Source organism: Panicum virgatum, chromosome 4N (assembly GCF_016808335.1).
Source record: "Panicum virgatum strain AP13 chromosome 4N, P.virgatum_v5, whole genome shotgun sequence".
Classification (NCBI taxonomy): Eukaryota; Viridiplantae; Streptophyta; class Magnoliopsida; order Poales; family Poaceae; genus Panicum; species Panicum virgatum.
The window spans coordinates 41,810,842-41,952,072 of NC_053148.1; the positions used below are offsets into that span (position 1 = coordinate 41,810,842).

The 141,231-nt window shown below is 48.6% G+C and overlaps 7 protein-coding genes, 2 long non-coding RNA genes, 1 other non-coding gene and 3 pseudogenes across 18 annotated transcripts in view; 7 read left to right on the top strand and 6 right to left on the bottom strand.

Annotated features, from left to right (window-relative positions):
* The first annotated feature begins 9,497 nt into the window (after positions 1 to 9,497).
* Positions 9,498 to 10,379, top strand: LOC120670257. Its single transcript, XM_039950340.1, has one exon. It carries the CDS (start codon positions 9,535 to 9,537, stop codon positions 10,162 to 10,164), a length of 630 nt encoding a protein of 209 aa, XP_039806274.1. The 5' UTR covers positions 9,498 to 9,534; the 3' UTR covers positions 10,165 to 10,379.
* Positions 10,380 to 10,500: 121 nt separating this feature from the next.
* On the top strand, positions 10,501 to 10,581 carry TRNAL-CAG. The gene has a single exon. It is a non-coding gene; the product is annotated as a tRNA-Leu (tRNA).
* A 3,405-nt stretch (positions 10,582 to 13,986) lies between these two features.
* LOC120671607 lies at positions 13,987 to 19,478 on the top strand. Of its 2 annotated transcripts, XM_039951993.1 has the most exons (4): positions 14,010 to 14,077; positions 14,174 to 14,274; positions 15,810 to 19,004; positions 19,088 to 19,478. In XM_039951993.1, the coding sequence occupies exons 2-4, from the start codon at positions 14,213 to 14,215 to the stop codon at positions 19,089 to 19,091; spliced, it is 3,261 nt and encodes a 1,086-aa protein (XP_039807927.1). In that variant the 5' UTR covers positions 14,010 to 14,077; positions 14,174 to 14,212; the 3' UTR covers positions 19,092 to 19,478. The 2 variants fall into 2 exon arrangements, with proteins under 2 accessions (XP_039807926.1, XP_039807927.1); XM_039951992.1 differs by having other exon boundaries at positions 13,987 to 14,274.
* Positions 19,479 to 23,236: 3,758 nt separating this feature from the next.
* Positions 23,237 to 26,751, bottom strand: LOC120671185 (peroxisome biogenesis protein 6-like). 7 transcript variants are annotated; one of them, XR_005673530.1, is made up of 10 exons: positions 26,653 to 26,747; positions 26,218 to 26,565; positions 24,807 to 25,082; positions 24,633 to 24,704; positions 24,390 to 24,483; positions 24,147 to 24,269; positions 23,954 to 24,064; positions 23,813 to 23,851; positions 23,605 to 23,726; positions 23,237 to 23,521 (listed from the first exon to the last, which is right to left on the bottom strand). XR_005673530.1 is itself a non-coding variant. In XM_039951468.1 (9 exons), the coding sequence occupies exons 5-9, from the start codon at positions 24,192 to 24,194 to the stop codon at positions 23,425 to 23,427; spliced, it is 417 nt and encodes a 138-aa protein (XP_039807402.1). In that variant the 5' UTR covers positions 24,195 to 24,269; positions 24,390 to 24,483; positions 24,633 to 24,704; positions 24,807 to 25,082; positions 26,218 to 26,747; the 3' UTR covers positions 23,237 to 23,424. The 7 variants fall into 7 exon arrangements, 2 of the variants coding, with proteins under 2 accessions (XP_039807402.1, XP_039807403.1); XR_005673531.1 differs by having other exon boundaries at positions 26,672 to 26,688; XR_005673528.1 differs by having other exon boundaries at positions 24,807 to 25,073; positions 26,218 to 26,751.
* A 930-nt stretch (positions 26,752 to 27,681) lies between these two features.
* On the bottom strand, positions 27,682 to 35,412 carry LOC120670527. The gene is made up of 2 exons (XR_005673228.1): positions 35,228 to 35,412; positions 27,682 to 27,837 (listed from the first exon to the last, which is right to left on the bottom strand). It is a non-coding gene; the product is annotated as an uncharacterized LOC120670527 (long non-coding RNA).
* A 1,915-nt stretch (positions 35,413 to 37,327) lies between these two features.
* LOC120669408 lies at positions 37,328 to 39,818 on the top strand (annotated as a pseudogene).
* Positions 39,819 to 68,212: 28,394 nt separating this feature from the next.
* LOC120671186 lies at positions 68,213 to 76,702 on the top strand (annotated as a pseudogene).
* Positions 76,703 to 77,784: 1,082 nt separating this feature from the next.
* LOC120671187 (stromal processing peptidase, chloroplastic-like) lies at positions 77,785 to 89,533 on the bottom strand. Of its 2 annotated transcripts, none has more exons than XM_039951470.1 (25): positions 89,217 to 89,533; positions 88,872 to 89,082; positions 87,863 to 88,092; positions 87,268 to 87,466; positions 86,948 to 86,995; positions 86,630 to 86,737; positions 86,260 to 86,448; positions 85,872 to 86,168; positions 85,475 to 85,576; positions 85,243 to 85,377; positions 84,241 to 84,465; positions 83,942 to 84,145; positions 83,594 to 83,764; positions 83,308 to 83,457; positions 82,966 to 83,103; positions 82,631 to 82,858; positions 82,343 to 82,495; positions 81,891 to 82,014; positions 81,605 to 81,722; positions 80,842 to 80,962; positions 80,683 to 80,763; positions 80,305 to 80,406; positions 78,873 to 79,023; positions 78,310 to 78,424; positions 77,785 to 78,226 (listed from the first exon to the last, which is right to left on the bottom strand). In XM_039951470.1, exons 1-24 carry the CDS (start codon positions 89,426 to 89,428, stop codon positions 78,342 to 78,344), a joined length of 3,780 nt encoding a protein of 1,259 aa, XP_039807404.1. In that variant the 5' UTR covers positions 89,429 to 89,533; the 3' UTR covers positions 77,785 to 78,226; positions 78,310 to 78,341. The 2 variants fall into 2 exon arrangements, with proteins under 2 accessions (XP_039807404.1, XP_039807405.1); XM_039951471.1 differs by having other exon boundaries at positions 77,788 to 78,226; positions 81,605 to 81,719; positions 89,217 to 89,471.
* Positions 89,534 to 109,403: 19,870 nt separating this feature from the next.
* Positions 109,404 to 110,648, top strand: LOC120671188 (peroxiredoxin-2E-1, chloroplastic-like). Its single transcript, XM_039951472.1, has one exon. The coding sequence runs from the start codon at positions 109,624 to 109,626 to the stop codon at positions 110,329 to 110,331; it is 708 nt and encodes a 235-aa protein (XP_039807406.1). The 5' UTR covers positions 109,404 to 109,623; the 3' UTR covers positions 110,332 to 110,648.
* Positions 110,649 to 120,850: 10,202 nt separating this feature from the next.
* LOC120670654 lies at positions 120,851 to 121,724 on the bottom strand. Its single transcript, XR_005673286.1, has 2 exons — positions 121,254 to 121,724; positions 120,851 to 121,108 (listed from the first exon to the last, which is right to left on the bottom strand). It is a non-coding gene; the product is annotated as an uncharacterized LOC120670654 (long non-coding RNA).
* A 9,461-nt stretch (positions 121,725 to 131,185) lies between these two features.
* On the top strand, positions 131,186 to 136,690 carry LOC120671203 (annotated as a pseudogene).
* Positions 136,691 to 137,013: 323 nt separating this feature from the next.
* On the bottom strand, positions 137,014 to 138,970 carry LOC120671190 (pentatricopeptide repeat-containing protein At4g16470-like). The gene has a single exon (XM_039951475.1). The coding sequence runs from the start codon at positions 138,849 to 138,851 to the stop codon at positions 137,568 to 137,570; it is 1,284 nt and encodes a 427-aa protein (XP_039807409.1). The 5' UTR covers positions 138,852 to 138,970; the 3' UTR covers positions 137,014 to 137,567.
* Positions 138,971 to 138,983: 13 nt separating this feature from the next.
* LOC120671189 (potassium transporter 10-like) overlaps positions 138,984 to 141,231 on the bottom strand; it is a 4,786-nt gene continuing 2,538 nt past the window's right edge. The window contains exons 4-9 of the mRNA XM_039951474.1: positions 141,181 to 141,231; positions 141,040 to 141,092; positions 140,814 to 140,937; positions 140,451 to 140,705; positions 139,931 to 140,337; positions 138,984 to 139,829 (exon numbers count right to left, since the gene is read on the bottom strand). The exon at positions 141,181 to 141,231 is cut by the window's right edge and continues 210 nt beyond it. Of these exons, the coding sequence (XP_039807408.1) occupies positions 139,176 to 139,829; positions 139,931 to 140,337; positions 140,451 to 140,705; positions 140,814 to 140,937; positions 141,040 to 141,092; positions 141,181 to 141,231 (1,544 nt within the window). The 3' untranslated portion in view covers positions 138,984 to 139,175. The remainder of the gene's footprint in view (positions 139,830 to 139,930; positions 140,338 to 140,450; positions 140,706 to 140,813; positions 140,938 to 141,039; positions 141,093 to 141,180) is intronic.

Here is a 141,231-nt window from a genome sequence, read left to right on the forward strand (position 1 = left end):
CGCGCAGGTCCTCAACAGAACCTCTCAACGCATCAACTCTGGAATCCACTCCCGGCTTCCATCCCACCAACTCCTTCACCGCTTCCGTGTTTGCATCCAGCGACACTTGGAGAGCCTTGAGTGCTTCGCGATCTGCAGCACGATCCGCCACACGATCGATTTACATTTCCTTCACCAGATCCACCAAGTCCTTGACGGATTGCTCCATCTCCACCACTCGACTCTGCTCCCTCGTTTGATATTGAGGACGTAGAAGGTAATCCGGAATTTCTGCCAGGATCTCACTGCTCTGATTACCAAATGTCACGATACCAGCTCTCTCTCTCTCTCTCTCGATAATTCTGTGTCATGAGTACAAGGATCGGATACAATCGAGCCGCAGCTCGCCGCCGCCGGACCCAGCCGGGGTTCTATTCGGGTTCTGGTTCTACACGTCTCTCCTTACGCGATCACTTTGCATATATATTACAAGATGATCAGCTGGGTGACGGGCCTCCTCAGCGTCGCACCCACTTTGGGCCTTCAAACCTTGGGTTGGGCTTCTTCTGGCGAATGGGCCTCCTTGCTTCTCCTTGCTCCAGTTGTTCACCGTGGACACCATCCTCCGTTGGCGCCAACATCCTGGTTACCGTCGTGACAGTTCTCCATCTCCAGTCGACCGATGCGGCGTCGCCGGACGGCGGACACTGCAGTCGGGCCGGTGCGTGAACGAACGTTGTGCCGTTCGCTGTGGACGCGCGAGTTTTAACGAAGCCGCCGCCTTGGAATGGCACGGTGCGGGCGCTAGGTGAGGTGTCGGTGGTGTGAATAGTGGCCTTGTTTGGTTAGTGATGAGAACTAGGCCTGATCTTCCGATAGGTAGAGGTAAATTTGATTGGTGGAGTGTGTGATGTTGGCGATCCGGCTTCTAATCAGCACGATTCGAAGTCAAGCAACCGTTACACCACTACTCCATTGGTTATCAACCAAGCACAACTTGATTGACCTCGCCGAGAAGGCTTTTCCTACAAGCGAATCGAAGAACACAAGTAAGAAGATGTAAACACACAATCTGATATTGCAAATATGAATGAAGCGAATCAAAGAGAGGTTCAAGAACTCGATTCCAAAGGACTTATCGACACAGTGGAGGAGATCAAGAACGGGGGCCCTGGATCACTGTAAAAGGACTTGTCACCACAGTTACAACGAATCAATCTCTGTTTCTCGAAGGAAAACACAAGAACTAAACAAAACCCAAGTCTAAACGGCGGCGGCTACTGAGTTTAAGGCCCGACACGATACAAAGCCTGAAAAAGGCCCAAAATAGGTGTCGCAGCACCTTTCCGTGGTCATACAGAATTATGCAAGAGGATTTTGGAGCTGAGACCAGAACGAAAAGAAGCGTCTCATCGTCACGATTCCAATGCATCCAAGATCACCTCATTCCGACTCCGTATGAGGGAGATATCGCCGAAACTGTGCTGGGGTGTTGGCTGAATCCGAGATGAACGTGAAAACCGAGTTGGAGTCGACTTGTAACTTGGAGATGAGACCAGTTCGTGCATGTCCAGTGTGGTGATGTCCTCATCATCCTCCCCTTCTTGAATTGGAGTCGTCTTTGACTCCATCCCAGCATCAAATTCCTGCAAAAGGTTAGTGACAACAGGATGCAAAATATATGGCATAGGATCATTGTTAATAAAACACATATCCCGACAAAGCATTGTATAACAAGGTGCATCAGAGTTATCACATAACGCAGCAGCAGCAGATGTAGTAGCAATATAAACACCATCCTTCAATTTAATTCCATTAGTTTGAGCATCACAAGAGTCATTACTAGGAGGTGTTTTCTTATCATTTGCAGCAAACTCATTAAAATGTTTCCTAATATCAGCTGGGGATAAAGGAAGCAAAGTAATCTTTTTGTTCTTATGCATGAAAGTGTATGTATTAGTTCTACCATAGTGTGCAACATCATTATCAAATTCACATGGTCGTCCTAATAACAATGAAGATGATTGCATAGGTACAACATCAAAATCAGTATAGTCATGATAAAAACCAACCGAAAAGTGTATGCGTGCTGATTTAGTTACTTTAGTCTTACCACTAGTGTTGAACCATTCAAGATAGTAAGGTTGAGGAATAGAACGAGTGGGCAAACCAAACCTCTTGATCAAATCTGAACTCACCAAGTTGCTGCAACTTCCGCTATCAATTATGGTGAGAACACGGACAATCCTTAACTTGGAGAAACATGTGGAACAAATTCTTGCGTTGGATTTTCTCCTCATCCTCATGTTCCGCTTTAGAAGTCAGCACACGCTGCACAAGTACGCAAGGAAGGTCCTTTGTCGCAGCCGCATAATCAATTGCCTCACCCTCATCCTTCGAATCTGCAACAAAGTTAGCTGCAAGAACCAATTCATCCTCAACATCACTAGCACTTACATATCCATTACCATCAGGTGCAGCGATGAAAGCTCGAGTACTTGGACAATCTTTCATGACATGTCCCATTCCCTTACAGTGGTGGCACATGATGTTTGTAGATGATCTACTCGAGGACCCCATTTCAAGCGTAGCATGTTTCTTGTGTCGTTGGGCCTGCACAGTAGACACATTGCTTACCTCAGAAGCTGGCGCAGGAGCTGGTGGTGTTGCTGGTGGCTTAGCAACAGGCGCCTTGGGCTTCTCAACGTCGGAACGCTGCTGAAACGATCACCCAGTGTTGGACCTGAAAGAATGTTGGACAATGCGGCATCCCTGTACTTCCCGTTCTGCCTTAAGAGCAAGATGGTACAATTGGGAAAAACGAGTCCAGTCTTTGTAATCAAGAATATCTTGTATATCACGATTTAAACCACCAAAGAACCTAGCACTAGTATTATCATCATCCTCACAAATACCACAACGTGCTAGACCAATAAGCAATTCCTGATAATATTCATCTACTCCTTTATCATCTTGTTTTAAATTTTGCAATTTTAAACGTAGATCGCGCTGGTAATAAGGAGAAACAAAACGAGACTTTATGCGTTGTTTTCAAAACAGGCCAAGTTTGAGGCACAGCAGCAGCATTACCAGCATTGCAAAGATCATTCCACCAAAACAAAGCAAAGCTAGTAAATTCACTAGTAGCAAGTCTAACTCTATGCTCAGCAGGAACCAAATGAGAATTAAACTTTTATTCAACAGCGAGTTCCCAATCTAAATAAGCCTCAGGATCAGCAGTACTAGTAAAAGGAATCATGGTAAATTTAGTTTTAGCAAAAGAATCATTGTTACCACGATTATGATTACCTCCCATACCTTGACGATTGCGCCGAAGACGGTACGCATCACGATCCTCATCATCATCAAGGATGGCATCCTCATCCTCGTCCTCATCACCATCAGGAGGGTGGCGTCAGTGTCGCTGTCGAGGGGGATGTTGTTCAATATGCTCAAGGCGTGTGACAACTCCATTGATACTGCGCATCATCTCATTGAACTTCCCGTCGATGTAGGTGCGCTGGTCATCAACAAGTTTCTTAAGTTCATCCTTGGAGATGCATTCTTTGAAGTCCGTAGGGGACTCCCCTCCTTTACCTGACCCTGTCATGGTTAGAAGACAGCAAAAGACAACACCAAGGTATTATCCCTATCAACTAACAAGTACTGAGTGATGGTGAAAGTGGAGAGCAAAATCTCAAGCGGTTGACTACTATCTTGCAAGTGTTCTTACCAAAGCCAAACATGATGGTACAATCTGTTGTTGAGCTGGGTGTAACAGTTGCAAGATGAACCTGTACTGATCGAAGTATATGTGGAGCTGTGGGACATGCACAATATGTAGCAAGGAGTAGCAAATAACGAATGCAGATTAGCAAAATTCAATAAGTATCCAAATATACAAGTCACAATTGCTGGCTAAGACGTGTCCTAGGCGTAGCACAACAAGTTAGAACAAAGAACGGTGGATAAAGTTCAAAGAACAAGCAAAACAGCACTCTATGCACTTGTTTTTAATCTTTTCCCCGAAAAACCTCCAGGACTAGTAGGAATCAAGATTTTTTTTCCACTATTTTTTTTATATTTTTCTCCGAACAGATGTAACACAAGCTCCAACCACAAAAATTTGCACCTTAAACAGAGGTGGGATGTGGCCTATAGAAAATCAGGAGCGTTTCTGAAAAACTGGAAAATCACTTGGAAGCCTCAAAACTCTTTCTTCCCGAATTTTTTTGAATTTTCTGAGATTGGTTCCAAACAGTGAAGCAGTTTTATCATATGTACAGAATTTCGTCTTCTCTCTGTAAAAAATTGAGCCAAAACGGAGCACCGAGCGAAAAGTTATGCCTGTTTTACCGAAGGTAACTCAAGTTACGCGTTTCCAATGGCACAACTCGACAGATTGGCCGGCGGCGGTTAGGGCAAAGCTTCCCTATCCCCGGCACACAAAGTGACTGAGCAAAGTGTCTCAGCTAGGGCAAAGTATTCCTGGTATATGCAGCAATAGGTATCGCCAGATGAAATCAAGAAAGGCTGTGATGCAAGGCGCAAAAAAAAGGCGGTTTGCAACCTATCTAGGGCTGGCGCGGCGAGAGTTCACGCAAGGCGGCTATTGAGGGCAAGTCGAGTAATGGGGTGGATCGACTTGTTGTTTGGGTAAAAGTGGATGGGATAGCGGCAGAAACAAACAAACTGCAACGAGCGATTGAACTACGACTACGAACACACTAAACCAGCAACAAGACTCGACCACGGACACAAACTCAACAAAGCGAATCTTAAACGAAATTGCAAAGGCTAAAATGGATCTAGGACAGTGATATTTTTTTGTAGGGTTTTTGTGGACTTTAGGACAGTGACACGAAATAAATCTAAAGGGAAAACAAAGGGTACCTCACAGGAAACCAGAAATCTGATACTACTTGATGAGAACTAGGCCCGATCTTCCGAGAGGTAGAGGTAAATTCGATTGGTGGAGTGTGTGACGTTGGCGATCCGGCTTCTAATCAGCATGATTCAAAGTCAAGCAACCGTTACACCACTGCTCCGTTGGTTATCAACCAAACACAATTTGATTGACCTCGCCGAGAAGTCTTTTCCTGCAAGCGAATCGAAGAACACAAGCAAAAAGATGTAAACACGCAATCTGATATTGCAAATATGAATGAAGCGAATCAAAGAGGGGTTCAAGAACTTGATTCCAAAGGACTAATCGACACAGTGGAGGAGATCAAGAACGAAGGCCCTGGATCACTGTAAAAGGACTTGTCGCCACAGTTACAGCAAATCAATCTCTGTTTCTCGAAGTAAAACACAAGAACTAAACAAAACCCAAGTCTAAATGGCGGCGGCTACTGAGTTTAAAGGAAAAGGGGGTGTCCTAGGGTTGGGGGCGACCAGGGGGGCACCCACAACTTGAGCTTAAGGCCCGACACGATACAAAGTCTGAAAAAGGCCCAAAACAGGTGTCGCAGCACATTCCCATGTTCACATAGAATTATCAACGAGGCTTCTACAGCTGGGACTAGAACCAAAAGAAGCATCTCGTCGTCACGATTCCAACGCATCCAAGATCACCTCATTCCGACTCCGTATGAGGGAGATATCGCCGAAACTGTGCATGGGTGTTGGCTGAATCCGAGATGAACGTGAAAACCGAGTTGAGTCGACTTGTAACTTGAAAATGAGGCCAGTTCGTGCATGTCCAGCGTGGCGATATCCTCATCAGTTAGCCTATCCATTCTAGAGCCATTCTAGGATTTCTAGAATGCACGCTTCCAAAAAAATATCGCGTGCATGGAGTGTTAAATGAAGTCTATATGTAAAATTTTTTTAGGAATGGATATAACTTTTCGCGACGAATCTAATGATGATAATTAATCGATAATTGGCTATAATGATGCTACAGTAACTATCCTCTAATCACGTGGTCAAAAACATTATTAGATTCTTTAAAATTTCTAGCACAGGAATTCTGGAGTTGGTTTTGTAATTGGCTTTATTTGACACCGTTATTAGCTGTCAAAATTTTCTATCACTTGCTAGCACAAAAACCAAACAAGGACAGCGGACCGTGCGGCACCGGCACGCGCATGGCACCGGTACACAGGTACGGCCATCCGTACAGGCGTGGGAGTGGGACGCGCGCGCGGTTCAGACCTGCGTCCTCTGAAGTCTGACCGGCTGTACGACGCGCGCGTACGGCAGGGATGGTCCATTCCACTCCACAGGACGCGCTCGTCTCGTCTCCGTGTGGGAACCCTGCCGCCGGGGACCCCGGCCAGGTCCAAGGCGTGGGGGAGACCTGTTCACCTGTCCACCGGACGGGCACGCAAGATCGACCGGCTCCGCTCCCCGAGGAGCGCGCCACCACGGCCACGAGGCGTGATGGTTTCCGTTCCGTCTCAAGCAGAACGGCAATTCGCGTTGTGCTCGATGACGCAAACCGCGTGTGGTGGGCGTGATGTCCACGCACTGTTAGAGCAAGTATTATAATGCCAACTAGACAGGCTGGGAAGGTCACACGGCAGAAAAAAATCCTTGTTGGCAGAGAGAGAATGGAAGAGAGAGAATGAGACGGGTGATTCGCAATTCGCCGGTTCAGAACAGGCGTATAGCATCGGGTTGTGGTTATGTGGGGTCACCATCACTGCTTCTGTGATTTCTATTGGCTCCACATCGCTGTTGGATCAAAGTGAGCATTGAATATTAGTGTAGAACCTACCACTACCACTAATTTTTTACTGCTCAGCTAGATGACGTGGTGCTCCGGCTGCCGGCTGAATCATAAGCGATGCTCGCTTTGCCCAAACGCGCCGCGCCGTTCTTTCCCGCCATTTGTCCCCTGCGGCACGCAGTTTTTCCGCTGGTGACTCCCAGCATAACCGGTAGTGCTATCCACGTGGAGTAGGCTCGGTGCATCGTGGGCTCATGTCAGGCCGACCGGGCCAGAGCGCACGAACCAACATCATCATCCTACCCTGGCCGCGTCTAGGCTGCTCCGGAAAAGGGAGGGGGGAAATGGAACGCCAGATTAGGATAAAGTGAATACGAGTAGAAAGGAACCAGATGCAATGCAACCAGCCCGCCTTCCCTCGTCTTGCACAGCACCCGGTTTTCGCAAGTGATTTCCAGCCCAACCTAGGACGACGCTAGCGAACCAGATCTCGCCGTGGCCAATCAATCTTTTTTTTTAATTGAGGGCAGAGCACTGCCAAATCATGTTAGAAGGGAAAGAAAGTCTAGTCTTACAGTTGATTTATTACATGAATAAAAAGCATAAGCTCTGAACTCCATTAGTACTAACATTAGGAGATAAAATTCACTGGCGTTCCACACGCCTGGGCGCGCAGACCCATCTCCTCCCTCATAAACTGGAAGATAGTCACCGGATCCGCCTCTTTTCCTTCAAAAATTCTTCGATTTCTTTCCTTCCACATATTCCAAACCGTATACATATTGATTGCCGCCTATGTTCGCCTCTCTTCTTTTGTTGGTAAATTTACCTCCTGAGTCCACCATTCTTCCATGCGTATAGTGTCAGATGGCTTCTTAACATGGCTGCTTGTCCACTCTTGAACGTGCTCCCAGACATGCTGTGCAAAAGAGCACTGCAAGCATAAGTGAGTTACCGTCCCAGGCTGTTGGCGGCATAACTGGCACAAAAGGTCACACGGCCATTGCGGTTGTTGCATCCTGTCCGCTGCCAAAATCTTCTCTTGCACCAATAACCAAGTGAAGAATTTATGCTTTTGCTCAGCGTGCGCCCTCCATACACGTTGGGAGTTAAAACTACAATAAGAACCCCTGAATTGCACTTCATATGCTGATTTCGCCGTGTATTGCCCATCCACAGTGAATTTCCAAATGATTTCATCTTCCACGGCAGTCAACTACACCTCCTGTACCATGTCCCAAAGCTTGACAAACTCTGTCATTCCCTCCCCACTTTGCATTCGCCAAAGCCCCCTAGTCCAATCAATCCTCCTGGCCTCCTTCCACTCCGCGTATGCGCTGCACGGCACCCACCCCGCATCTCCTCGCGGAAAAGCAGGGGGGAACCGTTGCGTCCGTCGGCCGCGTGCCGCGTGCGAACGCGCGCCGGCACGCGCACGGCGCACCTGCCACCCCCACGAAAACGGCAAGAAGCGAGCCGGGCCCAGCGGCGGCGGCAAGTCCGTGCGTGCGGCCAGGGTTCACGCGCTCACGACGGAACGGAGCAAAGAACTCGTCGTGGGCATCTATCCAAAGTCTGCGGGCGGGGCGGGTTCTCGGCTGTGCCTCCGCGTCAGCGCCCACGCGCCGTCCCCAGCCGGCGGTTTTGCCCTGTTGCTCTTCGATTGCGCAGCTTCTCGATTTTGCGACTTGGACCCTGAGGATCTTCTGTTTTCGCCGGGAGGTCCAGGAGGGGTATAGTTTCTTTCTTGGAGCAGAGGTTAGGACCGCTCCGGGTTGGTGGATTTCAACTGGGACCGTTCCGTTGGTGCGTGGGAACGTGCAAAGTTGACTTACAGTTACCAGAGGTTCTGGAACCACCAGTTTGGTTGAATGAAAAGACAAAGTTGTTGTTACCATGTTTACATGTCAGCTAGTATTGGAGAAAGAGCTATTTCCTTTTGATCTTCCTTTTAAAACTGCATATTGTCGTCTGGGAAGCCGATGCATGTATCATGTATCTCAAACTGCATATTGAGAAAGAGCTATTTTAAAAGTATCACTAGTAGGGATGGCAATCCCACCCGCGGATATGGGTATCCGCGGATTTTAGACCCGATGGGTGCGGGTTCGATATTCCACCCGCGGGTAGACCCGCACCCATCCAAAAACGAAGAAACTTTAGCCCAACCTGCTTAGATAAGGTCCCGTCCAACTATCCTAACTATAAAATGAGCACAAAAATTTATGAATTTATTGTTAGTTTGTCCGTATTACTTTGAACTTATGAATTTGTTATTAGTTTGTCCTTATTACTTATAGAAATATGATATCTAACTGTTTAAATTGATGGATTTATATATTTTTATTGTATATGTTGTCACACCCGCGGGCACCCGAAACCCGCGGGGGGTGCAGAAATACACCCGCGGGTCTGCCTGCGAGCGGGTTTTTCCCAACCCCGCGGGTTTGCCTTCGGGCGGGTTTTCGCACCCGCATCCGCGGGTGTCATCCCTAATCACTAGTGCATTACAACGAACTTTGCTTTATCAAAAGTATTAGTATTAATCCAAGCCATATACTCTGAAACATCAAATGAGACCATACATGCAGCTTGCGCAAAACAAGTAACAACTTGGATAAAACAAGGATCATATCGTCTGCTCTCGGGGAAGGACGTTAAACAAGTAAAAACACCAGCTGCAGCAACAGATTCTAAATAGTACATTATTGAGGGAGTGAAGTGCTAAAGAGCATACATTCCCCGTCCCGTCCGCGTCAACCTTTCTCCCTCATCCACTTTCGGGTTCCGGCCGCCCCGCTATATAAACAAGCTGCCGTCGGTCAACTCCCCTCCATTCCGAACTCCAAAACCACCCATCCGTCTCCACCGAAAGTTTCATGGGATCAGGCCTCTCGAGCAGCCACCGCGGAAGCAGCGCCTCGCTTCACCAGCCGCCGGCCGCGGTGCCGGCCCTGGTCGTCGCGGCCGACGGCTCGCTGCGGGAGTTCGCGCCGGCGGCCTCCCCCGTCTCCGCCTCCGACGTGCTCGGCGGCGCCGGCGCCAATGCGGCGGGCGGCTCCTTCGTGTGCAGCTCGGACGCACTCTACTTCGACGCGGACGTGCCGGCGCTCGGCGCCGACGAGCTGCTCCGCCCGGGGCAGATATACTTCGTCCTCCCCGCGGGGATGCTCGGCCGCCCGCTCTCGAGCGCCGACATGGCCGCGCTCGCCGTGCGCGCCAGCGACGCGCTGGCGGCGAGGGCGCGGGCGGCGCGTGCCGCTGGGACCGGGAGTGGTTGCGGGCGCGCGCGCCGCGGCGGCGGGTTCGTCGCCATCAATAAGGCCCGCGTCCTGCCGGCGCGCCACGCGGACGCCGACGAGGAGGTCAACGAGAAGCTGAACCAGAGGACCCTGGGGGGATTCGAGACGGCATCGCGGAGCCCGGCGAGAAGTGCCAAGGGACTCGCGGCGGCAGCGCGGCCGCCGATGAGGAGGGCGCTCAGCACCATCATGGAGGACACCGTTTGATTAAAAAAAAGGTGGCTTGAAAGCGCGCGTAGGGACTGATTGATAGGTTTAGTTTTTTCTTTGGATTGATTTCTAATTTATTGAAAATAGGATGTTGAAGATTTAAAGATACGATGAAGAATGTGATCGAAAGGGTAGGAAGCATTGTTGTTTGGTTTTTGTGTATACATACTCGACTACAAAGTCTGATGAAATTTTGTTGCTCGACTTAGTTATTTGTCATCTCCCTTGGACCCTTGATACCCGTTTTACGTAATTTGTGATGCTTGTGAAGTATTGCAATGGGGAGAAGAAGGAATGTATTAGTAATATAAAAAAACAATCTATGCACACAACGTCAAGATGGCCGAGTTGGTCTAAGGCGCCAGTTTCAGGTACTGGTCCGAAAGGGCATGGGTTCGAATCCCATTCTTGACAATACATATTTTTTCAGCTGGTTGCTGAAGCGAGTTGGCTCTCAGATCTCGACCGACAACTTGATCCTCGAGCTGACGACCATCGTGTCACACCACCCGGTTACACTGCACTGGTTCCTGGCAAACGAAACGACTCTCCACGCGACGAGCCGCGGTCAGAGAACAGCGGGCACGGCACCGTGCCGGTCCCCGTTCCGGCACTCACTCGCCACGCAGAGTACGGCCGGTGAACTGGGAGAGTGCGACGGCGGGGATCGCGTGCTCGGATGGAAGCGCTCGTGCCCTCGTCCGCACCGCGGCGACCGAGGAAGCACCTGGTGCTCGAGCTCGCCGGGAAGGGCGCGCTCGGCGACTGGCTCCGCGCGACGGCGGGCGATCCGAGTGGCGAGCCGAGTGCGCTGGCGTGGTGCATTTTACAATCAGCTTAGTACTGATCGGAAGTTCCGACCCGACGTCGGAAATTCCGACAAAAGGGTGCTCGGCCTACCCAATTTAATTGCTTTCCGACCAAGTGTTCGAAGTTCCGACAAGCAGAACAACAGCAGCTAGCTGCGCACGCCATGGTGGCCGGCGGCGCGACGTACGTTCTTATGGACGGCGTGGCCAACCACGACGGGGTTAGCCTCTACACGAATCTATGCATTGAGGAACACCTACTATGGGCGTTGTGCTCTAAGAAATCCGGCCTGCCATGGCCAGCGGCGAGCTGCAGCTCGGGTCGGCGGCGAGGCTCCAGAACGAGCGTGGAAACCACGCGAACGTGATGGAACATGGAGAGCATGAGCATCACCACCTCACCTAGGGTCGATTTGAGCCGCTGGGCGAATAAAACGGTGGCGGGAGGCGAGAGTTCGACGTCGAGGTTGGTTTGGGGTGCCCTAAGGACCGGCGGCCAGAGATTTCCCGATTCCCGGCGCAGTGATGACTAGGGCTTCGATTGGAGGGATGTTAGAGGTAGCTAGCTAGGTGATTGAACCATCGCTGCGGTGGATTGGAAGCTTGTGGAGGGAAGCTCGCGATTTTGAGCGGGAAGCTATGAACCGCTCGAGCTCAACCACGGTAACCGGAAGAAGAAGAAGAAGCTGAGCAAGGAAGGTAGATGGCCAAGGCTCAGGGATAAACTTGAGGAGGATGACGTGCACATATTTGCCACTGCCGACGGTCGCCCAGGTCGTCTCGATGGCCGACGCGTGGCCACACAGACGAGCGAGCAGGAAACTCCGACGTCTCGTCGGAAGTGCCGACGAAAGGAAAATCCATCGGCCAAGAGGCCTCGGTCGGAAGGACCAGAGAACCTCCGATAACACCGGAAGGAAATTCTGATGGTTCCAGATTAGCTCCTAGAAGTTGAGATTTAAGATGGTTTGGACAAACCAGGGCTCAAATTTCGCATTGCAACTTGAAGTTCGGCCAAAATGAAAGTTGTAGAGGAAGAAAAGATCTACATTTTTGTTTTTAGGCACAAGTTCAAATTCAATCTCCATCATAGCCAAAAATTACTCTGAACATAACTGAACATAGCTGGTTCAGTCAACTTTGACGGACTCAACATTGCAACTTGGAGCCTTAATTAAAGATATGATTCTTCGCATTTTCTACTAAACTACTTACCAAAATAATTCTTGGTACTCCAATTTTGTTTCCACTCCACCACATCTCAAAGTCTACATACAAATTTATTCAGAAAGTGGATCCAAACTTAGTTAACCATTGCTGTTTCTCTTGAGGCACTCTTGCAGTTTTCAGATTATAGTCATTGAACTCCAATTTCTCTACTTTTGCTTTTTCTCTTGAGGCACTTACAACTTGGATTTTGCTCCAACAATGCTTCCACTAAGTTTTAAATACTTCAAACTTTCCATTCCATATTTTGATTGAATTTTTCAACATTGGGAGCTTAAAATGTTGACTTGGTCAACTTTGACCCCAAAAATGACATTTGTCTCACAATAACTCATTTATCTCCAAATGTTTTGCTTAACAGCTTAATGACCATCTTAGGAACTTAATCACTTTGGTGCTAATTAAACACCAATTTAACACTGTGTGCAATGTTATCCTAAACGCTAAACGGTAAACAGTCGGCCACCCTTTGTTTACCATTTAGGCCGTTTAAACAGTGTTTAAACGGAGTTAAACCACCTAAACGGTTTGGCATAGTAATACTAAAATATACATATTTGTGTATGTAAATGTCAAATATGCAAGAAATTATATATTTTACACAGATAATAAGTAAGTATTCTACCAAATAATCTTTTTGGAAGAAATCTAAATCCCACAACACTTCATGTACTTACGATGCTAATTGGCTTGATATTGATTGTGGTAGCTGTAATCCTCCTGTTGACTAAATTATGAATTAAATGGTCATTTAGCTCATCTAATCATGTTTAACTCAACTCTATTTAGACGGTTTTTAACGGTTTAAACGGGTTTAAACGGTCCAACTGTTTAATTTACCATTTAGGGCCTAAACGGCACGGGTGACCTCTGTTTACCGTTTAAACGATGTTTAAACGGACTAAACGGCTGTTTTGCGAACAGAGACTGTGTGTTACACCTTGATCGTGCCAAGTCCGCCCCCGATTTTGAGGCCCAAACCAGTCAAACCTTTCTCTTTCGGTTTTGAGGCCAAACCGGTCAAACCCTCTCGCACGCCACCGCATGGCGTGACTGACTCCTCGGTTTTGAGGCCAAACCGGTCAAACCGCCAATGTCTCACATGTCCGACCTCCCGCCGAGCCTTGACGCCTTCGAGTCATTCGCCCGTGTCCGCAGCACGAGCTGCCTACTTAACTCGCCATCGTCCTCGCCGACTTGGCCGACGCCGTCTTCATCACCATGTACTCTTGCTCTTCTATGCACCATGTGGACCGCCCATAACTCCGTCTAGCCTCCTCGAGTCCCTTGGTCCAGGTCTAGTCGCATTCACCCTTCACCGTCTTAGTCCCTAGGCATGAACCTTTCGATTCACCGAGCCTACTCGCGTCCATCCTTCACCACGGTCCTTCAGCATGAATCTTTCGCCTTACCTTCACCTCTCGTCGTCGACCACCATGCCACATCCTACACTTGCACATCACGAACTAAGAGATACATCAAATTCACATGATGTTGTCAATCACTCATCATCCAAGAGTGACCACCATTGGTCCTCACTAGTATTAATGAGTATTAATGATCCTATGAAGCATTTGCTTGTTTTACTAAAGGACCAGAGTATCTTTAGGAAAGAAAAAGCAGGCGAATGTGTCATGCTTTTTGGTATGAAAAAGGAAAGAAAAGAGCAGGGGACATGCAAGGAATCGTGCATGCTTTACAAGATGAAAGGGGCAAAGTGTGTTACCCGGGACAAGAAACACGCAAGGAATTGTGCATGCTTTACAAAATGAAAGGGCAACCTGTGGTAGCATGGTACATTGGCAAACTTGTCTGCGCACCTCTGTTCTAACTGTAGCATATTGGAAGGCCTCATTAAAATTTGTCAAATTCAAGTTCTGCTTCTCCTGCTGCTCTCATCCGTCAACTTTGTCCATCCCACAGAAATGTAGCATAACTCAATGACATTTATATATCGGGTGTGCATGTAGGGTGTGGCAAGAAAAATCCTCAACTGATGGATTAGATTAATGCTTGTGCTGTTGCTGTTCTTGCTTGGTCTTCTACGGAGGAAGTCATCATGGACATGGAGGTACTGCTCTTTTGCATTCTTCAATAATATTTAAGTTAAAAGTTGCTTGGTTTTCTACTTTAATTTCCTTCTTAGCCAATTCTGGTGAGACTTAATTTGATGGCTGTGCAATCAACATCGCTTGCTCCATCCGTCTTACATGATGTAGTTCCATCTCACTGAACCTGTTGGCTAGCTTGCGAAAACATGCACAACATACTGATGTTGTGAGTTATTTTCAATTTCCTATAGAAATGGTATAGGTATGTATGTCGTTGTGGACTTGTGGGTGGCTGGGAATGCCCCCACCTCTCTAGGACGCTAGGAAAATCTCGAGTCCTAGGGTAACATGTGGATGTAAATGAGATTATATATAACTTCGGTGCAGCTACAAAGTGAAGTACAGAAACTTTAGCAATCCGAATTGTTTCATGCAATGGTTGAGGTATCAGAAAAGTATGTTTATAGAAGCTTCTAAAAGAGGGGCAGTTTGTACAAGGTAGAGGAAGAATGGAGGAGAGATAGGATGGAGTCACAGATTTGTCTTGAGCAGCAGCTCGCCAGGATTTCAAGTTCTAGCCCATTGACCCCTAGCTTCCCATAGATCTCAGCTGGTCGTTCTCATCCTCATACTTCAGCAATTCATATTACAAGATTGAAGATCAACAAGCAAAGCAGGACAAACATCACGAGTATAAAAGCAATTTTAGATCTACATAGCATGACCAAGCTTCTTTCACATTCTTTCAACTTAGCACAGTTCTCGGATTGCTCAGATTTCAAAGTAGGACAAAGTTTACCTGTACCAAGAAAAAGGGTCCTAGACTTGACTTCCTCTAAAGCAACCTTAGCTATCTCAAACTCATAAGCCATGGAAGCATACTTATGTTACACATTAATAAGTTTTTCCATATAAGCAGCTCGTTGATCACACTCAGTTTCATCAACAACTGTGGAGTAGATTTTAGAAGAAAGTCAAGTCATTTAGTGGTGTTTTCAAATTCCAACTTGTAATAAGATCTAATAAATCCGAACCACTCTTTATCGTATGGATAAAATATGATGAACCAATCTTGTGTACAAATAATAAAACAATATTCATCCCCACATATTATATTTGAATTAGATATATAAATAACAATTACCGTATAACACAGCCTAGATGTTTAAATGATTTTTTTGTGAATTATAACTTAATATACTTTTCTTCTGTTTTGGAACAACTGCCTGTGTTGTATAACTATCATAAATAGTTCTCAAAATGAGCCATCTATGATAACCGTTGTCATAGGTATTTTAGAATCACGTGTGATAACCATTAAAATAAACACTCAATCCCAAATGGCTCATGACCCACCTACAGTGTGAGGTCCTGGACACTTTGGGATCAGCATTTCTGTAGCAGTGATCTTCTGGTATGTACTTACTGATTTGTACAATTGAATAGAGCACATATGTCTGGCCAGAAAAATCTGTCAATCAATTATATGTAGCTTTAACGAAATAAGGTCTGGTCGATCGTGACCTCACTGTACTTATTGGCTCCTTTATTTCAGGAGATCTTTGGGTGGGATATTGATGAGGCCAAAGAGCAGATACTTGAATTTGTTAAGGGAAGGCCAGAGAAAAAAAATTATATATTTTCATGGATGGGATGGTTTTGGGGCGTCCCCAGTCCTCAATTCCATAGCAAATGAACTTTCGTCACAGAAAATGGATGCTCCCCAGGAACTATGCTTTGACAAAGTATTGTACATCGACTGCTCAGAATGGAAAAGTAGAAGGGAAATGCAGAGAGCAATTGCAGAGGAACTGAAACTTGACCGTGGAACGATGGCTATGTTTGATAACCAGGATGAGGAGGATGACTTCAATGGACTGGATAAACACTCTAGGGATGTGATAGCAAGTATTGCAACAGAGATTGATCGAACACTGAGGGACTGTAAATTTATGATGATTTTTCTTAATGGAAGTGATAATGAGGTCGACGTCACTAGATTTGGCATTCCTCAGATGACGGAATTCCGTAACAACAAAATGATATGGACATTCAAGAGAAGGTTGCTGACGATTCATAGCCGCAGTTCTGAGACAGCAGCAAAGTTAAGATACAGCCACCTTTTCCTCTCTGCTGCACTTGTGCATGGAGAGTATCAGATCAGAGAGCCAGAATTTTGTGCACTGGTGCATGGAGAGGCTACTACCATAGTTGCTCGGCACCAATGCATGCCGGATATGGACACAACAATGGTGACAGAATGTTGCCTCTTTGAGCTATCCCTACATTATAATTTCCACAGTATCACTAGATTTGATTGGGCTGCTCATTCTTCTAACTACTGGATATGTGCTGGGATCATAGAAGGCAATAAAGAAATGGAGATCAGAAATGCATTGCATGGAGAGATAAGATGGGAGTGCGATGCTCCTTTGCTTCATCGTGTGCTTCAAGAATTGAATCCTACCTTTTCAGTAAAGAAGATTACAAAGCCTCTAGCTGTTTCTACGAGGTGTCTAGTTAAAGATCGTTGGATTTCAATCACCTCCCAGGAACATGAAGTGGATGGTATGCAAGATATACCGGTAAGAGCATCGTCGATCTTCTTGGCATTGGAAAGACCAGGTCACCTACAACCATCTAAAAGATCAGATCATCCACCAGCACTCGAAGGACAAGATTGCCCAGCCGTATTGCCATCTGACATGTTCAAATATTCCAGGAGCCTTGCTGTGCTGGTTCTCTCTTGTTGTTCCTTCAGTTTTGCATCACCGCCTTTCCTCGTGTGCAATAGCCTAAGATTCCTTGGTTTGGACAACTGTAAGCACAAGCCAAGTGAACAATATTGTGATACAGATGCAGAGTGGACATTCTTGCTTAGTCTATGGGTGCTCGAGATACACTACACAGAATGGGACGAGATACTATCCAAAGCGAAGATGGATCTCATGAGTAGCCTGAAGGAGTTAAATATAGAGGGAGTTAGGAGCTGGCAGTACATCAATCAACTAAGGAAAATACTATCCCACCTTTATAGGCTAAGGATTACCAATCCTAGGATTTATCAAGCGGAAACAACAGATGCAGATGACTCATTTATGGATAAGGGAAAGCTACAAATACTTGATCTGTCTGGCAACAGGGAGATGAAAGTTGTACCAAGTAGCCTATCAAAGGCAAGTAGCCTTCAGGTGCTTCTTCTTGATGGCTGCCTTGGACTTCAATGTGTTATTGCGCCTCATACGCTTCCATCATCTCTCATTTCCTTCAGCCTCGATGGCTATGGAGCATCATCCCATTGGACACCAACTGTTAATCTACTACCTCCTGAAAATTTGCGTCCATCTTCCACAGGTCAGAAGGATGCCAAGATCTCCAGGATATGCCTAGAGGGCTGCACGAGTTTGGAGAATTTGTTTCTGCGTGGACTACCTAATCTTGTGGAGCTGGACCTGTCAGGAACTGGAATCAAAATACTTGACTTTACAACTATGGTGATGCAAGTCACATGTCTCAGACTATTGTTTCTGCTGGGCTGTGAGCGCCTTGTTGCGATAAGATGGGATCAGAAGAGTCAATATGCTATACATCCACAACTAGAGCTCCTATGCATTGACACACGGGCTGGGACCAGATATTCTCGGCCATCCATAAACTATACTACCAAAAAGTCCTTGAGGCTGCAGATACATGCCATTCTTTCGGACGCAAGGCTTGCTCGATCCTTGTGGCCAGCAATAGACTGCTACAGAGGCAAGGGCAGCCTTGTGGATGTTTCTTTTAATATCCTTGTCACCTCTGTGCCTATTGTTTATAGTAGTGGAGAGGATGTTCAACCTGAAGCTACCCACAGGATGGCTGCAGAGGCAAAGCAGTATGATGATGTCCATGCCACTGCTGGTGATGCTCCAATGCAGGATTTCCCACAGGCTCCGACTCCGACTACCGATTTGAATCGCCATGTAGGGATTTCCCAGGGGAGCCGTGGTCTGGAGAGCGAACTGCTCGGAGATTTCCCTGCGCGTAATAATTTGGCTCTTCTGATGAGAAGGTGTGCTGACTCCCTGCACCTGCATGACATCTCAACCGGTGCAAACATGCCCATGAACGAATGGGATTACCTTAGGCAATGCCGTGTGGAGAGGTGCCCCAAGTTGCATACCGTCTTTCCAGGAACATATGGCTTCGAGGCTCTGGAGACTATTTGGGCATCGGATCTCCTGATGGCCCGCTGCATCTGGAGCAAACGTGGTTCCTATCACCACTACAGCTCCTTTGGGGAACTGCAGCACCTGAACCTGCGTGCCTGCCCCAGACTCCGGTTCGTGCTTCCAGTGTGGGCTTCCTCCTTCCCCAGATTGGAGACACTCCACATCATCAACTGCATGGACCTGAGGCATGTATTCGTGCTGGACGAAGAGCACCCAGAGGCACGCGTAACATTCCCCAATCTGACGAACATCCACCTGCATAACCTCCCAATGTTGCGGCAGATCTGTGAGGCCCAGATGCTGATGCTGGCGCCCGCGCTCATGACCATCAAGATCAGGGGATGCTGGGGCCTACGCCGACTGCCATCCATGGAAGGGCGTGGCATACACATGGAGAAGCCGACAGTCAAGATCGAGAAGGATGTCTGGGATGCGCTCAAGTGGGACGGGTTGGAGGCTAGCTACCATCCCTCCCTCTTTGTGGAGCCACGCCACTCATGCTACTACAAGAAGAAATCGCTCAGGGGAACTATCCTCAGGTACCTTTTTTTTCCCCATCATTCTTCGACCTGACGCTAATTTCATATGTTAGTTTTGCTTACTCATTTCTTCTGTTGCCTAGGTAAGCTTCGAACTCATTGATTCTCCGGCTATGGATGCTGCCACTAGCATGTTTGTTGTGCTCCATTGTGTGCTTGTTTTGTTGGCCAAACCATCGATGGTTTTTCCATCATAAACTCTTTCTGATGGTCGTGTCGTGTGATAAATTTATAGGTGTGATTCTGTTGGATATGTCCAATGTATCGTTTCTGTTGTCTTGGTTTTTTAAGACTTCAGAGTCCAGATTTGGGCCTCGGAGTCTAGATAGCGTGGAGCGAACGAGTCGTATGGGCGCGCACGATCGGCATGTTGTTATTTCAATGTATTGGTCGTCGGTTTATATTTTATTGCTACTGCAGTGAACTGCCTTTGGCTGGTAGCAATATCAGTGCACTGCTCGGTTGAATTTTTCAGTGCGACCACGTACAGTGAACTGTTCTTCGTTTATTTGTTTTGCTTTGAATTGACTTGAGGATCTGCACCCTTTTGAGGCTGGACTCACCTTTGCAATTTTCTGACTACACGGGAGACAACAACAGTCCTAAGCTTCAGAAGGCATCAAGTATGTATTATTCACCTTGCAGCAGGAACAAACAGTTTGTAAGTGCAATTTAGTGAGAAAATACGCATTCATGCTATGTATAGAAACTATATAATAATCTAATCTACAAATATGATGTTAGGAAGAAGGTGCTGTTCCTGTTTATGAATGGAAAAAGACTGAAGTCTAGATGAGCAGTTTTACTCTATGAGAAATAAGAAAGCAGTTCTTTCCACTAAAAGAAATTCAAGTCAGACAAACTGTCTTATTTAGACATCTCATCTTAACTCTACAACAATCTAATCTACAAATATGATCTAACGAAGAAGATATTATTTCTGTTCATGAGTGAACGAACGAAGATAGTAGTCTGAATAAGCAAATTTACTCTATGAGAAAAAGAAATTTTATCTCATAATGTATTTGAGTTAGTAGGTGTTATAGGAAGCATTAGCAAGCAACATTAGCAAACTACGCATTAGCAAATGGAATCACTTAAATATCTGTTTCCACCAAAGAAAGTTAAGACAAGGTCCCTTATCTGACCTAAGCACTGACCTGTGAAATATGCACTAACCTCTGAAGCTAGATTTAAGAAAACACTAACATTAGCAAGGTATGCTAAGCTTGTTGCTCTAAGCCTCTAACCTAGCACCTATGTTCCAGGCAGTAACTAACCTAGGCGAGTAACATGAAACAAAGAGCTAGCTGGGTGCGTTTGCTATTAAAGATTACATTTTGAAAACCCACTTATATCAACTGACTAAAAGAGTCATTATTAAGGCACGAATCAAAGAACTTGGATGCCCCAAAAAAATCAAAACTGAAGGCACAAACTCACCTTGATATTCTCCGATGCAACTGACTGCTCACTGCAAGCAGAAGCAAAAGGAGAAGCAGGGTTAGATCAACCACACAAGACGAAAAAGAAACGTGCTTTAAATCCCAAAATGCAGCAGGCGGCTCACCTTTCTTCTTTAGGGACCACTTCCAGACCTCATGTCACCGCTGGCATGAGAACTTTGCACCTGTACAACCACAACAAAGAATCAGAAATCAGATCAAGAGATAGCAGATCTGATGCAGCACGGAAAAGTAAGCACAGCACAATGGAGAACCGAAGCTCACGATTTGCACTTTGTTCTTGGATAGGCAGATAGGCAAAGGGAGGAGCAAGAGAAATCACAGATGCTGCTAGGGTTTGGCGCTGGAGCGAGACTGCGAGAGGGCACCCAAGCACACGAAGCACACGATTTGCTGTTTAGTTGGTGAAAAAGTTTGAGTTTTAGTACTGTAGCATATTTCATTGTTACTTGACAAATAATGTCCAATTATAAATTAATTAGACTTAAAAGATTCAGCTCGTGCTAATCAGTTAGGCTGTGTAATTAGTTGTTTTTTTCAACTGTATTTAATGCTTCATGTATGTGTCGGAAGATTTGATGTGACGGGTATTGTGCAAAATTTTTTGGAAACTAAACAGGACCATAGACAAAGAGGGGGGGAGAACTTATCTGTGCGAGGTAGCAGCCGTAGGAGGACCGGTGGCAAGCACGGCCCGTGCTCTGACGGGACGGGACGACCCGGCTTCCTCGATGCCTCCGATGCGACAGGACCAATATCCGCAGAGAGAGGGAGGAGGAGCGGCACGTGCGTACGGAGCGGCGCCGCCTGCCCACTCCGACGGGACGCAACGCATCGGTGAGGCCGCGAGGCAGGGAGACGAATCCGAGGATCGGCGGCCGATTGGATCTGCAGGGGTGACCCCCCTCTCACTGTTTTTTTTCTCTCGCCGTGCACCTTGCTGAGCTGCAGCCATCACACTTGTTGTGGGCCTATGTTGAGCTGAGGCCCACGCTTCAGGTACATAGGAGATAAGCGTAGAGGAATAATTGGTGGAGGAGGGTGAGCGGTGCGCGCAAGGGATGGGCACACAACGGGTTCCACGGCAGCGAGCCAGCGAGGGCAGACTTTTTCCGCGAAAGCTATTCATCCCGCGCGCGAGTGGCAGTCAAGCCGTCGCAGAAGCACCGCGACCACCCTGTTCATCTTCCCCGGCGAGCTCCGGCCGGGTTAGGGCTCTTCGGGGTTCAGGGTTGCCGGTCCCGTGGCCTCCGGCGGCCTTAGAAGAGGAGCAAAGGGGCGGGGGGCAGGGAAGCCCGGCGGTGGAGGCGGGTTGTGGGCGGTGGCGGTCGGCGGCGGGGAAGCCGCCAGCCGGGGGCGGCGGGGAGACGTGCGGTGGGCCAAGCACCGGGCAGGGGAGTGTGGATCCGAGCTGATTAGCGTTGGCGACGGCGGAGGGCGGCGGCGGAGGCGCCGGAGGCGGGGGAAGGCGGGGGCGTGCCGTCGGCAGCTTCTGCGATGTATCGACCGCAATCGCACGAAGCGATGAATAGACGCCCCCGCTTTTTTGGCGTTGGAAATCATGTTGACTTTGCGCTCGGAGGCCCGGGCACCCCGCAGCAGCCCTCCGCTCTGAGCAGGGCCCAGCTGCAGAGTCACGCAGGCTGCTGCAGTCCCTCCACCAGAAAACTCCCATACGTTGAGGAATCTCCCAGCCAGACACGTGGGAGCATGCCGATGAGGCGCCGGATGCCTGAAACCCTCTCCGGCGATGGGGAGCCAGCACAGTTTAAGAAACCCGATATAAATTTGGATAGATTCAGAGTAACTCCAAAAGGCTAGTTTAATCTCACTCTCTTTATTTCCATTTGGCTAGTCAAATAGCTAAGATTGCCTCTCCATTTCTCATCTTCCAAGAGACTAGCTAAATTTGTTATGGCTCCACCCTATCCTCCCCCTCCTCGTCGCCGGATGGCCAAGTACCACCGCCCGAAGTCTCGAAGCTCTAGCCGGCGGCGCCGCCCGGCTCGCTGCGGATGTGGACGACATCAAGGAGGTGATGGTGTGGGAGTTGGCCTCCGCCGCCGACGCGCCACCATGCGACGCGCAGTCGCTCGTCCACGCCGACGCGCCTTGGGAGAGAGCTCGGAGCGGTGGCAGAGAGCTCGGCGGAGGTGGCAGGGAGGGGGCGGCGCGGTGGAGGAGGTGGCGGAGGCGGCGGGGAGGGGGCAACACCACGCTCCACCGCATGCAGGCCCTCGTCGACGCGCAGTCCCGCCTGCGGGCGCAACGCGCGCGCATGGTTGACGCGAACCATGTAGCCGCTGCCACCGCCTACGAACGCCAGTCACCGCAGCACCCCAAGCACCGCAACGTGCATGCCGTGCTCGCCCGCGCCGTCGTCCACCACGTTCGGCGGGGAGCTGAGCCCGCAGCGCACATAAAGCGACCACTTCGACAACACGTTCGCGTTCGCCGACCATGCGGCGGCGAGGAGCAGCCTGTACATGCCGTTGTACGACGGCACGGCGCAGTCCAGAGCTACATGGAGAACACGGAGTCGTCCCGCGCCAAGTCTCAATCCCAGATCGCGCCGAGGCAGCGCACCGACGGCGCGACGGTGGTGGCGCTGGAGCCGCAGCCGAGCCGGCACCGCAGCGCGCACAGGAAGGTGATGCTTGTTGGAGATGCTATTAGTGGCAGAGAGATAAATCGCTAGATCAGCGGTGGACCCCAGAAATTCTTTTGAGCCGAAACCCCACGCTTAATATATGTCCACTAGGTTCGTGCCCGTGCATTACTACGGGTAGCGAAAATATTTTACCATAATACACAATAGGGGAACACATAATACGATTAGACTCCGGTAAACCTTAAACCATGCATCCGCACACAGTGCATAAATATCAGCACCGGTAAAGTTTGGAGACAACGCTGAGCAACTGACAAGAGACCCTGTTCTGCTCCAACAGCCACTAGCCAGCCAACAGTGTTTTCCTCTCACACCACTCCAACAGCAGCCTCCAGCACCAGCACTGCGAACAGGGCCAACGCGTCTGTGCTTTAAGGATCCTGCATATACCAAGTAAAATGAGATCACAATTTCCACGAATCTGAAATAGACAATTTGAAAACTACTGGTAACAACTAACAACCTTTCCCTGTATGATGCATCAGTATTTACACCAACATAGAGAAGCTTATCAAACCGTCCAGGGCGAAGAAGAGCAGAATCAAGAAGGTCGGGCCTATTGGTAGCCCCAATAATGAAAAGGTCCTACAAACGATTTAAGAAAAAATCCCTTGATGTCAACCATTCTTCATGGAAGGTAAAAGCAAGTAAAGCATGGTGGAGGAAATAACCTGGCTGTTATCGCTCAACCCATCTATCTCCACAAGTAACTATTAAACACGAAAAAACAGGTGAAGTGAGACAAGACGGCATTTTCAACAGAAAATTTATGAGGAACAGTGGCGCCAACTCAGGAATGAAGATAATTATACCTGGGAAACAACTCTGTCCATAACACCACCAGAATCTGCTGAGGATCCTCGTGCTGGAGCTAGGGAATCAAGCTCATCAAAGAAAATGACACATGGGCGTGCAGATCTAGCCTGGGATTAACAATTAAAAATTAGAAAAAAATTAAAATCTATGCATTTTATGATAATTATATGGCTGTGTAATTTTTCATACCTTCTCAAATATGTCCCTAATATTCTTCTCTGATTCTCCAACATACATGTTTATCAGTTCTGGACCTTTCACGCTAAGAAAGTTCAGCGAGCATTCAGTAGCTACTGCTTTCGCCAATAAGGTCTAAAAGTTCAAGTAAGAATCATTTTAGCGACCCCATATCATAGTGCCTTTGGATGCACTTGTCTATTGGTAGGTAAAATAAAAAATATTCAATTTAAGGACAAAACCCTTTAAACCTACTTTCCCTGTTCCTGGAGGTCCATAAAGCAGGACACCTGATCGGTGATCGCTTCCGCAATTTAGAAGAAAAAAGGTGTTTGTACATCAAAGGCAACTGAAATATCAGGTAAAAAAAGGTCAATATCCCCCCAAACTGACGCTACCAGTAGTGCTGAAACTACTGTAGACAAATCTCATTTTCATAAATACGAGCGAGTAATATTGATGTCATTGATATTTACACCTGAATCAAAATCAATTTACCTGAATAGTATCTAGAATAACCTTTTGTACTTCCTCTAGCCCACCAGCATCCTCCCATTTGACATCGGGAACCTAAAAACCAAATAAGGTGATCAGAGGAATCAAGATAAAATTTCTATATACAATTCATGGGCTATTACTGATGGTCCTGAAAGCTAGAATTAAAATGTTTACTTTGGGTGTGCCCAGTGCAGCACGATTCCTTTTCTTAGCTCGTTCCAAGGAAGACAGAATATCTTCTTTGCTCCAAGGAAGACAGAATATCTTCTTTGCAGAAATGCTTTTCCTCATTTTGTGAGGCAGAAGAGCTTTCTGGAAGGATCTCCTCATGATCACTGATTCCTTTGCTATCTTTCTCTGCTGCCATTTTATGTGCAAAAGACACACCAGCATCTGCAACCAGTGCAAGTATGTCTCTCGGCATGAATCCTGACGTTTGCCCTGCTAAGTCTTTTACAAACTTGTCATCAATACTCTGAAAAGTGAACATGCATAAGCAGGAGATGCATTGCAAGTGGAGATCTTGTTTATGTGCATGGTGAATCACGATGATAATGAATATGAACAGCCAGAGGTTTTTTTTCAAAATGTTATCAGGCTTAAGATTAACAGTTAACAGTAGAAACTCCTTGAGCTTTTCAGACATGACGAAGTACCAACTTGATGAATATGCAAATGAATTATTTCAGGAAACACCTTGGAAGTACTAAAATGTTTAAAATTTGTCAAATTATAGAATTCAAAAGTGTCATATAGTACTTAAATAGGAAGCAGAGTGATATTCTCAAAATAAGTTGACCTAATCATTGGACTATCTACATGCTAGCTACATTCAATACTAATCTGCAAAAGAAAAGCCTCTGGATACAAAATAGATGAACATGGACTAAACATTTTGAGCTCCGAGATACATGTTCCACAGAAGTCATAAATCAGAGAATGAAATTTCATTAACAAGTAGTAATAATCCAGTAATTGAGAAAATTCAGTGAGAAGGAAAAGTCTATGTTCAAGAATCTTAATAGTAAACATTCAAGGTATGTCATGACAGGATAGAGTAATAGAAAGTATAATTAATATGAGATAGATGACAGTGACACAGGATATTAGACATAAATCTGACACTCCCAACTAATGCAAACTCTAGACCTTCACTCAAAATTATTCCTTATTCGCTATTGCGCACAATTCTTCAGGACCACTCCAAAATTTGAACATCGATGATAAATAGAATGATTCAACCTATCAAAAAAATTAGAGAATGGTATGGCCTAATGAATTTGGATCAGAATTAATAACGGGCACAAACAAATAAAAGCAAATTTAGTTGCAACAAAAATATAAAAGAGGACGACTTGCAAGCATCTAAATTTAATACAAGGCCTGATCCACCACAATCATGACTACACAGAATTTTATTTTTAACAACTCATGTACAACCAAGTCCAAGTTAATGAACCCACGAGGAAAGCATTAAAAAGGCTATTACAATGAGTACAATTAAATTGGACACCAAGTTGAATACTAAGTGGAGTGGGTCACGCTGAAAATACAAAGGGAAATCATAAGTGCCTACTTGCAGTACCTGATTGCTCGCACCCAAACCACGGCCATTGTTTTGCCCATCCATCACTCCGTCCCAGCCAGTCCTCTTGTCCACCTTCTGGCTCCAATCATCCATCAGAACGCACAAAGCTTCCTTGGCGCCTTCCTTGGCACTCCATCGCCAGTCGCCCTCCACACGCTAGGCATGTAGCACCAGCTGCCGTAGGGCCCTCAGCTCAAGCGCCGGCAAACATATAAAAGTAACTTCCATCAAAATCATGGCATCACGGTGCTAGAAAGACACACTGCACGCTAGATCACTTAACACAAAAGAAAGCAAAGCCCTGGTACTTAACATTGTGAATCCAGTTGAAGATTTGAATCCTAACTAATTGAACGCACAAAGACAGTAGAGAACGCATCAATTGACCAAACCAGCATGAACATCTCTTGGCAGGGTATAGGCAAAACAAACCTATGGGAAATATCTTAACCGTGGAGCATGTTGCACACCGAGCGGGTGGAAATGAACCCATGGAGGATGTCCTAGGTGCTGGAGAGGATGGCGCTATAGATGAGACTAGGTGATACCCCGTGTGTTGCTGTGGGATTTCTTAAATTTAACGTGAAATTTGAAAGTAGAAAAATTAAGACGATTGCATGGCAACATTCACAAAAAAAATCGATGGAAAACATAAATAGATGGCCCTAGTGGACGTTGATGTGACATTTGATATAATGGATTCCTATATGATGCGGATAACTTGCATGTTAAGAGAAATAGAGTTAATGACTTTAGTAGGTGTCATCTATATAGGCTATATAGTTGATATGAATTTTACTTGCATGTTATTTTTATCAAGATCTGGTAGAAATCGATAAACTAACGTCAATAGAATATTTGATCATATTATAAAAGAATAGGTGCTCAAAGAAATAGAGTATGTATATGAGTCTTTACCTTAATAGATTAAAGATTAAAAATATTGAAAAAATAGAGTATGTATATGACTTTATGTAAATAGATTAAAGATTAAAAGTATTGCACATAGTAGAGAACATATGGACATTTTCTTATTTATTGAATCTCGTAAAAATCGATAAGTTAAAAGAAGAAACACCAATATAATATTTGGTCACATTATAGAAGAATAGGTGATGAAAAAATAACGTATGTATATGATTTTATTTTAGTTAATTAAAGATTAAAAATATTGCATATTGTAGAGATGACATGAATATTTTTTTATAATTAATAAGGTAGTTGAAACTTAGTGTGACACTTAGTAGAGAATGATGTGGACACCTTGCATGAAGAGAGAAATAGTTAGTGGGTGCTATCTATATAGGATATATATATAGATGGAGGCTTGCGGGCAACTCGACCTGGCTCCATCTCGCAGAGGTCACCAGCGGCATCGCATACGCCCTCCCCTTCATAGGGCTGTCGGCTGCGTCCAGCGCCACCGCCGTGTATTGACATCTCCTGTGCAGTAGTGCGGGATTGCGGGTAGAGGCATCCATGAGTGGCTTGTGGTCCAGGGGTGAATGCGTTGCCCATCACAGCGGCCACCAGCACCCAGACCACCATTGCCTCCGCTGTCGCCTATGTGTCGTCGCCATCGCCTCCATCTTCCCTCACTTAGACATTCATGTGATTCTGAAAAAGTAACATTACTAAGTAAATTTTACATCTGTCAGGTACCAGCAGCTATGTAAAGAAAGGAATGCCAAGCTATATTTAAGAATCACCATTAAGTTCAAAAGGAAAAAAAGAGTTGATTAAGTTTGTAACAACATAAAATTGTCTCTAGAATTCAGAAAAAGTAAAGCTTAACCCATACTAGGCGTAGCACTGAAAAATACTAAAAAGATATCTGGAAACACATATCAATTTTTCTGAAGTGAAATGAATACCTAGGAAACCCCCACCCTTATCTATGTGAGCAGAGATAAATCTATGTGAGCAGAGAAATATTAGAAATTGGAGGAAGAAATAATAGCCATACGTGAACAATGGATCGATTCAATTGGAGCAAGGAAACGAAAATACATTTTCAATTGGAGGAAGAAATCGACAAACTGTTTAACATTTGACCTTGATTTTGCTTGTCATGGTGATGCGGCCACATGGCATGGGAGAGAGACGTGCCTAGTCAATTCGGAGACATGAGGCGCAGGTGGGGAGTCCCTAGTGTCGTGGTGTGCAAACCCACAGCCGGGTGGCGTAATGCACCCGACTAAGCCCAGAGGGTGAGTACTTGGGGGTTAGCTAGGATTAGCCCAATCTCGGTGGTGGAACGCGATGAACACAACAGGTTTAGAGTGGTTCGGGCCGCCGGAGCGTAATACCCTACGTCCAATGTGTGTTATATTGCTTGCGCTCTCAAGAGAGTCTGAGAACCTTGGCGTGACTAGTGCTGAGTCCAGCGTGAGTCCGAGCCTATGTCTGTGTAGCGAGCACCTCCCTTTTATATCTCAAGGGAGGCGCGTACATGGCCATTGGGTCCCCGACAGGTGGGCCCATCGATGTAGTATAAAATAACATACAGTTCAGATATTATGGTCTTTTGCGGCGAAGGAGATCTCATTCCTGGATTTCCTTGCTCTGCCCATGGGAATCCTCCGTCCAGCATATCCATGTCCTGTCTTGTCGAAACGGCACCAGGGAGTAGCTTGCGGCGTTGCCTGCAGCGTAGCTGAACGGGCTGTGTAGGTTGCGGCATAGGCGGTATGATGAAAGGGTGTCGTGCCGTCGTATCCATTTAATGCGGCAAACGGGCTCTGCGCGGATGCGGCGCATGCGGCTACGCTGTGTACCTCGGTAATATGCGGTCTACAGTGAGGCCTGACAAAGGCTGCCCCGCGTGCCGTGGCAGCAAAGCATGCCTCAACCACCCGCATTGAATGCGGTGGGTGGGCGAGTCTTCCAGCGGAAGACTCGCGCCCGCACCTGCGCCTGCGGGACACGTGGCGCCCACGGACCCCGCCCTGGCGGTATGTTGTTTCTACGCGCGTGGGAGATCCGGACGGACGCGGGGAGATCCCGGACCCCTATGGGGGGTCCGCGCCCTCGGCTGTTGGCTCGGAGCTTCCCCTCCTCAGGGACACATGGCGTCACTGGACCCGTCCCAGAGCGGGGAGCAGGTCCGGGGCCGTTGGCCCGGTGAGGTAAGAGCCTGACCCATGGGGCCCGGCTGCTCCGCCCCTTATGGCATAGTTACGGATGACTACGCGAGTCATGTCTTGCTGCAGTAGGAGTGGGTATCCCTGCTACAGGGTACCGACAGTGGCCCCCGGGCCCATCTCGGGAGAGGTGACGAACCCGCAGGTGGGGCCACTACTGCGATTTGGCTCTGTATAACTTGAAGCCTCTAGCGTTAGACCATGCATACTGCAGGAGCCTTGTCCGGCTTTGACCATCCATCGGGTTTTTCGCTGCCTCATCACATCGTAACGGCTTACTGACTCATGGCGCCCACGCACAGTGGTACACCTAGTCATGCGAGCGACGCTCGGCATTGTTGCGACCGGAGTATACGGGATGTTTACCACCAGTGCAGTTCCCGAAACGCCTGTTCATGCCAGCGCTTTATGCGCGCACGTCAGCTCAGCTTCCGCCTCGCTTCGCGCGCGGGCGACGGTTCAGATCCCGCCTTTTCACACCTTTGTTTGTTACCCGCCCTCCCTGACAGGCGGGCCTGGGCCCCCTTGCCATGGACTGGGCGGCTAACATCAGGCGCGAGCGTCGCTTGGGTTCCAGCGACAGTTCCGGGGCGCGCCGGTTGGGTCAGGCTTCATAAAGGGACGAACCGCATACCGTGGTTACTTTTCCGCATTCGCCTTCTTCCTTCCAAGTCTTTGCACCCCTTTGCCTTTGAGCCTCCTCGCCCCTTGCTCTTCTGCACAGATTGTTCCTCACCTCCAAAGCAAGATGGCGTCCCTCGTTCACCCCCGTAGTTTCCAGACCGAGGAGGAACTGAACATGGTGCGCCGCCTGCTTGGGTGGAGTCCATAGGAGACTGCCTGGGGGATTCGAGCAGGCTCGGTTCCCCTCGGCGATCTGCGCGCCGGGGAATTTGTGCTGTTCATTTCGCACATTTCCACCGGCCTGGGGCTGCCGATCTCTTCGTTCTTCCTGCTGCTACTGGAAGATTTCGGCCTCCAGCTCCAGCATCTCACGCCCAACTCCATCCTCCTGACGTCAATCTTCATCCACTTGTGTGAGATGTTTGTCGGGGTGCGGCCTTGCGTCATCCTCTTCCGCCACTTCTTCATCCTGGTGAAGTACGGGAAGGGCAAGGATGAAGTGGGGGCGTACTACTTCAGGCGAGGAGCGACTTGCGGACGCCCTACATCCCCGGGCTTACTGGCGGGAAGTGGGAGGATTGGTGCAAGGAGTGGGTAATCGCCACCACCGAAGCCAACGAGCGCCTCGTCATGCCGACCGGGGGACCCGCCTCCGACCGCCAATCCTGGAGGGCCAAGCCGTCCCTGCCGTCGGAGTTTGACTCCGTGCTGAGCAAGATCAGGGCGCTGGCGGAGGACGGCCTCACCTCGCTGCACGTGCTCGGAGACTTCCTGTAGCACCGGATCGCCCCCCTGAAGCAGCGGCTGCGTCCTGCCTGGAGCTTCACCGGGGCCCAAGACTGCAGCAGGACCCACCGCGGGGAGGATAGCGATCTGACCCAGGAAGCCCTGGAGGTCTTGGTGCGGGCGGTGACGGGGGAGATCTTCATCCCGGAGCACCTGATCCTTCCTCAGGGTGTCGTTCCTCTCTGCGAGGACTCACGCCTAAGGACTGCGGTGCTGGCCACGCTGTCGACCCTCGACGATGGTGGGCTAGTAGCGCGCCAGACTGGAGGCGACCTGGATCGTGGGGTCCGGATCCCTGGTGCGTCCGGGGAACAGGCCATATCGAGCGCCGCGGGGTCTGGCCCCACTGCCAAGGGCAAGCAGGCCGTGGCTGGTAGCTCCGCCGCGAGCGGTCCCAGCCAGACCCAGAGCAGCTCCGGCGCATTGTCGGAGGAAGCGAGCCGGCGCAGGTTGCACCGCGGCGACGGGACCCCAGTTATGGAGCCCGCCGCAAAGCGTCAGAGGACCGTTGAGGACGCGGGCCAGGGTAGCTCCCGGGCCCCCGGCTCACGCGGGACCCCTGGAGTAGCCGCGCCGCCACCACCACCGCCGGGAGGTGCCTCCCCCCGGCAGCAACAGCAGCAGCAGCAGCCACGAGGTGCGCCTCCGCCGCCGCCACGGCAGCCACCACCACCGCCGGGAGGTGCCTCTCCCCGGCAGCAGCAGCAACAGCAGCAGCCACGAGCTGCGCCTCCGCCGCCACCTCGGGAGCAGCAGCAGCAGCTGCCGCCACAACCGCCACCACCGGGGCAGCAGCAGCAGCAGCCGCCGCCACCACTGCCACCACCAGGGCAGCAGCAGCAGTCACCCAGCCTCTGTGGACGCTGGAGACCCGGCGCTTCAGGGTAAGTGTTCTTCCGTTCACTCCCCTTATTCTCGGTGCTTCGCTTTTTGTTGAAGGCTTTTTCTCTTTGTTTGCCAGGGCCCCTCGCCCAGGCAGCTCTTCCACCATCGCTGGCTCGTCAGCGGGGGTCCAGGCGACCGGGGCCTCGGCAGCAACGGCGGGAGCGATGGCGGGTGCGGGGCGCTCGGGTGCGGTGACTTCCGCTAGCCCGATGGCGCCAAACGCAGCAGCGGTGGATGCGCCAGTGCCAGGCGCAGCAACGCCCGACGCGGTGGCCCTCGAGGCCCCGGCTACAGCGACTGTCGCACTGACACCGGGCTTGGCGATGGCGAGCACAGCGGCAGCGGGCGCAGCAACAGTGAGCACCTCGGTACCCGAGGTCCCGACGTCTGTGCCGGATGTCCCCACCCCCAGCTCCGAACCTGCAGTGGAGGAAGAGCTGGAGGTGGTCTCTGGTAGGCGGCTCCTACAGGGTCCCCCAGAGGAGGATGCGGTTCCCCTCCCATAGGTGCTGGTCTGGGTCCGGCAGATAATAGAGGAGGCGACCTCTACCGCCGAGGCGGCCTTCCGGCGGGAGTGGGCTGCTCTAGAGAGCGAGCGTCAGTGCCTCGGCGACTGGCACATCCGCCTGGAGGAGCGCACAAAGGCTGAAGCCACCCGAGCCGCCGCCGCCTGGTCCGAGCTTGAGGCCGACCTGGAGTCCTACAGGAAGGGGCTCCGGAAGGTGTTCGACCGGAAGTTTGCGGTGGCGGTACGGGAGAAGGCCCTGGCGCTGCGGGAGGAGGCTATTGCCAAGGAGGAGGCCAGCCTCGCGGCCCAGCGGTCCAAGTTCGAGTCTCGCAGCTAGGGACTCGAGGTCCGCAAGCTAGAGATCGACAAGCTCTCCGAGTCTCTGCACCAATGGCGCTAGGAGCTACAGGAGACCGCCAGCCAGCAGGACGTCTCCGAAATAGAGCTCGAGGGGGAGAAGAAGTCCCTTGCCCGGCGGGAATTCCTCACCACCACCCTGGAGCAGGCCCTTGCGCGCCAGCACGAGTGTCTTAAGAAACTGAAGGAGTCAGTGGCGCAGAAAGAGGCCTCGCTCCAGGAGAAGGCCCGCCAGCTGGAGGCGGCTCAGGCGGCACTGGATGCCCAGGTCCAGGAGGCGGTCCGGAAGCTGCAGGAGGACCAGCTCAGGGGGGGCCCAGCGAATCGTTGACCAGGTGAACGAAGTGAGCTCAGCGCTAGTGCCACTTGGAATGAGTCCAATCCAAGTGGCGGAGCCGCCAGCTTCAATTGCTGACGCCCTCCCAGTGCTGAACTCTGCTTCCGACAGACTCCGGCGCCTGGAGCCGATCCTTGCCGGTCACCTTGAAGCCGAGGGCCGCGAGCTGTGCCGGATGGTGGCGGAGTACATTCTGACCTGGCTCCGAAGCCACGACCCAGCCATCTCGCTAGCCCCCGTCGTCGATGGTCCAGTGGCGGAGACGGAGGCTTCCGCTCGGGAAAGCGTGCGGGACATCGTCGACTTCGTTGCTGCTTACTTCAAGTGGGAGCCTGCAGATTCCTGAGCTGGACCATCACAGCAAGCAATCTTTTGTTTTTTTTTTGTGTTATGTAAAAACATTGTACTTGTTGAAACTTTAATAGAAGAAAATTTCAACTTAGCTGTTTGTCAGTGGCTCTGGTTTGCGGTATGTAGCACCCCGGCGCCCCGGCCCCCTGGTAGATAGGTTCAGTTGTTAGAACCTATCTGCCATCGGAGCCAAAGAAGACACTCCGGACTCCCGTATGAGGTTGAGCTAACGTCCTTGGGCATAGGTGTAGCATAAATTGCAAGTCGAACGAGCGACTTATTCCCTGTATAGCAGAAAAAACTACAGAGAAGAAAATCAAACTCGCTGGGATGGTAGTAATGATACTGCAACTTAGCTTTTTGACGCATGCAGAATCGATCCGTGGTGTCTAGCTCAAAGCGAACGCTCCGGGGCCCCTAGGAGGCAGGCTCAGTTGTTTTGAGTCTGTCTACCACTGAGACTGGACCTCGATTTGCATGAAGCCTTAAAGCGGATGCCGGGACCCCCTAGTAGGTAGGCTCAATGGTTTGAGGCTAGCTACCACCAACCAAGGCCTATCCTGCATACCACTCAAAGTCAAAGCTTAGTAGCAGGCCCGCGGGACTTATTCTGGACCGGCCCCCAAGCTAGTACGAGGTCCGGGGCTCCGGATACGCAGGTCTAGTCAGCTCAATGCTTGTTACAGAGTGGTGGAGTGTGTAGGCTTAGGGTACGGAACCTGGCTAAGGCACTACACAGGCTCCGGACCACTCCAGGAAACAACACGACTTTACCGGACCTGGCTCCGACGTTCCGGACCCCTCCCTAGCAATGGGTGAGGCCATTCTGTCGTACTCGATCCTTTGAGATATGGAGCTGGACCTGCCGTGTAGGACTTAGGAAGCCAACCCTTGAGCTAGAACGAGGTACGGGCCCCTAATTACCCAGCTCCGGGTACTAGAGCACTCGTTACAGGGTGTTGGAGTGTGTAGGCTTTGGGTACGGAACCGGCTAAGCGGCTACACAGGACTCTAGACCACCCAGGAAACAAGCACCCCCTCTCCAGAGTGGGTCCGGACCTGTACAGCAGTCCAGCAACTCAATACAGATCTTAGCTGTAGCGACAAGAGTGAAAGTCCGCACGGGGGTTAGAAAGGCAAAAACTCGAGAATCGAAATACGAAATAAGATTTTGACACAAAGACATAACTGGGGGCAAATCTTTCCTTTGCAACTTGATATACATGGCTTGCACGATGAATGCCAGAGGCCGGGTTTATGAGGGCGGACCTCTACCGCTCTGGACCGCACGTTAATGCTAGCCGATGGTGCGATGGATGCCAGAGGCCGGGTTTACGAGGACGGACCCCCACCGCTCTGGGCCGCACGCTAATTCTATCTTATTACAAAGGAAAAAATCATTTTCCTGCTCTGTCTAAGTGTAAAACTTACGCAGATGCTCTATGTTCCATGGGTTGGGTAGCGGCACCCCTTCTTCTGTGGCAAGGCGAACGCATCCGGACCCTCCCAGCTGGGGGAGAGTTTGTGGAGCCCTGCTCGGTTCAGAATCCGCCTTAGGACGAGGTCGCCAGCCCAGAGCTCCCTACTGTGCACGAACCGTTGATGATAGCGCCTGAGCGCCTGGTTGTAGCGTGCATTTCGGATTGCTGCTTGCCACCTTCATTCGTCAACGAAGTCCACATCGTCACGCCGCAGTTGTTCCTGCATGGATTCGTCAAAAGCCTAGACCCGTGGTGACCCAAGTGAATTTCCGGGGGAAGGCATGCTTTCAGCCCCGTAGACCAGGAAGAATGGAGTCTCCCCGGTGGCTCGGCTGGGTGTAGTCCGGTTGCCCCATAGTACGCACGGAAGCTCATCAACCCATTTGGCACCATGCTTCTTCAAGCAGTGATTGACGCCCCCACACAGCGTAGGTGCAGGATGGGGAGCGGAGGTCGTCGTGTGGGATCTCAGCGAGGAAGCAAGGGGAGGCGGAATCACCGGATGAGGAATTTATTAGATACAAGTCTCACTTACAGAAATTTGGTGCAAGTCTCGCTAGCGTGAGCAGGAGGGGGCGACGGCGGCACGGCGTGTCCTCATCAGAGCGGCGAGTAGGTGGAAGGCCGGTGGCCGTGGCCTTGTGCGCCGGGGAGGGGGAGGACATAGGCGTGAGGTGCGCCGGGGTGGACGGAGATGGAGGAGAGTCACAGGGATCTGATGACCCATCTTTCTGCAGGCACAGGCGAGGGGGCGCCCTGGCAGCAGAGGAGGGGCTTGACGAGCGCGCGGCACAGGGGGAGGATGCTCCCTGGCGGCGCACGGCGACGGCGGGCGGAGAGAGATGATGGTGTGGCTTCGTGGGCGGCGGCGTGGAGGGCGGCGGCCATGGGCACCGGCCGCCTGAGGGATCCGCGCCCGAGAGGGCGGCGGCGTGGCGGGGAGTTGCACGCAGGCGCGAGGGCTTGGGTGTGGGGAGGGAGGCGGCACAAGGGCGATGGAGAGGTTGTGAGCCAGCGGCCGGGCGTGGGTAGTTGTGGTAATGGGCCATGGTTCTAGTGGCCTCTTCACATCTCAACAAAGTTTTTAAATTATTTAGTTTAAAATTATATAAGATTAGAGCCTGGTCCTTTTAAAGCCCGGTCCTTAAATTTTCTATTTCAAAATGTTGAGCCCTTTAGCACCCCTAGGCGTGGGAGAAACGCAAGCGACGCCAGGGGAAACGAGGAAACTGCTATCGCGGGAGAGGGAGACGTTGGCAGAGCCACGGAGCGGAGGCAAGGCGACGGGACGGACGAACGAACGAAAGGAGAGGACGAGCAAAAAAAACCACCCTAGAGTCTTTTTAGTCGCCCTGTACATGGGCTGGTTTCAATCCACCAAACCCGTCTAACCGGCCTGTAACAATTCGTTTCTGGATGCCCCCGGCGGGTTAGGTTTAGCACGGGTTCTACCGCATAACCCGGTGACATATATTGTTGTGGGCCCGTTTAAAAGAAAAGGAAGCGAAAAGTTATTCAACTCGTCTTCTTCCTCGCACCGCATCCAGTTTTCTCGCCGCTCGTCCGTCAATGGAGCGTTGCTCTCTAGATCCATTGCGGGGAGTAGTAGATGTTGCCGCCGGCCACGAAAAATGGATTCCTCATGCCACTCTGCTGCTGTTTACTCTATTTTCCATTCAATTAATCCTCATCTCACACGGGACACCCGCCTCCTGCGGTCTGCTATTCTGGAAGGAGCGAGGACGCCACCACCAGATGCCATTACACTACACCAATCGGCAATCGCCGCCGACAAGCAGCACAAGCTCGCTATGCACTAGCTTCGCGACCACAGGTTCTTCCGAACCCATTCCTGTCGACTGCGGGGATCACGACTGCATCTCATCGCCAGGCCGCGGATGTTCGAGCACAAGCAGCTCTCCGTTGACTTCTCTCCGAGCAAGACAGCATCTTGGAAGAAGCTTTACTCCCTTCCCCGGTGGCGGTGACCACTACGACAGTTTTCTCGCAAGCCGCAACTTCACGCTGTGATCGGCCATGCGTTGCGGAACTGCGGCAATGAATCCGTCGAAACCCATCTAACCCACGGGTCTCAAACCGTTCAACTTGACTCCATTGCGGGCTGGGCGGGTTGGTTCAAACAACCCGCTGAACCCGGACCATGAACATGACGACTTTTTAGTAGTAGAAATAGAGATACAGATGTGTTCCAATATCAATTTTTTTGGCTTTCTTTTGAGCTTGTGTTGGGCTCAAAAGTTTACCCGAAACCCCCACGCTCCCTTCAACTCCATCCCGAAAGATCCTTATTTTAGCAGAGCACAGTTTAGCACTCAACCAACCATCCTGACTCTTGAGTCAAAAAGCCCAACGGCAGCGCACGTTAATCACGAATACTGAGCCGATCCGAGCCGAGCCGTCAACCTGCTACGTTGGTTCAAACAAACGGCCTCGATTCGAAATCAAATTCCACCGACGGGTCGCTCCTTGCTCGTACGAGGCCTCCTTCCTATATAGCGAGACAGACGCGACGGCGTGGCCGCGCATTGCCGATCCGATCCATCCGCATCGAGTAGCCGAATCCACCCTAAAACCCTAACCGCTCCGATCCGATCCAGTAGACCGACTCCTCGCCATGGCGCCCGTCCTCCTCGGCCCTCCCGTGATCCGCGGCGCCCGCCCGCGGCCGCGGACGCCGACGCCGAGGCCCCGGCCTCCCACCCCTTCCTCGACCTCCTCGACGCCGGCTTCAACGACGCGCCTTGCGCCGACGCCGCCAAGGCGGGGCTGCCGCCCAGCATGGCGCGCACCGAGAACGGCTCCGCCACCTACGCGGCCTCCGGGAACCCCTGCCTGGACCTCTTCTTCCAGGTGGTCCCGGGCACCCCGCCGGACCGCGTGCGGGAGCTCGTGGCGGCCGCGTGGGCGCGCGACCCGCTCACGGCGCTCCGGCTCGTCGCGAACCTCCGCGGCGTGCGCGGCACGGGCAAGTCCGACCGCGACGGGTTCTACGCCGCCGAGCTCTGGGTGCACGGGCGCCACCCGCGCACGCTCGCCTGCAACGTCCCGGCCCTCGCGGAGTTCGGCTACCTCAAGGACTTCCCCGAGCTGCTCTACCGCCTCGTCCACGGCGCCGACGTCCGCGCGGTCGCCAGGGCCAGGGCCGACGCCGAGAAGGCCGCCAAGATCCGCCTCGCGCAGCTGGCCGACCGGAGACGGCGCCGCGCCGGCGTGCTCCTCCAGGCCGCGCCGCCGGCCCTGCGCGCGCCCACCCTCGCCGACTACGTGTCCGCCGCGCGGCCGGCCCCGCGCGCGCCCACGCTCGCCGACTACGTGTCCGCCGCGCTGCCGGCCCCGCGCGCCCACGCTCGCCGACTACGTGTCCGCCGCGCTCACCAGCACCAGGAAGACCAAGTCCAAGCGAGGCAGGAAGGCGGCCGCCGTGGCTCCGGTGGAGACTGACGAGCCTGAGCAGGCGATGGAGGTGGAGCAGAAGCCCGAGGCGATGGAGGTGGATCTGGATCAGATGGCGCCGCCGCAAGAGGCGGCGGATCAAGACGCGGTGCCATCGCCACTGAAGGAGGAGGTGGCCGCGGCCGCGACGAAGAAGGTCACCAAGAAGGTGCGGAAGGTGGCCAAGCTCGCCGTGCAGTCGCTGGAAATGTACTACGGCGACCGCGCCTACCGCTTCCTGTTCGACTGCGTGGCCGATTTCTTCGCCGATCTCCTCGCCTCCGACCTCAAGCAGCTCGCGCCCGGCGGCAAGAAGAGGAAGATCGGGCTCGCGGCCAAGTGGTGCCCCACGCCGGGCTCGTCGTTCGATCGCACGACGCTACTCTGCGAGGCCATCGCCCGCCGCCTCTTCCCGCGCGAATCGAGCCCCGACTACGCCGGCCTGTCGGAGGAGCACTACTCCTACCAGGCGCTCCACCGTCTCCGCCGCGAGGTGCTGGTGCCGCTGCGCAAGGTCCTCGAGCTCCCCGAGGTGTACATGAGCGCCCAGCGGTGGTCCGAGCTGCCCTACACCCGCGTCGCCTCGGTGGCCATGAGGCGCTACAAGGCCCTGTTCAAGAAGCACGACGAGGAGCGCTTCGGCAAGTACCTCGAGGACGTGGCGGCGGGCAAGGCCAAGATCGCGGCTGGCGCGCTCCTGCCCCACGAGATCGCCGCCGCGGCCATGCGCGGCGAGAAGGACGACGTGTCGGAGCTGCAGTGGCGCCGCATGGTGGACGACCTCCGCAACAAGGGCTCGCTGAGCAACTGCATCGCCGTCTGCGACGTGTCCGGGAGCATGAGCGGCACGCCGATGGATGTGTGCGTCGCGCTGGGCTTGCTCATCTCGGAGCTCAGCGAGAAGCCGTGGGCGGGCAGGGTGATCACCTTCAGCCATCGTCCGGAGATCCACACGATCAAAGGGAAAACCCTCCAGGAGAAGCTGTGGTTCGTACAGCGGATGGATTGGGGAGGTAATACCAACTTCCAGGCGGTGTTCGACCGCATCCTCCGCACGGCGGTGGACGCCCGGCTGCCACGGGAGAAGATGATCAGGACCGTGTTCGTGTTCAGCGACATGGAGTTCGACCAAGCGTCGATGCACCGGGGCGGGTGGGAGACTGACTACGAGGCCATCTGCCGCAAGTTCCGGGACGCCGGCTACGGCGACGTGGTGCCACAGATCGTGTTCTGGAACCTGCGGGACTCGCGCTCCACGCCCGTGACGTCGACGCAGCCAGGGGTCGCCATGGTGAGCGGCTTCTCAAAGAACTTCGTCAAGCTGTTCTTGGAGAACGATGGCGTGGTGAACCCGGAGGCTGTCATGAATGCAGCGATCGCCGGCGAGGAGTACCAGAAGCTTGCCGTGTTTGATTGAATCAAGGCGTAGGTGATCGGTGAAGTGAGGGCTGCTCGTCTGAATTCTGTGCGTGAATGTTCTGCATAAATCCGATGTATGCACCAATGCCGAATAGATGGTGATTAGCCTGCTTTTAGAGCATCTCCAAGAGTTCCCTGTTCTACTTTCTCATCCTTGATTTTTTGGAGAAAAGGAGAAAAACACTGTCCAATAGTTCTTCATCCAACTTCCCCATTTTCTAACAATTGGCAAATTGACATAACTTGTGCCTAAATATGAGCACAGCTCCAAGACTCCCAATCGGCCTCCCCGCCGATTTTTCATCGCCCCCCTTCTCCGCTTCTTCGCGTCGCGCCTCGTCGTCCTCGGCGCCATCGTTGTTCCACGCGCCACCGGCGAAGGAGAAGAGCCACTTGCGCTTCATGGCGAGCATCCGCCGCTGCCACTCGAGGATCTGGGCTTGGTGGACGGGAGGAGCCACCTGGACCGATAGTGGCGACGCTGAACGCGAAGCTCCACCAGACGACGCTCCAAGGTGGCGCACATGGAGGCCGACAACGCGGCGGCAGCGTGCCGGCATCGAGAGGGGCCGCAGCGGCGACATGACGCTCGCAGTCTAAGCCGAGTGCAGCGCCCCCAGCAAGCTGCAGTTGGGCCACCTGCTGAGCCTAGGCGAGGCCGACAGGAAGGCTGTGGTGAGCGGCGGGGCTGTAGAGGCACCGACGAGGAAGGTGCAGAAGCATAAAACGATCTGCTGCTTTGTTCCCCTCATCAATGGCGTGTTGTTCTCCGAGAAGAGGAAGATGAAGGACAAGGGGAGCATGTGGGGCCACAATCTTTTAATGTTGGGGAAAAAAAGAGAATTATTGGAGATGGATTTTTTTTTGTCTTCCTATACTTATTCTTATTTGGGGACTTGGCAAATAACAAGATTTGAGGAGAAAAAACAAGAAACTCTTGGAGATGCTATTAGAACCTCTATTTGCCCTTTCTCCAGTTCAAATAGGTGCTTCGTGAAAATAAAATTGTTTCTCATCCGCAACAAGGATGGCCTGCCTTCTCGTCAGTACATGTAGTTTCATACGGCAACAAATTATCCCCCTTCCTCAGGGCCATACTACTATAGCTTGTCCTTCGTAAGCAGATATAATAGCCAAAATTCGTCTAACTTAATACCAGTTGATTTTAATCAGCGGCGGACCCAATGGGTAGTCCGGGTAGGCCCAGGACTACCCAAAATTTTGGCCCAAAAACTTTTTAGATCTTCAAAACAGAGTCCAAATTTGCCCCAACAGCTCACTCAACCCATTAACTCATCACCTCTCCATCAGTCCATCTCCCTCATCCCAAATCCTTGGCTCCCACACTCCCGTTCCCCTTCCCGCGACCTCGACGCAGAGCGCCGCCGCCACCCGCGCCTGACGCCTCCCCCCGCCGGCCGCCGGCCGCCTGGCACTGCGCCCGGCGAGCACACGCCCGATGCCTCCCTCGTCCCGCCAGCACCCTGCCTGGGTACACGGCCGTGCGCCTCGCGCCGCAGCAAGGGCGCGACCGTGCAAGGCATGGCCGGCGCACCGTCGCCTCCCGCTGTCCGGGTCCAGCGGCCCGTCCCGCGCGGCTTCCTCCGGTCCTCCCCTAACCTCACTCACTGGTAAGTTTATTTTTTCAGAAACATGAAGCGATTTGATTTCATCAATTCATCATTTCATCTCAATCTCACTTAATGGAAACATTGCTCTCTTTTTTCATAAACATTGCACTTGAGCCATGAAGAATGGAAGCATTGCTCTTCTTTATTAGAAACATGAAGCGAAAGCAAAGAAGATTGCTTCTCCTTCCCCACTGATTTGTTGAATTGAATGTATTAAGGGACCTTTTTACTTATGTTATTGTAAGTTTGATTGTTATATATCTTATTGTTGCCAAACTGCTATGCTATCATACCGGATTGCATTTTGAAATTTTTTCGCTAGGACTACCCTAGTTTCAATTCCCGCCACTGATTTTAACCCTACCTCCCTCAACCTTCCATACCTAGCCACCACCGCAATCTTCAAATATAGCCCTACCACCCCCCCCCCCCCCCCAAAAAAAAAAAACCTTCCGTACCTATAGGCTTACACCATGTGTACCGGCGCCTAGAGTCAGCGATCTCTACTCCCTCTGTCCCTATATATTTGCCGTTCTCACTTCCCAAGGTATAAGTTTGATTAATTTTTTTATAATAAAATATTAATATTTATAATACATAATTGATAACATTAGATAGATATTTGAATCTAGTTTTTTAATAAATTTATTTAGAGATGTAAAGCACATATTTTTTACAAATTTAGTCAAAGTGGTGGCACGGAAACAAAAAACAACACTTAATAAGGGACGGAGGGAGTAGACCACACCACCACGTCAACCTAGCCAGTACGTAGCGCTTCATCTTGCTGCTGCTTAATGGCTCCACGCCTCAAGATTTGTTGCCTCCACTGTTTTTTTTCTCGAATAATACCCAGGAGAGATGCGCATCACTATATATTAAGACGAAAGTAGAGAATACAACGACACAAGATCATAAGGCGCGCGCCAAGAATAGATGCGCAATGTACTTTCTGGCCATGACCGCGGCCATTCAACTTGTTTCTACTACTATTGCATCAATGTTTTTGTTTCCAGTATTTTTTTGTTTATCTGTTCGATAATGCATTCAAAAACGGTAAACTGTTGTTGATATTCATTGAAATTCCGTAGCTGAAGAATTCGCCCTGTCCTCTTCTATTTAATATCATGTTTGTTTTGCATATAGCTGTGGAAGTTATTTTCCTAGCTGGTACCAGAATCTGGTTTGGTGGTTCTGTGTGTAGAAATTGGTAGCTGCCTAGCTGGCACACGTTGATCTGTCATATTATACATGGAAAATGCCATCTGGGTTAAATCTAATTTAGGCTGGATCTCAAAGTAATCCAACTATTACATGGACTGCCATTTAGCTGGAACATCATCCCCCTGAGCTATAAGTTTTCTGTAGGCTTCAAGTGGAACATGTGACCAATGTTTTCTTTAACCGATTATTAGTTTTATGAAAGTTCTGTGCATTTGAAATGTCCACCCTTAAAACGAACGGTTTTTTTCATTGCTTTAGTTGCAATTGCGCTACACCACAAGCATATCAAGTCATCAAATACACGCTTTCAGAAGCTTTTTATTTTCTAGCACAAGATATCCCCAGTCCCCACAGCTCTTGCTCAGGTGACCCTGGTATATGGTGATATAAAGTATATTTTCTGCCATGTCTGCTGCTGGGTGCATGAATATTCATCTATCTGTTGCCTGAAGTTTGAATAAATGTCTGGTTGCAAAACAAAAAGTTTGAATAAGTTTCTAACTGTTTATCTGGTGCCTGGAATTGGAAAGCACGCCAAGGTGCTCCAACACCATTCTTGTTCAGAAATCAGAAGTGAACTGCAGTCATATTCATATGCTTGCACGGAACGTGTAGTGAGAGAGAGGTCATCCGTTGAACGTCCAGTGGAGAACAAACACAAGTATACAGTTTGGCTGTAAACATAGCATCGGTGGATTTCCGTTTCAAAAAAAGAAAAAATAGCATCGGTGAATCCCAAAGTGACCTCCAATTCCAATTCCCCAACCAGAGCAGAGGTCGCCACCTCGCTCGCTCTCCTCCTAGACTCCGCCGGGAAAAGGGAAAAGAAGCAAAGAACCAAGAGGAGCCCTCGCTCCCGGCCGTCACTATATACAGCTGGTCTCGGTCCCCCTGCCGTGCTCCGACCAAGCCAATGGAGTCGGCGGGGACAGCCATGGCGCACACGGCCGTGAGGCCCCGCACCGCTGGCGACGGCGACGATGGCGGGGACGACGAGGGAGAGGCGCGGCGGTTCTGGGCGGAGCTGGAGCGGCTGCCCACGCCCCTGCGCGCCCGCCGCGCGATCGTGACGCTAGAGGAGGACGGGGAGAAAGACGGGGCCGACGGCGGCGGCCGGAGCCGCAGGAAGACGGTGGTGGACGTCGGCCAGCTCGGCCCGGGGCAGCGCCGCGCGCTGCTGGACCGGCTCGTGGGCTCCGCCGACCGCGACAACGAGCGGTTCCTGCGCGAGCTCAGGGAGCGCATCGACCGGTACGTACGAGTCCATTCGATGCTGTGTGGTGCAGCTCCTTGGAGACGTACTCATCTCCCGCACGAACGCATGGGCCATGGACGACGGCGATGGCAGCGCCCGCGATTACGGTCGGTTTGATTAGAAATGCGGTGAGATTGCGGTAGTATCTATAGTAAACCGAATTAACTTTGAAATCCATCACGGTTTCATGCTCTATTTCACTATTTATTTGGGTTTTTTTTTCACTTTTCCATCAGGGTAATACTTCGCTATGGGTCACCCAAGAGTATTTAGCGAGTGATCCTTGCTGATTTACACGGGATTTCACGTGCCCCATGCTACTCGGATAGAATGTAAGCTAATGATGTTTCGGCTACCGTACTTTAACCACATCTAGGATGCGGCACTCAACCGCTTCGCCATCCACGCAGTGTCTCAGAGCATCTCCAAAAACTCTTGTATTATATTAGGTAAATTTGAAGATTATATCCCTTTTGCAAAAATAGAAAACCATCTAATTCCATAGGGTAATCCAAAAGATTAGGTAAAATATGATTGCTATATTCAAAACTGATTCCATGTCATACTATTCCGTCCCATGGTTTCTTATTCCACGCTTGTAGCCGCGTCCATCGGGCCGCCGCCACCACGATCCTCTTGTATGCTGCGCCGCCGGCGCCTTGACGTTGAACCTGTGACGCCTCATCGCGTCCACGTGAACGGCAAGCCACATCCACGTGCCGCCTCCGTCGCGATCCATCGATCCCTGTCGCCGCCGTGCTGACTACCATCGATCCCTGGCACGTGGACGATCAGAAGCAAGCAGCAACCATATAGTGAATCTGTCGGTACCCTGTAGCAGGGATACCCACTTCTACTGCAGCAAAGCAGGACCCGCGTAGTCATCCGTAACTACGCGGTACAGGGCGGAGCAACCAGGGCCCACAGGTCAGGCTCTTACCTCACCGGGCCAACGGCCCCGGATCCGCTCCCCGCTCTGGGACAGGTCCGGAGACGCCACGTGTCCCCGAGGAAGGGAAGCTTCGAGCCAACCACCGAGATCTCGGACCCCCCATAGGGGTCCGGGACCTCCTCGCACCCGTCCGGACCTCCCACGCGTGTAGAGCTAACATGCCGCGGGGGGGGGGGGGGGGGGGGGGGTCCGGAGCCACCACGTGTCCCGCGGGCGCGGGCGCAGGCGCGAGTCTTCTGCTGGAAGACTCGCCCACCCACCGCATTCAATGCGGTAGGCTGAGGCGTGCTCTGCCGCCGCGGCTCGCGGGGCAGACTTTGTCAGTCCTCACTGTTGACCGCGTATTACCGAGGTACATAGTGCAACCGTCTGCGCCGCTCCCGCGCAGAGCCCGTCTGCCGCATTAATTGGATACGACGGCACGGCACTTTTCAATCATGCCGCCTATGCCGCAAGCTACACGGCACGTTCAGCTACGTGGCAGGCGACACCGCTAGCTACGTCTGGCGCCGTTCCGACAAGACATCGCCTGGACATGCTGAACGGGGGATTCCAGGAGCAGGCAAGGAAATCCAGGAGAGATATCTCCTTCGCCTACGACACCATAATGCATGAACAATACGCTATTTTATACTACATTATTGGGCCCACTTGTCGGGGACCCAGCAGTCATGTACGCGCCTCCCTTGAGATATAAAGGGGAGGCGCTCGCTGCACAGAGGCCATCCAGAACACACACAGACGCACGCTGGACTCGGCTCCAAGCTCTTCCAGACTTGAGTAATACAACACACAGCGGACGTAGGGTATTATGCTCCGGCGGCCCGAATCACTCTAAACCGGCTGTGTTCATCGTGTTCTTGAGAGAGATTGAACTAGTCGCTAGCTAACCCCCGAGTAATCATCCTCTGGGCTTAGGCGGGTGCATTCCGCCACCCGGCTGTGGTTTACCACACCACGACATTTGGCGCGCCAGGTAGGGGGAGATAGCTGGTTTCGGTTCATCTCTTGCTTGTCTCCATGGTTCGGGTGGACGACGTGGAGATGATAGAGGGTGTGGCGTCCTCCACGCCACACGCCTCTCGCGTCCCTGCTCTAGGGGCAACCGTGCCCGTGGAGCAGCCACCGTCGGCGGCAGCGCGCGCTGCTTGCCGGCAAGAGTCAGGGCGCCCGTCAAGGGCCCCCTCACAAGCTGCGAGCGGCGGAGCGCTGGCGGCGGCTAGGGAGTTGCTTCTCAACCCCCGGCTGCTGCAGCCTCGCCAGACGCCCTGAGGCAGTGGCGGGACGACATCGACCGTCTCCTCTATCTGGCTCAGGCCTCCCCAGTTCTGCAAAGACTGGGCAATGACCTCCTCCTGGCAATGCGGTGGTACCCTACCACCGGCGCCAGGGCGGCGCGTCGGCATCCGTGCGCTCCCCCACAGTGAGGGGTGCACGAACAGAAGACCTGCGGGCGGAGCTCAACCGCAGGCAGTGCGGGTGAGGACGCCCGCATCTCCGTGGAGAGGGCGCGAGAGCGCCGTCTCAACATTGAGGGCCGCAACCTCAACGCCGACTTGGACGTGGTGGCACCCAAGCCTCCGGTGAACGCCCGGATACAGTCGGGCGCCCCGGTGGCTGGGGTAGGCTGTGCTGCGCTGGCGGAGCACCTCTGCGCGGTGGCATGGCCATCCAAGTTCCGCCCGCACCTGCCGGAGAAGTACGACGGTACCACTAACTCATCGGAATTCCTGCAGTTGTACGTTACTGCCATCACAGCAGCTGGTGGTAACGACGCCGTCATGGCGAGCTACTTTCATGTAGCCTTGTCTGGGCCAGCCCGGACTTGGCTCATGAACCTTACTCCTGGGATGATCCAGTCTTGGGAGGAGCTCTGTGCGAGGTTCACCGCGAACTTCGCCAATGCATACCAGCAGCATGGTGTGGAGGCTCACCTCCACGCTGTGAGGCAGAAACCCGGAGAGACGCTCCGGGCATTCATCTCGCGCTTCACCAAGGTACGGGGTACCATTCCTCGTATCTCCGATGCATCTATTATCACTGCTTTCCGTCAGGGGGTACGTGACGAGAAGATGCTCAAGAAGCTGGCAACGCACGAGGTGGAAAGCGTTACCACGCTTTTCTCCCTGGTAGACAAGTGTGCCAGGGCCGCTGAGGGCCGTGTATGGCACTCAGCCCCCCAAGACGGAGACGCCAAAGCTGGTGGCTCCGATGCTACCGCTCAGGGCAGTGGTAAGAAGAAGAAGAACAAGAACCGGAGTCGCGGGGAGCCTTAACCTGGCGGTCCAGCCGTAGCAGCAGCGGCACCAGCTGCTGTGGCAGTGGCTGGGGGCCAGAATGCTCATGGCAAACGCCCTCGCCCGCAAGGTGGCGGATGAGGTCCATGCCCAGTGCATCCCAACGCTCGCCACAGCGCCGCTGACTGCCGCGAGATCCAGAAGCTCGCGAAGCGGGTCAGTGGGCGGCGTGAGCAGTCCTCCAAGGACAGTTCACCCCTCCTCGCCAGCGGCCTGGTAAGGAGAAGGCCTCCGACAGCGGGGCAACAAGGCGTGGATGAGCTTCCGTGCGTGTTATGGGGCAACCGGACCGCACCCAGCCGATCCACCGGGGAGACTCCATTCTTCCTGGTCTATGGGGCTGAAGCATGCATTCCTCCGGAAATTCACCTGGGCTCGCCACGAGTCCAGGCCTTTGACGAATCCATGCAGGAACAGTTGCGGCGGGACGATGTGGACTTCATTGACGAACGAAGGTGGCGAGCAGCAATCCAAAATGCACGCTACAACCAGGCGCTCAGGCGCTATCATCAACGGTTCGTGCACAGTAGGGAGCTCCGGGCTGGCGACCTCATCCTGAGGAGGATCCTGAACCGAGCAGGGCTCCACAAACTCACCCCCAGCTAGGAGGGGCCCTTTAAGGTTACAGAAGTATGCCGGCCCGGATGCGTTCGCCTTGCCACAGAAGATGGAGTGCCGCTGCCCAACCCATGGAATATAGAGCATCTGCGTAAGTTTTACACTTAGGCAGAGCAGGGAAATGAATTTTTCCTTTGTAATAAGATAGAATCAGCGTGCGGCCCAGAGCGGTTGGGGTCCGCCCTCGTAAACCCGACCTCTGGCATCCATCGCACCATTGGCAAGCATTAACGCGTGGCCCAGAGCGGTAGAGGTCCGCCCTCGTAAACTCGGCCTCTGGCATCCGTCGCGCAAGCCATGTATATCAAGTTGCAAAGGAAAAATTTACCCCAGTTCTGTCTTTGTGTCAAAATTTAATTTCGCATTTCAATTCTGGAGATTTTACTTTTCTGGTCGCTACAAATAAGATCTGTATTGAGTTGCTGGACTCCCGTACAGGTCCGGACCCTCTTGCTGCTAGGAGAGGGGTCCGGACCCCTAAGGACCTGCTCTGGAGAGGGAGTGATTGTTTCCTGGGGTGGTCCGGAGTCCTATGTAGCCGCTTAGCCGGTTCCGTACCCAAAGCCTACACACTCCACCACCCTGTAACGAGTGCTCTAGTACCTGGAGCTGGGTAATTACGGGCCCGGACCTCGTTCTAGCCCAAGAGTTGGCTTCCTAAGTCCAACACGGCAGGTCCAGCACCGTACCTCAAAGGATCGAGTGCGACAGAATGACCTCACCCACTGCTAGGAAGGGTCTGGAGCGTCGGAGCCAGGTCCGAAAAAGTCGTGTTGTTTCCGGGAGTGGTCCGGAGCCCTGTGTAGCGCCTTAACTTGGTTCCGCACCCTAAGCCTACACACTCCACCACTCTGTAACAAGCACTGAACTACCAGGACATGTGTATCTGGAGCTCCGGACCTCGTACTAGCCTGGGGGCCGGTCCAGAATAGGTCCCGCGGGCCTGCTACGAAGCTGTAACTTTTGAAGTGGTACACAGGTTAAACCTTGACTGGTGGTACCTAGCCTCAAATCATTGAGTCTACCTACCAGGGGGTCCCGGCATCCGCTTTAAAGGTTTCATGCAGATCGAGGTCCAGTCTCGGTGGTAGACAGACTCAAAACAACTGAGTCTATCTCCCAGGGGGCCGGGGCGTTTGCTTTGAGCCAGACACCAAGGATCGATCCTGCATGTGTCAAACAGCTAAGTCGCAGTATCATTACTACCAAACAAGCGAGTTTGATTCTCCTCTCTGTAGTTCTTTCTGCTACACAGGGAAGGGAATAAGATGCCCTATGCCCAAGGACGTTTGCCCAGCCTCATACGGGGGTCCAGAGTGTCTTTTACGGCTCGAGTGGCAGATAGGTCCAAACAACTGAACCTATCCGCCAGGGGGCCAGGGCGCCGGGGTGCTGCATACCGCAAACTAGCAACTGACAAACAGCTAAGTTGAAATTTTCTTCTATTTCAAAATTTTCAACTAGTACAATGTTTGTTACATAACGCAAAAGAAAAACAAAGGTACAATGCCTAGCTCAAGGGTCTGCAGGCTCCCGCTTGAAGTAGGCGGCGACGAAATCGACGACGTCCCGCACGTGTGGCGGAACCACCCAAAACTACTGGGCCCGGGTGCACTGATCTTTTGTTGCTAAGCAACTCTGACCCAAATTGGCACTCACCGGTAGTTCCTCGAGTGAAGCCTCGATAAAAGCCACGCTATTCCAGGATCAGCAGACAACACTCACACGAAGGTAAGCCCAGAGATTACAACACTGAACATCTCATACACCTCAGAGTTTGCAGCGGAAAGGAAATTTATTACAACCATGTTCAGAGTAGCAAAGTACTACAGAGTTTCAAACTACATAAATTATTCAAGTGTCATAGTCTCAGCGGAAGCAATAAAACATCTAACGAAAGGAAGTGACGTATCGATAAAGCCCATACGAAACACGTCACTCAGCGGGAGGGTGGTCAGCACCAGCTGAAGGGCCATCCCACTCAACAGACCAGCCCGGAGGCAAGGTACACAGCCAAGTAAGACTTGCAAACAGATCCTCGAAGTTAGTACCAGAAAAACAGTGCCACAAGCAAGGTTGAGTATACTAATACTCAGCAAGACTGACCCGTCTCCGGATATAACATAGTCCGATAACTAGACATGCAAGGCTCTTTGGTTGGTGGGGTTTGTTTTGCCAAAAACGCCACTAAATGTTGATCCTTATTTTCAGATTTTATTTAGCCATCTTCCAGTTGGATTAACCATTCTAAGTTTGCATCTAACTCTACACAAACATGGTAGAGCAACCATTTAATCAACCAGCAGTATTATCATCATCATGTTTCACTTGTTACTCTATGTGACCGAAAACATTAAGCAGTCTCATGTCGTGAGAGGCGGACGATTCTGAATCGGATTTCAACCTGGCCAGGGGAACCTAGACCACACGTATGGGAACCATGTCACCCACACAACATTTCCCCTTTCTTTCCAGTCCGTGGATCCGGCACACCCTCCCCGACTACAGAGCCCGACGTCTCTGCACCCGTACGTCCGGACAAAAATAAAACCTACTTCTACCAAGAGGGTGCGAGATCGTTCCACTCGCTGGTCCAATCAGGTACTTCAGCTTACCGATTACCATATTTCTCGGTATGTGGCTAGTACTTTCAAACGCTTAACGAAATGAGCCACACACCGCGACCTTAACCTTTTTTTGACTATACCAGCGGGGTATCACAACTACACAACCCCGCCCGTTGTCCTTATATTTTAGCAAGAATTAAAGTCAGTCAACTCCTATAATCTCGCGAAAGGCAGGAAACCTCTCGACTTTTACCGTACCTAGTTAGCGGGGCAACTAGTCGAGAAAAAGATCCGGATAACAACCATAGGTACCTAGGGATCATGCACCTAAGGTTTTCGATCAACTTCTAGAAAACGTAAATGCACAATAAAAATTATTACAACATATACAAATAGTAAGATGAATATAATGTGTAAAATAACGGGATTATGCACCGGAGCTTGCCTTCTTGGGCACTGTTCAAAAGTAGCCTTGGGCTCTTCCGAATATTGGTTCGGGTCTTGATTCAAGTCAGTATAATTAAGAGAGACACTCTCCGGAGTGGTAGTATTCGCGGGCACCAATTCGTAATCACCGTCGAGTAGATTTACCGTTTCTATATGCATGCAGAAATGATATTGTTACAACATGATATAAACATATTTCTTTCCTTCACTATAAAGTTATAGTCCAGTATAGCATGTGTTTGTTGTGGTGGTCTTAGTTAACTTTATTTTCTGGGCAATCGTTTATAGAGTAGTTCTTAAATTCACTTTACTTCATAAAAGAACTGTATAATTTGGTTTTTATTTTTATCTTTAAAACATAGCACGCTTTCACTATTTCATAACAACAAATTTAATCATGAGCTAGTGATGAAAAATTAATGTAACACAGATCATATACTCTAGCATCTAGGGTATCAATTTCAGCATCTAATCATAAAGCACTTAACCATAACAATTCATGTAAGTAGATTACTCTAGTTGCTTCACCTTTTTGTACAGAACGATTGACATGAGTTCTGGTGCTACAAATTTTACGGGAGCATCTACATAGAATCTACTCAGTACTGAAATTTTTCCAGATTTTATCTACGCATATAAACGGAGTTATAAAATTAACAAAAGTAACATGCTAGCATTAAGAATAAATTTCACAGGGAGTTTTGCATAGGTTATGTGTCTCAAAATTTTACCAGAGCCTAAACATGGACTAAACATGCTTCAGTAAAATTTTCAGGCATTATTTCTAGAAGATGAATTACTCATGCATTAAACTAGATATGAACATGCATATTCATTTGGACTTTAATATTACCAGTAATGCATGTGAAACTTTTACCATATCTAGTTCTCATTCTAACTAGTAACATATCCAAAGATGAAGAGCAGATATGACATATTTCTTCCAGAAAAAAATAGCAAAACTAAGCATGATATCTCAAGCATGGATTATAACTATAAGAATTATTCAGTAAATGGTGCTCAAACTTTTCAGGCATGTTTATATAACTAAAAAAAGTTTCAAAAATAAACCTAGATTTTTCTAAGCACAGGAACTATATATCACAAATAAAGCCTACTTATCAAGCATTAACTCAAATATATAGTTAATTAGTTCAATAATTTCTCAAACTTGCACAACAGTAAGGATTTAGTAACATTCATACACAGAAAAAGTTTCATAGACAGAGCACTAACAGTTCTACTAGAATTAATATAGGAACAAAGCTAGTAGATCTAGGAATCTTGATCATTTGAGCAAGCAAACAATTTCAAGTAGAGCTCATATTTTTACCAGGTTCTTCTAACAGTACTAAGTTCAACATATCCAAAAATCAAGCATAGTTACTGAACCAAACTCCTAGAACATTTATGTGCCATTTAAACTAGTATTTTTCTTAGATTAAAATAAAAGCAAAATATGAACATGTGACTGTAACAAAAGTTGTAGTTCTTGTTCTAAGGATTCCAGAACAGTTGAGTTTATATTTTATGATTTTTCTACGATTTTATATGGAATTTACAAGTTTGCAGCTTTTGATTCTAGTGTTCATGTACGTTTTTCACTTAGGCCCCTGGGTTTTTGTTTCTTCTCAGGGGAAGTCCCTGGCGGAAGTTCAGAACAGAGCAGGGAACGGGCGCGGCGTTTCCCGGCGAGGAGAGTCACCGGAGGCGAGGGGAAAGTGGGGGAAAATGGAGAGGGGATCGAGAGCTACCTTTGGGTGGCCGTGGCTCGTCGGGAGAGGGTCTGAGGAGGCGGGTCCGCGGTGAGGGGCGGCCGGCGGTGGGTCTGATCGCCGGTGGCCATGCTTCAGTGAGGGAAGGAGGGAGCGGATGGATCGGAGAGCTTCAGGAGGGCGATGGGGTTCCATTCCAGGGGTCGGCTTGTGCAGAGGAAGGCCGGGGAGTGGAGTTCGGCGTTGGGCGGATCTCGCCGGCGCCAATGGAAGTCCGGCGATCGTTCTAGGCAATTTCGGCGGGCTAGGGCGGAGGGGGATGGGTCAGGGAGCTGCCATATGGGGTGGAGGAGGCCGTGCACAGCTTGGATTGGAGAATATGGGGGTGGAGGGGGTGGTTCCACGGTGGGCCGAGCTCTGCTCGCCGGCAATGGTCTGGGCGCGCGCGTGGAGGCCTGGGGCTCCAATTTATAGGGGAGTACGCTTAGTGGCGAAGGTTTGGGGCTCCTGGGGGAGGTCGAACCGGCCTGGTCGAGGTCGGAACGTGGCGACGGCGTCGCATAGCGCGGGAGGTCGTGGCGGCCTTCCAGTAGGTCGGGGACGCGTGCCTCTCGCACGTGCAGCCAGAGGGGACGGCAAGGGGGCAAACCGTGGGCGCTCGAGGGCGGTTTGGTCGGGGGCGCGGCCACGCGGCCAGGACAGGTGGCGTCACCGGTGTACGGCCCGGACATAGGCAGGGTGCAGGGAGGCGAGAGGTTGAAGAAGCTGTCAGTGGCAGTTTTGTAATTTTCTCGAAGTTCAAAAATCCAGTTATGTAAACTCAAATTTTCTCCTCCATCTTGGCCTCAAATGAAAAGGTGTTGATACCACTTTTGCTCAGTTTTTCGAGATCTACAACTTTCGTTTTATGCACTTTTTCATTCGAGCAATGGTTTGAGAGTTATTTAATTATTTTAAAAACTGCCATTTTAAGGTACTTATTATTTCATGTGAATTTTGGCACTTTTACTCCTAGGCTTCAACTAGGTTTTTGTTTAACATGACATGGTGAATATGTCTATTCATTTTCATAGGCTTCCTTGCATTGGTTTGAAGTTATTTTAACTTTCTTAACACTAGAAATAGAACTCTTGTTTATTTGATTTGTTTAAATTAGTAGCTCATCACAAATCAAAGAATGGTTCCATTAATCATTTCATGTGATGGTTTTTCAGTTTGAATTTGATTTGCATAGAAAGTTTATCGATCATTATGAAAGGTGTATTTTATTGCCTTATTACCACACATGTCAAGTCAAGTTTAAAAGGGTACCAATTATTGTTTTTCAAACACATTGCACTCAAACACATGCACACATACATTTACACACAAGTTTGGAAGAACTAGACATAGGGTTCTTATTTAAGTTTTCTTAGCTCATTTGGGTGTGAAGTTATGTTAATTGCCTAGCTTTGGTTAAACTAACACCAGAGGTGTCACAGCCTACCCCCCTTAAAAAGAATCTCGTCCCGAGATTCAGATGAATAAACTAAGGGTGGCAAGTGTGTGTATCTTTGGTTGGTGAAACCAGAAGGTAGACATTATTAGCGCCTTCGAGATGCAAAGATTTTCTTCTTTTTATCCAAATAACTCATTTGGCTTGAGTGGTCAGCTCTAAGATTTTCTTGTATTACCTTTGGTTGTTATGCTGCCTAATGATCAAGTCTGGTCCAATTATTTAGTGGTCTTCGGTTTGTGACAAACTCAGAGGAGTTCGACACCTTTGATCATACGACGCTTTATATAGTGACATTTTCAAGCTTGCTTGATAGCTTGGCGAGAACTCTGCTAAAAACGGGCAATTGTCTTCATGGTTGTCATAATGAATGGTGTATCTTAGCATGTCTTTTAAGATTCGGTCCACTTTTTAGTTTGGCCATCGGTTCGAGGATGATAAGCTGAACTTCGGATCAGTTTGGTGACAGGAGAAGATTGCAAGGGATTTCCCAAAAAGTGTGCTAGGAGTTGAGCACCAATATTGAATTTAATTGTATGTGGTATGATAGGTAGATCACAAGATGATCAAGAGGAATACCGGTACACTTCTTGGTAGTATGAATAGTGTGTAATTGAAGAAAAGGTGTCAGTTGTCGATAATGATCCATATGGAATCAGGTCTTGGAGAGGTGCTTGGCAAACCAATCATGAAATCCATAATTGGCAAAAATTGGAGTGTAACGGGTATTTATAAGTGGTCTCGGTATAGCATTATGAGATATATTTAGCGAGAAATTTTGCCTAGGATCTTGATATATTTCGTTAATGCCCAAGTGGTTGGAAAACTTTGGAGAGAGGTGACCTATCAAGAATTGGTTTTCAGAGATCATGATTCATTTTATCCACTAGGGAGATTCAAACCATACAACTCTATCCTTGTCGCAGTAGGCTTCTCCACTCTTTAAGGGAGCTTGTACTTGATGATTCTTTTGCAAAACAGATTCTGGGTAGTTGATAGAATTGATCATTACTGAGGAATCCAAGGTAGAAAAATTCTCAAATTTTTACTGGGGGTGCCTAAGATAATTGTGATCATTTCCTCTAGTCAACTCCAACTCAGAAACAGAGCTTAAGATAGTCAAATCATTAAGTGTTTGCCTAAAGGTTGACCCAGATTTCAGACTGAACAGAGGGCTAGTATTTTGACTGTAAATACCAAACAACTTGAAAAAAAATTCTCAAAAATTTTCAGTAGGTTCTAGACTCAGTTATCCACAACATTAATGTTGAACGTTTTCTCAGGAAAAGCTTTTAAGTGGGTCGAAAAATTCATGTGGACAGACTGCTACAAGTTGACAGAATTATAGGGGTTTACCACAAGACTGAATTTTGTGGGTTACTCTTCTCCAAAATTTCTCAAAATTTTACAGCAGTAAGGAGATTTGTTTTACTACATTTTTTTCCACAGGATTAACTTATTTTGAGGTAGTTGATCAGGTCTAAAAATTTGGGTTTCTCTTCTGTACCTGCCGGTCCACTTATATCTGACAGCTTTCTAGTATGGAGATCTTATTCTTCAGTAGAAACAAACTTTTCTCATGACATCCTTGCTCAACATGGTTTAATGGAGTTGGTACATGTTTTGAGAAAAGAAAAAAAAAATTGCACACTAATTCAATGCCATGATGTATTATGGAGATGACAACATGCCATGAGATTGATGGTACACAATGACAACTTAAGATGCAGATAGGTTGCTTGCATTTAGTTTATGCACTCATGGTATGAATAGGATGAGGCAATGCAGGACGAGATGACCATACTTGAGATAGCGATGCATAGGCTTGATGCATTTGTCCAATGCTAGTTGGTTGATGCGCGGGTCGTGGTGTGTAACTGTTGATGCACATGGTTTAGATGCATGATGTGGCATATCTGTTTGGTAGGATGATCATGCATATGGGCATGCGGTGCTCAGGTTGCAATGCAGATTAGCTACTGGAAGGTCAGGCAAGTACTCTTAATATTTTTTTTGTTGAACCAAAATAGAACTCAAACAAATCAACACATTATTCAGGGTGCGAGAAAATAGATTGCCACAGAGTCGCTATCACAGACCAAGATACCTGCACGCACCTAGTAGCACAATCGTGTTGCGGTAGCACACACGAGGCCCTAGGTTCCGTCGCAGCACCTTAGGTTAGTGACGAACACCACAACAAGGTAAAAACATAGCAACCCAACTAATGCTCGTGGCAAGAAAGGAAGATGAAGAGCCAGATAATATTCACAATTCCTTCCTAGATGCATATGTGATTTAAATCGTGGGAATGTAATAACAATGCATCGGTAGTACTTTTGCTACAAGTATTGCATGAATGTTGCAGTCATGATTATGCATGATATTCTAGCATTTTTGTGCACCTATTTTTAGTTTTCAAAAGACCCATTTGAGCAATAAGGGCAATGAGAATTCCTTCAACTCGTCCACGTAATTTTAGTCATCCCTTGTGCCATTCTTCTTTTTGTTGAGTTATTGATAACCAGCATCCAAAGGTTGATGGACAATGTGCTTCAAAAATATGGAAGGCTATCACTAGCAATATGGTCCCTAACATTGGTATGATTCAAAGGATAGATGGGCAGATGAGTAGAACTCGAAAGGCATGGTTAACCGAACGTGCAGGAAGCTGCAGGTTATGAGAAAACTCATAACTCGCGTTCCGTTCATCAAAATGTCTTGAAATTTTGACAGGAGTTAGATAATTTCATGTGCTACAACTTTGGTAGTCAACTTAGAGGCTAATTCTAAGAGTGAGATGGTCGAAATTGTCCATTACTATACCTCTAGTTTTCTGAACAGAGTCTCGGTATTTAGGGCATAACTCCGACTATATACATCTAATGAAGTTGAAATTTTGTAGGAATGTATCTTAGGAAATTTTGAACAACTTTGGTATTCAACCCCAAGGCTAAAACAATGGTTAAGATGGTTGAAATATTCGGTCTTTGCTTCTCTGTTTTGGCTGTTTTTTTAGCAGGTCAGCAATAGTGTTTCGCCTATAGCTCGGAGTATACTAGCTTCATGGATTTGAAAATTTGTGAGAGCCTAGATTGTGAAATTTTGACCACTTGGTTATTCAACTCATATCCAAGAAGAGTCGTCTACAAGGTTGAAAATTTCAGCAATATCATGTGGGGTTTAGACTAGACAATGAGAATTCAATTGTTCCGGAAGCAACCTTAGAGTTTCATAACTCGAAATTTAGGGGTCCAAAAATTTTTGAAATTTTTCTAGGACATGTATTTAGTAATTGTGCACAACTTTTCTAGTCAAGCCTAGATCCAAATCAGATTTTAATGTGGTCATGTTTTCAAGTTTTCATCTTGCTGGCTACCCAGAAAACTCAGCAACCAGAGGGCTAGTGTTTTGTTCACCAGCGACAATCTACTTGGCATAAAATTCTCAAACTTTTACAGAAGATGCCCAAGGTAGTTAGGAACATTTCATCTAGTCAACACTAAGGCCAGTTTAGATCCTAACAAGGTGATATGCTCAAGGTTTGGAAGTGATGTGAAACCAGAAAACAGATTGTCCAGAGAGGGTGAAAGTTGACCATATCTACCAAACAACTAAACAAAGATAATTCAAAATTTTACAGTGAGTTCTTAATCAAGTTACCTACAACTTTTATGTTGTACTATTTTTTAGATAAGTATCTTAAGGTTGTCGAAAAATTCACCTTAGACAGATTGCTCTAATTTGACAGATTTGCAGAAGGTTACTATAAATTTGAAAACACTAAGGTAGGAAGCTTCAAAAATTATCATATTTTTACAGAAGCTTGGAATTTTGCGTAGCCACATTTTATATTACAACCCAAACTTGATTTGAAGTGATTTTCATATGTTAAAAATTCGAGGAAACCAGAATTTCCAGATTACACAGATTTGCTAGATGATCCTTAATGATGGATTTGTGACCTTTTCGATTACAATTTCTTCCAAAGGTTTCTTTGCTGAAGATTTGAGAATGAATGCAGAGCCTATTCGTCCTCACCAAGGAAAAGAATTGCCAAGTAACCTTGGTCTTACGTGGTTAGCTTCGGTGGCATACATAATACGTCTCTCGCTATATAGCTACTCGATATAGATATCTAGCCTAGGATTCGATTTTGAGTTAGCGTACCTGCAGAAGATTGACAGTATATAAAATGAACATTTCATGCCAGCACACACGAAAACGTTCCCATACATTACCGATCACTATAGAACCGGCATCCATACAATTCCCGCCGTATGGACAACGTTAAGCATACGTCATCGAAATAACGTAATGACTGTGTACCGTCTTTGACGGGGAATTGAATTCCACTTTCGAACCATTACTCCCCATATAATCAATCGAAGTTGGTATATGGGCAGCAGCTCAAGTAGGCCACTGCTTGAGCTCCAGCGTTCGGCTCGCATCACCGACGGGAAGGTCAGACTCCCTCAGCTGACTGAGTAAGCATACCTCCGTGGCGACAATGTAGTTGCAGAATTTAAATTGCGGAATTAAATACTGAAAAGTAATGTGCTGGAAGTTAGCCATACAAAATAAGCCACCTGATTATACCCATAAGATCCCCTAGGGCTTTACGTCCTAGACTTGTCCATGGAGATCCTAAACTCTTTCAAAAACTTTAGTAGTTTTGAAGTCAAGTTTTAATTTGTTGTTTTGAAAACCGAGGCTGTTATCTCTGGTAGGCTGTCTACGAGCTCTGATGCCAGCTGTGGCGGAACCACCCAAAACTACTGGGGCCGGGTGCACTGATCTTTTGTTGCTAAGCAACTCTGACCCAAATTGGCACTCACCGGTAGTTCCTCGAGTGAAGCCTCGATAAAAGCCACGCTATTCCAGGATCAGCAGACAACACTCACACGAAGGTGAGCCCAGAGATTACAACACTGAACATCTCATACACCTCAGAGTTTGCAGCGGAAAGGAAATTTATTACAACCATGTTCAGAGTAGCAAAGTACTACAGAGTTTCAAACTACATAAATTATTCAAGTGTCATAGTCTCAGCGGAAGCAATAAAACATCTAACGAAAGGAAGTGACGTATCGATAAAGCCCATACGAAACACGTCACTCAGCGGGAGGGTGGTCAGCACCAGCTGAAGGGCCATCCCACTCAACAGACCAGCCCGGAGGCAAGGTACACAGCCAAGTAAGACTTGCAAACAGATCCTCGAAGTTAGTACCTGAAACACAGTGCCACAAGCAAGGCTGAGTATACTAATACTCAGCAAGACTGACCCGTCTCCGGATATAACATAGTCCGATAACTAGACATGCAAGGCTATTTGGTTGGTGGGGTTTGTTTTGCCAAAAACGCCACTAAATGTTGATCCTTATTTTTAGATTTTATTTAGCCATCTTCCAGTTGGATTAATCATTCTAAGTTTGCATCTAACTCTACACAAACTTGGTAGAGCAACCATTTAATCAACCAGCAGTATTATCATCATCATGTTCCACTTGTTACTCTATGTGACCGAAAACATTAAGCAGTCTCATACCGTGAGAGGCGGACGATTCTGAATCGGATTTCAACCTGGCCAGGGGAACCTAGACCACACGTATGGGAACCATGTCACCCACACAACATTTCCCCTTTCTTTCCAGTCCGTGGATCCGGCACACCCTCCCCGACTACAGAGCCCGACGTCTCTGCACCCGTACGTCCGGACAAAAATAAAACCTACTTCTACCAAGAGGGTGCGAGATCGTTCCACTCGCTGGTCCAATCAGGTACTTCAGCTTACCGATTACCATATTTCTCGGTATGTGGCTAGTACTTTCAAACGCTTAACGAAATGAGCCAAACACCGCGACCTTAACCTTTTTTTGACTATACCAGCGGGGTACCACAACTACACAACCCCGCCCGTTGTCCTTATATTTTAGCAGGAATTAAAGTCAGTCAACTCCTATAATCTCGCGAAAGCCAGGAAACCTCTCGACTTTTACCGTACCTAGTTAGCGGGGCAACTAGTCGAGAAAAAGATCCGGATAACAACCATAGGTACCTAGGGATCATGCACCTAAGGTTTTCGATCAACTCCTAGAAAACGTAAATGCACAATAAAAATTATTACAACATATACAAATAGTAAGATGAATATAATGTGTAAAATAATGGGATTATGCACCGGGACTTGCCTTCTTGGGCACTGTTCAAAAGTAGCATTGGGCTCTTCCGAACATTGGTTCGGGTCTTGATTCAAGTCAGTATAATTAAGAGAGACACTCTCCGGAGTGGTAGTATTCGCGGGCACCAATTCGTAATCACCGTCAAGTAGATTTACCGTTTCTATATACATGCAGAAATGATATTGTTACAACATGATATAAACATATTTCTTTCCTTCACTATAAAGTTATAGTCCAGTATAGCATGTGTTTGTTGTGGTGGTCTTAGTTAACTTTATTTTCTGGGCAATCGTTTATAGAGTAGTTCTTAAATTCACTTTACTTCATAAAAGAGCTGTATGATTTGGTTTTTATTTTTATCATTAAAACATAGCACGCGTTCACTATTTCATAACAACAAATTTAATCCTGAGCTAGTGATGAAAAATTAATGTAACACAGATCATATACTCTAACATCTAGGGTATCAATTTCAGCATCTAATCATAAAGCACTTAACCATAACAATTCATGTAAGTAGATTACTCTAGTTGCTTCACCTTTTTGTACAGAACGATTGACATGAGTTCTGGTGCTACAAATTTTACGGGAGCATCTACATAGAATCTACTCAGTACTGAAATTTTTCCAGATTTTATATACGCATATAAACGGGGTTATAAAATTAACAAAAGTAACATGCTAGCATTAAGAATAAATTCCACAGGGAGTTCTGCATAGGTTATGTGTCTCAAAATTTGACCAGAGCCTAAACATGGACTAAACATGCTTCAGTAAAATTTTCAGGCATTATTTCTAGAAGATGAATTACTCATGCATTAAACTAGATATGAACATGCATATTCATTTGGACTTTAATATTACCAATAATGCATGTGAAACTTTTACCATATCTAGTTCTCATTCTAACTAGTAACATATCCAAAGATGAAGAGCAGATATGACATATTTCTTCCAGAAAAAAATAGCAAAACTAAGCATGATATCTCAAGCATGGATTATAACTATAAGAATTATTCAGTAAATGGTGCTCAAACTTTTCAGGCATGTTTATATAACTAAAAAAAAGTTTCAAAAATAAACCTAGATTTTTCTAAGCACAGGAACTATATATCACAAATAAAGCCTACTTATCAAGCATTAACTCAAATATATAGTTAATTAGTTCAATAATTTCTCAAACTTGCACAACAGTAAGGATTTAGTAACGTTCATACACAGAAAAAGTTTCATAGACAGATCACTAACAGTTCTACTAGAATTAATATAGGAACAAAGCTAGTAGATCTAGGAATCTTGATCATTTGAGCAAGCAAACAATTTCAAGTATAGCTCATATTTTTACCAGGTTCTTCTAACAGTACTAAGTTCAACATATCCAAAAATCAAGCATAGTTACTGAACCAAACTCCTAGAACATTTATGTGCCATTTAAACTAGTATTTTTCTTAGATTAAAATAAAAGCAAAATATGAACATGTGACTGTAACAAAAGTTGTAGTTCTTGTTCTAAGGATTCCAGAACAGTTGAGTTTATATTTTATGATTTTTCTACGATTTTATATGGAATTTACAAGTTTGCAGCTTTTGATTCTAGTGTTCATGTACGTTTTTCACTTAGGCCCCTGGGTTTTTGTTTCTTCTCAGGGGAAGTCCCTGGCGAAAGTTCAGAACAGATCAGGGAACGGGCGCGGCGTTTCCCGGCGAGGAGAGTCACCGGAGGCGAGGGGAAAGTGGGGGAAAATGGAGAGGGGATCGAGAGCTACCTTTGGGTGGCCGTGGCTCGTCGGGAGAGGGTCTGAGGAGGCGGGTCCGCGGTGAGGGGCGGCCGGCGGTGGGTCTGATCGCCGGTGGCCATGCTTCAGTGAGGGAAGGAGGGAGCGGATGGGTCGGAGAGCTTCAGGAGGGCGATGGGGTTCCATTCCAGGGGTCGGCTTGTGCAGAGGAAGGCCGGGGAGTGGAGTTCGGCGTTGGGCGGATCTCGCCGGCGCCAATGGAAGTCCGGCGATCGTTCTAGGCAATTTTGGCGGGCTAGGGCGGAGGGGGATGGGTCAGGGAGCTGCCATATGGGGTGGAGGAGGCCGTGCGCAGCTTGGATTGGAGAATATGGGGGTGGAGGGGGTGGTTCCACGGTGGGCCGAGCTCTGCTCGCCGGCAATGGTCTGGGCGCGCGCGTGGAGGCCTGGGGCTCCAATTTATAGGGGAGTACGCTTAGTGGCGAAGGTTTGGGGCTCCTGGGGGAGGTCGAACCGGCCTGGTCGAGGTCGGAACGTGGCGACGGCGTCGCATAGCGCGGGAGGTCGTGGCGGCCTTCCAGTGGGTCGGGGACGCGTGCCTCTCGCCCGTGCAGCCAGAGGGGACGGCAAGGGGGCAAACCGTGGGCGCTCGAGGGCGGTTTGGTTGGGGGCGCGGCCACGCGGCCAGGACAGGTGGCGTCGCCGGTGTACGGCCCGGACATAGGCAGGGTGCAGGGAGGCGAGAGGTTGAAGAAGCTGTCAGTGGCAGTTTTGTAATTTTCTCGAAGTTCAAAAATCCAGTTATGTAAACTCAAATTTTCTCCTCCATCTTGGCCTCAAATGAAAAGGTGTTGATACCACTTTTGCTCAGTTTTTCGAGATCTACAACTTTCGTTTTATGCACTTTTTCATTCGAGCAATGGTTTGAGAGTTATTTAATTATTTTAAAAACTGCCATTTTAAGGTACTTATTATTTCATGTGAATTTTGGCACTTTTACTCCTAGGCTTCAACTAGGTTTTTGTTTAACATGACATGGTGAATATGTCTATTCATTTTCATAGGCTTCCTTGCATTGGTTTGAAGTTATTTTAACTTTCTTAACACTAGAAATAGAACTCTTGTTTATTTGATTTGTTTAAATTAGTAGCTCATCACAAATCAAAGAATGGTTCCATTAATCATTTCATGTGATGGTTTTCCAGTTTGAATTTGATTTGCATAGAAAGTTTATCGATCATTATGAAAGGTGTATTTTATTGCCTTATTACCACACATGTCAAGTCAAGTTTAAAAGGGTACCAATTATTGTTTTTCAAACACATTGCACTCAAACACATGCACACATACATTTACACACAAGTTTGGAAGAACTAGACATAGGGTTCTTATTTAAGTTTTCTTAGCTCATTTGGGTGTGAAGTTATGTTAATTGCCTAGCTTTGGTTAAACTAACACCAGAGGTGTCACAGCACGCTTTCCCTGGCGGCGGCCTCTGTCTCCGCCACAGGACCATCGACCACGGGCGCTAGTGAGATGGCCGGGTCGTGGCTCCGGAGGCATGTCAGGATGTGCTCTGCCACCATTCGGATCAGCTCGCGGCCCTCGGCTTCAAGCTGGCCAGCAAGGACCGGCTCCAGACGCCAAAGCCTATCCGAAGTGGAGTTTAACACTAGGAGGGCGTCAGCAATCGAAGCTGGCGGCTCCGCCACTTGGATTGGGATCACTCCATGTGGCACCAGTGCTAAGCTCGCTTCGGTCGCCCAGTCAGCGATTCGCTGGGCCCCCACGCGCTGGTCCTCCTGGAGCTTCCGGACCGCCTCCTGGACCGCCTCCTGCACCCGGGTGTCCAGAGCCGCCTTGGCCGCCTCCACCTCGCGGGACCTCTCCTCGAGCTCGGCCTTCCTCTTCTCCTCCTGCTTCTTGAGGGAGTCGCGATGGCGCCCAAGCTGCTTCTCCATGTTGGCGGCGTGGGACTCCCACTTATCGAGGGACTTCCGGTCCTCCTCCAGCTCCGCCTCGGCAACAGCTAGTTTGCTGGCCCTCTCCTGCAGCTGCTCGCGCCATCCCTACAGAGTTGTAGAGAGATTGTTGAGCTCCTGCTTCCGAACCTCGAGACTCTGGCTGCGAGTCTCAAGCTCGGACCGCTGGGCCGCGAGGCCAGTCTTAAGTTCGGAACGCTGAGCCGCGAAGCTGACAACCTCCAGGGCAAAAGCCTCCTCCCGCTGCGCCAGGGTTTTTTCCCGGCTCGATACTGCGAACTCCCGGTCAAACACCTTCCGAAGGTTGGCTCGGTAGGCCTCTTGATCGGCCTTGAGTTTGGACCGAGCTTCCGCATCATGGGAGGCTTCAGCCTTCGTGTGCGCCTCCAGGCGGGTGTGCCAGTCGGAGAGGCGCTGACGTTCGCTCTCTAGGGCAGCCCACTCCCGCCGGAAGGCCGCCTCGGCAGAAGAGGTTGCCTCCTCTATCGACCGCCGGAACCTGGACCAGCACCCAGGGGAGGGGAGTCGCTTCCTCCTCCGAGGGACCCTGCAGGAGCTGTCTGCCAAAGACCACCTCCAACTCCTCCTCCGCTACAGGATCAGAGCTGGAGGTGGGAGCTTCCGGCACTGGCATCGGGGCCTCGGTAGCCGTTGTGTTCACCGCTGCAGCACTTGTCGCCGTCGCGCTCGCCGCCGCCAAATCCGGTGCCGGCGCAACTGTCACCGAAGCCGGGGTCTCGAGGGCCACTGCGTCGTGTGCGGCTGCGCCCAGCACTGGCGCATCCGCCGCCACCACATTGGGTGTGGCTGCGCCTGACACTGACGCATCAGCCACCGCCGCGTCTGGCACAGGCGCATCCACCGCCGCTGCGTCGGGCATTGCTGAGCCTGATGATGGCGCGCCCACCACCGCCACATCGGGCACCACCGGGTTAGTAGAGGTCGCTGCACCCGAGGTTCCCGCACCCGCCGTCGCTCCCACTGTCGATGCCGAGGCCCCGGTCGCCTGGGCACCAGCCGATGAGCCGACGATGGTGGAAGAACTGTTTGGGCGAGGGGCCCTGGCAACAAAGAGAAGAAGCCTTCAGCAAAAAAACAGAGCACCTAGAACAAGGGGAGTGAGCAGAATAACACTAACCCAGAAGCGCCGGGTATCCAGCGACCACGGAGGCTCGACGACTGCTTCTGCTGCTGTCGCAGCTCCCGTGGCGGCGATAGAGGCGCAACCCGGGACTGTTCCTGCTGCTGCTGCTCTTGTTGTTGCTGCTGCTGTTGCTCCCGTGGCTGCCGCTGCTGCTCTTGTTGTTGCTGCTGCTGTTGCTCCCGTGGCTGCCGCTGCTGCTGCTGCTGCCGGAGGGAGCTATCTCTCGGCGGTGATGGTGGTGGCACGGTCGCCCTGGAGGACCCGCGAGGGCCGGAGACCTCTGACGCTTCGCGGCAGGCTCCATGACTGGGGTCCCGTCGCCCTGTGTAACCTGCGCCGGACTGCATCTCCCGACGACGCGTCAGAGCTGCTCCGGACCTGGCTAGGACCACTTGTGGTGGCGCTGCCGGCCACGGCCTGCTTGCCCTTCATAGTGGGGCCGGACCCCGCGGTGCTCGGCATAACTTGATCCCCGGACGCACCAGGGATCCAGAGCCCACGGTTCGGGTCACCTCCAGTCTGGCGTGCGGCCAGCCCACCGTCGTCGAAAGTCGGCAGGGTAGCTAGCACCGCCGTTCTTAGGCGCGAGTCCTCGCAGAGGGGGACGACGCCCTGGGGAAGGATCAGGTTCTCCGGAACGAAGACTTCCCCCGTCATCGCCCGCACCAGGACCTCCAAGGCTTCCTGGGTAAGGTCACTCCCCTCTCTGCGGTGGGTCCTGCTGCAGTCGTTGAGGCCGGTGAAGCTCCAAGAAGGACGCGGCCGCTGCTTTAGGGGGGCAATCCGGCGCTTCAGGAAATCTCCGAGTACGTGCAGCGAGGTGAGGCCGCTCTCTGCCAGCGACCTGATCTTGCCCAGCACGGAGTCGAAATCCGGCGGCAGGGACGGCTTGGTCCTCCAGGATACACGGTCGGAGGCGGGTCCCTCGGTCGGCATGACCAGATGCTCGTTGGCTTCAGTGGTGGCGATGACCCACTCCTTGCGCCACTCCTCCCACTTCCCGCCATTGAGCCCGGGGATGTACGGTGACCGCAGGTCGCTCCTCGTTTGGAAATAGTATGCCCCCACTTCGTCTTTGCTCTTCCCGGACTTCACCAACTGGAAGAAGTGGCGGAAGAGGATGACACAGGGCCGCACCCCCACGAACATCTCGCACAGGTGCACGAAGATGGCCGTCAGGAGGATGGAGTGCGGTGTGAGGTGTTGAAGCTGGAGGCCGAAATCTTCCAGCAGCAGCAGGAAAAAGGAGGAGATCGGCAGCCCCAAGCCGGTGGAGATGTGCGAGATGAACAGCACAAACTCCTCGGCGCACAGGTTGCCGAGGGGAACCGAGCCTGCTCGTATCCCCCAAGCAGTCTCCTGAGCACTCCACCCAAGCAGGCGGCGCACTGTGCTCAGCTCTTCTTCAGTCTGGAAACGGCGGGGATGAGCAAGGGATGTCATTTCTCCAAGGAGGTGAGGAGCAATCTACGCGGGGGAGCAAGGGGCGAGGAAGCTCGAAGGCAAAGGGGCGCAAAGGTTGGAAGGAAGAAGGCGAATGCGGGAAAGTAACCACGGTATGCGGTTCGCCCCTTTATGTAGCCTGACCCAACTGGCGCGCCCCGGAACCATCGCTGGAACCCAAGCGACGCCCGCACCTGGTGTTAACCGCCCAGTCCATGTCAGGGGGGCCCAGGCCCGCCTGTTAGGGAGAGCGGGTAACAAACAAAGGTGTGAAAAGGCGGGATCTGAACCGTCGCCCGCGCGCGAAGCGAGGCGGAAGCTGAGCTGACGTGCGAGTATTAAGCGCTGGCATGACCAAGCTTTTCGGGAACTGCGCCGGTAGTAAATATCCCATTTACTCCGGCCGCAACAATGCCGAGCATCGCGCGCGTGACTAGGTGAACCACTGTGCGTGGGGGCCACAAGTCAGTAAGCCGTTGCGATGTGATGAGGTAGCAACCAACCTGATGGATGGTCAAAGCCGGTCAAGACCCCTGCAGTGAGAGGCTTCAAGTTATGCAGAGCCAAATCACAGTAGTGGCCCCACCTGCGGGTTCGAACCTCCCCCGAGGTGGGCCCGGGGCCACTGTCGGTACCCTGTAGCAGGGATACTCACTTCTACTGCAGCAAGGCAGGACCCGCGTAGTCATCCGTAACTACGAGGTAAAGGGCGGAGCAACCAGGGCCCACAGGTCAGGCTCTTACCTCACAGGGCCAACGGCCCCGGATCCACTCCCCGCTCTGGGACGGGTCCGGAGACGCCATGTGTCCCCGAGGAAGGGAAGCTCCGAGCCAACCACCGAGATCTCGGACCCCCCATAGGGGTCCGGGACCTCCTCGCACCCGTCCGGACCTCCCACGTGTGTAGAGCTAACATGCCGCCGGGGGGGTCCGGAGCCACCACGTGTCCCGCGGGTACGGGCGCGGGCGCGAGTCTTTTGCTGGAGAGATATCTCCTTCGCCTACGACACCATAATGCATGAACAATACGTTATTTTATACTACATTGTTGGGCCCACTTGTCGGGGACCCAGCAGCCATGTACGCGCCTCCCTTGAGATATAAAGGGAGGCGCTCGCTGCACAGAGGCCATCCAGAACACACACAGACGTACGCTGGACTCGGCTCCTAGCTCTTCCAGACTTGAGTAATACAACACACAGTGGACGTAGGGTATTACGCTCCGGCGGCCCGAACCACTCTAAACCGGCTGTGTTCATCGTGTTCTTGAGAGAGATTGAACTAGTCGCTATCTAACCTCCGAGTAATCACCCTCTGGGCTTAGGCGGGTGCATTTCGCCACCCGGCTGTGGTTTACCACACCACGACATTTGGCGCGCCATGTAGGGGGAGATAGCTGGTTTCAGTTCATCTCTTGCTCGTCTCCATGGTTCGGGTGGACGACGTGGAGATGACAGAGGGTGTGGCGTCCTCCACGCCACACGCCTCTCGCATCCCTGCTCCAGGGGCAACCGTGCCCGTGGAGCAGCCACTGTCGGCGGTAGCGCGCGCTACTCGCCGGCAAGAGTCAGGGCGCCCGTCAAGGGCCCCCTCACAAGCTGCGAGCGGTGGAGCGCTGGTGGCGGCTAGGGAGTTGCTTCACAACCCCCCGGCTGCTGCAGCCTCGCCAGACGCCCTGAGGCAGTGACGGGACAATGTCGACCGTCTCCTCCTTCTGGCTCAGGCCTCCCCCAGTTCTGCAAAGACTGGGCAACGACCTCCGCCAGGCAATGCGGTCGTACCCTACCACCGGCGCCAGGGCGGCGTGTCGGCATCCGTGCGCTCCCCCACAGTGAGGGGTGCACGAACAGAAGACCTGCGGGCGGAGCTCAACCGCAGGCGTGCGGGTGAGGACGCCCGCATCTCTGTGGAGAGGGCGCGAGAGCGCCGTCTCAACATTGAGGGCCGTAACCTCACGCTCATGATCATATTCAATGGCTTCTCTGAGCTTACCCTAACCATTTTAAAGCTACCTATTTTCTTCAAGCAAAGGGTTCTCCTCTTCTATCCTGCTTGGACTTACACTGTACCATCATGGATTCTTAAGATCCCAATCACATTCCTTGAGGTTGGTGGGTCTGTTTTCATAACGTACTATGCCATTGGATTTGATCCAGATGTTGTCCGGTGGGTTTCACTAATTAAGTCCTATTTTACTCTAATGAATCTAATTGCTTGCATGTAGTATTCTTGCTCCTTTTTTATGATCGGCATACAGAGTGCTATCCTTAGGCTTTTCAAGCAATATCTGCTTTTCTTAGCAGCTAACCAGATGGCAGCTTCGCTCTTCCGTTTCATTGCTGGAGCAGCAAGAAACATGATAGTTGCGTATGTCTTCGGATCATTTGCAATTTTAGTTGTTATGCTTTTGGGTGGATTTGTTATTTCTAGAGGTAAAATTCAGTCATCCTGTTCCATTATGTTGAACTGATACTGCAGCCCTCGCTGCTAACTTGCCCCTCCCTTTCATGGCTTCTAGATAACATAAACAAATGGTGGATTTGGGGATACTGGACCTCTCCAATGATGTATGCACAGAATGCTGTGTCGGTGAATGAGTTCTTGGGACAAAGCTGGCAGAAGGTCTTGCCAGGCTCGACTGAGCCCCTTGGTGTGCTTATCCTCAAGTCTCGTGGAATATTTCCAGAAGCCAAGTGGTACTGGATTGGCTTTGGCGCATTACTTGGATTCACACTTATCTTCAACTCTCTGTTCACGCTCTGTCTTGCATACCTCAAGTGTGAGTGCACTCCTGGTTTTATTTACTAACTAGTGCCTTTCTGAGCAGCATCATTGAGTGATCAAAGCTCGGTACATCAGTTACACTGTAGGAACTGAAACAAGAAATGGCAATACTTTTTTCGCGACCGTGCCTGAGCACGTATTTCATTAAGAAGAAAGCAGTTTACAGACAATTCTTGATGCGGCCAAACAGTGCTTGACCAACACAAGATCACAAAGAACTAAAAACAGAAAAAAAAAACTGAAGAAACACAACCAAAACACCCAGCAACTACAACAGACACCCAGCAGCAGAACACCTCCAACCCAGCAGCCCAAACCAAGGCCAACCTAACAACTGGACCTGCAAAAGAGGTACAACATCGCCAAAGATGTCTAGAGAGGAACCATCCAACAATCAACAGTACCACGGCGGCAAAGCATCCGCCAGAAGGAGCACGACGGCAAAGCATCCGCCAGACGAAGAGCCACAGCGGTAAAGCATCTGCCCGAACCAAGACGCGGTGGCAAAGAATCCACCCGACCACCACAATGGGACGACAAAGCATTCGCCACGACCTAGGCAACAGAGGCAACGGTGTGCAACAACAAAGCGAAGCAGGTGCAGAAGTTGAACCATCCCCAGCAGCTTCCAAGACGACACCTTCAGCAAGGAAATGACGCCACATGCGCCATCGACGCCCGACTAACAAAGTCTAGGTTTTCACCTGGGAAGCACAGAGGGGAAGGGGCACACAACTGATGCCTCCAACGAGGAAAACGGCGCCCTAAAGTGTCGCCATCATCGGCCCGCAAGCGAGCAATGGCTTTCGCCTCAACCCCATCCCCAGAGCACCGCAACACCAGCCAAGGTGCAAAGAGGGTAAACCAACCACGGCAACCCCACACAGATCTGGCAGCTCCCGAGGAGGAACCGACGACCCCCACCCAGAGTGGCGCCGCCAGGACGTGGCGGGGGCCAGCCCCCACAACCCGAAGGAGGGCACGGACAGGAGGCAGCGGCCCGCGCCAGTGGAGGGAGCCCAGATCCGGGCCCCCAGCACCTGTCCCTGGCGAAAGGCGGCGGCGGCCGGCGAGCACCGAGGATGTCGGAAGGTGCGGAGGCAACGCCCCAAGCTGGAGGCGGAGAAGCAGACGACGGCCAGCCCCGCCCGGAGCCCATGGCGCCGCCGCCCCCGACGACAAGGCCCACCCGGCCAGGAAGGCACAGATCCGCGGTATGGGGAGGTGGATCCGGCGAATGGTGGCCGGATGCCGGCGCACGGCGGCCGGACCCCAGAGGAAGACAACGACTTAGGGTTGGGAGAGAGGAGGGAAGGGGAGGGAGAGGGTGCGACACGGGGGCCGGCTTCGGCACCGCCGTTGGCCGCCGCCGCCGCCGTGGGTGGGGGGAGTTGCCCCCGAATCGCCCTGGGGAGCGACGCGGGGGGCGGGGGGCGGGGGGGGGGGGGGTTAAACGGCAATACTTTATAGAATGCTTTCAAGCTTTAATCCACCAAATAGGCAGACAGCTTTGCTGAGAGACATATCCCCTTTGGTTTTACAGCATATGGGCCGTCCTATCCATCAGTATCAGAAGAGACGCTGAAGGAGAAGAATGCAAATTTGACTGGTGTGGCTGTAGATGTATCATTACATAAAGGGAAGGGACTTGGAAGTAATTGCCAGTCATCTGAAAGTGCTTGTCAAGCAACAGGCAGCAACAATGAAACAAAATTGCCAAAGTGTTGATGCCAATTCTATGCCTGCTCAAAGAGGGATGGTTCTCCCCTTTGTCCCACTCTCACTAACTTTTGACAGTATCAGATACTCTGTTGACATTCCACAGGTAAGTTTATGTAGTGCGCAAATAATTATAATTTTTGAACTATCATTATTCTCTTTTTTCCTGAACTATAAGCAAACAATGTTGATACGCAACTTTAGGAAATGAGAACGAAAATTCTAGAAGATAAATTGGAGATCCTAAAGGGTGTTAGTGGGTCTTTCAGGCCAGGCGTACTGACTGCCCTGATGGGCATCAGTGGTGCTGGTAAGACAACTCTGATGGATGTTCTGGCAGGAAGAAAGACCAGTGGGTACATCAAGGGAAGTATCAGCATTTATGGATATCCAAAGAAACAGGAATCATTTGCTTGTGTGTCAGGATGCTGTGAACAAGATGATATCCACTCTCCACAGGTTACAGTGCACGAGTCCCTGCTTTTTTCTGCATGGCTCCGACTGCCAGGGGGTGTGAATTCAACTAGGCCGGTTGACGCGCGATGCGCATCTATTTGGAAGATATTAACTTGAAAAGAATGATGAAACATAAATTTATATTTTGTTGTACTCAATCCAATATTAAATTTAGATATTTTATGCTATCATAATGGTCATCTAAGCACAGTATAACTTTTTTTTTAGAAATTCGTTGACTTTTAGGTGTGAGTAAAAATAGCTGACTGAGTAACGTATAAAATTAGTGATGAAAGAATAATTGATCCTATTTTTTGAATTTATGTACGGGAAACAAATTATAAAAAGTATTAGAGCTATCGTAGATGAACGTGGTGTACAAAGTTATTATTTTCATATATATAGGAAAAGTTAAATTTATTTTATATTTTGTATACGAAATCATCATTGATGTTTTTTTCAAATGATAGAGACACCTAATAGTACCGTGAGTCCATTAAGTGGGGCACATTAAATGTGCATGGGTCGCAAATGGTGTGGCTCCCACTTTGTAGTATACAAACAGTAGAGTTATTACATGTGAACGCAGTATACAAAATCATATTATTTTTTATATAAAAAAATTAAATATATTTTATACGTGGCCCCACTTGAATAGTATGCGGGCCCCACTTAAACAGTACACGTGGGCCCCACTTAAACAGTACACAGGGGCCCATAAACAGTACCCAGGGTCCACGTGGGCCCACTTAAACAGTACACATGGGCCCATGAACAGTACCGGCCCCCACATGAACAGTACCCCCGGGCCCCCCACGTGGGGCCAGAGCGAACGGGAGCGCTCCAAATCTTGGAGCGTTAGTATAGTCCTCAATGACAAGAAAGGTCAGTTGAATTTGATAAGCACTCACTTTTATGTGATTATTTTCTTGACTTTCGTGATTTGTGGTGCAGGTGTGTATTGAGGAGGTGATGGAACTTGTGGAGCTCACACCAGTGAGAGATGCTCTGGTTGGATTGCCTGGAGTAAATGGCCTGTCGTCTGACCAGAGGAAGAGGTTGACAATTGCTGTGGAGCTTGTCGCAAACCCTTCTATCATTTTCATGGACGAGCCAACATCAGGACTTGATGCTCGCGCAGCGGCAATTGTGACGAGGACAGTGCGGAACACTGTCGATACTGGTCGAACAGTTGTCTGCACAATCCATCAGCCAAGCATCGACATATTCGAAGCTTTTGATGAGGTGCATGAGATATTGCCTTAAAGCATTAGGACAAATTATTTTGAGCGGACCTCATATCCCTTATAATAGTTAATTGAATTGAGTTTAGCTCTATTGGTGGGAGAGTCTGACTATCAATGCCCGCGCCATCAAGTCTTTTCTAATTAGGTGCTTATCTTTAGTATAAAGATGCATAGTTCCTGTGAGGTATTATGATTTTATTTTATGAGTGCCTTCAAATACAATTTAACCACACAAGCATTAAAAATTTACCAGAGGAAATGGGGAGGGAATGCTGGGAATCATGAGATATAGAGGGTACTAGAATAGCATTAATCGCTTGAATCCTGAATTATGCTGAGAATCCTGAAATTCATTATTCCATTCACGCAGCTTTTACTATTGAAGCAAGGTGGAGAAGTGATCTATTTTGGTCCACTAGGCCATTATTCCTCAGAAATGATCAAGTATTTTGAGGTAAATGTATGACTTAAAGTTCAAATTTTTCTACACTTCAATCTCTAAATCTCATATTCACCCATTTTGTTCAGGAAATTGAAGGAGTTGCTAAAATCAAAGAGGGCTATAATCCAGCGACCTGGATGCTGGAAGTGACAACAGTTTCACAAGAATTTGTACTAGGTGTTGATTTCAGTGACATATACAAGAACTCTGAACTCTACCAGTCAGTACAAGACCTACTTTCAACCCTACTATTCTGTGCAAATGACTTGTAGGGTTGTAGTTGAGGAATGAAAGTACTCTATCCTGCTTGTGATGAGTGGATTGTCAACCGTACGGTGTGATCGTGCGCTTGGTCTTTGGATTGCAGGTACACGGGCGTCGAGTGTCGACGGAGAGTTGTTGTGGAGGAGCTCGGGCCGGGCGGCAGCTGTGGCGTCCACTCCTGGATCGAGGACGCAAGCGGCGACAGAAGGCGGGTTTCCTGGTTTGCGCCACAAAACCAAGGAGGCGGACGGCGGTTGAAGACGCCAAGTCGTGGAGGCACGGACGTCGGTCTCGGGACTGACGGAGGCGACGGGCGTCGACGGCGTCTAGGGCCTCGCTGCGGGCGAGGAGGTGACGGGCGTCGGGCGGCGTCTAGGGCCGTCAGAAGGCCGAGGTGGGAACGGCGTCTAGGGCCACGGCGTGGAGGCGGGAATCTTCCCGCGCGTGGAGTTTTGGCGGTTTTCTCAAAACCGGCCACCTACCCGGGTTTCGCGGACCCCCCAAAACTGTGAACCGGATCTTCATCCACACGGCGGCATCGCGGAGAAGACTTCGACTCGAAGAAAGAACCTCGACCGTCGGATGAGTCCCTGTATCTTTTTCCGGTTTTGCCCATACGGGCTTTCTAGTGTCTATTTGAGTCTAGGGGTAGTTTAGTCTTTTAGTCTAGAGTTAGTGGGTTAAAAACCCCCTCACCTCTTCATCTTCTCTCTCTCTCCTGGGCGCCCAGAACTGTCGCTGCCTTCTCCCTGGCGCCTCTCTTCTTCCTCCCTCCTTCCTCTCTAGGCTTAGGATTTTAGGGATGGATTCTAGAAGACTTTGTACTGAGATTGTGTGGGAAAGGAGGCCCAATCCTCCTTGTGCCCTCCGGGGTTTTGAATTCATTTCAATCTCGTACGATTTGTACTTGCTTTTGGATGAATTCGATTTTCCTTTGTCGACTCTTATGCACGAGATCGTGATGGTTCTTTGAGCTCCTTGAAGTGATTCTAATCCCTCTTGCCTAGTGCAAAACCTCTAGGAATCACGAGCTTTTTAGGATTGAAGTTCTTGAAGTTTTCACGTTCTTGAGAAAACCCCGTTCTAGCTCGGTTTTTCTTCGATTCCTCTCAAACCATGGAGTGATTCGTCGATTCTTTCCGTGGATGTGTTCACAAGTCCTTTGTGATCATGCCCACAAAATTTGGTAAGATTTGGACTTGATTTGATCCCTCGAACATCGAATTTTTGACGAGGCGCGGGCTGAAAAATAGGGTTTTTGCGTCGGGCTGAGTTTTTACCTATCACCGGTTAAACCGACACTTTGAACATGGTGCGTCGGTTCAACCGGTGAGTAGGAGTTTCTACTGTTAGGGTTTTCTGCTGTTGTTTTACTCGTTTAACCGGCGTATAGACTTTTCTAGACGTCGGTTTAACCGGTGCTTTGTGTGTTTGGTTTTGCAAACTCTCTGGACAACTACACCGGTCTTTCGGTTTTGCTAGCATCGGTTTAACCGGTGCTCAGCATCGAGTTTTGGTGTCCCTCTGGACAACCACACCGGCATTCGTGATCGATTTTGTCGGATCATCCGGTGCTCTATCACCGGTTAAACCGACGCAGTTTAAACCGCAGCGTCGGTTCAACCGGTGTGGGCTTTTTCACTGCTGCAGGCTCTGCGCGTCGGTTGAACCGACGAGGTGTCTTTGTGCACGTCGGTTTAACTGGTGAGTATACCTTGCATATTTTCAGCTGCCTCTTTTCGCTGTTTGCTTTCACGTTGGTTCGCGTGTGTTTCTAGGGCTTTCTTGTGTTGGTATAGCTCCTCCATAGCTACTCCACACTGTGCCTAGGACTCTAGGGTTGGGTGTGCACTTTGGGACTAAGCCGAGGTTTCAGTTTGCAAGAATTTTGAATCGGCTCCCATTCACCCCCTCTGGTCGCCCTTTCGGTCCGTAGTTTTTGGTTTTAAATTGTTAACCGTTTGTAGTGCATTTCCAGTTTGGTTGCCACTGTAAGCATTTCTTGTTGTAAATTGTAACAGCACCATTAATGTTTATTTTTACATGTTACAGAAGGAACAAATCCTTGATACATGAACTGAGTACTCCGGCACCAGGTTCAAGGGACCTCCACTTCCCGACCACACACTCGCGGTCATTCTTCACGCAATTCCTGGCTTGCCTATGGAAGCAAAACCTGTCCTACTGGAGGAACGTGCAGTACAACACTGTCAGGTTTTTCTTCACTGCCATTAAAGCTCTACTCTTCGGCACCATATTCTGGGGCCTCGGCTCCAAAAGGTTGAGCCCTCTACACTGCAGTGTGTACATAGCAAAGATAGCGTGATCTTGGTATGACCTCTGAATTGGCCAGTATTCTCTTTCGCCTCTTAATCCAGGGAGAAACCGCAAGACCTGTTCAACACCATGGGGTCCATGTATGCTGCTGTTCTAACCATAGGCGTGCTCAATGCGGCATCAGTTCAGCCAGTGGTTTCAGTGGAGCGAATGGCCTTCTACCGGGAAAGAGCTGCCGGGATGTACTCAGCTTTCCCGTATGCGTTTGGTCAGGTAGCTCTACAAACTTTGTCGCCTTCAATGCATTGAGAAAACATGTCCTGCCTGAAATGTAGTGTAACTTTAGAAGATCTCGTCACAACAATGAGTGTCTGTAGACTGTACTGCAGGTTTTGATCGAGCTGCCTTACACGCTGGTTCAGACCTGCATATATGGAACCATAGTGTATGCCATGATGGGGTTCAAGTGGACAGTTACTTAATTCTTCTGGTATATCTTCTTTATGTACTTCACACTGCTGTACTTCATATTCTGTGGCATGATGGTGATTGGGCTGACACAGAACCACACCGTAGCATCCATTGTATCCGCCGGGTTCCATGCCACATGGAACCTCTTCTCCGGTTTTTTGATCCCCCTAACGGTAAGTTGGCTCTAGTTCTTATTGCATTTTGAACGACTCAGCTTTTTTAAAAGTTGAACCTTCATACTTAACAGCTGCCTCATCTGTTCCCTTTGAACACCCATAATTCAGAAAATCCCTATCTGGTGGAGATGGTACTACTGGCTCTGCCCTGTTGCGTGGAGCCTGTACGGGATGGTTGTGTCACTGTACGGTGACGATGTCCACGCTCCGCTCTTTGATGGTGTCAGCAACACCACCGTGGCCAAATTTGTCAGCGACTACTTTGGATTTAAGTACAGCCTCCTGGGAGTGGTGGCCGTGGTGGTGGTGGCGTTTGGGCTCCTCTTTGCGCTGCTGTTCGGTCTTGCCATAATGAAGCTGAATTTCCAAAGGAAATGATGAAGAGGACTTGAGGCCTTCTATTTGTAAATTTTTGAAATATATAATTACATGCACTGCTGGCGATGCTATTAATTTTATGTAATCTTTGAAACAAAAACAACTTGAACTCAATAGATCAAAAGGTCCTCAAATATATAGTCCAACACCACCAATTCACCAAAGCATGTAAGAGAACAAATACACATAATTTTGGGTCAAATTGGCATGTAAAAAGTTGCAAGTTCCCCCATTTCCTTAAGATCCATCTTCTTCAATTGCACACATCGTCCCTTTAGGTTTTAACCTGGGCTGTGTTCACTTCCCTCCAATTCCTCCAAACTTTCCATTACATCAAAATCATATCAAAACATTAAATATAGCAAATGACTCATGCATGGAGTACTAAATGTAGGTAAGTAAAAAAACTATTTGCATAGTTTTGATGTACGTTGCGAGGCGAATCTTTTGAGCCTAGTTAGCCTATAATAGGACAATATTTACCACAAACAAACGAAAAGTGCTACAATATGCTACAATGTCCGATGTGATCTTTTCTACCCGCTTTTCGCGGATCTAAATACACCCCTGATGTCTTTGAACTTTCGACCACTACCTCACTTCTATCTTTCAAGTTAACCCAAAAGAACGAAAATCTTACACGATACTAAATTAACCGTACTATGAAATAACTGATTTCCCCTGAGCTGCTACTGCTAGGCAGGTTCGCTTAACCTGCATGCATCGTCCACCCGGCGGCCGGCAATTGCATTGCTGCGCCAGCGTGGTACGCCTGCTGCCTGCGCTCATCCGCCGGCTGCTACCTCCTCTGTATCTGCCGGTTGTGTCGTATGGTAGTCCTCGTTTTAGACTTTAGTCGTGAACTCATGACGGTTGGCGTCGCCGGCCCGGCCAAATCAGGAAACGAGCATGGAAGGCCTGGTGGGGTCGTGGGATTGACTGGTTAGTGAGCCTGTGGCCTAATAGGCGTCTTCTTCCTTGCGCTTATGTTCAGATCAGAAGCGCATCAGCAGCCATGGCGCCAGGACACGTGAAGAGCTAAAGAGCTGAGGATATTTGATGGCAAGCGCCATACCTTGCCATACCGGGTCCTCCGCCCCTGAGTTTACCAACACTGTCATTACAGTTCCATAGCCTTGGTATCCGAAAGCCAAAAATTAGCATAAAAAATTATACACCCACCAGAACCATAAAGGATCATAAAAGAATGATTCTGGTGCAGTCGCCCATCTGTGACAATGTGTCGATGCCTAACCACACAAGGAACAAGCACAGAAATAGGATGGAGAACAATAACATGGAGATGAGAACAAACGCATCAACAGCAAAACTGTGAATATATTTATTATGAACTGATAGATACTTTATTCAAGAAAAAGAATGACATCAAAATGTTACAAGCCTAGGCATCATTATTTTGTTACAGATGCCTTGCACTATTCGCTGCACGTTAAAATATCTGTGATTCTACTGTCATCCTATTTTCTGCGATGCTCTGAAGGACCTAGGTACAGCAACTGTATGCAAGAATCAACCTTTACTGTACATGTGAACCTACACAGCCTTAAGGCCTTTCAAGACCGTGCCAATAATCAACTCAATGTTTCTCAGAAAAAATTGCAACCAAGCTTTTGGTTGTGGCTCACAGGAAATAATAGTTGCCCTGATCCAAACGCTTCAATGGTCTCAGATAGTGCACGGCGGAAACTGACGATTAACATTGGTGATGTGGCTCCTCTATTCAGGAGCAAGGTTGATCCCTATAGTAAGCACCACAGCCATTTTCAATTAGAAGGTCAAGTCTTGTTAGTGGCAGAGTAACACACAGCGTTTAATCTCACACCTTGGAAGGGTTGGTGCTCCAAACATTGGTTATCATGTTGTCGGTCTGGTCATTGTTGAAAGACCCCGGCCTCCCATGGGAGCCATACCATGAAGATCCATATCAACCTCATCATCTGCATTTCAAACAAAAAATGGATAAAGCCACAACTTTGATAATGACATACTCTTGTTGTGTTCACCAATATATGCTGGTAAGGCAGTTACACTTCCAAGGATTTGCCCCTCATTTCAACAAGTTGCACAACATAAAATGGCTGTATTTTTATTTACGATGGTTCTTGCTCAAGTTTGAAAACAATTCGGGCTGACTAGGGTAAACAATAAGGTTAGGATCTATTTTTGGTAATTGAATACTGGTTCATTTTTACTTATTGCTTCAGACATGAACACACACTGTTAATCATTGCTCTTTTTTCTATATACCTATTGAAAAAAAAAGACTGCATCGATATAGTAGTGTTTCTCATTATGAAAACATTAACACTGCTTCTCATATAAATACTTTGATACATAATAGTGAAAATATGTGTAATGTTTAATTTAGCATCAGTAGCTTATTACCATTCATATCTTCACCAGATTCAGCGCCAGCAATCCCAATGCAAGCAAACAAAGAAGAATCATCAACTTTGAGATGCTCATACGCAAGATACAAATCCTCTATTGTGGCACTTTCATACAACGTTGTCAATTCCTTGATACACGATACATCCTGCATTTAGTCATAGTGGATGAATGATATTACGGCAATAAAATAGAAAAGCGACCAAAAGGCAAAAATAAATCTGTGAATTGAGCTACTGAAGTTAATAAATTAAGGATAAGATGCATAAGAGCTCCATCCACCAATAATATAATGGATAGGTCCTATAAGCAATAGAAGTTAATAAATGAAGAGAAGATTCAGAACTCCTTTCACCATTGACACAGTAGACAAGTCCTGTAAGTAATAATAGTTCATAAATGAAGCATATGGTCCCAGAAAAATTCATGATTCATCCACCTACATAATGGGCAAGTCCTACAATTTAAGATTCCTTCATAGGCCAGGATCAAGGCCCATTGAAATATTAGCACTACTGCATTCTTTCCCACAACACACCCAACTACTATTTAAGATTCCTTCATCGGCCAGGATCAAGACAGGCCCATTGAAAAAATGTTCAAGTTGCAGCCATCCAGACATGAGAATACTTTTCAGATTTGATCGTTGTTCTTACCCACTCAATAGTCATTCAGGGTTCTGGGTGGAATACAGTTAGAACTTGGAAACCACAAGAGCAGTCACCAGATTTTAATAAACATTCTGAATTCAATATATTTCTTTCCTAATATACCATGCATGGGAAGCTGATAGGTTTCCTTAGTTCCAAAAATAGTTACCAAGCACCAACTCTGTCATCCACATATATTGTTCCTGTTTCTTAATACACCATGAATTCAATAGAACTTTTTTTTATTAATATACAATGCATGGGAAGCTTAGACATGGTCTAGGCCTACATATGTTTCCGTTTTCCTTCTGTTAGTTGCAGTGAAAACAATAGCATGAATATAAGTATATTGGCATATTGCTGCCCAATTTTATTCTCAGGTCAGTAGAGTGGTTTTAGTTCATTTTTTCTCGGTAAGAGTTGCTATTACTTCCCCAGTTGGAAAACCCTCTATCTGTGTATTGGCTGTGGCTGTAAACTTGTTTTCATCTCAATATACTAATAAACAGCTCCCCCGCATCTTAAAAAAAACAGTGACTTCCTTTTACAACGATATTATAGTTTGTCATAACATGCCCCAGAGATGGTATCATACAGCAGGCTTGCCAAAGTTACATTTGGAAAAACTTCAAAATTATCAACAATTTAACAAGATTGGCTAGAACATGAGTTCACAAATCACAAAATTCTCTACCACGACAGGGGGAAAACAATGCCAATGCAAGCAAACCTCAAGTAGATAATCACTTTATTTTGGTAAAAAATAAATGAATTTTTACCTTTCTTGGCACAGATGAAGACTGTAGATGGGCTAGCAAACCGAGCCAATAGGCATTTGTCTTCGTCTCAGCCTCGTGTTTCATCAACAACGTCCTCTTTGCCTGAAAATTATGCATTTTGGATGGTAAAAATGCATTTTAAGTTCAATATATTATACAGCAACATGGTGCATCTTAATCGATGAAATACCATTTAACTCAACTTTCAAGATGCGTATTCAACCAAAAAATATTTAAAGAACTATAAATTAATATGAATGTAATCTTATTATGCTGATTCACACCATATATACATAAGCACCATAATCCTACACATACTGGTTCTGTGATTGTCATATGGACTAGCAGAATGGAAAATACTTGCAAAGTTTGACTAACCCGGTCAAGCTCCCTTTCCACAATTCGGCTGCTATGTAATCCTCTCAGAACACCTTTGCATGCATCAACAGCTTTATGAACCTAGCATTAAAGATAATAAGATATGTAATCAAAGGAAGCATACAGAATATCTGAATTCTATAGGACTAAGTAAGATACCTTGCTCGGAGTTGACGTGACAGCAATCACATACCAACCAAGATCCAATTTGTCAAAAAGGTTTAATTCAAAAGAAACATCATATGTTAATCCCATGGAATCTCGAACTGTTGTAAACAGCCTGGCAACAAAACAGGGCATCACATTATGTTAGGCCTGCCAGCTAACCCAACAAAACAAACCCCCCCCCCCCCCCTCCCCCAAATAAATAATAGTGATAATAATAATCCCTATCTCTATCTCTACTCTTTCTAAAGCAATAAATGTTTCCTTGGTCCGTCAATCGGAATCCTAATTGGAATCCAGACAAATCAATCCGAATCCTAATCGGAATCCGGACAAATCAATCGGAATCCCAATCGGAACACGGATAATCAATGTCTCGTACAATCATGGCACAGCCTGTACATGAAGTGAATGAACTCAAAGTTGATGGTATTACGTAGATCTATTATATTACCCGTAGCAACATACGGGCACTGTGATAGTGATAATAATAAAGTAAATAAATAGAACTATCCATCACCACAAACACTGTCTGCGATGTGATCTTGTAACCAAAGAATGGTGAGTCTGGAATATTAACTGCTAACTGCACAATCAATTTGTAGGGATAAATTCAGGTTTACTATGTACCAAACCACAGCCTTATGTACTTAGCTCAGCTATCCCAGGCGCATAGATGATAAGCAAACTATGGCCCTTGTCACATTTGAAGAATCTTTGTAATAATCTACCAAAAATCACATATAAATGTTTTTACCTAGAATTGATAATTTCAGCAAGCAGACTCAAAGTGATGCCGAAGAAAAGAGGGTGGCTGCGAACATCAATGTGTTTCTTCCCTGTTAGATCCAAGTTTACTGGTTCGGATATTTCTGCTGCAATAGCACAACAAATATCAGCCAATATACTAATAGCACATCTATACAATCACTAGCACAAGTAGGAAACTCTCAAACAGAAGCCAAAACCAGGTCAAACTTGTAGGGTATCTGAATCTACTAGGAGATAAAATACACGCCTAGCACATAACAAATTGGAATTACCATCAGCACCAGATCGCTGAATGACATTAAATAGGTCATTTCCTTCACTAGCAAATCCCCAACGATTAGGTGCAGGGCCTGCAATATACGCACAGGCTCTCTCATCTGTGTCCTTTATGTATACCTGGATAAGGAGGAGCACAATCAACAGACATGTCTTGAAAGCACATGCATTAGAAACAGTAAATGATTTGAGAGCTATGGTTCAAAATATATAATTTGAAGACAATCGAAATATTTAAACATGTGATTTTCCATGCCCTGTCAATGCTTCAACTAATCAATATTGTAACGGCAATGTAGTGATTTATTAATGCTTCAGCTAACACCAGTTTTGTAATGATCTCTCATATTGTTGTACCAAAAGAAAACAGTGAAACAAGAAACGGTTCTCAATTCAAATAAAAAAGCATATATGGTAACTGATGACGCTGGAGCTGGAGACTTCATACTTGCTGGAAATGCAGATCTGATGGAAATGGTCGGAAGGAAATCTTTTCAATACGCTCCTCTGTGTTTGGAGAACTTGCAGCCCTCACAGTCCCAAGATAATCAAGAACACAAGATTCTACTTCTTCTTCAGTGAAATCACCAACAATGCTGACCTGGTGAAAAAAATTCAATATGGAATAAATAAAAATAGAAAATTACTAATTAAACATATATCAGAGAAAGCAAAAGTGCCATGACAAAACTTGAAGAGAAAAGAAAAGGAATACAAGGAAAAAGTAATAACGAACCTCCATGTTGCCCCCCTCAAACTGGTTCATCACAGCATCTTTAACTGACTGAAGAGTCAGCTTCTGCAATGAATGTGGTGACGGCTCTACAAACCTTTCGTCATGGTTTAGCATGGCTAACATAAGCTTATGAGCTGTAGAACGTTCCAAACTTTTGGGGATAGAGCGATAGTAAGACAGATATAACTGAGTTGCTCTATCAAATGCATCTTCTAGCCACACATTATGCTGTAATACAAAGGAGAAAATGTTAAGTGTCAGACCTCTGTTGCTTGGAGAAAACTAGTTCTCTACAGTGAAGCAGGTGAGTGTGGTATGCATTAAAAAGGCCATACCTCAAGGACCATATGGAGGAGTTGGAAAGCAGCACGCATGCCACTGTCTCTTAAAGCAAATCTAAATTCCATAAATATGAATTCTTCATTGGATTCCAGAGAGCAGTTGATAAGATTATTCACACAGAAAAGTTCAACCTGAAATCAATATCCATGAACTTTTTGTGAATACAGCCAAACAAGTACTATTTGAACAGATATTAGCATTCAGAAGATGAAAGGAAACCCAAAGTATCACTTTTTTGGGGGACAGGAGGGGATGCTACTTTTTGTATTGAGATAATAAATAATATGATAACTACAATATCATGATAGAAGTTAGACCCCATAGGCAAAATATACCTGTTCCCTTGAAAAGTTACCAACACAACCACCTTCACTCAGGGTACGAACACCAACAATGACAGATCCCTTTGATTCGGAATCTTCTGTTGCTCTCCCTCCGCCTACTATCAGCCGCATGACACCAACCCTCGCTTCATTTTGTGTGATCTGTGATATCATAAACCAACTTTTAGTAACCGTAAGGGATATGGAACAAAGCTGAATTACATGAAAATAGGCATATAAATGTGAAGATTCTTCTATCCACTCGAGAATAGCAAGAGGCAAACAGTTGAGAAATTACCTTGTAGTTGATGGAAATTCCATTAGAAAGACGGCGTTGTGCTATACCAGTTTCAGTGTCAAACACTTCCACCACATTATCTTCTTCGGTTAAAGGAACAAATGACGGTTTGTGTTGCGATTTCAGTTCATCGAGCTCTGATTGAGTAATCAATTCCTTAGGCACCTCAAGCTGCAACAGGAATAAAAGTAGTCAATTAACAGCCCAGGGTCCCAAGACGCCATGTCCTGCTTGGAAGTTTCCGGTTTTCACAGAGGTGCCAAAAGAAACTCCAGGCTCTTTCAAACTGAGTTGACCCAATAAAATGCTTCAACAAGAACCAAGAGAAATGGAAACAAACCAACATACCTCAGGTTCTGGGTAAATAGGTTCGTCAAGGCCTGACTTGATAGCCTCAGTGATTTCATCTGGATATATCTCAAAATCAGTTTCACCTACGCCATCAACATGCACCTTTTTGGGGACACAGGCAACAATAGCAGCAGGAAGTGGAGCATTGGGTTTGCCAAAATCTGAAATGAACTCCAGCACTTCCGCACCAACAGTGTTGACCTACATATAGTAAACACATATTAGTAAAAGAGGGGGGTGAAATGGAGTGGGGCCATCAATTCCTATTGCGCTTTGTATTAAGAAATGATCAGTACCTCTTCAAGGGTGACAGTTTCAGCAACTGCAAGCAAACTTTCATGTCCCTGCAACTGATCCATAACAGTATGGCCAAGTGCATCACTCTCCATGATGAAGTCCAAGTTATCAACTGAGGGCACACTGTCGATCATCATAGCCAGCTGCTCACTATCTTTTATTAGTGCATCCATATAACGGGTCATTTCTCCCATTGTAACGCCAAATTCTTTAAGCCTCCGCACCTGAAATAGCACGAAGAAATGTTGCTAAAAACGACAAAGCACTGATGAATCGGTAACTGGTGAAATATAGACCAAGTCACTTATGCAGAATAAATCTATTACTTTTGTGCAAAGCTGAATGTAAAATCAGCTCAAACAATTGCGCCACAAAGACAATACTTGATGGCAGCCATGACCATGTTTCCATACACCAGTTTAATTCACTCTGGAATATTGAATATCACCTTGAGTAAAATAGAGCTCTACAACTGAAGTTGACCTGGTTCAAACATGGTTTAGCTGTTGTTGGGTCTAACTGGGATAGGTTCAGCAACAGCTGGGCATGGGCCTTAATATGTTCTTAAGGAAAGTATACGTAGCATTCGGCTAATTCGAGATTAGGTTTGCATCATATCCAACACTAGGCTGAATTACTAGGCTTCAAGCTGGACATAGGCTGAATTACTAGGCTAATTTGAGATTAGGTTTGCATCATATCCAGCACTATCATACATTTCCATTCCTTGTTTCTGTTCACATTCAAAAGTCGTAGTTCCTAATCGATTTACTTGTCCAGAAAAACAAAAAAGGGACATTAATTTAATCCATACACTAAAGCAAACAAAATGGTAAAAGTTACCAAGACTTGCATCAAGTGATCTCAGAATAAATGGGTTTATTCTAATACTGAACTAGTTCAAAGCTTAAACCATTTAAGAATTTTTTTTCATAGAAACTTTTTACATACGTTTCAAGACATACAATACAGTGAACTATAACAAGATTTGGAAAACAAACCTCGTGAACAGCAACTTTGATTGCACTTCTCCAGTTCTGGGGTTCAGCAGTTACTGTAAGAGTAGTGACCGTACACCCTTCCCTTCCTGAGTCACTGTGATCCAGCTCAACAGACGTAAAAGGAGGGTTTGAACTCTGTATAAAGTCCAAACAGGAAAGTATTCAGTCAATTGTACCCTAAAAAAACTTGGATCCATAAGGAAAATATCAAAAAATATTAATAATCATAAACCTTGTATCTCGTATTGATTCGAAAATGTAGGGCAGACAAAAATATCCTTTTCATGAGCACACTACGTAGGTCCTTGTACGTCTGAACTTTGCTAACAGGTATCTGTCCAAATGCAAAGAAAACTTTAGGGATATACAATTATTGCATTATTAAGAAAGTATCCTATTCTAATATCATAAAAATGATCATTTCCAGCAAGCACCATCGTTTACATGAAGGATGACACAAGGTGCAAAAGCCATCAAAGCTTGCAGGAATTATGACAAAGGCCAATCCAGTTTGCTAATCCAAATAATAGTAATAGTAATAATAACAGGAACTACTAACAAAGCAATTGGTGTTACACTTAGCCACAAAAGTGTCAGTTAAGACTGCCAGGCATGAAACTTGAGCATACCTTGCAGAACATATTGATAGAGAAACTCTGAATCAACTCATGCTGAAAAATTGCTGGCGGTTTGGCATCCTGAGCAACTCCAGGAAGGGACCACTTATGCTCTACAGGTGGTCTAACTGCTTGTCTTTCCCTCTTTACATGCTTTATTTTATCTGTGACAGGTGATTTTTCACCAGTTAGGTTTGCAGCAAAGCCACCCGGGAGCTTTGGTGCAAAAAGGCTTGCCATAGCGCCAAATGGACTACCGCCTGGTAGAGGGTTTCCTTCATTTTCTGAAAGAGTATGTTCAAATACAGCCTGCATTGCAACAAGTCAACCCATCAATCTCCTATATGATCCTACAGGCCGCCAACATTTTAAAAACACCTAGAATATAATTTCAGATTACCTCTATTTCCCGCATAGCTTTGGGAATATCATCAATTTCTCCCACCAGATACAAAGTGGCATTAGCAGGGTAGTACCAGCGCTCGTGAAATCTGCGGATCTTATCAGGATCCCATTTCTGTATTTGCTCTTCAAGTCCAATAGGAAATCTGTTGCTCAGTTTGTTTTCTGAGTGCAGATGTTGCAACAACTGTAACAAACGAATCATGATTAACATACCAATTCTCAAAAGAAAGAAGTCCCACATACATTATAAAGTTAATTGATTGATTAGCATGAGTTTTCAGGAGTAACAAGGATATCCCTTCTCAAACAAAGTTCCATATTGGTAAAACAATGGACACTAGGACGGAGTAAAAAAGTTCACTTGCCTGACAATCAACACGATACTCGATTGTGTTCATCATCTGGAGCTCAGAAAGAATTGCTCTTCTCTCCTTCTCAACACGAGATGATGAAAACTTTGGATGAAAAGCTATCTGGAAAAATAAAATGGCATAATTGTTATATTCTGCATTGCGACAGAAATAATTTGTTACAGACTTTCCAAACACATTGGCAACATCGTCCTAAAATTTCAGGTACTGATTGGCCACGCTTACAATTTCAAATATTGGTAAAAAAATGACCAAAGTTGATACTTGGCAGATGATCACTCCAAAAAGGAATGCCCTTTCGTGACACATTACCTCATTCAATGCATCCAGCACAGAAGGGAGTAAGTCCTCACAGTATTCCTGCGAATATAAGACAAACTAATATGTAAACATTAAATACCACAAAGAAATACAAATAACTAGGATCATTAGATTCTAAAAAATTTCGAACATCAAAGTTAAGAAATATATTTTTCAGTCCATTTTCACGTGATTTTTCATGCTAGGACAACTAAACAATAAAACAAAAACAAGCTTCAACAAATTGCCATAATTTACTTCCGATTGAAAAATGGACATTTAGAACTTTGACAAAGAAAACTGTAACTTAATAAAGAAAGAAAAGTAAAGACCTTTGTTTTAGTTGGAGAGTGGATATGGAACACTGTATGGTGGAAGTCTGTATATGCATTAGACCTTGCACCGGTTCCTAATAGCTTTTCACGCTTTTTACTGCCAAGAAATGCAACATGTTCAATCATATGTGCAATTCCCTGCTCATCATCCTCCTCGTCAATTGATCCAACATGAACTTCCATGTGAGCCTCAAACCTGCAAAATAAGCAGTTAAAACCATAATATACATATCCTCCACATGTATCATAGTAATGTAAGGTTGCTTCACAGTTAGCACAAATTTTAGCATGAATTAGACACTAGGATAATATTTGTTGCTCAATTTATTTATTCATACATGGTTCTCATGTTCCATGGGTTAAACACTTCACACAAGTACAGGTGTGCAATATTCCACCTATAATTGTCATCTTCCAAGTATATTCAGAATTCGAATTCAAAAATAGAGAAAAAAGAAAACTGTCAAATGTAATAAGGAAATTAAGGGTGACATCGTACAGAGGGTCCTATGAAATTCCAGTTAAAAGGAAACCAACATTACTTTTGTGCTTAGCAGCAGAATCTTACGAGCAGGAAAAAAAGTTTCCTAACCTGTTTGCAGGAACTTTGTTTGGTAAAATAAGATACCGAAGGCCATTCTTCAATTGGCCCCGTATTAGCTTTGGGTGCTCAGGAAGCGGAGTGTTGAGAACATCGTCAAGCTCCTCCTTACTAATAGTATGGTCCAGATCAGGTTTATCAAGGGAAGTTTCAGACCATGTCGGACTTGCAACATGTGGCTCATCAGGTCCAGCAGCACGTAATATATGGCTAGACCTGACCTGAAAGTTGAAAAAGAATTGATTAAGGATGTCACGTTCTACAGGACCACTGTTAAAAGGACACGAAGATGATGAGGATGTGAGTTCAGAATTCAGATTATACTGCGCGAAGCAATGGAACTTTTTTCCTTCCTTTTTATTAACAAATAATAAAAGCATTCATCCGTCTAACAAATATAACAGAATAAGTGCATCAGAAAAAAGTATCGAGAAAAAAAAGTGCATCAGAAAAACAAATAGCAGTTCCCCGTACGAAATAATGCTTCCAATACAGCACGATTGAGCTGCACTACCAAGATGTTAATGAGAGAAAAACTATCATGGCGAAATGTCGCTTTTTTACAATGAAATCCAGAAGAGTTTTCACTAGGTTCAAAATTTGAAGTTAATTCAACAATTAGCATACCATATATTAACAAAACAACCTGCATTAAAAAATATATTAACAAAACAACTGTGATTGCGCCTTTGATTGATTCTGGAGTTGCGGGAATTAACTCTTTTTTGCTTATAAAACATGCCAAGAGGTAGCACTTAATGTTGTACTCATGAATGATGATGACAGAGAGGGTTGAACTTCCAATCCATGCCTGATCATACGCTGATACACCCCTTGCATCCCCCAAACAGCATTAAGCAAGCAAGCTAACAAAAGCTAACGAGGGAAGTAAGGTACTAGAACTTGTTACGGCACACATCTCGCGCAATCCAAAAGTAACGAAGTCACCATCCCGATTCCTGATCCACTCGAGACATAATAACAGTTGATGATAACGAACCTTAGCGCCGCTCAACCGGCCGCGAAACGAGAGCCCCGACGCGTGCGGGAGCGCGCACGGTGCGAACCTCCCGAGCCCCGACCGGCCCCGCCTGCTCTTGGGGAAGCACGAGAGGCACCCGTCGCTCCCCGCGGCGGCGCCCCAAGTGGACGCCGCTAAATCCGACGCCGACGCCGACGCCGCGCCGAAGCCTTGCGCTCGTCTCCTCGACCTGCACGGCACGCGGTACACCGTACACCGACGGCCGCGAGTCAGCGTGGGGGGGGGGGGCGTGGCGAGGCGAACCCGCCAACAGGGCGAATGAACCCAACAAACTGGAACCGGCGCAAGGTCAGTGGCACCCACCTGGGCGAGACGGCGCGGCGGTGCGCGCAGCGGAGCGGGTTGGCCGCGGCGGCGGAGGAGCGGAGCGGGAGGGCGGGCCGGCGCGCGGCGGGGCGGAAGGAGAGGGAGGAGCGGCGCGCGGCGGCGGCCGCGGCGAAGGGGTGGCGCGGGGCCAGGCGCGGCGGCGCGGAGGCCGCCGCCGCCGCGACGGGCGGGAAGGGGGCGGAGGCCATCGGGGGTGGGATGGCCGAGGGGGGAGGAGGATAGGAGGACGCTCTCCTCTTTGTTTTTTTTTATTTTCTCTCTTTTCTTAATGCTTTTGTGAAAGGCATGGAGCTGGGGCGAGAAGGCACGGCGGCTGGCTGCGTTTCTTCACGGAGACGAGACGAGGCGCAACGCAAATATCGTGGCTCGTTGGCGGTGCGGCCGTGCGGGGGAGATTGTGGATTGTGTTTGGGCTTGGGTTTTTGTGCGTGTTTGGGCTTGACGACTGGATTTCAGCCTGACCACCCAGATATTTTCCGCCGGCCTTGGCCGGTGGTGCCGCGCGGTGCTTGAGGGCGAGCTCTGCGGCGTGTCTCCGGTGAGAGGATTGTTTATACCTATGTTTGCAGGTTTAGCTATTACATGTATTTATCTACGCTTAGTGCGTAGATCTACTGTTACCAAAGGGTTGGTTTACTGCTCGGTGAGCCATTTGCCGGGAGTCTTTTGCCTCCTCTGGATTTTTTCTGGTGTTGTCTATATTGGCGGTGGTTGGGGTCTGCTGCCGGTCGTTGCTGCGTGGAGCATGATGATGGCGTCATATGCGGAGGATTCATCACCGGCGATGATTTCTTCGATATTTTCTTATGCGTTGGTGGTCGAATTTCCTGTGTGCTTCTTTGCGCTGTCCATGTCCATGCAACCAGTGTCAACGGTGGCCTCATACCTGCTGATATGGGAGCTAGAGTCCAGAGGATTATTTTGTCCCCCCAAGGTATGACTGCGAGGTTGGCAGAAAGTGCCTTGTGAGGTTTGTGTCCCCCTTTGCGGGTTTGCTGCTCGTCGACTGGGGTTGAACGGTGGGGCGACCGGTGTCCGATCCTGGTGACGACGAAGAGATGGCTTGCCATTTGTTAGGGTGTTCAACGGATCAAAGGCAAGAGCCACTGATGGGCCTTTCAAAATTTACGGACTCTTTGTCGATTCGGGATGCGACTACTAGCTCCATTCTGGGTTATCTTCTCTTTTGCGGGAGATGGAGAAGAACCGGATTGCGGCAACGCGTTTGGTCGGCGATGCTGAAGTTTGCTGGGTGCTCCTTTTAAGAGCTTATATGTAAATTATCTTGTACTTTGGGGTGCCCTTTCAGGGGGCTGGATGTAAAATGTTATCAATAAAGTCCAACCCTTTTTCAAAAAAAAGAAGAAGATATTTTCCGCCTCGGTGGAGCAACCATCACATGTCATGAATCGTGATGAAGGGCTATTGTTTTCTGTTTCCTTTTGACTTTTTTTTATTCAAAGTCCTTACATGTGCGTTGCCATGGGATTAGAAAAATCCCAGCATAAAGGAGTGTTGCGAAACACATCTGAATCGTGTTTTTGCCCAGCTGCAGATGGAAAATATATCATGATAGTCTGTCAAATTTTTAGTGTTTAAAGTATTCTATCGGTGCAAAGTTTATGAATCACTCCATTCTTCCATGGGACTATGAACCCAAGCAAACCGGCGAAATCTTGCAAAAAAAAAATGAGCACATGTGAAGTTAATTTCTCAGTAAGAGTAATGCACCAACTAACAAATCTAACAATGCTGAGGTTAGTTTGCTTGTTACTCTGTTATAAAGCTTGATTAAATCAATAACTAGCTCACCAGCAAATATCCGCTCCATGAGAATCAAGAAGAAAACAGAATCAGAGCATGGGACTAAGGGCGGTGCCTCCTCGCATACTACGACGATTCATCAGAAAGAGAAGCGGAGCAGGAGGATCCGGCCCACAACTCAACCATTTTTCAAAGCTTCCAAGTAGACATGTAAACGAATCGAATGCGAATGGATATCACTGATATTGTATTTGTTTTTATATTTTTTATCTGTAGGACCGGAAAATGTGACCAGAGGGGGGTGAATGGGAGCAACTCAAAATAATTTCGCACGGAAGCAAACAGATCAAACTCCCAAATTTCAAGAACTTTAGCAAATTAGATCCAAACGCGAGGAAACTCGAAACATAGGTTCACAAGATCACTAGAAATCTATTCTCAAAATATTATGCAAGGAAATTAAGTATAAAATGCGGATCAAGAAAACCTAGATTGAAACCGACAATAAACCTGACGAAGAACAAATAAACACGATGCAATGAAACGAAGAACAATACTTAATGATAAAGTATTAAACCAAGTACTTGTTCTTACAAAATTGTATCTAGCCTCCGCCCGATCGTCCTCCCTCTCTTGATTAGAGAGATCAACAAAAATCCCTCACTAGGAATTAAACCCTAGGCTAAATTGGAGAGAGGAGTGCCCCAAGAAGAGCTTCAGGGAGGTGGCTACTGTAGCACGGAACTGTTCACGGCAGCTACTGTAGCAAACGCCCCCAAAAACCCTAAAACGCATACCCCTCAATCCTAGGTGCCACATATTTATAACCCATAGGGTGGCACTACCTAAATTACAAATTTGCCATTACGTAAATTAAATTAACGTAATCGGCGCGTATCACGCAATATCATCCTCCACGGCAAACAATCTCGATGTCCGCGATCCTTCCATCTAGCACCATGGCGTCCCGTGATCTCGCCGCACGACGATCCGGAATCTTCTCGCGATCGACAATTGTCCCTGTCTTCGGCCACGTCCGCCGCAACGAACGTCCGGGATCTTGGTTTTGTAGCTTAACCAAGAAACCGTCCACCAACGTTCTCTCGCTGTGTCGTCAGGTACAGTAGACATACACCGTACGATCTCAAATCCTTTGAACGCAAGTCTTGATCCACCCTTCACCGCTCTCAGTCCATCGGCGTGGCATCATATCTTCATTCTTCACACGTCGCCGCATGTTCAGTCTCCACCTATTACCTGCAACGACACTAACCAAGAGAAACGTCACACGCACACTGTGTTGTTCAATCACTCATCACAAGGTCCTAGCCCCACGGGCATCTCATTATCGGATTTGGATTCAGACACGGATAGACTCGATATATATATGAGTGCGGATTGCTTCGGTTACGAATATGAATTACGGCGGTTAATATCATATACGGATATTGAGTAAAGCATGTGTTGTAACATTCGAACACCCTACGAACCAAAATTTCAATTGGATTATGCTTAACAAAACAGATTAACAAACAATTGCTTGTTTCTAACTTACTAAGTAGATGAGAGAAAATCAATTACATGACATTCTAACTTGCAATATACCTTAGATTGGAGGCACTCAATTCATGATATTATAATTTATCACATTGATAATACTTAACAAGCAATTGAATCAATTCATCTGTTCAAGAAGGCCATATTTAAACTCAATCGTGCTCCATTAACCGAATTAACAAAAGATCACATACCATTTTGAGCACTAAATTACATGATATTGGTACTCTAAATTATTACATGCATAAATATGTAGAAGGTAGAAGCAGTCAAATTATTATACGATGTTGAGTTTTTTTAAAAAAAAGATATAACAAGTCTAATTTTTATTGTTGAATTATTTACAAAGTGCAAGATTAATTCTCAAGCTAGGAATAAATAAGATTCAACTCCAATATAGTACCAATAGACGGATTGTATTTTTAAAAAAATTGGTATTAATTTTATATTTTTTATTAGAAATGAATTATTTATGAATTTTAAGAGATTAAATCAGATTTTTATTAATATATATATTTTGAATAATACAACTATCCAGATTATCCAATTGGATATCTGATATCCGCTGGATATTGGATACATTATATCAAATTCAATATCCAATTTAAATATCTGATATCTGATCCGATATCTGAAATAGTAACAAGGTATCCGAGAAAAGCTATCCAAATTTATATCTTCTCTTTTCGATCAGACGGTCGGTCGAAAAATATCGGTACATTTTACATCCCCTACTCCCAAGTCTCAAGGGCACCAAGCCACAAGGCAGACTAGGAACTAGCTTCCGATGCTACTATGAGCTCATCACTGCTCCGAGATAGGTAGAACGATCAGCCATTCGCGCATGTGAATCATGAATCAAGAAGTGGGTCCAGCCATCCGAGCATGTGAATCGCAAATCAACAATTGGATCCAGGAATCCAAGTATGCGAATCAAGAACCCACAAACCCTAGATCACGAGAGAAGAGGTAAATAAAGAGTAAATAAAGAGGAGGAAGATAGGATTAGTAGAGAGAAGGTAGCCGACGGAGATGGATGCATGGAGGAAGACCATGGCATCGCTGTCACTGTTGTGCTCCCTCGCGCGTGGGTTTTTTTCCCACACCACATGGGTTGGGGGTGAGATCCCAATCCTAATTCTACTGTCGCCCAGAGGTTTTAAAACTCACGGTTGATTATCCATGCGTCGCGACATTCTCATCCCACATAATCTCATCCCTACATGGTGGGCCCCTCATCATTCTATTTATGTCATTTGGAGTCGTGTGTTTGTCATCTGGATAAGGGAATTCGCAGTTCGCAGATACCGTCGCGCCGCCGCCTCTCTTTTTTTCCTTTTTTTTCTTCTATTTTGCTCTATGTACAAATTGTGTTTTCAATTTTCTTTTATAACTTTTTTCTGCAATTATTTCTTCCAAAAGTTTCTCCACCTTTTTTTTGGAATTTTGAATTTTTCCTTCCAAAATTTTATTTCCAAATTTTATTAATTTCAGAAATTTTCCATAATTTTTTTTATTTTGTTATGTGTACAAATTGTGTTTTCAATTTTCTTCTATAACTTCTGTTCTGCAATTATTTCTTCCAAAAAATCTCTCCAACTTTTTCAATTTTTTTGGAATCGACGAATTTTTTCTTCTAAAATTTTGTTTCCAAATTTTATTCCTTTCGAAAAGATTTTCCATAACTTTTGTTATCAGTTTTTGTTCTTTCCAATCTTTCCTGCAATTTCTCTCTTTCCATATTGTTACTAAGAAAATTGCATGAATTTTTTTATCGTATTTTTTATTGTACAAACTTTACCACTAGTATATTTTTTTTAAATTAATGCGTTAGAGCTATGGTGGGGTACGGGATCAGAGGTATGTCGGAATAGTCGTGGCTTGGGTTAGGAGTAACGAACTGTTATAGCTGGCGGGGCAGAGACGTGGAGCCAAAAGAGGATACGATGGGGCCCTTAGGCACATTCGCAAGCAAATGAAATACTCCGCTGCTGGTCGGAAATCGACCACACGGAGCTAATTATACGGGCGACCATAGATTAGCGTGCCTCGGGTGATATCTTGTAACATCCTAAAAATTCACTAAATTAAATCACACGTTAAATTTGTTTTTCAAAAGTTTTTCGTCGTTGAGCTCAAATCATTTTTCCCGCCCGATCCCCCGATCTTCTGAAAAACCCGGTCCCGACATCCGAATCCTTCGCTGTCCCGTCTCCCTGTTCGCCCTTGTCCCGCGCGTCACGCCCGACCAGCGCGCATGGGCGTGCAGTCGCGGTCGTCGCCGCGATCGGCGCCAGCGCGATCTCTCTCTTTCTCTCCCTCTCTTTTTCTTTTTCTTTTTCCCTCCCCTTTTCTTTTCTTTTCTTTTCCCTTTTTCCTTTCCCCCTCTCCCTCTCTCCTTTCTCCCTCTCCTCTGTCGCGCGCCCCCGAGCGCCGCTCAGCTCGCCGCCGCCCTTGCCCCACGCGCGCGTGAGCGCGCCCCTGCACGCCGAGCCCCTCGCCGCCTTGACGCAAGCCCTGCCCGCGCGTGCGCACGCGCACCGCGTGGCCATGCCGCTCGCCGCGCCGCCCGCCGCTGACGGCCCGCCTTGCCCACCTGCCCACACGCCGCACGCGCGCAGCACGCGTTCCACGTGCCCCCGAGCCTCGCCGCGCCGCCCGTCGCTCAGCACTGCCTCCCTGTGGCCGCCTCGCCACTTGCGCCACCGCACTGCAGAGCCGAGTCCGGCGCCCCGCCTCGTCGCCGAGCCGCACTGCTCGCGCACAGCGGCCGGCCCTTCCCCACGTGCGCCTACCCGAGCCATCGTGTCGTCCTGAGCTGGCCTCGCCGCCCGTGCGCCGCTCCGCGACGCTCGCAAGCGGCCAAACGCCATTAATGGCGCCCGCGAAGCTCGCCGGCCGACCACATCGCGGCCACCGCCCCACGGCTCTCCCCACCGCCTTACTCAGCCTATAAAGAGGCCCTCGCGCCGCTTCCCCAGCTCTACAGCCACCTCTACCGCCGCACGCCCTCCTCCTCTACGCAGCAGCGCCACCGCCGCAAGCTTGCTCCGCCGCCGCGTCTGCTTCCCGTGGCCGGCCCGCTCCGCCGCCTCCCTGCTCGAGCCAAGGGCCAAGGTAGGTGCCCGGGCCCTCCCTCTCCCTTTTCTCCACGAGCACTTGCCCTGGGCGCCCCTGCTCACGCTGCCCATGGCCGCCGCCCGGCCGCCGCGGCCATGGCCGTTGCGACCCTCCCTTCGGGCCCCCTCCTCTGAAATTGGGGGGGGGGGTCGACTCCCCATGGCCCCCTCCCTCTTTCCCCCTGACCCCGGCCGCCGCCGTGCCCTGGGCCACACTTTATAACCCTTTTTCCAAAAGGCCCTTCCACTTTTATTTATTTAGGGAACTAGGCTCCGCTATATAAACACAATTTCAATTATACCCCTACACTTTTCCAGAGTGGCCCCGATATTTTCAAAAATTACAATCAAGCCCTTGCCCTCAGAAATATTTACAAAAAGGCCCTTGAACCCCCGTTCGACCCCTAAACCTCCCTGTAACCTATCATTTCATGCGCCAAACAATCTCCGATCGACCTGAAACTTTACCACGCCATTTCTAACATAGTTTTGGCCATGCCATTAGGAAATCGCCTAAAAATATTACTTCTATCTCCATATCTTAATTGTTTCTGATTCGAGCTCAACGATAAAACATTTATTTCTTTTTCTTAATTGTGTGTTTGTTTGTATACGTCGTAGATCACAGTGTGAACGAGGGAGAACCCGTCGACGAGTAGTACTGCGAGCAAGTGAACGAGGACCAGTTTCACAATCCCGAACCCGAAGGACAGCACCTCGATTAGGACTTCCCGGAAGGCTTTTAAGACGGCAAGTTCAATCCCGTCCTTTGATGCATATTTTGTCCTAGTTTTTATAAACACAACCTATTGGCCTATTTTATAAAATTGCATATGTTTTGCCTGCTGAAAACATGGTTGGATAGCCAGCCCTTGATTTGTTATAACCATTCCTTGACCACCTAGATTAATGTCTGAATGTGATTTGTTTGGACGTTAATCGCTGCTAGAGCGCTTAGGACCTTATACACGATACAACTTGTTTTATAAAAGGAAAATGCGTGAGTGTGAGGGAAGGGAAAAATGTGAAATTTTCGAAAGATAAGTTTAGACAGGATGGATGGCACTTCTGTGTGATTTGCCAAATGGTGTGCTCGTGCCTGCGTGGTTGGGCAAGAAAGGGAGATATCCATCTTGTCACAATTAAGGTCTGAGTTGGTGTGTCATCTCACCTAACTCCACTATCATGCAAACTACTCGACTGTTGAATGGGCAACGGCTTAACATAAACCCCACTAGTTAGTCTGATAGCCATTAGGAGTGCTGAGAGCAACGGGTGATCAAGGAGAAGGGATTAGCTCTGTGTGACTTATGCCCCGGTTAAAACCTCTGTGATAGGTCAATGACCCCTTGATGGATCCCGTGATGGCTAGTCAGGTCTAGCTAAGGTGAGTAATGTCTTTGTTGGGATCTGCACCGACACTACGGTGATCGAGCTGTGGTACCCCGCTTGTGGGTAAAGTTGCACACCTCTGCAGAGTTAAGAATCTATTCGAATAGCCGTGCCCACGGTACTGGGCGAGTTATGGTGTGGTCACATAACTAGTGTTTCTTCTGGGATTGGATGGGTTGGCGTGAGTTGTTTTGGAAAAGTGTCCGGTAGTTATGCCGAGTGCTACGGCGGGTGAGGAGTCCGGTAGCAACTTAAAACTGAGATACTGTGTGGATCAACCCTACGTGTTTCTTAGTGCAAGATAATGGCTATTGAAAACTCATTTCTTTCAAATAAACCCTGCATAAAAAATAGCTTTCCGCAAAATAAACCATGGCCTTATCCTTGATTTACCTTGTGCATGATATTCTATTATACCCTCTCCATGGGTGTGGTTGGACTTGCTGAGTATGTTTGTACTCACCCTATTCTTAATTTTTACAGAGGAAGATCCAGACTTTATCCCCGAAGACGTTGAGTAGAGGTCCCGTCCTGCATCCAACTTTCCCTGTGGATAGGGTCACCCGCAGGAAGTTCCATATGGCGCAAGACTCTGACAACCCCCTCTTCGTAGTTAATATCGTGGTGTGGGTGTTAGTTGTTATCCTCGCGATAGTGGCGCTTCACTGCCCACTCCCGCGTAGAGTTGTACAGTCATGTACCATCTGATGTAATAAAAGTGTTATCAGCCTCCTGGGACTGATATTGTATCACTTTTAAGTCTTCTCTTATGAGGGAACGCTTCAGGTGGTATCAGAGCCGTAGGTTAGCCGTAGAACGTGACCCTAGGACCAAGACCCCTTTTTCAAGCCTTCCCACATTAGGATTTTCCTTGCTTAATCCTTTTTCCACTCATACACTCACCGCTGGTTCTTGCCCTGTTCCAGATGACTGACAATGGATGGAGTGGCGGAATCTGCCACGCAGAGCCCGGCCTTCCTAAGTTATTGATACTCATCCTGGAACGCGTCGGAGTTGTAAACCCACCGGAGTATGTCTACCGAGAGTACGACTCCAGGGGCACTCTTCGATGCGACCTGATGATCTTCGTGGGAAAGAGCACCCACTACCCTGACGTGGATCCCTAGTTCATCCCCCCACTGGCTTTCGCTTCCCTGACACCTACCGAAAGGCCGCCTGTAAAGCCCTGCGACGTCTTCGTGTGATTTACAAGCATCATCTTCAGCGGACTCCTATGGGATTTTTCCCGCCTACTGAAGGAAGAGGACGTTCATGGATTGCCCGGATGAGAGGACTTGGAAGAGAAGAAGAAGACCTAGAAGACATGGTCTCCCACCTATCCCTCTACCTCACCGGCCTGGATGAACTCTACCGCGAACAGGCGGAACAACTGAAGCACCAAATCTACAGGGCAGAAAAGGCAACCCAAGAATTGGAGAAACAATGGGCAAGAGCCCCACGTGCCGAGTATTCCCTAGCCGCTCTCCATGCCCAATGGCAAGAATATGAGGCTCGCAGAGGAATAGGTGTGTGGATAGAGGAAGAACCCGAAGAAACTCATTCGGATAGAGGTACTCAGACCGAAGATAATGTGATGGATCAGTGTCTTCCACCAAAGAAGCGCCCTATCCGGATCGAGGAAGAGTCCCCATGATAGGAGTTGCACTCCAAGTTAGAACCCTATCTTAATGATCATGTATCCATGGAAACTGTACCCCACCATGTTGTAATAATAAGTACCATCTGTCCCCTTTGTACCCAAATACTTGTGCAAAATTTGTTCACCCTATCTTTATTTTCAGATGGCTGAGGAAGGATGGACCCAGGGCAATTGCCAAGCTGCACCTGGCTTCCCCAGCCTCTTGATCAATACCCTGGAAAGCCTTGGCGTTACGGAACGCCCAAGGTACTACAGTAGAGAGTACAAACACCATGGTACCCTCCGCTGCAGAGTGATCCTGGTCATCGCCCGAAGTGACCGCTACCCCGACATCTAGCCATGGCGAGTGATCGCTACAGGGTTTAGGCACCAAGACACCTATCCCTTGGCCGTCAGGAAGGCACTCCGTTATCTGTGCTAGATTTTTGAAGGACACCTCGCCCCCACACCAATGAGGTTCTTCCCTCCGGCCATCAGAACCCCAGTTTGGGAAGCTCGTATGAGAAGTCTGGAACGACGCCGCCATGAAGAAGACCCCTGTACCAAGTGACTACCTACCTGGCCTCCTTGGATCAGCTCTTTGACGAGCAAGCCAGTATCCTGAGGGAGCAGACCCATCGAGCCGAGTAAGCAGAACTCGCGGTAAGACTGCAACAGATCAGGGCAGCCCAAGCCGAGGCAAGAGCCGCAGCCGCGGTCAGTAGCGAAGCGGTTGCCCAGGAGAGCCTCAGGCAGACCCGGGATCGGCGTATGCAAGAATGGACCAGAAGTGGAACGCCAGTCCCGGTAATTGGGGAAGGCCATGTTCTACTCGGGACACCCATCATAAGATGGGGACCACTCTTGAGAACCCCATAAGCACCACCCGAGAACCCTGAACGGTCTACTGCCGCCGTTGAAAGAGAAGCTGCACAACCATTGGAAAATGGAAACCTAGAAAATGGTGAGCAAGGACTACTCGCACACTCCATCCCAGAAGAAGGATCGCCCCGCGAGTAGAATGCCCGACGCCAACCTGGTGTTGTACCCTCCTAGCCCCTTTGGCTTAAGTTGTACCCTTAAGTGTGAACTTGTACCCGGACGTGCAGTACGCGTTTTAATCTCGTTCCCGTGTTGTACCCTCCCTTGCAGTAATAAAGTTGTTTGTGCTTGTTGTTTGCTATGCTTGTGTGCTTGTTGTTAGTTGTGTGCTTTTCGGCGGAAGGTAGATTCTGCCTTTTCAAAAATACGAATAAAACAACTTAAACATCACTTAATCCTAACTCCAATCTCACAAAGACTCTACCCCATTTACAGATGGCTTCCCGAAGCGGTACGAGGGCCTCCCGCAATCGGACCCCTGCAGCCACTGATGTAGGAGTACAGCCTAATGGACAGAACTCTCCTCAAGAAGAACAGGAAGTGAGCCAGAACAGAGGAGAAAATCAAGGAGAAGTGCCACTGCCACCACCATCACCCCTCGGGGACCTGGCACAGATAATACACAACCAGACCCTCATACTGGAAACACTGTCCAATGCCCTCGTCAATAAGCGGCCACGAGAGCAGACCATGAACGACAAGCTGACAGCTTTTCTAAGGACCAAGCCGCCCACCTTTGCCGGATCCAGCAACCCCTTGGATGCAGATGATTGGCTGCGTGTGATCCAGAGAAAGCTCGAGCCGTTCGAATGCCAGAATCGAGACAAAGTCCTTCAGGCAGCCCACCAACTCACCGGGACTGCCTTAGTCTGTTGGGAGAATTATTGCGCCGCTACCGAAGATGCCTCCACCATCATTTGGAAGGAATTCGTAAAGGAGTCCCACCGCTATCATATCCCCTCGGCCACCATGAAGCGCAAGGCGGATGAGTTCTGCGCACTACAGGAAGGAAGCATGTCGGTGGAAGAGTACACCCATCAGTTCATGGAACTGGCCCGATATGCACCAGAGGAAGTGGACGATGATGAAAAGAAGCAGGACATGTTCAAGAAGGGATTGAACCCAGAACTCCGGACCCTACTTACCCCTTAGATCTACCCGGACTTCAACACTCTGATGAACAAGGCCATTCTCACAGAAAAGGCCAAAGCGGAAGAAACAAAGGATAACAAGCGCAAGTTCCTGGAAAGCAAGGCCCGCCAGCAAGACCGCTTCCAGAAACCAAGGAATTCCAGCTATATGGCACCAAGATATCAGGCCCCAATACAGTATAGGACCCAGTCTCAGGTGACAGGCCCATAGGCCTCTAACACACAGCTCAGGAGCCAGAACACCATGAAGGCCCCGCGGAGCAATACAAGCCAGGTCACCACCAACAACAGCAATGCTAGGGCCTGTTTCAACTGCCGTGAGACAGGGCATTTCATTGCCACCTGCCCATATGGCAAGAACAAGCCTGCTACATCAGCCTTCTCCAAAACGGTGAATGGACCAAGGACAGTTCTGTCAGGTGCCAACCGAGTGCCCATCCACAACAACAACACCAACAACAACAGTAAACAGGTGAGGCAGCCCCAGCAGTCATTTGGACGAGCCCGCGTCAACCACATCAACGCGCAGGAGGCTCAAGGTGCTCAGGGCGTAGTGCTCGGTGAGTACCTAGTCAGCTCAGCTCTTGCAACAATACTATTTGATTCTGGAGCATCACACTCGTTCATATCCTCAAGTATTGTGGAAAAGCACAATATACCTACAGTACTACTAAAAACACCCCTATTAACCCGGACGCCTGGAGGTGACATCAAGTGTCAACTAGGTTGTCTATGGGTAAGGATCAATTTAAGTGGGGTAGAATTTCTAGCAGACCTAGTAGTACTTAAGTCTAAAGGAATAGACGTGATCCTTGGAATGGACTGGTTAAGCCGACACAATAGTCTCATAGGTTGTACTGACAAGGTGGTACACCTAACGAACCCAGAAGGAGTACGAGTGACATGCCATACCCGGGGAAATGGATTTGACCCAATGGTGTTTAGCATGGAAGCAAAGTCCTTGGAAGAAGTCCCAGTAGTAAACGAATACCCAGATGTTTTCCCTGAAGAACTCCCCGGAATGCCACTAGATAGGGATATAGAGTTTGTCATCGATCTTGTCCCTGGAACCTCTCTTATAGCCAAGAGACCCTATAGGATGGCAGCCTCTGAATTGGCAGAACTAAAGAAGCAACTGGAAGAACTACAACGAATTGGCTTCATCAGGCCAAGCTCGTCGCCTTGGGGATCCCCAGTCCTATTTGTCAAGAAGAAGGATGGGAGTATGAGGTTGTGTGTAGATTACCGGACGCTGAACGAAGTTACCATCAAGAATAAGTACCCCCTCCCCAGGATTAATGACCTTTTTTATCAGCTAAAAGGAGCCAAGTACTTCTCCAAAATTGATCTGAGGTCAGGATACTTTCAGCTCAAGATTAGAGAAAGCGACATACCAAAGACAACTTTTGTCACCCGTTACAGGCAGTTTGAGTTTACAGTGATGTCTTTTGAAAATCTCATGAACAAGGTATTTATGGACGAATTGGATAAGTTTGTCGTAGTCTTCATCGACGACATACTTATTTACTCGAAGAGTGTCCAGGAGCACGAGCAACATCTGAGGGTAGTTTTGGAAAAAGTTGAGAGCAAACAAACTCTATGCAAAATTCAGCAAGTATGAATTTTGGCTAGAGAAAGTGGCTTTTATTGGACATATTCTGACCGCAGAAGGAGTAGCAGTCGACCCTGAGAAAGTCGAAGCGGTTTCCAATTGGCAGCAACCAACTAATGTTAGTGAAATCAGAAGCTTTCTTGGGTTAGCTGGGTATTATCGAAGATTTATCGAGGGATTCTCCAAGATAGCCCGGCCCATGACGGAACTACTTAAGAAGGAAAAGAAGTTCGTCTAGACAGAATCCTGCGAAAGAAGTTTTCAGGAATTGAAGCGAAGGCTGACAGCCGCTCCAGTACTAACCCTACCATACATTCATCGGGATTTTGTCATTTATTGTGATGCATCCCAACAAGAATTAGGGTGTGTACTGATGCAAGATGGGAAAGTTGTTGCTTACGCTTCCCGCCAACTCAGGCCTCATGAGCAGAACTACCCAACACATGATTTGGAGTTTGCAGCCGTGGTGCATGCCCTCAAGATTTGGAGGCATTATCTAATTGGAAATAAGTGCGAGATCTATACTGACCATAAGAGTTTGAAGTATATTTTCACCCAGCCAGATTTGAACTTAAGGCAAAGAAGGTGGTTAGAATAGGTTAAGGATTGTAATGTAGAAATTCATTACCACCCTGGCAAAGCTAATGTGCTAGCCGATGCCTTAAGCTGGAAATCTTATGGACCCAAGGATGCCCATCTGCAGGAAGAAATAGCACGATTGAATGTGCACATTGTCCCTCGAGGTTCCATTCGCAAGATGAGCATTCAACCCATCTGGAGGATAAAATCAGAAAGGCCCAAAGTTCGAACAAGGACTTGATGGAAATCCGAATGCAGACTGGAGAGAATAATGCACCGGACTTTAGAGTGGATAATGAGGGAACTTTATGATATAAAAATAGAATTTGTGTGCCCCAGGAAGAGGACTTCCGGCGGATAATTATGGATGAAGCCCATAACTCGGCCTACTCCATCCATCCAGGATCTACCAAGATGTATATGGACTTAAAACAAAAATACTGGTGGAAGAGAATGAAAGCGGATATTGCACAGTTTTGTCGCCTATTGTGATACTTGTCAAAGGATCAAGGCCGAACATCAGAAGCCAACAGGATTGTTGCAACCCCTACCCATCCCGGTTTGGAAATGGGATGAGATAGGAATGGACTTTGTAGTGGGTTTGCCCAGAACACAGAAAGGACATGACTCCATATGGGTAATAGTGGACCGACTTACTAAAGCAGCTCATTTTATACCCGTACGGACCAATTACAGTGGAATAAAGCTAGCTAAGCTTTATGTTGAAAATATAGTAAAGTTACATGGCGTGCCTAGCAGAATTGTTTCAGATAGAGGGACCCAATTCACCTCTAGGTTTTGGAAAAGCTTGCATAAAGCCATGGGCACCAAATTGGATTTCAGCTCCGCCTATCACCCACAAACGGATGGTCAAACAGAAAGGGTAAATCAGATTATGAAGGATATGCTGAGAGCATGTGTCCTTACCTATGGCAAGGATTAGGAACAAAGTTTACCCTATACAGAATTCTCATACAACAACAGTCACCAGGCAAGCCTAGGCATGTCGCCATTCGAGGCTCTTTATGAAAGAAAATGCAGAACTCCCCTAATGTGCTCAGAAGTTGGAGAACGTGCTCTAGTCGGACCCGCACTCATAAAGGAAGCAGAAAAAAGAGTGGCCGAGATTAGAGAAAAGCCGAAGGCCGCCCAGTCTCGATTAAAGAGCTACGCAGACGAGAAGAGACGAGAAATAAGCTTCAACCCGGGAGAGTTCGTCTACCTTAAAGTATCACCTATTCGGGGAACTCGAAGATTTCAGGTACAAGGAAAGTTGGCCTCTCGGTACATTGGACTGTACCGAGTTCTGAAGAAAGTCGGAGCCGTAGCATACCATTTGGAGCTACCAGAAGGAATGTCGGATATACACCTGGTGTTCCATGTGTCACAGCTAAGGAGATGTTTGAGAGTACTAGAGAAAGAGCATGTGCCAGAAGAAGAGATAGATCTACAGACCAATCTTCGATACCAGGAAGTACCTGTCAAGATTTTGCACACTGTCACTAGGAGAACAAGAAACTCAGAAGTACGGATTTGCAGAGTTCAGTGGAGCAGACACGGAGTAGAGGAAACTACGTGGGAAAGTGAAGATGCCCTGAAGACAGAGTTTCCCCATCTGTTTAGGAGCCAGCTGAATCTCGAGGGCGATATTCATTTTAAGTGGGGTAGGTTTGTAACATCCCAAAAATTCACCAAATTAAATCACGCGCTAAATTTGTTTTTCAAAAGTTTTTCGTCGTTGGGCTCAAATCATTTTTCCCGCCCGATCCCCCGATCTTCCAAAAAACATGGTCCCGACATCCGAATCCATCGTTGTCCCGTCTCCCTGTTCGCCCTTGTCCCGCGCGTCACGCCCGACCAGCGCGCGTGCGGGTGCAGTCGCGGTCGTCGCCGCGATCGGCGCCGGCACGATCTCTCTCTCTCTTTCTCTCCCTCTCTTTTTCTTTTTCTTTTTCCCTCCCCTTTTCTTTTCTTTTCTTTTTCCTTTTTCCTTTTTCCCTCCCCCTCTCTCCTTTCTCCCTCTCTCATTTCTTCCTCTCCTCTGCCGCGTGCCCCCGAGCGCCGCTCAGCTCGCCGCCGCCCTTGCCCCACGCGCTGCCGCGCGCGCCCCCGCTCCCGTCCACGTTCGCGTGCGCGCGCCCCTGCACGCCGAGCCCCTCATCGCCTTGACGCAAGCCCTGCCCGCGTGTGCACACGCGCACCGCGTGGCCGTGCTGCTCGCTGCTGACGGCCCGCCCTGCTCGCCTGCCCACACGCCCTCGAGCCTCGCCGCGCCGCCCGTCGCTCAGCACCGTTGCCCTGTGGCCGCCTCGCCGCTCGCGTGGCCATACTGCAGAGCCGAGTACGGCGCCCCGCCGAGCCGCACTGCTCGCGCACAGTGGCCGGCCCTTCCCCACGTGCGCCTGCCCGAGCCATCGTGTCGTCCTGAGCCGGCCTCGCCGCCCGTGCGCCGCTCCGCGACGCTCGCAAGCGGCCAAACGCCATTAATGGCGCCCGCGAAGCTCGCCGGCCGACCACACTGCGGCCACCGCCCCACGGCTCTCCCCACCGCCTTACTCGGCCTATAAAGAGGCCCCTGCGCCGCTTCCCCAGCTCTACAGCCACCTCCACTGCCGCACGCCCTCCTCCTCTGCGCAGCAGCGCCACCGCCGCAAGCTTGCTCCGCCGTCGTGCCTGCTTCCTGTGGCTGGCCCGCTCCGCTGCCTCCCTGCTCGAGCCAAGGGCCGAGGTAGGTGCCCGGGCCCTCCCTCTCCCTTTTCTCTACGAGCACTCGCCCTGGCCGCCTCTGCTCGCGCTGTCCATGGCCGTCGCCCGGCCGCCTCGGCCATGGCCATTGCACCCCTCCCTGCGGGCCCCCTTATCTGAAATTGGGGGGGATCGACTCCCCATGGCTCCCTCCCTCTTTCCCCCCTGACCCCGGCCGCCGCCGTGCCCTGGGCCGCCGCCGGCACCCAGCACCCCTCCTCCTCTGCTATGCGTCGGGAGGAGGGAGAAAAATGCAATTTTGCCTTTAAGCCCCTCCTCTTCTCCCATTTTAATTAAGAATCCCCACACTTTATAACCTTTTTTCCAAAAGGCCCTTCCACTTTTATTTATTTAGGGAACTAGCCTCCACTATATAAACACAATTTCAATTATACCCCTACACTTTTCCAGAGTGGCCCCGATGTTTTCAAAAATTACAATCAAGCCTTTGCCCTCAGAAATATTTACAAAAAGGCCCTTGAACCTCGTTCGACCCCTAAACCTGTCATTTCATGCGCCAAACAATCTCCGATCGACCTGAAACTTTACCACGCCATTTCTAACATAGTTTTGGCCATGCCATTTGGAAACCGCACAAAACTATTACTCCTATCTCCATATCTTAATTGTTTCCGATTCGAGCTCAACGATGAAACCTTTATTTCTTTTTCTTAATTGTGTGTTTGTTGGTATACGTCATAGATCACGGTGTGAACGAGGGAGAACCCGTCGACGAGCAGTACTGCGAGCAAGTGAACGAGGATCAGTTGCACAATCCCGAACACGAAGGACAGTACCTCGATCAGGACTTCCCGGAAGGCTTTGAAGACGGCAAGTTCAATCCCGCCCTTTGATGCATATTTTGTCCTAGTTTTTATAAACACAACCTATTGGCCTATTTTATAAAATTTCATATGTTTTGCCTGCTGAAAACATGGTTGGATAGCCAGCCCTTGATTTGTTATAACCATTCCTTGACCACCTAGATTAATGTCTGAATGTGATTTGTTTGGACGTTAATCGCTGCTAGAGCGCTTAGGACCATAAACACGATAGAACTTGTTTTATAAAAGGAAAATGCGTGAGTGTGAGGGAAGAGAAAAATTTGAAATTTTCGAAAGATAAGTTTAGACAAGATGGATGGCACTTCTGTGTGATTTGCCATATAGTGTGCTCATGCCTGCGTGGTTGGGCAAGAAAGGAAGATATCCATCTTGTCACAATTAAGGACCGAGTTGGTGTGTCATCTCACCTAACTCCACTATCGTGAAAACCACTCGACCGTTGACTGGGCAACGACTTAGTATAAACCCCACTAGTTAGTCTGATAGCCATTAGGAGTGCTGAGAGCAACGGGTGATCAAGAAGAAGGGATTAGCTCTGTGTGACTTATGCCTCGGTTAAAACCTCTGTGATAGGTCAATGACCCCTTGATGGATCCCGTGATGGCTAGTCAGGTCTAGCTAAGGTGAGTAATGGCTTTGTTGGGATCTGCACCGACACTACGGTGATCGAGCTGTGGTACCCCGCTTGTGGGTAAAGTTGCACACCTCTGCAGAGTTAAGAATCTATTCGAATAGCCATGCCCACGGTACTGGGCAAGTTACGGTGTGGTCACATAACTAGTCTTCTGGGATTGGATGGGTTGGCGTGAGTTGTTTTGGAAAAGTGTCCGGCAGTTGTGCCAAGTGCTACGGCGGATGAGGAGTCCGGTAGCAACTTAAAACTGGGATCCTGTGTGGATCAACCCTACGTGTTACTTAGTGCAAAATAATGGCTTTTGAAAACTCCTTTCTTTCAAATAAACCCCTGCATAAAAATTAGCATTCCGCAAATTAAATCATGGCCTTATCCTTGATTTACCTTGTGCATGATATTCTGTTATACCCCTCCGTGGGTGTGGTTGGACTTGCTGAGTATGTTTGTACTCATCCCATTCTTAATTTTTACAGAGGAAGATCGATCCAGACTTCGTCCCCGAAGACGTTGAGTAGAGGTCCTGTCCTTCACCCAACGTTGCCTGTGGATAGGGTCACCCGCAGGAAGTTCCGCATGGCGCAAGACTCTGACGACCCCCTCTTCGTAGTTAATATCGTGGTGTGGGTGTTAGTTGTTATCCTCGCAATAGTGGCGCTTCACTGCCCACTCCAGCGTAGAGTTGTACGGTGATGTACCATCTAATGTAATAAAAATATTACCAGCCTCCTGGGATTGATATTGTATCACTTTTAAATCTTCTCTTATAAGGGGACGCTTCAGATCGCAGGGCAGGGTGGGTGGAATCACTGGGATGGGATGGGCTGGGCTACAAATCAGAGAGGGCTTAAACAAACAAGCATTTCGTAGTGTGCTAGGAATTTTTCCATGCTGGGGTCCCCCTGGATCGGATCACAATCCTGGTTGATCTCGGGCTAAACGAACAAGGCCTCACACAGCTTCGAGCCAACGGGATTGAAGCAGAGAGATGACATGTAGGAGGTCGTGGCGGCGCAGCATCCTGGTTGGATGAGGTGAGCAGCGATGCGGAGGAGGTCGGGGGCAAAGTGGAGAAGGGGCATCAGGGATGGCACTGCAGTCCTGCGGAGAGCGCTCGGCGACGCGGGGGTGGGGAAAGCAGGGGCCGCCTAGGTGTGTGTGGCAAAACGGAGGGGGAAGACGAATGCACATGAATACAGAGGCGAACGGGTTGGAACTGTGCGAGGAGTCAAGGCAGTGCGCTAAAGGCCTCTTGGTATTGGAGATGGTTTCGATACTAATATCTAAAGCATCCAAACAGCTGATATTCCACATATTCAATGCCAATTTTAAATTTTATGCCTCAATATCTACATCCAAACCAAACAGTGTGTAAAGAATATAGATATTAAATAAGAACCATAGTTTGAGATAAATATAAACAGGATCTAAATATACGATCATCAAATGTTGATTATCTTTCACAAATTATTTAGATAATTTCAATATACTGGCTCTAAGCCTTTTCTTAAGACTGATTCCGCATCAACCTAGTTGTTCTCATTGGTAGATCCAATAAACTTCTATTATTGCACTTTCATGTCATGCACTAATATTTTTTTCCTCTCCTATTGTAAAAAAATACTGTAAATTTCAAATGTATATACTTTTCAACCCGCTTTGCAATCCACTTGGCGTGAGGCCCCCACGGGCTGTGGCTATAGCCGAGCCAAGCCGACCTAAATTGGCGTGTGCCCGTACCGAGCTGAGTCGTGCCCTTGAAAACAAATGCGCGCCATCCTCTTCTCAGTTTATACTTTCTCCATCCCAAATTATTAGTCCCAAATTATTAGCTGTTTTAGCTTTTATAGATTTATACATTTTTTATACATCTAGACATAATACATATATAAATGCGTAGTAAAGTTTATGAATCGAGAAAACCAAAACAACAAATAATTTGGAACGGGAGAGTATTTTGCCTTAAGCTGAAACTCTCGGGACTAGACGCCCTTTCGAAATTTGGAGGGCCCAACTCACTGAATATGGAGAATGTTATGGACCAAATTGGTTATTACCAAATTACAGGGTGATTTTAGTAATGCTTCCCAATAACCCAATTCAAAGGCATATTATATTATATTATTAAAAAAAGGCATATTTTGGGCCCAGCACCTCCCAGAATGCTGGGCTCGCTGTCGCGCCCAGCCCACCAACAAGCAGAGCCGTCCGTCCCCCGTCGTCCTCACGCCGCCGTCTCATTCCCCGCGCACCTCAGACCAGACAGACCTCACCAACCTGGCAGCCTCCCCGCTCGGCACCGCACATCGGCCAAGCCCCGCCGCCCGCAGCCAATCACACACACTCCCCAACCACCAGACCTCCACATCCCCCACCTCCTAGGGCTCACTCCCCACCCAAGTCAAAACAGAAACCTCTAGCTCCAGGCCAATTCCTCGACCGCATCGCCGACCGACCGACCGCCTCCATGGCCACCTCCGCCGCTCTCGCCGCGCTCTCCGCCACGGCCACCGCCGCCGGCAAGCTCCTGCTCCTCCCGCGCCCCTCGTCCGCCGCCTCCTCCCTCTCCTTCGCCTCGCGCCGCCTGGGCGCCGCGGGGTCCCTCCGGGCCCGCGGGCTCCCCGGGTCCCCGGTCCGGGCCGCAGCGTCGTCCGCGTCGGCGCCCCCCGCGGCGGCGGCCAAGACCATCGCGGTCGGGGACCGGCTCCCCGACGCGACTCTCTCCTACTTCGACTCCCCCGACGGCGAGCTCAAGACGGTGACGGTGCGCGACCTGACGGCGGGGAAGAAGGTGGTGCTCTTCGCGGTGCCCGGCGCGTTCACGCCCACCTGCACCCAGAAGCACCTCCCGGGGTTCGTCGCCAAGGCCGGGGAGCTCCGCGCCAAGGGCGTGGACGCCGTGGCCTGCGTCTCCGTCAACGACGCCTTCGTGATGCGCGCGTGGAAGGAGAGCCTCGGGGTTGGCGACGAGGTGCTGCTCCTGTCCGACGGGAACGGGGACCTCGCCCGCGCCATGGGCGTCGAGCTCGACCTCTCCGACAAGCCCGTCGGGCTCGGCGTCCGGTCCCGGCGGTACGCGCTGCTGGCCGAGGACGGCGTCGTCAAGGTGCTCAACCTCGAGGAGGGCGGCGCCTTCACCAACAGCAGCGCCGAGGACATGCTCAAGGCGCTCTGAGTTGCGACCCCCTCCTCTCCTCGCTCGCCATGGTTTGTGCCTCCCTTACCTGAAAAAAAGTTAGCTTTCGTTTCTGAATGATGAATAATCGTTGCGTCAACGACGGTGGTGTCTTGTGTTGGTTGCTGCCGCCGCCGCCGAGAGTTTGGTGACTGGCGAATTCTGCACACTTCACCTCAGCGTAACTACTGTGTAAGAGTTGTCATCTTGATGCGAAGTTTCTAGCGAACATGATAGCTCCTTTGTGATTGTGAACGTGCTCTGTTTGGCATCTTCTGATGGCATATCACTATTATCAGTTTTGTGTCGAGGTGCAATGGTTGCAGCTGCACTTTTTTTGTGCAAACCAAAGAGGGCGACCGCCCAGTTTTAATTGGAAAGTTCAGTGCTTCAGGCTTTGATGCGCACCTGACCAAACACGAAGGCGTTTTGATACAGGCACACTCTGCACATAATTTTGGTGCTATGGTTAGCTCGTTTGATGAGGGATCGACTTGGCTGAGTTGCTGCGTCCATGAAGTTTTATCAGACATTCCCATCTCATCATGTTTGCTGTTTCAGTTCGCGCAGCTTCACATAAGCAGAGCAGTTTTCTTAATGCACGCTGAAGCTTCTACTACGGCTGTAGTCATTTGGGAAGGGGTTGTGGGGATTCAGTTTTCTAAGGGTGCAGTGCAGGGGGGTCACATGCCTCCTGGAGGAGCAAAGGCCTCCTATTTCATTTGCTCTGCTAACATGACATCTCATTGTTGTTAGTCCATTATTATACTGCTGGCAATCAAACCTTTTCTAATGCCTTGCTATGCTCGTGTTAGAAAATTAGAGCTTAGACAAGACCACTACGGAACCTCTGAATTCTCAAACCAGATCGGATCTCAACCGAATATCATTTTTTAAATAAGGGAACCTCTGACTAGAGCGCTTTCTGTTCGGCTGGCTGGCTGTGGCTGGTAGGTTGGTGGCTGATGTTGATTTGATGTGAGAAAAATACTGTTGGCTGGCTGGCTGATAAGCCAGTTGAGCAGAGCGAACTTGAACTGAGCAGAAGCGTAAACACCTTGAACGGGATGTCTCTTATTGTTTCTGATGCCTACATTCTGGTAACAAGCTGAAGTTCCTCTTTTCTTCACTAGCATCTCAAGTCTTTTGGAGAAAGGTAAATTCCCCCTAGTGAAGGCATATGAAACATCCTATTGGAAGAATTAGTTTCTTTTCCCCTGGCAGATGCTAGCGTTTTCTAAGGCATTTACGCTTGTACTACTATCTGAGGAGTGAGGAAGGATGCTGGATGAAAAATCCTCGGCAACGGTAACTTAACTGCAACTGCTAATTTCTTATTCAAAGAAAGCGCGCTCTGCTGTGTAGCTGGTTCGATTAAGGGTTCGGAGCACATATGGTTTGCAGCGATGGATGTAGACTGTGGTAGCAGTAGTAAACATGATCCCTGACGCCTGGTTCTGCACTCTACCGTGAACAAAGGCACGGTGCACCTGAAGAAGCGAGACGGTGACTTGAGCGGCCTGCTGAACAGAAATACTCCTCCAGTGGCTTGTGGTTGTGGCCATGTACCCAGGTTTTCGGTAAAGTCTATTTATCACACGGTGCGGTTGAAATCCATCCAATTACAGAGGCGATGCTCCGTGCCTCATGTTCTTCCCCAAGCTAGGGAAGGAGGAGCGGCCGCCACGAGCTAGGGAAGGAGGAGCGGCCGCCACGAGCTAGGGGTGGGGTGGAGCAGCCGAGGGGTGGGAGGTGGAGGGAGCGTCGCCGACAGCTGGGGTGGTGATTGAAGCAGCGGACCTTAGGGTTCCGAGGTTGCCGAGAGTGGAGGCGACTCCATAGCCACCGGCTCAAGAGAAAGGGGCTATGGGCAACAGTGGCAGTTTGGCCGGTTTGGCCGGCGGAGGATGAGATAGTGTGGGAGCACCGGTAGCCGGCGGTGGGGGTGAGAAGGTGGCGGCGGTGAGTGGGCAGCATGGCGACGAGATTAGTTAGCGGTGGCGGAGCCGGGAGCGGAGGACAAGGAGCCTTCTGCTACATCTCAGCGCGAGCTACAAATAGACGCCCCCAGGTTTCATCAACCATGCTTTCCGTTTTCGTTTTCGTTTCGTTTCCGCGGATGGATCCCCGGCTCGTCGTCGCGGTGAAACGCAGAGTCAGTCGCACGCGGATGCTCACAGCTGTTGTGTGTTTCTGACGGATGTTGCCGGCGGGCAGACATTGGTAATGCCCGATCAGCATGCCTGTGGTCGTTGGTCCGGTACAAACACCACCAGAACGTCAGGCTCTGGGCGCGCACAGCCGCCCGCACGGCCGCACAGCAGGCGTCATTGAGCAGTAGACACACAGCTAGCGACGCCATGTCATGTGGACTGTGGTGGTGTCTGCTGGGTTCCCGCGGCCACAGCCGGGCCGCCGTCGGCACGGCATTGCTGCTGCTCCTGGCCTGCCCGGAGCACGGCACGACGGCGGGAGAACGGCACGGCGGCGGGCGCCTGCGACGGCGGCGAGCTGGCCGCGAGCCCCGGCGGCGGCGGCCAACTGCGACGGTGGTGGCAGGAGCGCTGCAGGAGCCGTTGACTTTTGTGTGTGTGTGTGTGAAAGGGTATGTGAGGTGTGTAATTATCTCCAACTCCACCAGCTCTACTATTTGGTGGAGCACCTCTTGAGGAGCTCCAAGAAAAATCTAGAGTGGAGCTAGTTTTTCTTGGAATGGAGTGGAGCTGGTTGACCTGTTTGACTATTTTTTCATGGAGTGGAGCTGTTTTTGGTGGAGTAGAGCTCTCCCAAACACCCCCTACATATCGATGCCGTGCCAATGGTAGTACCTAGCAGGAAAAGGAATCAGACTATCAGCGAAACCTCATATCTGCATAATAGCTCGGTTTGATTACAGCAGTCATGGACGTCTGGTATTTGCAACTAAGGATTCAAATGTGTCACCTTTTCTGTTCCCCGTCCCAAAATATAATAAAATTTAGACTTTGTCAAAGGCAAACATTTTTCATCTTTGACCAATAGTATCTCAAAGAATAATTGTTTTTAAATAGAAAATATTACATATCGTTATAGTTGGTTTCATTAGGAATAAACTGATATCACTTTTATGTTGTCAATGTTTATATTTTTTTACCATCTACTGTTAAAGTTTGATAGGTTTGACTTGCAAAAAATCTAAAAATAGTTATATTCTGGGACAGAGGTAGTACTTCGTTTCTTTGGCTTTGGAATATCCAACAGAATTAGTCACATGACAAGATTCCCCAGGAGAATGTCAAACAGTAGCATTGACCATTCCATTTCTTACTTTGCCAGTCATACAGCAAAGCTCACTATTTAAATCAGCACGCTGCAATATGCTTTTCATGTGCACTGGATCACCACTACACCAGCTATCATGACTATAGTAAGTAAACAGTGAACATGATCATCCAATAATCATTAAAGAATTTGCCTAATAAGATTTTGGTATGAACAATCTACAAAGCAAAATACAAGCCGTTGCCACCTCATTTATTTCCCTAACTTCTTTTTTTTTCTCGAAACATATTACAGAAAGAAAATAGAACTAAGACTCAAAACAACCCATCTCCGAGTCATTATTTGTGGTTCTCTAAAATTAAAACTTGCAAACCTTATTTTTATCTTACTGTGTCCAATTGAAATGGTACTGCCGTGCATAGGCCCTTTTCTAGATTAAAAGATCTCAAGTATTGGGCTGGCAGATTTGGGCTTAATCTCTCACTAAGTCTGTGTGGGCTCAGCCATCCGGCAAAACATACAGGCCGAAGTGCTAGACTAAATTAAAATCTTACCACCCCTATTTTTGCTCAAAAGAATTGTTGACGTAGAATTGACCAACACACAAGCGCTAGAACGCGCAGGATCGCAACAATCAGAACCTGACGAAACTCGCCGGCGACTGGTCAGGCCGGTCGCGCTAACCGGTCGGACCGGTCGGACGCAGAGAGGCTTCGCGAAGACCTAAAACCACGAGATCAGGAGGGACCCCGTCGGAGCTCGCAGATCTAGGATTGTCTTGAGGTCGGCAGGTCACTCAAGACGCCCTTAAACGTCGTAGAGATGAACAAAGAACAACACGAGGTTGGAAAAGCTAGGGTTTAAGAAAAATAGAAAAATAGTAGAGTGATTGATTCGATTGGGTAGTTGGACCTCAATCGGCCGTGGCCTTTATATTTATAGGCCGGGGAGGACGTACCCCTTCCAAATCGGGTTACAAACGGACTTTACAAATCAAATCTAACCTGATTCGGATTACATAGGACCAGACCGGTCAGACCGGTCGGCCTTCGGCAATGCCAATTTTGGCTGCCAACATATGCCCCCCTTTTTAGTGAGCTTTGTAAACTAAAAAGCAAGTACCAGAAGCTAGCCTAATTACATAGATTTGCATAGAAAGTACAATGCTAAAAATAATGCTAAGGGCGAAATTCTATACCGGTCATCTTCATCTTCAAGCGTCTTGCCACACGCTGGGGTAGTATTTCTTCAAGTATCTTCCATTAATAGCTCTTGGAAGACGCTCTCCTTGCATCGTTTCCACCATATAAGAATTCCCGAAGATAACCTTGGCAATCTTGTATTACCCTTCCCAATTTGACGACCACTTGCCGAACTTATTGCTCTTTGTCCCAAGAGGTAATATTGTCTTTCAAACTAATTCACCAACCTGAAAAGATTTTTCTCTTACCTTCTTGTTGTAAGCTCTAGCAATCCGAAGCTTGTCCTTCTCAATTTCCTTCAAAGCTTGCAACCGCTTGTCGCTTACTTCATCAATATTGTCCATCATGAAATTATAATAATCAACAGCGAAAAGGTCATTTTGTTTAGCCAACCTATAAGCGTCCAGATTCACCTCGACGGGCAAAACGGCTTCTTGACCATATACAAGCTCAAAAGGAGTAACCTTAGTAGCACCATGTCGAGATATACGATGGGTCCATAATGCTTCAGATAATACCTCATGCCACCTCCTAGGATTCTCTTATATCTTCTTCTTGATGAGCTTTATCAAGATCTTATCACTAGACTCGGCCTGACCATTGGCCCGAGCATAATATGGAGATGAATTGAGTACCTTAATCTTGTAAGATTCGGCAAAATCACGTACCTCCTTTGAAATAAAAGATGATCCTTGATCCATTGTCAAAGTTTGAGGAATACCGAATCTATGAATAAAATGCTCTGTAATGAACTCAATTACCTCCCGATGTGTCATATTCTTCAAAGGAACCGCTTCGGTCCACTTAGTAAAGTAATTCGTAGCAACCAACACGAAGCGATGTCCCCTTGAAGAAGGGGGATTAATCTGACCAATGAAATCCAACCCCCAACCTCTGAACGGCCATGGCTTGATAATAGGATGTAATTACGCAGCAGGCACTAACTGAACATTACTAAATTGCTGACATTCTTCACACCCTTTATAATATCTAAAACAATCCACCATCATAGTTTGCCAATAGAAACCCGCTCTCCAAAGCAACCACTTCATTTTAGAAGCCGATTGATGTATACCACAGATGCATTCGTGAACTTCTCCCATAGCAACACGGGCCTGATCAGAATCTAGGCACTTGAGAAGTACATCTTCGGCGGTTCGACGATAAAGCTCATCGTCAATCAAAACGTATTTAAATGCCAAATGCCAAATATTCCTCTCCGCGTCATGACCAGAGTCCTTTAAATATGTCACAATAGGCACCCTCCAGTCAGCAACCTCGGCCTTCCCTTTGAAATTGAAAGTGGCGGCCGACTCACTGTTTTCAGCAAAGCGACCGATCAGACCAGTCTGGGCGGTCAGACCGGTCGGGGCGTCCGGTCTGACCGGTTCGTCCAGATGCAGTAACTCGGCTGTTGCTTGCATCGACTTTCTCATGTTAAAATATTTTTTAGTAACATTATAGCCAGATGCTTGCTGAGCCAGAGCATTTGCCTTCTGATTACTATCTCTTGGAATATGTCGGATTACAAATTCATCAAAGCAAGAGATAATATCAAGGCATCTATCAAGATATGCATTTAAAGAAACGTTATAGCATTGGCATACCTTGGACACTTGCTGCACCACCAGAAGTGAATCACCATAAGCCTCCACATGTTTAACGCCCATTGACTCCAAGAACTCCAAGCCAAATAGAAGTACTTCATATTCAACTTGATTGTTCGTGCATTCTTCTTCTAATCGATTTGAGAACTCAAAAATAGTACCATTCGGGGAAACCAGAACGTCACCAATCCCTTGTCCATCATCACAAGCAGATCCATCAAAGAACAACTTCCATGGTGTGCAAGTAATATAGCCAACCTCCAAATCATGCTCATCATTAATCCGATGTTCAATAATGAAATCCGCTACAATTTAGCCTCTAACAGCTCTCAAAGACTCATAGACCAAATCATATTCAACAAGCGCATAAGCCCACTTTCTGATTCTACCACTTAAAATCGACTTTTGTAGCATATGCTTAATAACATCGGCTTGACAAGTAACTATGCAGATACTTAATAAAAGATAATGCCTCAACTTGGTACAAGCATAATATAATAATAAGCACAATTTCTCAATAAATGTGTACCTTGTTTCCGCATCAATAAGTCGTCGGCCAACATATGTGATAACATACTCCTTTTCTTCGGTTTCTTGAGTCAAAACAGCACCAATAATTTTGTCTTCCGCAGCCACATCAAGTCTAAAAAGAATACCTCTCTTAGGCTTCTTGAGAACTGGTGGTGAAGACAAATACTTTTTGATCTTCTCAAAAGCCTCTTGCTGTTCTGCCCCCCAAGTAAACTCAGCCACGTTCTTCAACCGAAGAATAGGAGTAAAAGCATCTATCTTTCCAGACAAATTAGATATAAATCTTCTCAAGTAATTCACCTTGCCCAGAATCTTTTGCAAGTCTTTTTTGCAAGCAGGAGCCTCTACCTTCTTCATGGCTTCAATTCTCTTTGGATCAATCTATATGCCCTTCTCATGAATAATGAAGCCCAAAAACTTCCCAGCCAATACACCAAAAGCACACTTGAGCGGGTTCATCTTCAATCCATACTGACGCATCCTCTCAAGAGCAAGCCTCAAATCAGCCAAATGATGACTCAAGCCAGCCGATTTGATCACAACATCATCAATATAGACTTCCAATATAATGCCAATTAAATCATGGAAGATCAAATTCAGAGCCCTTTGATAAGTAGCACCAGTATTTTTCAAACCAAAAGTCATGATAACCCACTCAAATAAACCAACGAAAACATGACATCTAAAGGCCGTTTTAGATGTATCTTCTTCGGTCATGAATACTTGATTGTAACCCGCATTACCATCAAGAAAACAGATAACACGATGTCCAGGAGCCTCATTGATCAACATATTGGCTATAGGCATAGGATATTCATCGTTCGGGGTAGCTTTATTAAGATCTCTAAAATCAATGCAAACTCTAATCTTGCCCGAATCCTTCTTTTCAACGGGCACAATATTAGAGATCCACTTTGCATAACGACAAGACCGAATAAATCCAGCATCTAACAAACGATTAATTTCTTCTTTTATTCGGTCATACATAATAGGATTAAAGCGCATAGCAGGTTGCTTATAAGGTCTAAATTTGGTCTTAATCGGCAGCGATGCTCAACCAAATCACGACTCAAACCAGGCATCTCAGAATATTCCCATGCAAAACAATCGACATATTCTTTTAATAACTTTATTAAATCGGCTTTACAATCATCCGATAAGTTTGCATTTACAAAAGTTGGCCTAGGAATAGAACCATCTCCAATATCTACCTTTTCTAAAGGATCAACCAACGTAAAACCTTGGCCTAACTTATCTAAATCGCCCAGGTCTTCAATAGCCTCGCACATATCGTTCGCCTTATCCCGATAGTGCTCAATGCGCTGCTGCAGCCAGTCTGTGTTAGACCGGTCTGACCGGTCTGGTACACCGGTCTGACCGGTCGGCTTCGGCCGGTCTGACCGGTCAGAGGAAGCGGTCTGACCGATCGGCTCTATGTCGTTGCCCTGCTGCATCATAGAAGTATGTGTAGCCGATTCTCCATCGGCTTTAGGACTGTAGAGACAAAACCCTCCTTGGTGTAACTGATCAAGTCATAATTGGTCAAATCTAGACCCGATAAACACTTGATGTTATCATGTGCACCAACAAACTCGGAATCGGCGGTACCAATGAAGGAAGAGGCATCACCATGCACAACCTCAACTTCATCGCCGATCCACTGAATAAGAAACTGGTGCAAAGAAGATGGTACACATTAATTGGCACGAATCCAATCACGTCCAAGTATGAGGTTGAAGTTATCTTGCACCTCGGAGACGAAGAGCGTCGTAGCAACCGTCTTGCTCCCAACGGTCAACTCCATCGAAGCAACCCCCTTGGCACCAATGGGATCACCTCCTCCGACGCCGCTGACCATCATGTGTTGTCTTGATGAGTTATTCATCTGTCCCGTCGAGTTTTTTGTAGAGTGAATAGGGCATCAAGTTCACAATTGCCCCACTATCCACGAGCATACGACAAACTGCTTCCCGTTGATGTGCCCCCTCATGTAGAGAGCCTTCAAGTGGTTATCCGAATCTTTGGGCTTCTGAAATATAGCTTCGCGGGGCCCAAAGTCTAGATGTGCCGTCTCCTCCTCCGAAATCGCCCAATAATCATCAAAAAAATGCACAACATTGATCTCCATGCTTGTGCGTTCCGGGGAAGCCTCATAATCCACAAACTCCTCATCCTCTACTATAGAAGGAGTTGCTGGAACCTCTGATGCGCCAGGAGCCGAAGTGGAAACAACTTCTTTGTCCTTCTATTCAGTTTCAGGGTCAACCGGTCTGACCGGTGGCTCTAGGCGGTCCGACCTGTCTGGAACACCGGTCTAACCGGTCGGCTGGAGCGGTCTGACCGGTCCTATGGGCTAGTCTGTACTCCTCGAATTCTTCATTCCTCAGCTTCTCCGCCTCCTTTTTCTTCTGTTCTTGGCTGCGAAGACGCTGCAACCTCCTCTTCTGAGTGTGTGTCAACCACGGCGAACACCACCTAGGCTGGAAGTACTTCTCCTTGTCTTGGTCCTTGAGGTTGCTGCTGCTGGCCTCATGGTCATTGGCCAACAGAAGCTTCTGAGAAACATTGACCAGTTTCTCAACAATCACCAGTCCCTCTTGTGCCTCATGAGCTTTACTGAAGCGCCCTCTCATAAGAGAGAACTTAAATATGATACAAACATCAATCCCAGGAGGCTGATGCCACATTTATTACATCAGATGGTTCATTACCGTACAAACCTCCGAGGAGGACACTCGATACAGATAATAATAATAAGTAACCAAGCTACGACATAACACCAGACCGCAACCCACATGAGGTCTAACTCGGGCTCAGAGTACTGCGTCAGCGAAAACATCTCGAACAGGGCCGGTTCCACAGGCAAGGTTGGGTGTAGAACGATAACCCTACTCGGCGTCGTCTGGTACGAAGTCTGGGTCTTCCTCTGTAAAAAGTAAGAATGGGGTGAGTACAAATGTACTCAGCAAGTTCAACCACACCCACGGAGGGGGTTATATCAGAATAATATGCACAGGTAAATCAAGGGTAAGGTTACGGTTTAGTTTGCAGAAAGCTAAATTTTATGCAGGGGTTTATTTAGCTAAAAACATTTCAGAAACCAGTTTTTTTACATTGAGAAACACAGAGTTCAAGTTTTAAACTGCTACCGGACTCCCCGTCCGTCGTAGCACACGGCACAACTGCCGGACACAATTCTAAAACAACTGACACCAGCCCATCCCAATAAAACACTAGTTATGTGACCACACCGTAACTTGCCCAGTACCGTGGGCATGGCTATTCGAATAGATTCTTAACTCTGCAGAGGTGTGCAACTTTACCCACAAGCGGGGTACCACAGCTCGATCACCGTAGTGTCGGTGCAGATCCCAACAAAGCCATTACTCACCTTAGCTAGACCTGACTAGCCATCACGGGATGCACCAAGGGGTCATCGACCGTTCACTTAGGTATAACCGGGCATAAGTCACTCGGGGTTTATCCCTTCTCCTTAGTCACCCGTTGCTCTTAGCTCTCCTGATGGCAATCAAATTAACTAGTGGAATTTATGCTAAGCCGTTGCCCATTCAACGGTCGAGTGGTTTGCACGATAGTGGAGTTAGGTGAGATGACACACCAACTCGGTCCTTAGTTGTGACAAGATGGATATCTCCCTTCCTTGCCCTGCCACACAGGCACGAGCACACCAAATGGCAAATCCCGCGGAAATGCCATCCATTCTGTCTAAACTCACTTTTCAAAAACACCACTTTTATCCCTTCCCACATACTCACGCATTTTCTTTTATAAAACAAATAGCATCATGTGTAGAGTCCTAAGCGTCCTAATAGCAATTAACGTCCAAGTAAAATCAGAAATTAATCTAGGTGGTCAAGGAATGGTCATCACAAATCAAGGGGTGGCTATCCAACTGTGTTTTCATGCAAGCAAAACATATGCAATTTTATAAAGCAGGCCATTGGGTTGTGTTTATAAAAACTAGGACAGAAACATGCATCAAAGGATGGGATTGAACTTGCCTTCGCTCAACAAACAGGTATTTCAACTCGCGGTATGCGTTTCGATTTCCAGCTCGCGGTACGTACTCCGGGCTTCTGCTTGCGGTACAAACTTCCTATCCCGCGGCACCGGACTCCAGGCTTCTTCTCGTCGTTGTTCGCGAACTCTCGGCGACTATTACACATCAAAAATCAAACAAACAAAGCACACATAAATATAAACTGAACTCTATAAATTATAAAACTAACAAAGACAGTTAGAGTTAGATTTTAGATAAATTTAGGAAGATGAATTAGGCCAGATAGCGTGCAGTGCTTACCAAGAGCACGATGAACAGCTTGTCAGAATAAGAGAGTGATGAGCAAATCCTTGCTCTGATGGAACCGAGGGAATGAGGTAGCTGTGCTGGCTAGAAAGGAGAGCTCAGCGTCGCCTTTTATAGGCCGGAGGTGGAGGAGCGGTCGGGCATGTGAGGCTGAGCGCAGCGCTGTGTCTGACGGCGTTTGCGACGAGACCGGGCAAAAGCCGGCGAGGGCGCTGGTCTTTGACGGTGCTGTAGCTACGCGTGCGTGGAACTGTTGGCGTGGAACGGCGTGCTGATGGCCGGCAGCGTGATGCGCGGCGGTCTGCGGCGATGCGACGGATGCGGCAGGGCGCCAGGGGGTACTGTGGCGCAATTGAGTGCGGTTCGCGCGTGTCGTATACTCAGCGAAAGGGAATGGCACCGTGAGGGGCACCCTGAGCAGGTGGTTGGCGCGTGGCAATCGAGTCGGTAATGTTTCGTCCGGCGAACGGCTCGGCGAACGTTCTAGCGTGCCACGTGCACGGTTGGATAGATTGTATCTTTAGATTATTTGGTTGTGCAGGCTTGAGCTCGCGGTGTCCAGCCACGACTAGTTCGCGGCGACTTGGCTCGTGCCCGGGGTATGCGAGGATGGTGGCTAGCGCGACGGCCTCCGGCGGCATGCATGCGCATGGTGCCCGGCATGGTCGGTTCGTGACGTACCCGCCCGCGGCGAAGGCGCGGGGCAGAGCGGCCGTGGTACCATAGGTCGGCTTGGCAAGGCCAATCGTGTGTTCGCGTTCGCGGTGACTAGCTACAGCTAGCTCGCGTCGCGACATCCGCGACGATGGAACGGGTGTGCCTGTTTGGCCCGGGTCAGGACGTGTTCCGTGCTCGGTCGTGGCGGACCTGCGTCTGTGGCTGCGGTGCGTTAGTGTGCTGCAAGGACAGGCTCGGCTTCCTCGTGCTCGTGGCCGTTGACGTCGTGGTTGCTCCCGGCAGCGGCTTCAGCAGAGCAGGACGGTAAGGCGGTGCTGTGCGGCGGCGGGGAGCGGGTCGAGCACGGTGCTCCTCAGCTCGTCAGCGTGCGGCCGCAGCGTGGCTCCGGTGGGGCTGAGCGAATGCGACTTGGGCGGCCTGCAGCTAGGTGGCAGCGTCCCGGCCTTGATGCCGAGGCGAACCAGCATGGGCGCGACAGCAGCGTTGTACGGGGGTGTGTGGCGTGAGTTCGTCGGTGATGCGGTGCGAGTGGTGGCGTTGCTGCGGCATGGGGAAGTGGCAGGGCATGGTGCTCTGTTGCCTGGTCTTACGACGGCGTTCTGGCGTGACGGTGGCTCCGGCCATGACGCATTCGCAAGAGCAGAGCAGCGAGCAGAGGAGGGTGGAAGAAAGGTCGTTGGCTCGGCGCAGCACGGCGGAGGCAGGACCTCAGGCGTTCCTATGCAGACCTCGGCGCTGGCTGTTCCGAGCTCGAGCTCTGCTTCCCTTGTGCTCGCCGCGAGCTCACCGGCTCCTTTTATAGGCGGGCTAAGGCGGTGCTCTAGCGAGATATTTCTCCGGCCGCGGCGATATTTGCCGGCATCCATGGCAGGCTGCAGCTCGATATCAACGGAGATCGTCAACGAGTACAGTGCCGCGGTGACCTTGGTGCCCTAAGACAACAGAGCAAGCTTGGTCGGCGTGAGCTGGCGTCAACGGGCGCAGCAGGGCGGTGGGTTTCACGGCGGCATGCTGCTCGCCTGCTGGCTGCTGCTGGCTTGCGATGGAAAAAGGAGAAGGCAGTGGCTTGGGAGGAGAAGAAGTGGAGGATATAGCTGCGGTTAGCTTCGGTGGTGTGGTGGAGCAGAGGGGATGAGGGGCTGCTGCTGCTCCTCGCCGTCAATGGCTTTTGTGGTGTGCATGCATGTGTGCAGGGAGTGAAAAGACGTGTGAGAGATGTGTGCGTGAGTGTGCATGCATGTGTACAGGAAGTGAGAGGGAGGTGAGAATTAATTGTCTGCATGCATGTGTGCATGCAGGAAGTGAGAGAGCTGCTGCTTGCCGTGGAAAGCGGAGAGAGGAGCAAGGCGTGCTGGCTGCTTGCCTGCTTGCTCAGTTGAGAAAAAAAAAATCAGAGGGGGCGCTGCAGCACCGACGGAGAGAGAGAGTATGAAAGAGACGTGTGAGAGAGAGGTGTGTGCAGGGAGCGAGATGAGAATTAATGTGCTGCTCCGATATTTTTGTCCACCCATAAAGAAAAGGGAAAATTCGATTCATGCCACCACAACTCCGTGAATTTGGGTTTCACGTTGAAAATCATGCCACTCAATGGCATGGATTTCAACATGAAATCCAACTTCAAGAAGTTGTAGTGGCATGGATCCAACTAACCCTAAAGAAAAAGGTAAGAGAGGGAGAGTGAGAAGTTTATTGCTGCTGCTGCTGCTGGCGCCTCAGTAGAGGATTAGGCCGTGCGGAAGGGAGCGAGGCACCGGGATGAGCGAGGTTTCTGGAGGGGGACAGTGAGGAGGATGACAGGCGGAGCCCGGTGGTCAGGGAGAGAGGAAAAATGATTTGATGATGGTTGTTAGAAAGAAATTAGATAATTTAAGTTTGGGAGAAAATTTTCTTTATGCAAAAGAAGATGAGCCCAACAATCTTGAAATTAGATTTTGAAAATAAATTTTGAATTCAGACAAATTTTATTTGTGTGAGATTTTGGACTGTTACATTTACCTTTTCCGTCTTCAACTTGCACAACCTTAGCGGCTGGAGCCTTCTCAGAATCAACTTGCATTGGCACTGGTTCGTCCTTTTTCTCTTTGACATGATATTCTCGGCGCATTGGACGAACTTGGGCCGGCCTCTGCTGAGACAGGTCTGATCGGTCCGGGGTGCTGCCCCTGACCAGATTGGTGCTGACCCAATCGGTCGTGAACCGGCTACCTCAACCTGTCAAATATAGGTCCTCTGGAGCTTCTCTCCCCCTAGAAGTGTGGTGGATACGGCATCAGATAACATTGCATCCAAAATCCCCCGTTCTCCCATGCGGGAAACTGAGAATCCGATGCCGGTGGAACCCATGGCATTGTAGCATACATCAGCTGCATCTGCTGAGGAGGGAACAATGTAACCACATCACCCCTGCGCTTGCTTGATTCTCCCCTAGGAGATGAAGGTGCGCCTTGACGTGGAGGTGACCTCGATCTCTTTTTTAGGGGCCGATCGCTTCGAACGGCCTTTGAGTACTTGTTCAACAGCTGGCCAAAGGTAGGCTTCTGGTTTGCAAGCTTGCCCTGCACCTTTGGTTGATTAGTCTTCCATGTATCCACTTCCGGACGCTTCAGCTTGAATGTCCGGGGCTGACCACCAGAGCGGTCTGTCCGGCCACCAAGACCAGTCTGACTGATTGGACCGGTCTGACCGGTCGGAGCAACCGATCTGACCGGTTCCTACTGAGCAGCAGACCGGTCGCCTGAAGAAGAACCCTCTTGCCCCCCCGAGTGTGCGAGGCTTAAGTATGATCCTCAAATTCTTCTTCCCATCAGAAGTCTTCTCCTAAATCACTTCCCTGGCCAGAATCTTGTTATCAACAGTCAACGACCTTTCATCACCAATGATCACATTCTTGTCTTTTGCTCCTTCTGCTTGATCCGGCCGAATCAGCATCTTTGCATTGTTGAGATCAATGGTATGAACTGGGAACGGAGCTTTATCTATCTTCATCTCCGGAAAGACAAATCGTCCTTCATTTATGGCCGATTGTACCTGTCGACGAAATACATTACAATCATTAGTTGCATGATATAAAGAATTATGAAATTTACAATAAGCGCGCCGCTTTAGCTCCTCAAACGGTGGTATAACATGAGTAACTTTCAAATGCCCAAGACGTAATAATTCATCAAAAATGCGATCGCACTTGGACACATCGAAAGTAAACTTCATCTCCTCTTGCCGATTCTTTTGAGTCGGCTTAAGAGATGTACAAGTAGGTTTGGCCGAGGCGGGCCAAACAAACTCAGCAGCATATAACTCTTTATTCTCATCGTCCGATGAATCGGAATCATATTCAACAATATGAGTGTTTGAACGATGGGACTTGTAGGTATCCTTCTCTTTTTTAAATTTAGTTTCTTGACTCAAAGCTTTAGCCTGAAGCTGATTTATAGAATAAAAACTCGAACCATCAAGTTTGTCTCTATAGCTAGAATGTAAACCCGCAAGAGCCAAGTCAACTAAATCCTTTTCAGAAAGCGACAAATTAAAACATCGGTTCTTAATATCTTTAAACTTTTTAAAGTACTCTTGGATAGATTCATCTCTATCCTATCTAACCGATGTTAAATCCGTCAACTTAGTCTCGTTATCCCCACTATAAAAATGATTATGAAACTTTTGCTCTAATTCGTCCCAAGAACGAATCGAGTTAGGAGATAACGACGAAAACCAAGAAAAAGCCAATCCAGTCAAAGACAAAGAAAATATGCGAACGCACAAAGACTTGCTAGAACCGACTTCTCCAAGTTGAGCAATATATTGACTAATATGCTCCCAAGTAGATCGGTTATCATCACCGCTAAACTTGACAAAATCAGGAACACGCCAACCAGTGGGGTAAGGAATCAAATCAAAAGCATCAACATATGGTCTACGATATAGCCGACTCCTACCCGCAACAAAACCAAGTTTTTCTTTAAACATGTCAGCCAGATCTTCTCGCATCCTAGCAAGATCGGCCTCATAGTTACCGGTAGATGTTTGGCCAAATCGATGTGTCGCAGCATCAGTAGTTGACATCGTTTGTGCGGCATATTGCGCATTGGCCCTAAGCCAATCATCCCAAATATCCTTGGGCAACAGTGGAGGAAAAGGGGGTTCACCGTATGACTTTGTCATATACGGCGGCACAAAATCCGCCAATTCTCGCTCCAGGCTATAATCAGCCGAAGCAGGAGGAGGCGTGACTTGTGGCTGTGATGCAGAACTGAGCACCATGGCACCGGTCTGACCGGTCTGAGTGACCGGTCTGACCGGTCCGCCCGCCGGGGCACCGGTCTGACTGGTCGGTGCGACCGATCTGACCGGTTCGGCCCTGGACGGCCGAACTGAGCCCGGTGTAGCGAAAATGGCCTCTCATGCCATATTTCAATATAATGTTTTGGCGATTGATGACACACACAACACTTGGACTAATATGATTGTTAAGATGAACATCCTCAGGGTTTTAGGTTCAAGTGATGACAAAGAGAAGAGAGGCGTAGCAAGGCCCGAAGGGCCGCCCCTACGGGGGTTCCGCGGGACAAGAATTGAAGAGACCGTGAAGAAATCCAAGTCGAAAAGATCAAGACGAAGCAAATTTGCTATCACCGGTTAAACCGATGATGAGCAAATTTGTACTCATCGGTGCAATGAACTTGGCACCGGATTAACCGACATTGGGTGTTTTACACTCGTCGGTGCATTGACTTGGAGTACACCAGGCTAGGGTTTTACACCGGTTGAACCGACGCTAAAGAAATTGCATACGTCGGTGCATTGACAGATGAAGACAGAGGAAATTCTATACACCGGTTAAACCGACGATTAGATATTGGTGAACGTCGGTGCAGTTGTCCAGAGAGTTAGTTTTTCAGCAACTACACTCACTGGTTAAACCGACGCTGCATCGGTTGATTACGTCGGTCGATTGAGGTAGCCGTTGAAGTATAACGGCTAGTTGGAAAATGCACTCACCGGTTAAACCGGTGATGACAAAAACAGGAGCATCAGTTTAACCGGTGATAGTGCTTTTTGTCAGCCTTTTTCCAACGGCTAGTTTGGGGTGTGTGGGCTATATATATGCCACCCCACGGCTCATTTGAGAGTGCTGGAGACTAAGGAAGTATACAAGAGCCAAAGATCATCTCCAACCACCATAGAGCTTCATTGTACATCATATAGGCTTAAGCATACTTGTGAGAGTGCTTAGTGCTTGTTTAGGCTTAGTTCTTGAGAGAACTAGCTTGAGTGAAAGCCTTGTTGCGGCTTACCATTTTACGTTTCCGCATTTACTTTATCTTGCATGCCTTTACTTTCCTAGTTGGTTTGTTTAGGATTGGCTATAGGTTGCAAGTATTTTGGGGTAAGTAGAGAGTAGCAAAGATAAACCTTAGTCATAACTAGCATGTATATAACGTGTTAGGTTTATCTTATGCAAGTAGTTTGAGCCCTAGGTTAAAAAGCGATTAGCGACCCTATTCACCCCCTCCCCCTCTAGGGTCGGACACCCCGGTGATCCCTTACACCCGGCAGGGGCGTCTGTCCCGCGAAGTAATTCGGCGGCATCCCATACTGATAATTCTCTGACGGTGCGACCGAAAGACTAGGGTTAGGGGTAAAATTAGAATATTAATTGACATGCTTTTTACCCTTGTTTTGCATACTCAAGTCAATTAGTATATCTTGCGTAAGTTTTTGAGATTGTTCGAATCTACTCAAAAAGGCATCAGCGAATTGATTAATCGAATCGAAGGTAAAACTTACCTCACTTGGAGTGGAAGCAGATGAAGCAGCAGCTGTAGCCGTAGTAGATGGGTTCGGCGGTGGCGGTGCAAATGTGGGCATGCTGAATTCCTCCTTCTTGAACACGCCTTGCCGAGTCTTCCCGAAGCATGCAAGCAATCTATTCTTGGCATCCTCCTGTTCCTTCTAGAATGCAGCCTCGAATTGCTGGCGCGTCTCCACAGGTACGTCTTCGTACTTGATGTTGATAGGAGTCGCATCTACCTTGGGATTAACCTTCTCACTGGCCATTGCGCCTGATGAACTCAGATCTTCCCCATCGGAGTCGTCAAAAAGTATGTTGACATAGAATTGGCCAACACACAAGCGCTAGAACGCACAGGATCTCAACGATCAGAACCTGACGAAGCTCGCCCGCGACCGGTCAGACCGGTCGCGCCAACCGGTCATACCGGTCGGACGCAGAGACGCTTCGCGAAGACCTAAAACCACGAGCTCGGGAGGGACCCCGTCAGAGCTCACAGATCTAGGGTTGTCTTGAGGTCGGCAAGCCACTCAAGACGCCCTTGAACGCCGTAGAGTCGAACAAAGAACAGCACGAGATTGGAAAAGCTAGGATTTAGGGAAAATAAGAAAATAGTAGATTGATTGATTCGATTGGGTAGTTGGACCTCAATCGGCCGTGACCTTTATATTTATAGGCCGGGGAGGATGTACCACTTACAAATCGGGTTACAAATGGACTTTACAAATCAAATCTAACCTGATTCGGATTACACAGGACTAGACCGGTCAGACCGGTCGGCCTTCGGCAATACCAATTTTGACTGCCAACAAGAATGAGCAAAAATGTAGTGCTGCCTGGGGCAAGTGTTGGCTGTAGATCCCGTTTGGTGCGGCTCTTCACGGCTCTGCCTTTTTGATGTAGCATAAAGGAGCCGGAGCCGGAAGAATAGCTACAAATTTTAGCTCCAACGGCTTCTCCTTTTTTCTAGTTCATTTTAGCTTGGGAGAGAGAAAAGGGGCTTCTTAGCTACAAGGTTCTCACATCCATCATCAGCCCATAATTAGGGATGAAAACGGACGGAAACGGGTGGGAAAACCTCTCAACCATTTCTGTTTTCGTTTTTTATTACGGAAAACGGGAGCGGGAGCGAAATAGTCGGGTAAGGGAGCGGAAACGGATATAACGGTTACGGAAACAGGCGGGATCCGGAAAATCTACCGGAATGCATTATTATTTAATCACCATTCATTTTGCATGAATATAACACTAGACACTCCTTTACACAAACTATTTTTCAAAAATATGATCAATGTTTCTTGCTTCCTACGATTAAATTGTGAAGTACATGTATTGATGTTTATGAACATAAAAGAATATATGATGTGCCTATTATCATTTTTTTGGATTTTATAAATACGAGACTAATACGGTATTATCCTGGTTAAAAATGGGATCCCGCAAATACGAGCGAGATACGCCTGTTCCCGCTTCCCGTCCCATTTCCATATTTTTCTGCAAATATGGAAACGGGCGGGATAAATATAGAAAACGGGCGGGATAAATATAGAAATATGGGCGGGACGAAACGGGATTTTTTCCGTCCGTTTTCATCCTTACCCATAATAAATATGTGCCCCCGCTCCTGATGGATGTGAGAACCGAACTATACCATATACAAGTTTGGTAAATCGAGTTGGCATTTTCAGAGCTTTCACAGAGCACAAACCTAAAGCCTAGAACACCTTAATTCATTTGCCATGAATGCAGAACAATTCTTGTCAAATTAATAACGAAGGACAAATATGTGAATAACTAAATATATGTCTTAAAACTAATAATCTATATGTGGCAGACATCCTTACGATTGAACAAGAGATCAGCATACTAGTGAAGGGAATTTATAAGCATGTTCTACGATTAATTTAGATATGCTCAGAACCTAGAAGAGAATTTGAATAACTCAGGGGAAGCCATAATGATACAACAAGAATCGTTGCACTTACCATCAGTAACAACTTCAAAGTTGAGTTAAGAAAGACATGTTCCATATTCTATCAGGTTTCTACCTGACACTACTGAAGTTGTTTGTACATCTGTGTTTTTCTTCTATGTTCCCTGCATGTTCATGCAGTCCAAGACAGATATACGAGCACTAACATCAGCGACCGCTGGAAGTCCGGCGCGAGGCCGAGGCCGAGCCGGAGCCGCGCGACGAGGCGGAGCGGGAGCGCGCGGGAGGGGGCTAGCATGAGCAGCCGCAGGAGGCGGTCGGCGGCGTCGGGGCGCGTGGCGTCGCCTGCCTGCGCCTCGGCGGCGCGCAGCGCGGAGAGCCTGGGCGTCGGGGACACCTCGACGGGGTGCGGAGAGAGCGCGAACGCCGAGGGGTAGAGCCGCAGGAAGCGGAGCGGGCGGAACGGGAACGGGATGGCGGAGGGCAGTGAGTGAGTGCAGCGGCACGGCGTGCGTCGGCGGCGTGGCGGCGAGGAGCGCGTCCTTAGCGAGCAGGAACAGCACCAGGTGGCGCTCCCGCTCCACGGCGTGGTCGAGGGCCCGGTCCCGCGCCCACGGCACGCGCGCCTCCAGGAGCCTCCGCGCCGGCAGCAGAGGCATCGCGGGGGTTGAATGCGGGCAAAGAGTGGGGCGGCAGCTGGCAGGTCGTGCCAAGATTTAGGTGGGTCGGCCCGGTTGGGCCGCTCGGCGCCGAGAGCTCGGCCGAAATGAGACGTCCCCGGGGAAGTGGGCAAAAGCCCGCACGGAATAGGCGTGGAGAAATCGCAATGCTATCTATTTTCCAAAAAGATTTTTTTCCTACGCTTTCCAATATTTGAACCCTTCAAAAAAAATCTTTAATATTTGCACGAATTTCAAATATTGAAATGCGAAAAGGCGAGAAAGAAAAATTTTTACGAAAATAGATAGGATTGGGGGGAGTGTTCATCGACGGCGGCCATAGGCAGCGCAGATTCGTAAGGTGAGGGTGAGCCAACTGCATGTGCTGCTGCTGACGGAAAGAAAATCTGCATGAGTGGAGGCTCATCATGCAGGCAGCTTAGCTAGCTAGCATGCCTGTTAGAACTCAGAATGATGCTTGCAGCTTGCTCTAGAAACAGTAGCTCTGTGCTCCCAACTCCCAAGTCCCACACAGCCGGAGCCAGCCAATAAGCCCACAACATCCACTGCCTTGTTTTGCAAAAGTATGATTAGAGGCGAATAGTTAATTGTAAAATTATTCAATCCTCCCATATCTCTCGGATGCTGATCCGGTGATTTAGATTTAAATTTATATAGTTTGCATAGAAAGATTGGCTTGTCCTCACCATCCCAAACTTATTTAGAGAGTATTTACTCACCACAACTCCAACAGATCCCAATCCCAGATGTATCAACACGCACCGTATCCCACCCCATAAATGAGAGCGCATCACGCAGCCACGGTCACGCCCAGCGACGCAACCTCAAAACCAACCTCAGTTTGTCTTGTCCTCGAAAGAAAAATCAAACACAACTTCACTGTGTCACCGACACGGTTAAAACCACCGGCCACCGACACCCGGCGGCCCCCAACCCCGCCGTTACATCTCCCCTCGCCTCGCCGTCGTCTCCACCCCGCGACTTCCGACAAAGCCCTCCCACTGTCTCTCGCTCCGCTCCCTTCAATTCCCCTCCCGGCGGCGCTGCATTGTTCCCGCACTGCGAGCCCCGAGGCCGTTCATTCGTCCCTCGACCTCGATCTTTTCCTCCAGCTCTGCTAGCTCTCGGAGCCGAGGAGAAGAGAGGGACGATGGCCTGGACGGCGCTGCCGGAGTGGGCGACGACGGTGCCGGAGCCGGGCTCCCGCGGCGGCGACGCGGCGTGGCAGCAGGTCAGGTCCCCCGTGGCGGCGCCGCTGCTGCGGCTGGCGGTGTCGCTGTGCCTGGCCATGTCCGCGATGCTGCTCGCGGAGAAGGCGTACATGGCCGCGGCGGTCCTCGCCATGCGCCTCCTGGGACGCCGCCCCGAGCGCCGGTACCGGTGCGAGCCCATCCGCGACCGGGACGGCGACGACGACGACCTCGAGGCCGGCGGCGGCGGCGGCGGCGGCGGCGGCGGCGGCGCGGCGTACCCCATGGTGCTCGTGCAGATCCCCATGTACAACGAGCGCGAGGTGAGCGGCAGCGAGCGAGCTTAGCGATCGGTCGGCGAGCTGGCAGAGCAACACGCGCACGGCAGTACCGGCTAGCGTTGGTCTCTCTCTTTTTTGTTCTCTAGTGAAGCTCCGGTCGTAGTAAATGGTGTGCCCGTGTGGCTGCTGCATGTGCATGCGCATGCGTACGGTGGATGGACGTGGCAGGTGTACCAGGTGTCGATCGGGGCGGCGTGCGGGCTGGCGTGGCCGGCGGACCGGATCATCGTGCAGGTGCTCGACGACTCCACCGACCTCGCCGTCAAGGTACGGCGGCTCCTCCTTGCCAGTACGCGCAACCGTGACCGATCGACGACGTGACGATCGAGCTGGTGCGTACGTGGCTGTGCGTGGATGCATGAGCTGGTGCGGGCGGAGTGCGAGCGGTGGGCGGGCAAGGGCGTGGACGTGCGGTACGAGGCCCGGGGCGGCGGGCGTCGCGGGTACAAGGCCGGCGCGCTCCGGGAGGGGATGGGGCTCGCCTACGCCCGCGGCTGCGACCTGGTGGCCGTCTTCTACGCCGACTTCCAGCCGGACCCGGACTTCCTGCGCCGCGCCGTGCCGTTCCTCCTCCACAACCCCGACCTCGCGCTCGTCCAGGCAAGGTGGAAGTTCGGTGAGTACTCGTGTGTGTGTGTGTCGGTGCTGCTGGGCTGGGCTCAGCAGGGTCCAGCAGTGCAAGTATCCCTGTCACGCGAGCCCAGCCGGTCCTGCTCCTGCACACAAATTGCACGCAGCCTCCATGCATGCGCCTCGCCTTTGCTACGCCGTTTCTTCTGCGTTCAACAAAGCTTTTAATAGGGGAGGCCTAGGAGCAGCAGCAGCAACAGCTAGTAGTGCACAGGGAAGTGAGTGAGCAACATGGCGAGAGCGTCACCTATCTACCAAACACAGGCACTGAGGGTCCGCATCCCGTACGTCCCGTCTCGTCTCACCTATCCTTGACTTCGATCGACGAAACTACACCCATGTCGTCGTCGTCGTGGCCCAGTACAAGAGAGGTGCACAGGCCATATAGTGTCTCCCTATCATTTGCCACAAAACACGCAGCCCCGTCGGCAACAGAGCAAGAGCAATAACGCAGCCGGCTGGAAGCGCGGCCATCCGCCCGCTGCCGGCTGCATGCTGCCGCTCCACTTTATTTGGGCCGGCGGTGAGGAAAACATCTGTTTTTTTTATTTCTTTCTTTCTCTCTCCTCCATCACATCTGCTTTTTTATTTTTTTCTTTCTCTCTCCTCCATCTAGGATTCAATTTTTTTTTAGCCCATTATAATACTTGCTCATAGTAGCCTCAACATCTCCGTTGCTAGAGCTATTTATTATGCAAGTGCAACATAGTGATACAGGTCTGTTGGTCAAACTTTTTTCTTCAAATTTTGACCGTAAGAAGGTATATAGATTTACAATCTAAGGTAGTAGATGTGACCATGTGTATGTGTTCACCATAAAATGTATCTTTGGTTCCCTTCATCAAAATGGAATTCTTGGTGACAGATTCACCGACATGTGTGCATGTTCAGTCAAAGACACAATCCATGTACAAAGAGTTTTTTTTAAACAAGTTTACAAAGGGTTCTTTTTGTGTGAGCAGTGAACGCGGATGAATGCCTGATGACAAGGATGCAGGAGATGTCCCTGGATTACCACTTCACCGTGGAACAGGAAGTCGGCTCCTCCACCCACGCCTTCTTCGATCGGGTTCAATGGTGATCACCCTCTCTTCCCATGTGTTCTCTCAATCTCTTTATTTCCTTTCTCGCTCCCATGATTCTGTCTGTCTTGGCTGTGTACGTCCATGGATGCAGAAGTCGGATTTGTAATCCTTTTTCTAAAAAATGATTCTATCTGTCCCTAGCCCTTTTCCTTTTCCACCACGTGTTTGAGCTCACAATGAGAGATGACTCTGTTTCCTAGTCTTTGGAAAGTAAAATAGGGGGCGGCCTGTCCCACATCTCAAAGTCATATGAAATTGCATCATGCCTGCATAGCATTACCCTTGGCCATAACAGAATAAGACGGGGTATTCTAATTTACGGGCGACTGTGCGGAGGGTTCGGTACGGTCGATTTCCGACCAACAGTTTTTTTTCCTTTTTTAGTATTTTTAGTTGTTTTGTGACAAAAGAATATCAAAGGAAATTTTCAAGGAAAATATTTTGAAGAGAAAATGAAAAATTTGATGAGAAAAGTTTGAAACAGAAAAATATCAGAATAATTCGAAAAAATTTGAAGAAAAGATCTAAACTAAAAAAGAAGTTTGGGAAAAAATTTCAAGAAAATTTTGATGATAGAAAAAGGTAAAAAAAATTGATGAGAAAAAGTTTGAAACATGAAAGTTTGAGAAAATAATTGAAGAAAAACTTTTGCACCCAAATCTAAACTAAAAAAAGTTTAGGAAAAAGTTTTGTAAAAAAATTCTGCATCCAAAAATCAAAAACAAAAAAAAACAAAAATGCTACAGCTCACCGCCGGGGTGAGCCCCAGGGGAGGTTCCTACAGCCGCCACCGCGTCGCTCCTCTCTGCCGCTCTACTCCCTGAGGGGCAGAGCCCGCCGCCACGCTGTGCCTCCCCGCTCCCGGCCTTCCGCGCCGCTCGCCCTGGAGCGGAGACATCCGGCTATCGGGATCCGGAGGGGAAAAAAGAGAGAGAAGAGAGAGGGGAAGGGAATGGGAAGAGAGAGAGAGGCGGGGGCGGGGGGGAGGGGCACATCACGTGGCATGGGCTCCTCCTAATTTGTCAGTCGTCGACCGTGAGTTGGGGTGCATCCGACCAACCGTAGAAATAGCATTGGGGAGTAAGACACGGAGGCACAGGGTTACCATTCAATAGCATCATACATTGCATAAAACAAGTTTTTTTTTCAAGCAACGCATAAAACAAGTTAAATGCTGGCCATTCTTATGAAGAGATTTATAAAAAGGCAGAAACCATGAATGATGAATGACAACTATGGAAACACAGCTGAATGGCCAATCTTTTGCAGTTTTTTCCCCTCAGGTGGTAGTTTATTTACTAGAAGACATAAGGGCAGGAGTAGTTGCTTAGAAACTGGTTTTTGGGTAGCACTATTAGATTATCCACTTCCACTTTTGTTCTTACCATTCCAAATGTCTGTGCACAGGAACTGCTGGTGTATGGCGCATATCCGCTCTGAATGAGGTAGGAGGTTGGAAGGACAGGACCACAGTCGAAGACATGGATCTGGCGGTCCGAGCAAGCCTCAAAGGATGGAAGTTTGTATTCCTAGGCGACATCATGGTAAAAACGCAGCAGTTCCTGTACATTCATGTAACAACCACTGCATTAGTTTGCATTGTTCTTGGTGTTGCTAGCAGCTAGAGTTAATGAGCAAATGCATAAGGAAGCATGAAACTAACCCACAAATATATTTTCATCAGGTGAAAAGTGAGCTCCCAAGCACACTCAAGGCATACCGATATCAACAGCACAGATGGTCATGTGGACCAGCAAACCTGTTCAGGAAAATATTGATGGACATTGTCAGGAACAAGGTCCTCTGCGCCAAGATTTTTTTTCCCCGAAAGCAAAATAAACACAGTCACCAGTTGTTTCTAACAAGTTATTTGTCAATCTTGATGCAGAAAGTGACGCTTTGGAAGAAAATCCATGTCATCTACAGTTCTTCCTTGTGCGCAAGATCATAGCACATATTGTGGCCTTTGTGTTTTACTGCATTGTCATCCCGGCCACAGTCTTAGTTCCTGAGGTTGAGATACCAAAGTGGGGTTCTGTGTATATCCCAACCATCATCACTCTTCTCAATGCTGTAGGCACTCCAAGGTACCCATCTTCTCAAGAAGTTTGAGATCCAAGAGTTGGAGTAATAAAAATCAACATATGCCTTAACTTCTGAAGATACGAAAAATCTAACATTTGCCTGAATACTAACAGCAAAATCATTGACTGATGCAGGTCGGTTCACTTAATTGTCTTCTGGGTACTCTTTGAGAACGTGATGTCCTTGCATAGAACGAAGGCCACTTTCATTGGCCTATTGGAGGCAGGCAGGGTGAATGAATGGGTGGTGACAGAAAAGCTTGGTGATGCTTTGAGGGTCAAAATGCCAGGCAAGGGATCCAAGAAACCCTGCGTGAGGATCGGAGATAGGTACGTAACCAAACTTTGTCCATTCTGAATTTCTGATTCATCTTTTCATTCTCGCGGCTAAGCATTAGTGTGGAATCAGGTTGCTTTTTCTGGAGCTTGGTGTCGCAGCATACCTCTTCTTCTGTGGATGCTACGACGCCGCATTTGGGAATAACCACTACTACATATTCCTCTTTCTCCAATCTATTGCTTTCTTCGTCGTTGGTGTGGGCTATGTCGGGACATTTGTCCCGTATTCATAGGAGAAGTGCTGTGACACCATCTTCATGGATTCATGATTGTGTTAACCTGTTTACAGCTTTATGGTACTACAAGAGCACTGCAAGACAAGCCATAGAAATGTATAGGTATGTTTTTGCTGCTAGGAATGTGCTGTGAAGCGCATGAGATTGGTGATGACAAGAAGGCTGTTTTGAGTCTCAACGTCACCAGCAGAATCAGCAGTAGAAAAAGATAGCAAATCATGAAAGTTTCATCATTTGTTGTGCAAACAGAAAAAACAGAAACCGTTTGCTCATTCATTGTTCGCAAGCTTGTTGGGAGAAGAGGGAGAAAATAAAGTTGTACATGTTCCTTTACCTTCATGGTTTCCCATGTCAATTTTAAGTGTAATAAAAATATTGTATTTGAGAAGATTCCAGTTCAGAGCATTTTGGCACAAATAGAGATATGATGATGATGTATCAGAGGAACTGACCTCTTTTGTTTGCTTTCTGAGAGATCAACTGTTCTACATCTTGTCAGACTCCCAGGAGCTCAATAGATGCGTCACTAGTGTTTTTTCTGACTCAGGATTTCGCTCTACAACCTTTCAGTCAGGTGATCGACAATCTGTCTGTGGATCAATGATATTTGTGGTACATGCTGCTTCAGGAAGCAAGGTAGAGCCCCCCCTAGAGACTGACATGCACAGATGGAGCTGTACCTCGTACTACCTGTTCTTTGCTCCGGCAGCTTCTTCGCCAGGTTATCTATGGGGCAGTTTAGTTCCCAAAATTTTTTAGATGACATTTGACCACTAATTAGAAGTATTAAATATAGACTAATTATAAAACTAATTACATGGATGGACGGGAAATCACGAGACGAATCTATTAAGACTAATTAATCCGTCATTAGAGGTTGGTTACTGTAGTACAACATTGTCCAATCATGGTCCAATTAGGCTTAAAAGATTCGTCTCGCAATTTCACCCGGGGTTGTGGAATGGGTTTTGTCAGTTATTCACATTTAATACTCCTAATTAGTAGTAAAATGTTGTCAGTTACTGTAGCACCCCAAAAAATTTTGGAAACTAAACGGGCTGTATGTGTGCTTCCTCTGCTCCTTCAGATTTCATCAGTCACAGTTCATCAGAGGCTGTGGCAAGCATCCGTCGCTAAAAACAGTGTAGCAAACCTGAGCATCTGCAATTTTAACCTGAGCCCTGGAAACTGTTTGCACCAAAACTGCGCACTGCGCAGCCAACAATTTGGCATTCAGATCACACAAGAAGAAGATACCATCTCTGTGCAGGATGTTTCTCCATTCTGAATTGCAGCAATAACCACGCAGGTCGATGCGCATCAATCAGCAGCGTCTGGCTCCATCTGTTGCTTGCTCGGAGACAGCGAAGGCCAATGCAGTGCAGACCTTATAGATCGCCGAGTATTCGTCGTGGTACGAGTCTCCGGCAAGGAAAGTGTGCCTCTTGCCCTGCACTTCGACGGCGCTCCAGGCGCGGTCCTTCTTCACGCCGAGCGCCCGCATCGCCTCGTGCGCGCCGGCCACGCTGTCCCACATCTCGCGGGCGGCGTACGTGTTCGCCAGGACCACGTACTTGCCGGTGTTCCCGGGCTGCAGCCGGAAGAACCGCCGCGAGGCGAGCTCGACGAGGGCCACGTCGCCACCGTGCTTCCTGCAGGCGCCCAGCAGCGCGCCCCAGACCACGGAGTGCTCCTGGCAGTCCGGCAGGTTCTCGACGAGCTCGTAGGCCTCCTGTATTCTGCCGACCCTGGCGAGCATGTCGACCACTGCCGCGTAGTGCGGGCCCCTCGGCGCGAGCCCGTAGTCCGACGACATGGACGCGAACCGCCTCAGCCCCTCGTCGACGAGCCCGGCGTGCGCGCACGCCGAGAGCACGGCGAGGAGCGTCACGCCGTTGGGCCGGAACCCGTCCGCCGCCATCCGGTCGAACAGCGCCAGCGCCTCGGCGGCGCGCCCCTGCTGGCCGTGCCCGGAGATGACCGCCGTCCACATGGTGACGTTCCGCTCCGGCGCCGCCGCGAACGCCCGGCGCGCGTCCTCGGGGCTGCTGCACTTGAGGTACATGTCCACGAGCGCGCTGTTGGCGAACACGTTCCCGCCCACGTCCGACTTGACCGCGACGGCGTGCACGCGGCGGCCGGGCTCCAGCGCGGCCAGCCTCGCGCACGCGCACAGCACGGACGCGAACGTGAACTGGTCCGGCGCCAGCCCCTCCGCTCGCATCGCGCCGAACAGCTCCACCGCCCGCTCCTGCGCCTCCGCGCCGCCGCGCGCGCAGCCCGAGATCATGGCGTTCCACGCGACGATGCTCCGCTGCAGCATTCCGTCGAACAGCTTCTGCGCGCATCCGAGGTCCCCGATCTTGGCATAGAAGATGAGCAGCTTGGTGGTGATGTACTCGCCGCAGCGGAACCCGGTGGCGACCATGCGGGCGTGGATCCGCTTGCCGAGCCTCGCGTCCCTCCGGTGCACGCACTCTTGCAGCAGAAGCTCGTAGGTCCTCGCGCCGGGGCACAAGGGGCTCTGCCACAGGAGGCGCACGGCCTTGGACAGGTCCCCGGTGATGCACAGGGACTTCAGCGTCCGTGCCAGGCCAGACGAGCTCATGGCCGCCAGAAATGGCACCCTCCTGGATTCCACTTGGTGAGTGATCTGGTTATAGTAGCTGAGGACTGAAGGTGGATTCTTGCGATGGCAGATTTTGGTATATATGTAAGGAATGCCAAGGAATTTCCTCGATCAATGAAGATAACCGATAATTTTGGTATTTACGAGAGAAGCTGAAGACCTAAGAAAATCAGGCTGCATTTACAACACAACTCAACATCAGTTACAAAATCTAGCATATACAGCTGAAAACTTTTGTTTCATTTCCTCGTCAATCTTTTACTCTTCCTACTATGTTCATCTTCTCCAGAGAGTTTCAGGGGTTCAGACATAGTACATCATGCCGACCTCCAGCGTGGAGGCGTGGGGGATGGTGACGGCGTAGTTGGGCCCCCGGCTGTTCCGCCGCAAGAAGTCGTAGCAGAAGTTGATCACGAACCGCCGGAGGAAGCTGGACCCGCTCTTCGCCTTCACGTGCGAGTGACCCAGGATGAACGCCATGCCGGCCTCCCGCGCGTCCGACAGCTCCTGCAGCTCCTCCTGCACGCCGGCGTTCGGCTTTGGGCTTGCCGCCGGCAGCACGAACCGCACCCGCTTCTTGACTCCCGCCGCCGGTGCCGGCGCCGGCGACTGAATCTCCCGTGCATGTGAGGGCCCGACGGTGCTCTCCACCGAGCCGTCCTCCTCCAGCATACGGATGCTGCCAGAGCGCACGACTGACATCCGCTGCTCCTCGTCCTTGTCGAAATCGTCAGACATGCCATTGATCTTGGAGGACCCTGAACGGATGAACTCCGCGATGCTGCACACCAGCTCCTTCTCGAACTCCATGTCGTCCTTGTGGAAGTCATGGTACCCGTATCTGACAATACACCGGTAGATTCTGTACTCCTTGGGGCCAATTCTTCCGACAAGGAACCGCTCTTCAGGCCGGACATGAGGTATGGGTACGTTCTTGATGCACATGAATATGAGGACCTGACCATGACCAACAATAATGAATAAGGAGGTAAACATACTTCTGAATGTTTGAACTTCGAAAAATGAAAATGGCATAAAAAGAAAACTATTGAAGCTACCTGATGAAAGGCAGGCAGATTGGTGACAAAATGCGAGAAGATCGCTGGGATGCCGGTCTCAAGCTCAGTATGGATGAGGCCAATGCCACGGACACGAACAATACCAAGGTTTGGGCTGAGACCAAGAAGCCAGTTGATGGAGACCTTGCTCTGAACATCAAACTCATACTTCTTGATGGTGCCATAATGCCAGATGCACATTATCAACATAAAGATGAAAGCCAGTACAATCGGTACCCAGGCTCCCTCCCTAAATTTGATAAGTGCGGCCGAGAAGTACAGAGCCTCAATTGTTCCAAAGAACACAATAAAGCCAATTGCAAGAAATATGCTCCTATGCCAGCACAAGACTATCACCAGGGACATCAGACATGTTGTGACCAGCATGACAGTTATAACAGCCAATCCTGCATAAAGAATAACTTCGTATGAGATGGATTGCTCTTTACTGTCAACTTAAGTATCCCTAATGTACATGACAATAGCTCTTCCCTCAAGAAAAGTATTAACACTGGCATACCTGATGCGTTACCCAAATGCTTCGTATCTCTGAAACCAATGGTCACAGCTAAGCACAGTATCATCAGGATCCAATTGATCTCAGGAATGTATATTTGACCATGTACTTTGGCAGATGTATGAACTATCTTGACCCGAGGAAAGCAGCCCAGAGAAGTGCACTGCTTGATCATTGAGAATGTACCCGTGATGACGGCTTGGCTCCCCACAACGGCAGCAAGGATAGCAATTGCTAGAACAGGCCACCTAATTTTCTCTGCAATGTAAAATGGTCAACATTAGCAAATAGCACTACGAGCATGATATCATAATATTGTTCACATTCTCTGATGAAGGATCCGAATAGCACAATTGCATAACTCACCTGGAACAGACACATAGAATCCTATCCTATAGTCACTTTCCATGGTATGATGCCTACACAGGTAAGCAGCTTGTCCCATATATGCGAGGATCAATGCTGGATACACCATGCATGTAAAAGCAATCTGCTCAAGAAATTCTCATCAGAGAAAATTACTTTACTATATATGGTTTCTAGTATGAAGGAATACAGAAAAAAAGTGAGTTTGCAGCAGACATTTGTTCACCTGTATTGACACCTGATTAAAATGCCCCAGATCAGCAAACATTGCTTCAGAACCTGAAAGAGCAAAAGGTGTCACGCTTGAGTATGAGACATTCTACAGATCAAGGCAAAAAGGTTTGAAAATGGTCACAGAACACATTACCAGTTACGCATAACAGTATTCCTCCCAGGGACATCCAACCTCCTCTCTGCG

What these genes read in the sequence shown, in the direction of transcription:
- LOC120671185 (XM_039951469.1), bottom strand. Translation starts at nt 24,194, where the DNA reads ATGTATGTTGGAGAATCAGAGAAGAATATTAGGGACATATTTGAGAAG. An exon ending in GGTTGAGCGATAACAGCCAG is followed by an intron (nt 23,727 to 23,812) that starts GTTATTTCCTCC and finishes AATCGTTTGTAG; the next exon opens with GACCTTTTCATTATTGGGGC. An exon ending in GATGCATCATACAGGGAAAG is followed by an intron (nt 23,522 to 23,604) that starts GTTGTTAGTTGT and finishes TGGTATATGCAG; the next exon opens with GATCCTTAAAGCACAGACGC.
- LOC120670257 (XM_039950340.1), top strand. Translation starts at nt 9,535, where the DNA reads ATGGGATCAGGCCTCTCGAGCAGCCACCGCGGAAGCAGCGCCTCGCTT.
- LOC120671188 (XM_039951472.1), top strand. Translation starts at nt 109,624, where the DNA reads ATGGCCACCTCCGCCGCTCTCGCCGCGCTCTCCGCCACGGCCACCGCC.
- LOC120671190 (XM_039951475.1), bottom strand. Translation starts at nt 138,851, where the DNA reads ATGAGCTCGTCTGGCCTGGCACGGACGCTGAAGTCCCTGTGCATCACC.
- LOC120671607 (XM_039951992.1), top strand. Translation starts at nt 14,213, where the DNA reads ATGCTTGTGCTGTTGCTGTTCTTGCTTGGTCTTCTACGGAGGAAGTCA. An exon ending in AAGTCATCATGGACATGGAG is followed by an intron (nt 14,275 to 15,809) that starts GTACTGCTCTTT and finishes CCTTTATTTCAG; the next exon opens with GAGATCTTTGGGTGGGATAT.
- LOC120671187 (XM_039951470.1), bottom strand. Translation starts at nt 89,428, where the DNA reads ATGGCCTCCGCCCCCTTCCCGCCCGTCGCGGCGGCGGCGGCCTCCGCG. An exon ending in CTATTTACCCAGAACCTGAG is followed by an intron (nt 83,765 to 83,941) that starts GTATGTTGGTTT and finishes TTCCTGTTGCAG; the next exon opens with CTTGAGGTGCCTAAGGAATT. An exon ending in TCCTCCATATGGTCCTTGAG is followed by an intron (nt 82,859 to 82,965) that starts GTATGGCCTTTT and finishes TTTGTATTACAG; the next exon opens with CATAATGTGTGGCTAGAAGA.